This window comes from Galeopterus variegatus, unplaced genomic scaffold, assembly GCF_000696425.1.
Source record: "Galeopterus variegatus unplaced genomic scaffold, G_variegatus-3.0.2 Scaffold425, whole genome shotgun sequence".
NCBI classification, from domain to species: domain Eukaryota; kingdom Metazoa; phylum Chordata; class Mammalia; order Dermoptera; family Cynocephalidae; genus Galeopterus; species Galeopterus variegatus.
The window spans coordinates 405433-549611 of record NW_007726536.1 but is presented as its reverse complement, the minus strand read 5'-3'; the positions used below and the strand labels follow the sequence as shown (position 1 = coordinate 549611).

Below are 144179 nucleotides of genomic sequence, written 5' to 3'. Positions count from 1 at the left end.
TGAGCACGGACTTATAGTTACCATTTTAGCAGACATAGGCAATTTTACCATGTCCATAGAGCACAATCATTAAAATGTTGGGTTTTTTATTGTTTTGTTTGTTTGTTCTTTCTGTTTTGCTCCCTTAGGTATTACTACATTAAAGAGAAGACATATCTTTAATACATCTTCTCTTTGGTAATCTTATACATGGAATAATCCCCCCATCCTTAGAACTTCCATGTTAAGAGTGGCCACCTCTGCCACTCTGACTACCATCCGATCTTGAGCAGCTTCCTCTCAGTGTCCCTAGATTCAGTGCTTTTGTCCTGGCTTTCAGAAGCACTGCAGCCCATGTATCAATGTGGCTAATTCCATCAGAGTCAGCTTCCTAAGGAATAATACAATGGAATGGGGTTGAGGGGGACTTAGGTGGGTAGAACAGGAACAAGCAGGTAAGTGGAAGGTAATAGGAATTTGCACATTTCTTTTTTCTGGGGAGGGAAAACTATAGAATGAGAGAAAGTTGACATAAAAACAATTTGAGAAAAATAATTGTAGAGATAAGGAATCTAATAGCAGCAATATAGACAGACATTTTATTCATTCCAACTTGCAAAAAAAGAATAGGTTACAACATGATCAACATTTATTTTTAGTATCTTAAATATTAGCTTATTTCTCTCATTGTCTATTTGGCTGTGATGATTTTGAGCTATCGGAGAGACAGTTAAAATTAATGTTTAAGCTATATTGCAGTTTGATTCAGCCACCACATAAAGATATAATCCTCATCTCATATTTTAACTCCCTTCATTTAAAGCACTATATATATTTAAGTGAATTTTTAAAGACCGGTTTCTAAAGGAACTGCCTTTGGAGATCAGTCGATGACAAATATAATTTGACTCAGTAGATTCCCACTGCTCCAGCTGCTGCTACACTATCTGCAGGTGTTTTAAAAAGTCAGAAAATGACTTGAATTGAGCTACTATAATCATGTATTGGAAAATCAGGAAGATTTTTAAAGTTCAAGTTTCATATTTTTCATATAATAAAGATTTATTCATGTAGTATGGAAAGATACTTCCTCAAATTAATTTGGTCTCAGTGATGTGTGTCTTTACCCTTAGAGGAAAGAGGATATATAGGGAAAATATCCACGGGCCAATAAAAAATCCTCCAGGCTGCTTTCCTATCACAAGCTCAAAATCAGTACTGCTGAGAGAGCTTGGTGGTATAACAGCTCCCAATACTAGTGACCAACCACAATCCCACGATTCTTTTTATCTTTGCTTTTGATGTGGCATAACAGATCTATTTTCTTGGACAAAGGGGAGTATGAGAAATAACATAATACAGTAAAACATGAATTTGATACCTAGTTACAAAACCTATCCCCTATACCATCTCTTAAGTTACTTAAATTCTCTAAACTTCAATCCCTTAGTCTATGAAATTGAGTGGTGATGCCTATTTAATAGGGTTGTCGTAGGATTGGGTGAAACAACTTAGCAAATAAGTACTCCATAAATATTAGTTCTTTTCCTGAATCCTCTAAGAAAATAACTTTTATTCAAGCCAGAAAGAAAGGACAGGCAACCATCTAAAGGAGGGATGGCTGACTTGACATGGAGAGGCCCAGACAGTAAGGTATTTTAGGCTTCAGGGGCCATAAAGGTGTCTGTTACAACTACTCACCTGCAGTTGTCATGTGAAAGTGACCATAGATAATATGTAACCAAATGAATGTCACTGGATTTGGCCTGTGGGCAGTAGTTTGCTGATTCTAGTTCTAGAGAATTAACGACAAATGAATGAAAAGATTGTTCAGCATCAGAAAAAGATTCAGTGAAAGCAAGAATGGCAAATATTTGTAAGGAGTAGAATGAATCAGCATTGCTTCACATCTCTCCTCAACTTCCCTGATTTTTTTGATCCATACTCATTTTTTCCTTCCCTGATTTCTCATCATATCCATGTTCTGTGTTGTCGCACTAAGGGGCTATTAGTCAGCATTACAAAAAAAAAAAAAAAAAAAGAAAACCACAATGCTCCAGGGTATGAGCAGAGACTCCCAGATAAAAAGACTTTGCTTATGAGGCTGTTAGCTTCCCACTGGGACGTTTTTATCCCAAGCTCTTTCCTTGTCATATTTAAGATGCTTTTGTGGTTAGCTGCGATAAAAGAATGGGAAACTCTTTGGACCCAACTATATCCTGTCTTTTGTTATTCTGTAGTTGCTTCACTTATAAATCTCTTAGCTTCCCATGAATATGGAAACCAGGAACCATGTCATGTAATTGTTTTCAATTATTTTCCATTTTTTCAATTGTTTTCAATTTTTTACCAAGAAATTGTATAGAACAACATAGAGGTGGAATGAAATTGGAGGATATAATTAATTAATAAACAAAACTTAGAAATACTCAAGAAAATTTTGAGCACATTTAAACAAGTTTTGCTTTACCAAAACTTCCCAGTAAGAAAGTTTGTGGGATGAGAAGATACTGAACTTTTGTGTGACCTCAGAAACACATGTTTTACATTGTTATTTCCAAACTCGTAGGACTGCAAAGAGCATCCAAATTCATTCTTATTTTATGACCAATAAGACATATTATGATTCAGCTGGCTACAACAGAGAGCTCTGGGATAGAGGGTGTTGTTTTATTTTATTTTATTTATTTTATTTAATTTCTGTGTGAAATATATTGTCTATCAGAGGAATCAAATGCAATGACATGGACTTGGTAGCAACGGGGCCTAAACCATTGGTCTTTCAGAAGGAGGGTCACTTACATATCAGAAGGTGCCAAGATGACCCATTAAGGCACAGGGAAAAAAATTACAATTTCTACTTATATTTATTTTTAATGGAAACAGTTAAGAAGGAAGTTAAGCTTTACTAATATTTAATATACACTTCAACTGTTATTGTCACTTGCTATGGTTGTCTGGTAACCAGATATCAGGCCCACAGGCAAGAGATCCTGGGAAAGAGTGGGGAGGAATTCTGCAACAGGGCCCTCATTCACTTGTTAGTTCTCAGCATGTTACAGTTTGTAAGATCAGTGATTGTATTTTCAGATTAAATTACTTAGTTTAGCTAAACCTCATTTTACAAAATGAACAAGTGGTTTAGAAAGATTCCATCGAATAAGTTATAAATTGAGAGCATTGCTACTAATGCAAGCACAGGCAAACTACAAAGAGAATGGCAGCGCTGACACTTCTACTCCTAGAACAAGTTGTTCATCAATTGTAATACAAGATTAAAGACAAGGACAGCCTCATCTAATCTGACAAGAAGTCAGCCAGCAAAATTCAAATTATCAGGGAGAGTATTAATGAGTTTATAACCACAATTGTTAACAAAGAAACTTCTTCTACATATATATCATGCTTTAGGAAAGAACATAAAGTCATAGCTACTAATAATATACATTTTAAAATGTGACTTACTCTTTTCCTTGACCTTTTAAAATGTCAGTATTTTATTACATTTGTATAATAAATCAGTGCAGAATTATGCATATATAATTTATAAATAAGTTTCCCAAGATACATATGTAAGCATGTGTGTTCAAATAGGTTTTACTAGTAGGAGAGAGTGCACAATCAAAAAAGTTTATAAAACAAATCTTGAAATAACCAGCTCAAATAAATGAAATAGCATAAAACAGATTAATTTTATTCCATGCGTATAGTGCACAGTGGAAGTGTGATTAATTTCTGCACCTTAGAGATGGTATGCTGATTAGATGACCACAAAGCAGGGAGACTTGTATATGATACGCAAATGTACCATGATGCTGGAAACTTGCAAACTATTTGGCTTCTGATAAACAACAAAATAGCCCACTATCAGCAAAGATTTGGAAAATACTTTTTTTAAAAAAAAGCAATACCAATTACAATAGCTTCATGAAAAACAAAATATATTCAATCAAGGCTTGTATAAAAGATACCTGCACTCCCACGTTTATCACTGCTCTCTTTACAATAGCTGAAATACAGAGCCAACATAAACATTCATTGATGGTCGAATGCATGAGGAAAATGTGATATATATACACAATGGTATACTACTCAGCCATAAAAAAGAATGAAATTCTGCCATTCACAGCAACATGGATGAACTTAGAGAAAATTATGTTGAGTAAAATAAGCCAGGCACAGAGAGAGAAATACTGTATGTCCTCACTTATAAGTTGGGAGGAAAGGAAGGAAGGAAGGCTGGATCTGAATAATGCATCGAACTTTCAGAAGGAGAGACCAGAACTGGGGTTACTAGAGGTGGGAAAGAAAGAGGTGGAAGAAGGTTAAGGAGAAATTGGTTAATGGACCCAAAGAATGATTACGTTTTGCAATGATGAATATGCTAATTGTACTGATTTGATCATCATATATTATGCACAAATACTGATAGCCAACTCTGTACCCCACAAATGTACATAATCGATTATGTTTCAGTAAAAAAAAAAAAAACTACAAACATTTCTGAAAGAAATGAAAGAGGAGAGAGTTGCTATGTTCACAAATTACAAAACTCAATATTGTTAAAGTCAATTCTCCCCAAATTGATCTATAATTAAATGCAATCCCAATCAAAATCCCAAGTCTTTTTGGGGGGATAGAAATTGACAGGCAGATTCTAAAATTTATATAAAATTGTAAAGAACATAAAGTGGCCGAAATGATTTTTTAAAAACAGAACAAAGTTGAAGGACTTACACTATCTCATGTCAAGACTCCCTATAAAGCTACAGTGAATAAGACAGTGTGATATTGCCATGAGAATAGACAAACAGTTCAATGGAACAAAATAGGTCAGAAATAAACCCACTTAGATACGATCCATTAATTTTCAACAAAAATGTGAAGAAATTCAATGGAGAAAATTTATTTCGACAAATGGTGCTGAAACTGGATATCCATATGGCAAAAAGTAAACTGGATACCTATTTGGGGGAAAAATGATACAGACCCTTACAAAATGTCATACAAAATTTAACTTGAAATGAATCATAGATCTAAATGAGAAAGTAAAGCTATGAAATTTCTTAAAGAAAAGATAGGAGAAAATCTCTGCAACCTGTGCTAGGCAATTATTTCTCAGATGGGATACAAAAAAAACCCACGAATCAAAAAAAATCATAAATTGGGCTTCATCTAAATTAAATATTTTTCTAATAAGAGAAATACCATTTTGAAAATGAAAATGCAGATACAGACTTGGTGGGGGAGGAGGCAGAGTATATGTGCAGTACATGCATGTGACAAATGATTTATATCCAAATTTTATAAAGAACTCTACACTCAGTAACAAGGAAGCAAAAACAGCTAATTAAAAGTTCATAACAGGGCTGGCCCGTGGCTCACTCAGGAGAGTGCGGTGCTGATAACACCAAGACCACGGGTTTGGATCCTATATAGGGATGGCCGGTTCGCTCACTGGCTGAGCGTGGTGCTGACAACACCAAGTCAAGGGTTAAGATCCCCTTACCGGTCATCTTTTAAAAAGAAAAAAAAAAAAAAAGTTCATAACAAATTTAAACATATATTTCACAAAACATATACAAAAGGCCAACTAGCACAGGAAATATGCTTCACATCACTTGTCATCAGAGAAATGCAAATTAAAGCCTAATGAGAGCCTATACACTTATTAGAATGACTAAAATTGAAATGAAAGGCCTTACCAAGTGCTGACAAGGATGTGGAACAACTGTGTGAACACTCACACATGGCTGGTGGGAACACAGAAAGGTAAAGCCACTTTGGAAAGTAGTTTCTCTTTTATAAACCTAAACATACTTTTACCATATGACTCAGCAATTCTATTCTTATTTACCTAAGAGAAATAAAAACATATGCTCACAAAAAGACTTATATACAAATTGTCATGGCAGCCTTGGAAATTGGAAATAATTGAAATGTTTATCAGTAGGTGAATAGATAAATTATGGAATATACCTAAAATGAAATATTATTCATCAGTACAAAGGAACAAATGACTGATACTTAGAAGTCAAACACCAAGGAATACTATTGTAGGTTTCCATTTATATGAAATTTTAAAACAGGCAAAACTAATCTCTCCTAACAGAAAACGAATCAGTGATTTCCTGGGGTGCTTGGATTAAGTGGGAGAGTATTAACTACAAAAAATTAAAAAGAACTTTATGGGATATGAAAAATGCTTTATATCCTGATTAAGCTTGTGATTATCAAAACTCACCAAACTGTGCACTTAACATGGATGCATTTTATTGCATATTAATTATACCTCAATAAGGTCAATTTAAAAAAAAACCAAAACTTCATATTAGTTATCCATAGAAATTACAGACGTATATTTACTTGCTATTTTTCTCATTTATTATCTGCTTCTCTTGGTAGACTCCAAGTTCCATAAGGAGATGGACCACATGCCTTTTATCAACTGTGTATCAAAGGCATACTGTACTTTGCCTGGCTCAAAGAAGGCACTCAATAACACTTCTTGCATCAATAAATGCATGCATGAATAAATGAGTCATCATTTGTATTCCATTGCCTCCCTCACAACCACAGTTTCCTTAATTAAAAGCACAGTCAAGTCTGCTAATTTCCCTTATTTCTTGAATTCAATCCATTATAAAATAAATAAAATCTAGATGTCATCTGAGAATTACTGGACTCTGGGAGCTAGACAGATTTGCCTTAAAAACAATTCACAGGCAAAATAACACATAGTCAAACCCATTCTAAGGTCTGTTATAGATTTAGATACCTATCTCAAATAGGTAGGTAGGTAGGTAGGTAGGTAGGTAGGTAGGTAGGTAGGTAGGTAGGTAGGTAGGTAGGTAGGTAGGTAGGTAGGTAGGTAGGTAGGTAGGTAGGTAGGTAGGTAGGTAGGTAGGTAGGTAGGTAGGTAGGTAGGTAGGTAGGTAGGTAGGTAGGTAGGTAGGTAGGTAGGTAGGTAGGTAGGTAGGTAGGTAGGTAGGTAGGTAGGTAGGTAGGTAGGTAGGTAGGTAGGTAGGTAGGTAGGTAGGTAGGTAGGTAGGTAGGTAGGTAGGTAGGTAGGTAGGTAGGTAGGTAGGTAGGTAGGTAGGTAGGTAGGTAGGTAGGTAGGTAGGTAGGTAGGTAGGTAGGTAGGTAGGTAGGTATCTGCTTTCACAGAGCTTTCTAACCCCCAAATTGTCTAATTCCCTCTTCACCTTTGAGTAAGGACAAGCTGAATTCCAGCCCCCAAAACCTAAGCTGGTCTAAATTGAATACGTGATAAGACTGATCCACACACGACAACCTATGTGAGTGATATTTTCTGGTTGAAATCAAGCATAGGAGGCTATGATCCATGTCAGGAGTAAAATGTGGTTGGTTGCACAACTGGAATAGCAAAACAACCCATAAGCTAACCTACATTGGAAGCAGGATTCAAGAGCCAGAAATGTTTAGTACCTCATTTTGCCCTTAATATCACTGGAGAAACGGTGAGGGTGGGGTTGGGGGGGAAGGTGGAATCCATCTAATATGGTGTGCGATTGATACAATGTCATATGAATCCTGAAGGTCAGGGCTTCCTCGGCTGATCCCTGGGTTACACTAAGTACTGGAATAGTAAAGAAGGAACCTGCTGCTATGGACAAAACTAACAGAAGGGTAAGAAATGAAAATGGACTCAGAGCAATGTGGATAGGTAGAAACAGGGAGGCCAGAAATCCTGCCTAAATCTTTACATTTAGGTTCAGGAAGGGTGACTTATTTTTTAAACCCCAAAGAATGGCAAGAGTAGAGTGTTAATATTTCTGCTGAGCCCGAGTTAGCTCAGGAAGTGGCGTTAAGGAAAGAATCAATGAATCCAGCTGTGCAGGGCTGGGAACTAGAGGATGGGGTACAGGAACACACAACAGTAACAGCACTCTCAGGAAGACAAGGGGACGCGAGTGGCAAAGAAATGGGGGGTGGTGACAACGCTAACTCGAACCTTGACATTTCAACAGGAAGCTTGACAATAATGTGCTTTTCTTCCCTCTTCTAAATCCGTTCGTGTCACATGTTTCAAATATGTTTGAAAATGCATCAAGAATAGACAGTTTCAGGTGTGATTATCACATGATAAGGGAGTCAGCCGTTATTGTCTTAAGGCGGGCAGTGGCTTTCTCAGCTGTTTTACTGTGGTGGTTCTTTTAAAAATGATTAGCTTTCCATGACAGGAAATGTGGCCTCAGTTGCCCTAATTCAAGCTCTTATTAGATTGTGTTGCTTTCAGAGAACGGATGAACTCTTTGGACGATTCAAATCTCCTCCTTTAAGTTGAGCAGGCCTCATTCCACTAAGTGTGTAAACCAAAACTTCCACCAAAGCACCAGGCGTCTGGTTTAAGAGTTGCAAAAGTTAAACAATTTCAGTGGATTTATCAATGACAAAGCATGACTAGGTTAGCATTTTAAAAACATGAAACTCCAATAGAAGATTTGGAAAAATGTTAGTCGCGTGAGAGCCAAGAAGAATGGATATTGGAGGACAGAAACAAGGTTTTTGGAGTGAAGCAGAAATTAATTATGAAATGAGTATAATTTTAGGAAAGAAAAGGAGGTCACATTTGACTTCAAAAGCTGTAATAAAGACAAAATGCAAACTAACAAATAAATTGAATATATATATATATGGAACTTTCAAGCACATGTATCTGATGGGTGATATTTTTCTTCCACATAAATATAACTGTGTATATAAATGTTTGGTCAGAAGTAAACAGATATGATGTTGATGGGGGGGAGAAAAAGGACGAAAGAGGAATTGGTAAAGGGACACGAAAATCAACTATATTATATATTGACAAACTAAAATTTAAAAAAAAAAATGTTTGGTCAGCAATCGTTTTATTGCTTGACCATATCCTCTACATTATACAACAATGTCACCAGCCATTTATTTGTAAGAGTTAGTTTGTTTTGGTTTGGTTTACTTGGTTTGGCTGGGGTTGATTGGGATTGCATTTGGACAGTTGAGGTCTGGAAGCATGTACTTTTTGTCAACATGAGTTAACCCATCTCTCAAAAGATGCTGAATTTCACAAGACTAGAGGCAACATCTAAAATTTCCACCATAGATGCCGCCAGCATTATCGATATTACTTTGCATGACTGTAGACCTAGACATATTTTAATTATCCTGAGTGTAGCTGGGTGCATATGGCCTTTTTATGTTACCACTTAAAAGTTAATGGGTTAAGATAACCCAATTGCTTTTCATAGACAATAAGATACAGAAGTCATTTGACCTGCCCTCTGCTTCGAGTTGAAAGTGTAATAACAATTTGTTGGACTTAAGTTACTGGGCGATTTCACCCTCAGCCCTGCTAGAAATAAAAAGTACCTGGACTTTGGAGACCTCGGTTCAAGTCCTAATTCTATCACCTGCTATGTGCCCCTGGGCAAGATATGTGATTTCTCCAGAGTTCAGGTTTCTCCTCTGTAAAATGGGGATGATAGGGTTTCGTAGGGGTTAAATAAGCTAACATAGATAAAGCACCTAACACAGATTTTGGAAAATAGTGGGGTCACAAAAATTGAGAACTCTCTTCCCATGCTTAAGGTCAATCCTATGTGATTTCATTCCAGCCATCTGGGACTTTCATCTCTGTTTCTGCCAGTTTCCATTTCTTATCTATGAGAGGGAGTAGAGACAGATTTTAATGACCAGATTTGCCTCTTGCTGGAATAGAATTTTGGTATGAAGTGGCATAGATTTTGGTATGCACATCCCCTTTGACACTCAGTGGTTCCATGCATGTGGGATCTTCTTGGTTCCTTGGGGCTTCCTAATACAAAGATTGCCTATGTCATGCCTCATTTTGATTTTTGGCTTTATGCTGTTGGCTCTTCTCAGATGCTCAAACCCTGTGAGATTCCACCATCTCCCCTCCCCATAAGCTTGCTCTTCCCTTTGATCTCAGCTGTCCTCCCATTGCAGAACTCCACGTGCTCTTCTGCAGTCCTGCCTGGGCTTATATAGGTTATAGCACACAGGGAACACTTATCAGATGGTAGCCTCCTGATAGCAAGTTTTCCTTTTTTATATATATATATTACATCAGAATATAAGAATGATATTACTCAGATAGATATTGGAGGCTTAATTATTCCTCAAAGTAATTTATTTGGAAGTAACACAAGCCCATAGTAAAATTTTAGAAAACAAAAGTGAAAATAAATTACACCAATAGTTCCTCTCATATTAATATGCAACCATGAACATTTTGTTCCATTTTACGTTTTGTTCTTTAATACATAATATTTTTAACACCATTACAGTAACACTGAACATGGTATTTTATATTCTTCTTTTCACTCAAAATTATATTATACCAGTTTTTGTGGTGATTAATAATCATACTTTAATGGCCAAATTGCTATTCTAACAAGCAAATGTAATACTATTTATCTAATGTTTCCTTTTTGGATGGAGATTTAGGTTGTGTCCAAGTTTCAAATATTATATATAAATAAAACTGTGATGAACATTTAATGCATAAAATTCATTATCCTCATATTTGATGATTTATTTTTTAGGATTCCCAGAAGTGAATTACTGGGTTAGAGTGGGCACATTTTTATGGTCATGGTTATTTGCCAAACTGCTTTCCAAAAGAAATGTAAAAATTTGTGCCAGGATACTAATTCTGCCTATATCTCATCTTTAAGATGGGTCTAGCTCTACATGGAAGTTGGAATTAAAGGACTTTAAAAGTGGCTTTTGCTACCCCCAATATCTTTCACTTGGAAGGAAATTTGATGTTTATGCCCAGGTTTGTCATGTCTGTTCTGAGTTATTGCAATAGATACATTTAGTCATCTTGAAATACTTTCTAGAATAAGGTGGGGTATAAATAAATACATAATACTTTTGCCAACCAATCACAAAGCAGATTTCTGAAACCACTTTAAGTTTATTTTGCTAACATGGTCTTCGGGGTCTATGCTCAGATGATGCTCGGTTGGCATTATACATCAGTAAAACCATTTTGAAAAAAAAAATTGGCTATCAAGAAAACAATGCTAATATATATTTGAGCCCAATAATTTTGCTCCTAAAATTGAATTCTAGAGAAAAAATGCTTATTAGAGCTACATGCTCAAAAGCAACTGAAAGATTCAAAAGTAGAGAAATAAGTATGTAATTCATGGAGCACTGGCTGAACAGAAGTAGAGGTGAACATTTATATTTTCCTGTGTAGCATCTACAGCCTCTTTTCCTGGTAATGCTCAATTTAGCCTTTACTATATTCTCAGTATATCAATCAAGTCTTTCTAGATGCTGTAAAGATATCCAATGCTACATGGAGTAAAGATGTTAAAATGGTAGGTATCATTCTCAAAATAGCCAAGGACAATTGTTATAAATATAAAGCTAGAAAGAAATATTTCTGGCAAATGCATTTTGACTGGGGAAAAAAGTAAAAATTAAAAATTAAAAATGTGGACAGAAGTAGCCTTTCATCTTAGTGTCCTGATTCAATGGCAGTTCAGACCAATATCAAAGAGCATTTGAGCTAAATAAAAACTGATTTAGAACATAAGCTTAAGAAATTAGTTTAGTAGAGATGAATACCCTGTGCACTTTCGAAAAATGTAGACTTATTTTCTGAAATATTATCTAACTAACTTCAATATTCATTAAACACTAATAACATAATATTTTCAAAACAAGTTAAAGTGGCATATATACCTCATTCATTGAAACAGTAATTATCCCAATGGAAAGACAGAGAGTAATTGCCAAGATTATAAAAAAAATTGAAAAATATAATATATTCTCAAATATCTACCTTAAATATAGTATGTTTTCAATTACTGATATTTGAGAAAAATATTTTTTTAACTCTGATTTTCTTAAGGGCTTTATTCAGCAACATCTCTTCATTTGCGCATTCGATCAGCATATATTTAGCACCTACTATGTGTGTGTATTGCTCTAGGCTGCCTTATCTATGTATATTACCCAATGTGTATTCTTCAGGAAGAAAATGGAATATAATATCAGTACAATACAAAATATAATTGGGAAGGCAAGCCTGCAACAAGAAAATCGTATAGACCACAACAAAATCTAAAGTTTAGAATTTAGATATTCATGTAAATTCTACATATTAGCGTAAATATATATGAATTCCATATATTACAAGTGTCTGTACCAGTTTTTGAAATTTAATTTTTGTAAGAGGTCCTTAAAGACAAAGGGAGAAATATAGCATAAAAAAAAACTAAAAATTAAACGAACGCTATAGCCTAGGACTTCATGAATTGGGGAAAAACTATTCCAAAGCAATGAAACACAATTATGACATGAGAACAAAAATTAGATATTATTTGATATTGTGTACCACAGAGATAATTACTGGCCTAAAAGTTACCATTTCTTTGGTAAATATTTGCAGAAAAGTCAATGGTGTGACTGTCTTGACTTCATCTAAGCATTCGTTTCTAATATAGAAGATGTTTGTGAAAATCATTGTCTTTGACTGTATTAGGTCCTAAATAACTGTTTACCTCAAAGCTCCAAAGACTTTTAATGAAATATTACTCTTTTGAAAAAAAAAGTTTTGTTTGGTGTTCCTACAGGAATCATGAACAATTTGTTAGAAAATAATAAAACTCTTAGACCTGTAATACAGTGTTATAAAGAAGTACATACAGCCTTTGCCAGCCCTCCAGAAGCCCATAGCCCCACTTGCTAACGTTGTCTCCTCAGTTTATCCTTCAAAGCTGTTCCTATCTCAGCAATGTTTCTGCCAGCAGCTGTGGGCTTTGCTGTTAGTGCTTGTAGCCTCTCTCATCTTCACTATGGACAGTAAATCTTTGACAAAGTGCCCAAAATTTGGGTAAAAAGCTCTGAATATACTCCTTTTCCTAAAGGGTCAACCCATTTTTGGAAGCATATGAGCTGATTATTTCATATGCAAGCATGTGGCAATTAATCAGTGGTAGAGATGGACTAGAATGCAAGGAAACAGACAGTAGTCTGTGGTTTAGCCCCATTCACTCCAGCAGAAAGGAAAGGAGAGACACGAAACTACTTTAAGTGATTAGGGGAAAGAAAAATCCATACTTTACATATGGGAATTTCTCATGTGTTTTCTTAATGAACACAGAGAGAAGTTGAAAGAGACTTTTAAGCTGTTAAAACTACTAACATATTCTCTTTGGGGATGTGAGAGTATGAATTCCCTAATTTCATCAAACCATTAATGACTTCGGTTCCTTCCTTTTTCAGCAGAGGAAGTGGAGGGATTCTTCACTGCGCTGAAAAACAGAGGGCAGGAGAAATGATTTGTAATCATGCTATGGAAAGGAAAAAAATGCTTCTCCTCTTAAAAAGGATTCTCATTGTTGAAATTCTAAAAGCTCTTTAAAGGCTAGATAATTTATCGTAATGGAACATACTTATGAGTTAGCATTTCATAATAACTGAGAGGTTATCTATTCTCCCAGGAGGTTTATTTCTTTAAAGGATGCCCTAGCCTCCAATGAAGACTGTATGCTTTATTTCAATCTTAAACATAAGACAGAACTAAAGAAATGCCAAGAGGCACTCCCCTCCCATGCCCTTCTTTTTCCGTAATTTCTTGAAGAGAGTCATTTTCTCACCCAAATAACTGAAGTCAAGAGAAGTAAGAGGCCATATGTCAAGTAAATTGACCAGAAGCAGGAGATAATTCTTGACAGTAGAATAAGGTAAACTGTTCAATGCCCAAGTATTTTGAAGTTCAGTAAAAGATGGAGGAAGGGACAAGCAGGGGAGGAAGTACAAGTTTCCTGAAACTAGAAAGAACAGGGAACTCCACCCTTGGACTCAGAATAGAGGACAGCAAGCACTTTGCAGAACTGCAAATGAGTGAGCAAAAGAAAGTTGCAGTTTTTTGCTAGCAGAGTCAGGTGGAGAATCATTTAAACAGCTAAATTAAGTGATACAAGTACTGAAAAAAAATTAAGATTTGGGTCTCATTTATTTGAATGAATTAAGTCAAGTGATATATGTGTTTGATTCTGACCACTTTTTGGAATATGTACTTATACATATTACATAATGTATAGTTAAAGCATTGGAAAGAAGACAGGCCCTAACTTTGTAATGAGCTGGACTATGTTTAATACGTATAGTCCATAAGGAAACCTCTTTTAAATAGCAATATACTTAGCTTGCTAGAAGCCTACTTAAAAGGAAAGCTCAAATTATTTGGCTTAGAGGCTTAAATTCATTGAAGCATAATTAATTATCTATAGTAAAATATATACAGTGAATTTTTCTGTACATTAATAAAAGGCAGCATGAATAGGAATTTGCATTTCTTATACTACAATGAAAAACACATAGCCATGACCTTTATTTGTTGTGACTGATATTAAATAAATATCCAATTTAGTATTTAATAAAATCCAAATACTTTAGCCTTTATAATTATTCAAAAATAAAATTAATGGGTCAAGGAAAAAGTCTTAATAAAATTTTTAAAAATTTAAGCTAAATGTAAGGTATTTAATAAAATCCAAATACTATACCTTATAATTATTCGAAAATAAGAGGCCAAGGAAAAGGTCTTAATAAAACTTAAAAAATTTTAAGCTAAGTGTAAATAAAAATACAACTTATCAAAATTTGTTGGATCCAGCAAAACTATTGTATAGAGACATTTACAATACTGAAATAATGTATTTAAAAAAAAGAAATATATAAAATCAATAATCCAAGCTTCCACCCTAGAAAAGTAGAGAAAGAAGAGTAATGTAATACTATGACAAGTAGAAGAAGAGAAACAATAAAAGTTTGAACAGAAATCAATGAAGTTGAAGATAGGAAATTAACAGAGAAAATCAACAAAAACATAAGCTAGTTCTCTGAAAAAAAGTTAATAAAATTGATAAACCTCTAGCTAGGCCAACTGAGAAAACAGGAGAAAGGACAGAAATTACTAATATAAGAAATGAAAGAAGAATCATGACTACTGATTCCATGGACTTAAAAATGATAATAAAAGAATATTATAAACAAGTCTAAGTTTATTCAATAACTTAGTTGAAATGTAGCAATTCCTTGAAAGACATAAACTACCAAAGTGGAGTCTGGAGACATAGATAATCCAAGTAGATCTATATCTACTAAAGGTGTTAAATCAATAATCAATAACATTGCAAAAGAGAAAGCAAAGTTGGTTTCCCTAGTGAATTCTACCAAACATTTAAGAAGGAAATTATACCAATCCTCTAAAATCTCTTCCAAAAAAAGAGAAGCAAGTGGAACACATCCTAACTCATTTCATGAGACCAGCATTACCCTAACATCTAAACCAGATAAAGGCATTAAGAGGAAGGAAAACAGCACAGCAATATCTCTCATGGACCTGGATGTAAATATCTTCAACAAACTATTAGGAAATTAAAAACAACAAAATATAAAAAGAATTATACACCATGACCAAGTGGGATTTATCTCAGATATGCAAGACTGGTTGACATTTGAAAATCAATTAATGTAATCCAACATATTAACAATCTAAAGAAGAAAAATCATACCATAGCACTAATAGAGGCAGAAAAAGCATTCTACAAAATCCAACATCCATTCATGATAAAAACTGTCAGTAAATTAAGAATAGAGGGGAACTGCTTCAACTTGGTAAAGAATGCCTGAAAATGCTTACAGCTAACACCATACATACCCAATGGTGAGAAACTCCAAGCTTTTCCACTAAGATCAAAAATAAGGCAAGAATGAACATCATACTAGAAGTTCTAAGTAAGGCAATAAGACAAGAAAAAGAATTAAAATATACACAGATTTGGAAGGAAGAAATAAAATTGCTTTTGCTTGTAGGTAACATGATTGTCTATGTAGGAAATCCAAAAAAATTCAACAAAAATACTTCTGAAATTATATTCAATGTAATCCTAATAAACCCCCCAGCAAACTGTTTTATGGGTATCAAAAAACTGATTCTAAAGTTTGTATGGAGAGGCAGAAGACCCAGAATAGCTAACATAATATTGAAGGAAAAGAACAAAGTTGGAGGACTAACACTACCCCACTTCAAGACTTACTATGTAATTAGAGTAATCAAGACGATGTGGTATTGCTGAAAGAATAAACAAATAGACCAATGGAACAGAATGGAGAGCTCAGAAATAGACCCACATAAATATTCAACTGATCTTTGACAAAGGAGCAAAGGCAATACAATGGAGAAAGATAGTCTTTCAACAAATGGTGCTGGAACAACTGAACATCCAAATGCCAAACAATGAATCTAGACACACCTATTAGGATGGCCAAAATCCAGAACACCACTACCACCAAATGGTCATGAGATTGTGGAGCAACAGGAACTTCCATTCATTGCTGGTGGGAGTGTAAAGTGATACAGACACTTTCGAAAAGAGTTTGTCAGTTTTTTACAAAACTAAACATACTCTTAGCATATAATCCAACAATTACGTTCTGTGGCATTTACCCAAAGGGGTTGAAAAATTATGTCCACAAAAAAACCTGCACATGGATGTATACAGCAGCTTTATTCATAATTGCCAAAACTTAGAAGCAACCAAGAGGTCTTTCAGTGAATGAATAAAGAAACTGTCTTACATCCAGACAATGGAATATTACCCAGCACTAAAAATAAATGAGCTATCAAGCCATGAAAAGACAGAAAGGAAACCTAAATGGATATCATTCAGTGAAAGAAGCCAATCTGAAAATATTACATACTGGGTAATTTCAGCTATATGACAACCTAGAAAAGGCGAAATTATGGAGACAGTAAAAAGACCAGTGATAACCAGGGGTTAGGAAAGAGAGAGGGATGAATAAGCAGAGCACAGAGAATTTTTTAGGGCTGTTAAAATACTCTGTATGGTACTATAATAGTAGATACACGTTATTATACATTTGCCCAAATCCATATAACATACAACACCAAAAGCAAACTACTATAAACTATGGGCTTTAGATGATAATGATGTATCAGTGTAAATTCATCAATTGTAACAAATATATCACTCTGGTGGGAGATGCTAATTGTGGGGGAGGCTGGACATTTGTGGGGGAAGGAGGCATATGGGAAATCTCTGCCTTCTGCTCAATTTTTCTGTGAACCTAAAACTGCTCTAAAAAATAAAATTTATTAAAAATAATAAATAAAAATAATAATACCAAGAAGCACAGCTAAAAACACCATCAAAGGAGCTAGAAGAAAATCCTAGAAAATAGTTGATTGCCAGACTAGGTAAAAATCCAAGACTCAATTAGACGCTGTTTGAGAAATACGCATATTAAATATAAAGGCAGAAACAAGTTGACATTAAAAGGATAAAAACAAACATACCATTGGCAGGGAGTGGGGGATGAATAGGTGAAGTATAGTGGAATTTTAGGGCTATTCTGTATGATATGATAATGGTAGATACATAATATTATGCATCCATCAAAACCCATAGAACTGTACAACACAAAGATTGAACCTTAATGTAAGCTATAGAACTTAGTTAATAATAATATGTTAATATTGATATTGGTTCATTAATTGTAATAATGTATCACACTAATTCAGACTGTTAATAATAGGGGAAACTGTGTGACTATACGTGGAGGAAGGTAATATATAGAAACTCTCTGTACCGCCTGTTCAACTTCTCTGTAAAACTAAAACTGTTCTAGAAAGTAAAGTCTATAAAAAAGGAAAAATGAAATTAAAACTATTTACTCTGACTTTAGACAAGCAAAGAAATGAGTGTTTGCCCTAACAGAATTTTTAGTTTTATTACCTATATTTACCATTTGAAATATTGTCTTCAAAATTCTCAAATCCCAAATTTTTCACTAACAGAAATATTATTTTATTTTCATTTTTATCCCAAATTAGGGTTAATATATTCCCTCTGTCCCTTTGTTGTGTTGTGCGTCACTCTTTATATGATTTAATCATTATTATGTACATTTCAGTTCTTGCCTACTCAACCATAAAAACTCTGAAATGAAAAATTCTTCTTTCTCATAAAACCCAGTGCATAGTTAATTCTCAATAAATATTTATACAATAAATGAACTCAAGCAACATTAATATAGAATTTTAAAGCTGGAAAAGGTGATGTTGATATCTGATGAACCTTCCTAGTTCATCCACAAACTAGGCTGCCTATCTTGAATGTTTATTTTCAGATTTCAGATTTAATAATTTTTTTCTGTTTTCAAAGTTTACTTTTATGGCTTTTCCCCCTCTCCTTTGGTTAAATTCTTCAACCAAACAGAGAAGCATATATCGGATATGATAGATAAATCTCATTAATCATCTTTTTAAATGAATCAATTTCTTTAAAAGAAATATATAGGGTGACAGCAAAATCTAACAATATAGATGAACCTACATACTAAATGGTTTGTTGCTATTATGTTACAAAATATAATTAGTCCAATGTGTTGCTCCTCATTGGCAATGAATAGGGTATATGAAGGGAGCATTCCTGTCAGTTTCTGCACATGCATCGGTGATGCGTTGCCATAGATGGTTTGTGTATTAGTTTGCTCAGGCTGCTGTAACAAGGTACCACAAACTCAGCGGCTTAAACAATAGATTTTTTTTTTCCACATACGATAATTTCCTGGTAATAACAGAAATTTTTTGTCTCACAGTTCTGGAGGCTAGAAGTTTAAAATCATGGGGCATGTCAATAGGGTTTGTTCCTTCTGAAGGATATGAGGAAGAGTCTGTTCCATGCCTCTCCTAGCTTCTAGTCATTGCTAGTAATCTGGTGTTTCTTTGCTTCTAGATATATCACCTGATTTCTACCTTTATATCTACATAGCATTCTCCCTGTGTCTGTATCTGTGTCCAAATTTCCCCTGCATGACCTCATATTAACTTAACTAATTACATCTGCAATGATCCTATTTCCAAATAAGGTAACATTCTGAGGTACTGGGGTTTAGGGCTTCAACATATAAATTTGGGAGGAACTAAATTCAATCCATAATACTTTGTGTCTCTAATTGTCATTGAATAAATGTGCATCTAAAGCATATTTCAGAAGAAGCAATCAAGAGAGTCTATCAATTAAAAAAAAAATCTGTATCTTAGTCTTAAAGACCATGACTAATTTGGCAGCACTGAGCATAAGCTTTGGATTTTAATAATATTTCAAGCACTTATAGGCAGTTTAAACTTTGGCAAACTATCTAAATGTTCTCCATCTCAGTTTCCTCATCTACAAATTGGGACTAATAATTATACCTGCATATAGGATTATTACAAATATTAAGTAAAATAATTCATGTACAGCATTTATGACAGTGCCTGTCATCGTTTGTCATCTTGCTCCAGAAAAAATTCTGATAGAATACAAAATCCTACAATCTATCTGTCTTGTTCACAGCTATACCCAAAATCCCAATACCAGTCACAGTACCTAGAACATAATGGAGCTCCATAAAATCTTTTGGGGATGAAAACTTTGGTTTTCCACTTGACCATACCTCATACTAAATTATTTATACTTACACATACAAAAATACACACACAAAAACCTGCTAAACCTATGAGTCCTCTGCACACAAAGTCTCAGTTCCAGAATCTCAGTTTTTAAGCCTGGAAGAGGTAAGCATCTGCTTAGGAGCATCTAACACCATATAAGTAGGAAAGGCTACCAAACCAATGTGACACGATAATTGGTTGAAGTAAACCGTACTTACTTTTTCCATAGGCTAAACAAGAAAAGTGAGAGTCATTCTTTCTTCTGTTTTTTTAGAAGGCAAGCAGGTTTTCTGCTGTAGAGACTTTTGTTCTCAAATATAACTAAAAAGGGGCTGGATTATTCTAGGAAGAGAAAGTCTCACAGGGATAAAAGAGAGAGTAGTGGTGTGACTTCAGAGGGAGGGAAGATTTCTGGAAGACTGGAAGATACCCTGAAAAGAAGCAGAAACTCTAAGGTAGGTGGGCCTGAAATGTGTGGGGATTAAACCCTAAAAACCAAAGCCTTAGAAGCTTTAGGAAGGCCCAAGACGCCGAGTTGAAAATGTTTCTTATCAACTGCAAAGCCTCCAGCCTTCCAAAGTGCCCCACCAGCCTAGACAATAGGCATCTTTTCAGGGGATATAATCCTTCTTAACTCTAAGGGAAAGGACAATGTTTAATCTAATTTAGAAAAAATAAATAAAATCAGTTTGTTTTGGAACAAACCTATATCTGGAATAACATGTAACATAAATCCAAACCTCTCCTGTTTCACTAACTTGTTTTCCCTGGAGCTAGATCTACAGGTCAACTTGCAGTCTCTCTGGATTTCAAGTAGTCTCTTTTCTGGAAAAAGGGTAAAAAAAACAAAGAGTTGGGGGGCTGCGAAACTCAATGGGCAGAGTGATCATCATCTTATTGATCAAACTGCAGAATAGTAGAAAGATAGCACTCCCTTGACACTTAGAAAGGAGGTTTAGTGATAATTAAATGTATTTGATACATGATAACAAAATATTTGTTGAAATAGTTGGTAAAGCCATGTTCTTTGCTTGGTATATAGGGTTGATATAATCTCTAGATGGTATACTAGATAAATTTATGATACTAAATGGGAATGTTTGAAAATAAATAGACCTTTTTCCTACCAAAGGCAACCATGACTTGGCAGGAAACCTCCCTTTCTGTCAATCTCAAATCTCAGAACAGAGTAGACAACTGGACAGACTGGAAATGGCCCACTTTCTTCATATTTTTCTGTAAATTTCTACGAGAAGATGAGATACGTGCCTTCTTGTGGTGGGAAGGAAAGAGAAAAAAGTGTCAATGCTTTTTGAAATCTTTATCTGTTCAGTTAATTGAACCTGGCATTAAGACATTTGTAGAATATTCAGACATTCTATGGGGAAAAATTGTTTTTGTATTTGTAACAGAAAAAAATGCTAAGTGAATAATGACTTATAAGAACACAGTGGTCTAAAATATACTCATTTCAAAAGTTTAATGAAACATGAATCCACTCAGCCAGCAAATCATTATCAACTGCCAATTGCACGCCAGGTGTGCTGTCACCTTCCTCTTCCTATAATCAAGAAAAATAAGATTACGATATCTCACCTTGGATGTGCTCCTCTCATCATATTCTCAGTACATATTTACTTTTAGAATCCATCCCTCCTCTGGCTGATGTTAGTGTCTACTATTTCTTCAATTCTCCTTAGCTGAATTTTGTCTTAACTATGTAGGTAAACCAACAGAAATAAGCTTTTTCAAATATAATGTGTTTCTGAAGTAGCTAGAGAGATCAGGATTAAATGATACTGACTATATATAATGTGATAAGAGTAGTAATTATGGTCAAATTACCTTTTTCTGGACTTGGTCATGTTGAAAACTTATTGGGCACTTTAATTTTATATCCTAAAATAATCTCAAACAGGAATTTAAGTATATTTAGAACGTTGAATCAATTATGTCCTATTCTTTGAAAACTGTCTGGAAACTTTCAGCCGATTTTCTCCTTTAGGCTTCCAATTTTTTCCCACCAACTCTACTGTCTAGTTGGCTATCTTGAATCTTTACTGCTCCTCAAATTCAGAAGAAGGTAGAAGTGAAAATAATGCTTACTGAATGCCTCTAATAGTCCAAGAAAGTGCTGGTCACTTTACACACATTTTGCCATTTAAATTCTCTTAACAACTCTACAAAGTAAATATAATTTTCCCTATTTTAAAAGAAAAGGAGGGGATCCAATCAAGATGGCGGAATAGACAGTCGCAGCGTCACTCTCTCCCACAAATCGACCAAATTTACAACTATAAAAATGTAACATCAGCCAAGCTGGGGCCGCTGGAGCTCAAGGGAAGAGGAGAATTTACAACTATACAAATTTACAACTATAAAAATGTAACATCAGCCAAGCTGGGGCCGCTGGAGCTCAAGGGAAGAGGAGGAGAGACCTACGGAGTTCATCAAGGGGGAGAAACTACAATGAGAGAAAGAAAAAGCTACTCTGAGCACTTTGGGCTGCGGCTGCTTTAAGGCTCGAGCTGATGAGCACACGGAGCGGCAGCTCTGCCCTTCGGATGGAGTTACTTGTAGGCAGCAGGAGAGAAGAGGGCCTTGGCAGCCCCCAGGACAGCAAGAGCAAGGAGCCAGAACAACTGAGAAAAGGGAGCCACTCAGAGGCCATGAGTCATCACAAGGGACCAGCGCAGGGCCCATCCCCTGGGAAGTGCTTGCAGCATGGGCAGTGGGGGAGACGTGCCCACCTGGGGAACACTGGGACACAGCAAGGACAGCTGATCTGCCCCCCAATCAGCACAGGATCACTCAGAGGAGACTGGTCAGGAATACAGAATTGCATGGGGTGCAGTTTGATGAAAAGACTCAGGCCCAGACCAGAGATTCTACAGAACACAGATCCACCGGGTCTCTGGAGAGCCGGAAGTACCTATAAGGTGAACCATTAAACCCTGAGCTGCACAAAAAGCCTTCCCTAGGGAAACAGCAGCAAAGTAGCAATTTATTTTTTTTATTTTTTAGTTTTTTAAATTTTATTTGGTCGATATACAATGTGGTTGATTATTGTGGCCCATTACCGAAACTTCCCTCCCTCCTCCCTCTCCCCCCTCCCACCCAACAATGTCCCTTCTGTTCCCTTGTCATGTCAACTGCAAGGAATTCTAATTGCTGTGTCTTCTTCCCCCCTCCCCGGTTTTTTTTTTTTGTGTGTGTGTGTGTGAATTTATTTATTTATTTTTAGCTCCCACCAATAAGTGAGAACATGTGGTATTTCTCTTTCTGTGCCTGACTTGTTTCACTTAATATAATTCTCTCAAGGTCCATCCATGTCATTGCAAATAGCAGTATTTCATTCTCTTTTATAGCTGAGTCGACTTGATTTCCATTCCTTTGGGTATATTCCCAGCAGTGGGATAGCTGGGTCGTATGGTAGATCTATCTTCAGCTGTTTGAGGAACCTCCAAACCATTTTCCATAGGGGTTGCACCATTTTGCATTCCCACCAACAATGTATGAGAGTTCCTTTTTCTCCTCAACCATGCCAGCATTTATCGTTCAGCGTCTTTTGGATTTTAGCCATCCTCACTGGGGTGAGGTGGTATCTCAGTGTAGTTTTGATTTGCATTTCCCGGATGCTGAGTGATGTTGAGCATTTTTTCATATGACCGTTGGCCATTTGTATATCTTCCTTAGAGAAATGCCTGCTTAGCTCTTTTGCCCATTTTTTAATTGGGTTGCTTGTTTTTTTCTTGTAAAGTTGTTTGAGTTCCTTGTATATTCTGGATATTAATCCTTTGTCAGATGTATATTTTGCAAATATTTTCTCCCACTCTGTTGGTTGTCTTTTAACTCTGTTAATTGTTTCTTTTGTTGTACAGAAGCTCTTTAGTTTAATATAATCCCATTTGTTTATTTTTCCTTTGGTTGCCCGTGCTTTTGGGGTCATGTTCATGAAGTCTGTGTCCAGTCCTACTTCCTGAAGTGTTTCTCCTATGTTTTCTTTTCTGGTTCCCACTGGAAGTTCCCCCATGTTAGAAGCAAAAGACAAAAAATTAGTTGTGGCCCAGGCACACCACCAGCACCTTGGGGCCTGCCCAGGAACCCAAGGCAAGGAGAAAGGGAATGGACCTCTCTCCCACGACCAGGCACAACATGCCAGCACCTTGGAGCCCACCCAGGGACCTGGGGCAAGGAGAAGGGGAATGGTCCTCTCTCCCCCAACCAGGCAAGCCATGCCAGTACCTTGGGGCCCACCCAGGGACCCAGGGCATGGAGAAAGGGATTGGACCTCTCTCCCACAGCCAGGCACGCTGAGTCAGCACTTTGGGGCCCACCCAGGGACCTGGGGTATGGAGTCGGGGTCTGCACCTCTCTCCCACAACCAGGCACAACATGCCAGCACCTTGGAGCTCACCCAGGGACCTGTGGCAAGAAGAAGGGGAATGGTCCTCTCTCCCACAACCAGGCACACCATGCCAGCACCTTGGGGCCTGCCTGAGGACCCGAGGCAAGGAGAAGGGGAATGGACCTCTCTCCCACAACCAGGCACACTGAGCCAATGCTTCAGGGCCTACCTGGGGACCTGAGGCATTGAGAAGGGACTGGACCTCTCTCCCACAAACAGGCACACCAAGCCAGCACCTTGGGCGTCTGCTCTATGATAATACTGGGGGACCTGATCACATCTCTCAGCATTGGACAGATCATCTAGGCAACAAATTAACAGAGTAACCATGATTCTTTCAGAAGGAGAGAAGAAATTTAGGGCAATTAGAGGGGGGAGGGGGAGGTTGGACAAGGGGCATAAAGAATAATTATGACTTGTAACAATATATATGCTAGTAATATTGATTTAATCAACATATCTCAATGTTCAACCCCCAAAATATGTATAGTCGATTTTGATTCAATAAATAAAATAAATTTTTAAAAAAGGAGGCTCTGAGAGGTTAAAGAGCTTGCCAGATTTTCACATCACTAGTAAAGTAATAGAACAGAGAACCAAGATTGAAACCCATTTCCATGTCCTAATAAAATGCATTTTTCCCCCAAGTATTTTTGCTTCTTCCAAAATTCTTCCTCCTATTTTTTCTACATTAGTGAATAATGCCACTATTCATTCTGTTTCCCAAACTAAGAACTTAGTAATTTTCCACTCCTACTTTTCCATACGTCTACCCCTTCTGTTCTACCCCACTGGTCACCAGATCTTGTCAAGTCCACCATTTGCAAACAGTTCTCGCATCCCACCTGTCTTATCTGTCCCCATTGTGAGTACCACAGTTGGGGCTTCATATTTCCTGTCAACTACTAACTGGGATTCTTGTCATTACTCTTTTCTGGAATGGGTCCATTTTCCCTTCTTGTTACCAAGGTGATCTTTCTAGCACATGCCTCTAGCCATTTCCTCTTCAGCCTAAGTGGTATACCAGCTCCTTACTAATGTGGCCCCAGCCTCATTCCCAACCTTATCTCCTGCCCTGTCCACTCCTCACCATTCCTCACACTCAACTATGTTCATGAAGTTGCCATTAGCTGAAATACTCTTTTTCCCCTTATTCTTTTAGAATCTTTCACAAACATCCTCTTCCTACTCAGCCATCCCATCTTTCCCTAGTCAGAATTTAGTGCTTCATAGTTTGTGAGCCTCTGATACTTTACACATATTTCTTTTATAACACCTAACCAGTGGTGCCATAATTCCTCGTCCATAAGCTTATTTTTGGTATTACAGGTACAAAGCACATTGGGTGGTATATTGCTGGTACTCAAATTTATTACATGTTTTAAACAGAAATTTTATTTTCCATTAAAACATCAAAAATATCTGTGTAACAAATTGGCAAAGAATCTATTAAAGAGAACACAATATTGGAAAGAGTGTCTGAAACAACAAAGATCTATGGTCTCTGAAATGTTATTTAAATAAGAGGAGTTAAATAATTGTGCATGTATATTTTCAGATATATTTCCTAAAATAACTGTCCTAAAATAACTCTAACCTATGAAAGCACAAAGAATATAGAATTTTGATATTTTGGGGGGATAGGGTACTAAATATTTCAGGAAGGTCTGTCCAGTAATTATAATAACTTTAAAAATTTAAAACAAATTTCTCCCAGATGATGTATAGAATGTGTTAATAAATCTAACTTATAAACTCTTGTAATAAATCACATCTTAGTGGCAGTAGCAATTTTGTTTTATAGAAAGCATTAAATCCTTTTCTAAGAGGGTAAATATATATTATGTACACTATATTAAACACTCCATAAATGTTAAACAAATAAGGGAATTAGAGTCCCTCTTTAAAAAATGGATTTAATTCAAAAGAAAAAAATAATCCTTAAAATGCTAAAATTGTTGTTTAAAATTAAATAAGGCATTGAAAGCATACAGCTGCTTCTCTATCTTAAAAAATAAAATAAAAAACTGGACAGAATTTCCTTGTCTTAAATAAGCATGTTAAAGACATTGCTTAATAGGAAAGCTTAAGCACTCTTATTCAAACAGTAATTGTTTTCCAAACATGAATTTAAGAAAGGACACCACTCTAGACTTTTTTCAGTCTTACAGGATTTTGGTCATCGGATCTTCCTTTTTTCACTTCTTACTAGTCCCCATACTCAAATTATATTCATGTCTTGACCCAGGAGAAACATCCTCTCCTCTGAGTAGCATTCCCTGGCCCTCTCTTACCTGCAGACTTAATTACCCCCTAGGCTACAGTTCCATTGCACTTTATAGACACCATTATTATAGTTGTTGTTGCTTTTTATTATCACTATTTATTTGTGTATCCTCTTTCTCCTGCTAGACTGACAGCTCTATGCAGACATGAACCAGTCCTACTTTTAGGCAACAGGAACATAACTAAGAATAAACCTTGAAAGTCATCATTGTGGAATAGCAGCAAATTGGCAGAACACAAATAGATTCCAGTAATATTCCTTTACTGGGGAGGAAAATTGTGATAGTAAACTTACCCTGTCATTGTTACTTGCAACCATAAAAAATCCAGGCATTAAAATAATAAAGGTGCTCAGTATAAGTATTTGTTGGAAATCAATGAAAACCTTAACACCGGGCTTTAGTGCCCCCAGATATAGGTGGGTGGTGGGAGGAAGATATGTTGGAGTAAATGGAAAAAATATCATTTACTAATCTGGCTAGTTAAGAGAGACAAGGCATCGTACAATTTGAATAAACAGTGAATTTGTGTATTCCCTACCCTGAATGCTTACAGCCTAGACTATTGCCTTGAAAAAATGTACAGTTGTGCTTAACCTTGAGTGTTTTTCTCAATCTGAGATTGCTGAGAAGGCTTGGTACATCCTTTAGAAGAAGAAGTTCGTGTAACCTCCTGAGCTAAGGGGAAGGAGGGTTGGTTAAGAAAGTGCTCAGATACTGCTGGACTCCTTTGGACTCAACATAGCAAACAACGCTTTTGGCTGATTTAATGTCCTTCCCAAGGCAGAATAAGAATCAGAAAGACTTAAAGAATCAGAAAACCTGTCAAATCCCTACAACAAAGCTTCTTTTGGGAGTCTTGGAGCCCTTTGAAAATCTGATAAAAAATATATATATAATCTGTTTACCCCGAAAAATGATATATATGTATTTATTGTTTTTTTTTAATGTCATGGGATTATAGGATTTTCCAGGAGCCAATCCATCTGTGCAGGTGAGGGTAAAGACCCCTGAGGAAGTCAGAAGCAGCTCCAGCAGAAGCTGCCAGACTGGTGGGCTTTGAAAATAACAAGAGCAAAAACAACTTTCAGGGTCTGGGTATAATCTTCCAGAGGCTGAGTGAGTTTTCCAGCAGCAGCATCGTATCAGCAGTTGGGAGCTGAGCAAGTGGCTGCCAGATGCTAAAAGCATTTTGGTACTCCAAGCCAGAGGCAAATAGAGCTACATAAAGTGAGCCGGCAGTAGGGGATTCAGAGCAGCGCTGCCTGCTGCAATGGGCTGTTGAAAATGGGTTGCCTTGGGACAGAGTTTCGAGGCACATGAATGGGAACGGCTCTTCTTGCTTTCCCTCTTGGAGATCTCCCCTTGAAGACACTTTGCAGGGAGGGAATACAAATCTTTGAAATGGGTGTTTTTACAGTCCAGCATAGCTCTTGTTACCAATCTCATGAAAATGCTAAATAGGTATTAGTCAGGGTTCTTCAAAGAATAAAACAGAACCAGAGGGGAAAAAAAAAATATATATATATATATATACACACACACACATACACACACACGATATATATATATATATATATATGTATATGAAACATATATATATATATATGTATATATATGAAAGAGAGAGAGAGAGATTTATTACAAGGAAGTGTTTCATGCGATTATGGAAGTTGAGAAGTCCCAGTATCTGCAGTCAAAAGTTAGGCCCAGGAGGGGCAGTGGTATAGTTCTAATCCAAGTCCAAGTCTGAAGGCAGGAGAAGACGGATGTCCCAGCTCAAAGACAATCAGGCAGAGAGAATGAATTCTCTCTTACTCAGCCCTTTTGTTCTATTCAATGGATTGGATGATGCCCACCCACACTGGGAAGGATAATCTGCTTTACTCAGGCTACAGACTCAAATGTTAATGTCATCCAGAAACACTTTCTTAAGCACACCCAGAATAACGTTTAACCAAGTATCTAAGCACCCTGTGACCAGGTCAAGTTGACACATAAAATTAGCTATCACAGTGACCTCAAGTAGAAGGGTTACCAAGGAAGTTTTCAGGGAGAGCCAACCACAGCCCAAAGCAGAACACAAAAAAAACTTCGGACACTATTACTGACTGTTATAAATATGGTTAACAAAAGCAGTCAAGACGACTTATTAGAATTGTTATTCCTCTCTACCATGAGTGAACTAAAGCAACGGAAAAGTATGAGCTGTTTCTTAGATCTTATTCTAAAAATAAGTAAAAATGTTTTCTTTTTATATTCCCTCAGGTATGTGTTGAATGTTTATCAAGAATACATTGCAGGGCCGGCCCGGTGGCGCACTGGATAAGTGCGCCGCTTGGGAAGCGCGGCGGCGCTCCCGCCCGAGGGTTCGGATCCCACATACAGACCGGTTCCCGCTCACTGGCTGAGCGAGGCGCGGGAGCAACACCGAGGGTTGTGATCCCGTTGCCGGTCCCTGGTCCGGTACGGGGGCAACACTGAGGGTTGCGATCCGTTGCCGGACACGGAAAAAGACAAAAGACAAAAAAAAAAAAAAAAAGAATACATTGCAATGTCTGTCTTGCTGATCATGCTATTTGCAAGGGATTTATTTTTTTCTTTATTTGTTATAAATTTTCTTCTGTGGCCATTATGACTGTTTAGGGAATTGGAATATATTTATCTTGGCACAAGTGGTCTAAGTTTTGCAAAAATGTGTATATAATACTCTAACCCACCATATATAAGATGAGAAAACCAGAATCTTTTGAAGGAACAACTCTTTTTTTAACTATTGTCTGATTTTAAAATGAGATTTAGGATGATTCTGGAAAAATATCTAGTGTTTGGCCATTTAAGATTGTACCTATCAGTGATTTTGTAATATCTAATAGTTTTCTCATTTATCTGTGAGTTCCAGGCACCAGAATTTGGTCAACTGGCAGTTATCCGTGCTAATTAGGAGGAGAAATTTTAACAGCAGAAATAGTTTCAAACCATAGACACCCTAAACCATGCTGTATTTGATTTTAAACGTTCTACATGTTCTAGTTTTGTTTTTCATGTCAAACTTTCCCATATTCTGCCGATGCTCACCACAACTTTCTTCATGTTTACATATCAACTGCATAATGGGAAGAAATTCAGACCCTAAGGCCCTACCTCTTATTAGGACATTAAATTTAAAAGGAGTTTTAGATAATCCATTAAGTAAATACCTCTCACTCAGCTAATTAAAAGTTGAATATACACATTAAATCCAGCTTAAGAAAAATGTTGACGGTGACTTTAGTGAACTAAGGCCCTTGGGAATAAAGGAGAGCGCCAACTTTCTCATGCCCTTTGCTGTAGGTTTCCTTGCTAGCGACTCCCCGGCATAACTCTAATCCACATTGGTCCATGGCCACATGAGGCTTCAATGGCAGAAGAGAAGGGAACAGGATTTGTTTTTTAAATAATGACAAGGAAAATCCTCTGAATCCCTTCTCCATTAGGTCCTGAAGCCTGGATTGGAGGTGGAGGGGTGGATTTTCATATCTAATAATGAAATTTATTTTATAAACTTATTTAATATATGTCATGGATATTTAACAATTCATTGGGATCACCTCTACTTCGCAGGCTGGTTAAATTACAGAAAAGTTCGGGTGAAGGGAAAGCATGAGTTATCCTATGAGTTAGGGGAGACCCTGAAATGGTTGCTAGCACATGCTTCTTAAGCATGCTCCTGCTTTCTTTCCCAGCCTCGCCATTTTTCTGTTACCGCTGCCTAACCAGTTCTTTCTCCTCCTTTTCCTTCTCAGCCCGACTCCCTTTCGTTTTTCAGCTATGATGTTTTCTTCCCCAGGTAACAACCATACTGTCCCTCTTTGTCATGACATTGTTTGAGGAAATCCTTTATCCCCAAGTTTTCTTTCTTTCTCTTTAGTGTCCCTTTCTAATATCCACATACTCTAAGGTTTGTGCTCCTTCAAGCTTCCTGCCAGTGGGAGCTTGTTCTTTAATTCTATGTCAATCGTAGCCCTTCACACGGACTTCTCCAGAGTCACTTTTCAATGAGGTTCTCATAGAAGTAGAGTAGAATAATGGTTACCAGAGACCGGGAAGGGGAGGAGTGTGGGAGGGAAAAGAAGAGGTGAATTAACAGATACAAAGGTACAGGTAAATAGAAAGAATATGTTCTGGTGCTCTGGGCTGACTAAAGCTAATATTATTAGCTTTATAGAAATATACGATATAGAAATATATCATATATTTCTAAATAGCTAGAAAAGAGGATCTTGACCATAATCACCACAAAGAAAACATAAATGTTTAGGTGATGGATATGCTATCTACCTTAAGTGAATCCTTGTACAATATATGCATGTGTTGAAACAACACACTGTACCGCACAAATACATACAATTAAAAATAAATTAAAAAAAAAATTTTTTTTAAAGAATCACTTTCCCGATGATAGTCTCTTAACTACCGATGAGGTAAAATGAAGAAAGAGAAGCCAGGAAAGTAAGGGAGCACAAAAGCAAAAAGACAAATTAATAGCACGTTTATGCAACACTGGCTGTGCATTTCAGGGCAGGGGAGCTGGTAATAGGTCACGACATCCAGAAATCACTTTAACAGTGGAACATCTGTCATGTCTGAGGGCCAGGCCCTGTCTGTGCCTGGCGCCAGGCCTGTGGCACCAATTTATATCTCCCTTTAAGGCCCCAGGCTCCTTATATAATCACTGATGTAGGGTGTGCAGTGTCAACCACAATTAATACCCAAGTTCACCTTCTGATCCCAGGAACTGGACTACTGACTAATAGCAGAGTTTCTTCCAAAATATAAAAATAACTATGCTTAAGGAATATTATCTATAAAATCCTAACTATTAGGGCTAGAAAGCAGCCAATATGAATTGAATGATCTTTTTTTTTTTTTTTTTCCTGATGACAACAGTTTGGAACAAACAACAATTTAAATCTTCCCAAAAGTGCCTCTATCTTTAAACTAAAAAGCTCAAGGAGATGAAAAAAAAATCAGAGCTATAGAAAGACAGATGTGAATTTTTAACCCATGAATCACTGTTACTGAGTGTGTTTTTGTATTTCTTAATTTGAAGAGAATTTTGGAAAATAAAGCAGCAACCAAGAGAAAACTGGGACTGCAAAGCAGGCATTGCATCAATGGCGGAATTTCAAGGTAGTGGTGGAAAACAACACTGTGACTGATGACAAAGTCAGATTGTTTTTCCATCAAAATTCTCTTTTATAATATCTACCAATCAAGTAAACACCATTCATTTTCTTGAAAGTTAGATGCCTCTAAGAATCCAGTGTGTCCAACATTACTATCAAATAGTAGTCCTCTATATCTGGATAAAATTTAACCCCCCTAATATCATATAGAGTATAACATAGGAAATAATTTTTAACAGGATGTCTTTGAACTTAAAGAAATTTTAAAAACATTAACTTACAGAATGTATAAGTATCATACTCATTTATGTTTACAAAATAGGTCAGTATAAAGGTAAGGCATTTCAAAGATACAATATGATATGATTAATCTGAGGGTCCACCAGGGTTCGGGAACTTGAAGTCACCATTTCCTTTAATATCCAAATAACACCCATTCAGTCCTTCACCTCACATGATTGCAGACATCCATGTCCCTTTTCACATTCCACTTCCCTAATTTTACTGAGAATCCTGAAGAATACTTGCACATTCCACTTGCCAATCTTGGGGTGCAGGGGGCAATGGTCATACTCATTTCTTCCTCTTCTATAAGCCACTTTCTTTATTGCTGGCCAACAAATAGAATTCAAAGACTGATGGCACACTTTGAAAGAATGCTGCTTCCTTCCTGTTAGCCTCAGAAGGAACAGCTATACTCATAGCATGAGTTTAGTACAATTGTGGTCAGAGAACCGTTTCATAATTTCCCTTAGCAAAGTTAATTCCAAGCTTCAATGATTAATAAAGCTTAAATGAAATTTTAAGTATAAATAAAGGAATCACAACAAAGAAAAAAATTAAGGTCAGATATTATTAGTTCTTCTAAAGGTCATGTTTCACACGTTTTTATGAGAAGTTCACTACTTGTTATCTCCCTCCCTTTTTGCTAGACCCTAGGGCTGAGTCCCAGACCCTTTACTCTGTCTCTTACCATCCTTCAATGGCCCTTACCTCCTGCCTCTATTATTCACCACCCAGATGAAGCAAAGGGTCAGTTAGCCAAATGATCTCCCAGAACTGCCAGCTCAGTCAATGAGCACCATTTCACTGTTTAGCAGAGCAATTTGTCTTCTTTGCGCAAACCTTTTCCAGCACACATGTTCCAGACTACCTTTTCATAAGCAGTAGTCCTGTTAAGGTGCTTTTCTCAAACAATAAAAGAGTCTCCACTTCAGCCAGAACTGAATTCTGCTTTCCCCAACCTCTGACCACAATCAAATTCACAAATAATTGCACTTTTTAAAATGTTGTCCTACTGAACATATATTAAATCACCACAATCTATGGAAAAGTGCAAAAAGGGGCTCAGTGTGTTAGATATGTTAATTTTCAAAGGAGATAGAGACAGAGACAGAGACAGAGAGAGAGACAGAGACAGAGAGAGAGACAGAGAGAGAGAGAGAGAGAGAAGGCAATAGTTCTAGGAATAAAAAAAAGGAAACATAGCGAAAAAGGGACAAAATGTCTTGCAAAATACAACTGGGACTTTCATATCCTACATACCATTAGGAAATTTTAGAGCATGGGGGCGTCATTTTCACTGTGGTTATGATATGCCAGGCTGTGGTGAATTCAGTAGAGTATGAAACATAACAGTGAAACCACATTTTTATGTTCTTAATTGTAATTTTAAACAAATGTAAGAAATTCTCATGGATTTCTACTTATACATTTGTAAAATTATTCACCTTCTTTTTTTTTTTTTTTTTGTAATGATAAGTTTACATGTTTGTTCCTCTCACTAGACTGGACTTTCTGGGAATATAATCATATGCACTACAAAAAGAAAAAGAAAAAAGAAATTCTCATGAATTTCCCTACAGTGAAATACCAAAAGAACAACAAATCCTCCTCTTTCCTTTCTTCTTTTCTAGGTTAGAAGCAGAGCAAAGGCTAGAAGAAGAGAGAATCTCTATCCTAGTCTCCCACTGCTTGCTCCAGCTTTCTCCTGTCAGGGTGGAACTCCAAGGCCATTTTGTCAGACTAACCCTTGATCACTGTGTTGGCAGCAGACAGGGACCTGGTCCAAAAGGCTGGAACGGAAGCAAAGCAAATGTGCACGTGTGAGTGGTCATTATCAAGTCCTTAAACACAGAAAGAAGGTGACAGCAAAGTGCCACAGCCATGCTAAAGGCAACTTTGTATTTCAATGACCTTGATGTGAAGGAATAGAAAACTGTTTTATGTTTACAGGTCTCCCTCTCCTCTCCACACCTCCTCCACCAACCCCATCTCTTGCCCCAGCCATTTTACAGACACTTCACATCTAAATATTTACAAATTAAGAAGAGATAGGAGAAATTTTCATGATTGCTGTGCTCTTGCAGCACTGGCAAGGATTCCTCCCACGGCTCACACCCGTCACCCTGAGCAGCAGGAATTCCCATCAATGATAAACACCTGAGGCTTTGATAAGCTCAGAGGAAGAAAGTTTGAAACTGAGGTTTACTTTTAATAAACATGACTTCACTAAAGGCTTCCTTTTATTTGGTGGGATCAGGAACAAAAATAAACATGGTAATGAGAAGGTTGATCTGGAGGAACGTTTCTTCTCCACGGTGCTGTGTCACATTTACAATCATACAAGTCATAGAATCCTAGAACTGAAAGGGAAGAACTCAGAGAGAATAAGCAAGTTGTCCAAGACCACACAAACAGTGTCAGGACTAAAACTCAGGCCTGGAGATTTTCAAGTGAGTACTCTTTTATATGTAGCACTTATCCCCAAATGTTTACATAAAAATCACCAATGGCACTCTTTAAAATCTAAGCTCTAGTTTCATCCTCAGAGCATCCTGTTTGGTAAGACAAGGGTGGGACCTAGGAATCTGTATTGCTACTGAGTTTCCCCCTGATTCAAATGCAATTGGACCGTTCCATTGGGAAAGTGCACTACTTTTTGGCTGCTGAAAAAGTCACCAAATTTTGCTCACAGTATTTATATATATATATTTTAGTCTATCCATGGCTAGCTGCTCATATTTTTCCCTTCACCAACAGGTTCAAGATTAAGACGAACCTGTCAGCAAGTAGAGATCACATTTAGACCTCCATTCATTATGAACTCTACATAGAATTTTGGGTAAAGGGTAGGTGTGGAAAGGACAGTCTCTCACATAAGGAGATGCTACCACTTTAAAGAATGGTACAAGTAATGCCTGAATATGTGCCTATTGAAAAATTTAAATAGTGCAAGAGAAGAAAAATTAAAAAGTAAAGGTCTACTTTTATTCATTCCCTAATTTCACTCCTCTCCTCAGAGTTACTCATTGCTAACTGTTGGGTATATACCTTTCAGATTTTTTGTACAATTACATACACAGGTGTGTGTCCATGTACATGTGTACTTTTTGCCCTTTTGCTTTTGAAAAGTTCTGCTTATAAAAGAATTGAGGCATTTTTTTTTTCATCACATAGGTGACAGAGGATGCTGTCATCAGCACGGAAGCAATCAAACTTAAATCAAGGACACCTCAGGATGTGTGACTGCTACTGGTAATTAAGTATCTGCTCTTGACCTTTTTAGAAATGAAGACTTCCTGGACCTCACTCACCTCCCCAAATACATTTTGGTCAGTAAGTGATGTTTATAAGTCATATAAAAAAATCTGTGAGGATGCTAAAGGAAGAGGAAAGGGCTGGCAGTCACATCGTGTAAACTCGTGAAAATTATTAAAGTCCTCACTCGAACACAAGGTGCTAAGTTAATTCACCTCATTGTAAGCTCCACGTGACTGAGAATCTGTTTCTGTGAGAAGGGTTGGATGGGGTGGGGCCAAGGGTACAAAGGGGGATGCTGCTGTGCATTCTTATACAATGTGCAGTTTTTACTCTGCTTTTTCACCTTCCCATCCCCACAATCCACCTTCAATGCCCCTCTTGCTAAGGCCACCAAGACTACGAAATGTTGAGCTTCATCCTCTTGACTTCAGTAGCATTTGTCGGTTGACCATTTCTTTCTTTTGCAAAGATTCCTCTTCCCTTCCCTCTCCTCTGTTTTTGGTGAAACCGAGCATTCATTCTCCATCTTTACCAGTTTCTCTTAAGTATTCACAGACCTCAGGGTTCCATCCTAGGAGTGCGTTTATGCTTGCTCTGTATTCTTTACCTAATGGAGCTCATAAAAGGTCATAGCCTCAGTACTATGTTTGTGTCGCCAAAATTCATATGTTGAAACCTAATTACCAAGATGATGGTTTTAAGAGGTGGGGCCTTTAGGAGGTAATTAGGTTATGAGGGTGGAACCCTTATGGATGGGATTGGTGCCCTCATAAAAGAGGCCCCAGAGAGCTGCCATGCCCTTTCTTCCATGTGAGGACACAGCAAGAAGGTGCCATCTATGAAACAGGAAACTGGCCTTCGCCAGACACTAAATCTGCCAGCACCTTTGCCTTGGACTTTCCACCCTCTAGAATTGGAAGAAATAAATTTCTGTTGTTTATAAGCCACGCACTTTATGGTATTTTTTTATAGCAGCCTGAATGAACTAAGACATTCAACAATGACACTCAACTCTGCAAGTACAGCCCCATTTCACATTGAGCTCAAGACCCACCCTCTGCATGGCCTCCAGCAACTCAAACATGACCTGTCTGACAGCACACAATGTCTCCCTCTTCACCTTTCTGCCAAGCCTGCTCCCTCGGCCCAATGTATTACCCATCTCAGTGCAGGATAAAATCATATATTAGTTTTGTGAATTAAGAACTTCATCATCATTCCTCACTTCTCCCTTTACCTTATTCTTCACATCAGTCAATCATCAAATCCTATGGAGCCCACCTCCATAATATTTATTTTCTCCATTACCTCTCTGCTCCCATTGCTATAATCCTAATTTTCATCATCTCCACTTGGACCAAAATACTGGCTCCCTAGCAGTCATCCCTATGTGAAATCTCCTTCTTCCTCCAAGCCCACACATTTTGCGCCAAAAATATTTATGTGTCTAAAACGTGTAACATATTATGTCACCCCTCACTTAATAACCTTAAGTAATTTTTCATAACCTAAAGGATAAAAATTTAAAATCATTAAGATACTTTCTAATCCTGTCCCAACTTACATTTCCAGCCTTATCTCTTGTCACAAATAAACAATTGCCGTAGGATACCAGAATCTTCCTCATCTAGCTTTGACTGCTCAGTTTCCTCAGCCCAGAGTGCTCTCCTCTGCCAGCAACTCCTTCAGAGTGTAAAGTAAATGCTTTCTCCCCCATAAATCTATGCCTGGCAACACCTCTTCACAAACTCCTCAAAAGCAGTCACACCTTTCTTGGTGTTCCTATGATGCATTTACTTCTATCAGGACACTGATTCTAACATTCATTCATATATTCCTTCAGCCAGCATGTAAGCAAGCACCCACAACAATGTATCATAATGACACACATCATTTCTAAACCCTACTCATCCTAGTAAACCTACTAAACTGGGAACTCTGCACCAAACTCCAATGTATAGTATATGGTGCCTTGTATACAAAAGGTTCTCAAAAAACATTTGTTGTTAAATTAAAGAAACCTATAATTCCAATAAATAATAGCCCTCTGTAGAAATTACCCATCATGTCATTTCTTGCTAAACTAGACACTACAAAGTCACAACTCTGAACTCTAGCCTCCAAAATTTGTTCATTCATTCTTTTATTGGTTCATGTTTTCCATAATTATTAAGTACCTGCTGTGTGCCAGGTACAACTCTAGGTGTTAAGGACAGTGAGCAAGATAGACAAAAACCCTGACCTCCTACTGTTTACACTTGGTGATAAAATCAGACAATAGACAAATTTATCAGTAGAATATATCATACTTCAGTCAGGGGTAAGTGCTAGGGAGGAAAATAAAGCAGAAAGGAGATAGTGTTGGGGGCTTGGTATTCTGAACAGAGAAGTCAGGAAATAGTTTAGGATGTTATAATTCTAGTTTGTAGTCCAGGGACAGCTTCCTACAAAATCCAGGGGAAAAAGAATACTGAATCCACATTCCCAGTCCCTTAGAAAAAATGAGGAGTATAAATGGTATAGGTTTGGAACCCAAAGTGGCCAGCATCTCACCACCACATGCTGTGGATTCATTAGGAATATGAATTGACAGAAATTTTGTTAACCTGGGGATACAGTCATAGGTTTATATGTCCCTGAGAGAACCTCAGGACTTTATAAGAAAGAAACCTTGAAGCTCTAGGGCATTGTGGTGAACTTTGGAGAAGAGGCTCAAGTAAGTTACCAGGTGCAGGCTTGGGCCTGATCTCTCCAGTCGGGTTGAGGAAGGCTTAAATAGTAGCCCGGGGTTGAGTTCCATCAGTAGGCTTGGGCAAGTTCTCTTAAGTTAATATTCTTAATTTTTATTTATTTATCTCTTTTTCATCTGTATAGGAGATGTAAAACCCAATTACAAACTAGTTCTAATTCCATGACTTTCAATGTTTTACATATTAATTTTTTACATGTCATTTTTAAAAATGTGTCAACAATTTTTATGGTGTAAGGCTGGTATGCATCTTTTGAAAACACTATTTCCACAATTATGTGCATAATGATATTTAGTTACTACAAACAGAAATCACTTGGAAGGAAAGGAGATACTCTTACAAATAAATTTTTGTTTTATTCTTAAAGAAATTTGGATCCTTTGAATACCATGTTTAATTTAATCATTTTATTTAATCAGTTTATTGTCATTCTGGAGGGCTTTCCGAGGCCTCTCTCAACTAATAACCAACTGGCAAAAATTATTAATGGAAGTACCATTACTAAAGCTGTATCTAAAGGCTAGACTTGTAAAAGAATTGGCATCCTAAGGACAGTTATTTTGAAAGGATTTAATAAATGATTAAAAACTACAGTTATCATGCCATTTTGAAATTCTTTTTACTATTATTTAAGACATAAATTTCTTCTTGAAATAAAATGATATAAATTGAGTTATGTGATAAATTCACAGAATTAAACACAGAAACCTCTCACTCCAGACTATGAGCTAAAGAATATTCTTGTAATAGCAGATTTGTAAATGACATCACTTGGAATGACAGATCACTTTGAGCAAGGCAGAGCATTCATAAGAGAGAGAAAGAGAAAGACTGGAAGTTTTTTGTACAAATCACCTCATTGTTGCAGGTGGTTAGAAGCAGGGAGCTCACTACTGTATTTTAAGAGGTGCTTTCCTTTAGCCACTACCTTTACCTAATTCCATACCTGTCAAGCTGCAGGTTTGAGAATGAAGTGTCTGCTCTGATGCTCTGATTCACCTCCACCTGCCTCTAATCAATCTCCACAGAGACTAGTTCTAGCCTTTAACAGGAAGAACAAAGAAAGGCCATGGCTTAGATGACTCTTAATAATATAGCTAGCTTTTTCTTACTGAGGAGTCTGGTGCATATCACCCAGATGCTTTGCCTGGATTCAGACAACTTCTCATCCAGTATCTTTGCCTAAGTCACTGATCCCTGATCTCTGATCCTTGCCTGAATTATAATTCTCTCTGTCTGTACTGGTGGTGAGCTGGAGCTGCTTCACATCGGCTTGCAAGAATGGATTGCTAAAATTTCAAAACTTTTGCAAGACCGTTGATGTCACTTTGATAGCTTGAAATTTGTCGTCAGGAGTACTTACACCAGAAAAATTGGCACATGCTACAAGTCAGGGCTCTTCAACCACCCTATTCCATTTCTAATAAATAACTACTCTTCCTTGGCATCTCTAATAAAGATAACATGCTATCTGCTTAATAAAGCTTCTTTTGGCAACATAGGTGATCATTTCAAAGAGATAAAACCATTTGGGGCAGAAAAAAATATATATGACTTGCTGATTTTTTTTTTTTTAATTCCTCAACATTAATAGCAATAGCAAGGGATCCAGCTTGAGCCCAATCCCTGGCTGAGGTTTAGTTCTGTGTGCACATGTTTGATGAACCAGTGGGATGACCTGTTTTTTTAAGAGAAAGACTAAGGAGGTTCTTGAAAGACAACTGGCTCTAAGGGAAGAGAGAACTAGGCACCGTGGACTTTCCTAATACCAAACCTTCCTTACCCTTGAGGAAGGGCAATCCTGAGATTAATTCAACCTAGAGGTCATGTATAGTTGCCTTACTTTATAGTAACTAGATAAGAATGCTTTAGCCCACCCGTTTCATAGATTAAGTCTTATTTCCTTCTCAAGATTTCTGAAAAAATATATGGTGTTTATGTTTGCATGGTTTCATCTCAAATTTTGTACTACTGCTTTCTTCAAAATTAGTTCAGTTTGGGGGTCATTTTGCATTATGCATGTAGTTGTTCTTATTCCACATCATGTCAACACAATTACCAAATTCAGTCTGTTTCCGTAATCCCTCATTTCCGATGGAGAATGGAGACCAACAACCACAACAAAAGCCAAGACAATTTTGTATGTAGACTTCACTGGGGAGACCCAAGGATTTGTAACATAGAAACATTCTATGGTCTGAATGTTTGTGTCCCTTCAAAATGCATATGTTGAAAACCTAATCCCCAATGTGATAGTATTAGGAGGTAGGACTTTTGTTGGGTGGTTAGGTCATCAATGGGGTTAGTGCCCTTGTAAAAGAGGCCCAGAGAACTGCCTTGCTCCTTGCACTATGTGAGCACAAAATGAGACAGCACCATCTAGCACCATCTATGAGAAAGCAGGTCTTCACCAGACACCAAATTTGCCAGCGCCTTGATCTTAGACTTCCCAGCCTCCCAAACTGTGAGAAATAAATTTCCATTGTTTATAGGCTACCCAGTCTATAGTATTTTGTTATAGAAGCCCAAATGGATTAAGACAAAATTCAAAACAAATCAAAATTCGTAAAAAATCCTTTTAGGTATTACCAAAGCACGGCTTCCCTTTTATCTCTCTCTCTCTCTCACTCTCTGGTACCACTTCTAGAAAGATATAATGAAGAAGAGGAAGGAGTTACCTACTTTGCAACAGAACACCATTAAACTTTGGCAGTGAGAGCACTGCAGGGTGCCCTGTGCAGTAGGAGGCAGCTGAGCTTGGTGGGAGATTGAGGTGTCCACAGAGGGATCAAGGTACCAAGTAGATGTGGGTGGGGTCAGCAGAAGAACTAGCCCAGTTTCCTGACTAATGCTAAAGTAGCATAATCTGACAAAAGCAGCAGGAATGCCCAGCAGAGGTAACAAGACCCAGCAGACAACATAGCACCTTGTAGACAAAGCCTAGAACTAAAGAGGGAAGAAATGGTAAATGCCCACATGAACCAATGAATAAAACTGGCACATAAACACATGGGAGATTTTTCCTGAGTTTCCAGAAAATTCTTAGAAGGGCACTGGGCAGGGTTATTGTGTTGTTTATCATCAGAAAGGTGAGGGGGAAAAATGTAAGGTACTGGTAAAAAATAAACTAGATAAAATTTGACCGTTATTTTCAACTTTTCAGAGTTGAGTACTGAATGTGATTTAAATAAATTGCTAAAATTAACAGTTTATTCATTTAATCGTTCATCTAAATTTATTAATTTTTAAAATCCTATTACCAGTTGGGGCTCAGCATTTGTGAGTATGGTATTGGGCTTTGCTTTTGTAGAGTCTGTCTGCTGCATGAATTTTGAAGTAATGCCAGGAGCAAAAAGTAACATGTTCTTATAAAATTTTGCAGACATGATGCGTTAACAGAGAAAAAAATTATGAATAATAATGAGAGCATTCACAAATATCATTAAGACAAAAATTTCAAAAATTACCTGGTAGGCAAGAGCAATAAAGTTGTAGAATAAAAACTTTAGTTATGATAGTAAGGATGAGAGGAGGAAAGAGGCAGTATCTAAGATTTGGAAGATCTTTCTGGCCTTGGGTGAAATGTATGCACTGTTTAAAATTAATGCCATGGCTTTATTTTTATATTGGTCATAATTTTCAGTGACAGTGGAGTTATCTTCCACAAAACCCCATATGAAACCCAGTAGATCCCTTTATGATCATATGTGTTGTGGTGGTTAATTTTGCAGTAGTTCCTCCCTTATTTGTGATTTTGCTTTTCATTGTTTCAGTTAACCATGGTCAGCTTCAGTCCAAAAATACTAAATGGATAATTCGAGAAATAACTCATAAGTTTTAAACTGAGTGCAGTTATGGGTAGTGTACTGAAATCTTGAGCCGTCCTGCTCTGTTCTGCCTTGGATGTGAATCATCCCTTTGTCCAGCTGATCCAACCTGTCTGTGTTCCCCACCCATTAGTCACTTAGTAGCCTTCTCAGTTATCAGATTGACTGTCACATGGTATTCCAGTATTTGTGCTCAAGTCACCCTTATTTTACTTAACAACGGCCCCAAAGTGCAAGAGTAGTGATGCTGTCAATTTGGTTATGCCAAAGAGAAACCATAAAGTACTTTCTTTAAGTAAAAAGGTGAAAGTTCTCAACTTAATAAGGAAAAAAAAAATCGCATGCTGAGGTTGCTAAGATCTATGGTAAGAATGAATCTTCTTTCCGTGACATTGTGAAGAAGGAAAAAGAAGTCTGTGTTGGCTTTGCTGTCATACCTCAAACTGCAAAAGTTATGGCCACAGTATACGATAAGTGCTCAGTTAAGATGGAAAAGGCATTAAATTTGTAGGTGAAAGACATAAACAGAAACGTGTTCCAATTGACAGCAGTTGGGTTTGGTAACATCTGAGGTTTCAGGTATCCACTGGGGGTTTTGAAACATATCCCCCGTATCCACGGGGGACTACTGCATTTGGTGATAGGGACCTTAAAGAGGTGATTACATTAAAACGAGGCTATTAGGGTGGGCCTTAATCCAATCTGACTGGAGTCCTCATAAGAAGTGGACATTTGGATACACAGAGAGGTACCAGGGGTGCCCATCCACAGTGTGAAGAAGCAGCAGGAGAATGGCCATCTGAAAGTCCAGGAGAGACAGCTCAGAAAAACCTACCCTGTTGGTGCTTTCATCTTGGACTTCCATCCTTCAGAACCGTGAGAAAATACATTTCTGTTGTTTAGTCACCCAGTCTGTGCTATTTTGTTATGGCAGCCTTAGCAAGTTAATACAGTCACCCAATCTATTATTTACGTGTATGAATGGAATTATGTATCGGTAATATTTTTCTAAAAATTCTATCAAAAGTTTTCTATCCCAATACTTTAAATAAAGTGGAGGGAAGTCTATTTTTTTAGTCTTATGTTTTCCTGAATTTCTCTGCTGAGTGCATGCCCCTCGTCTAGTCGTGACTAGGGTCTCTTGCCCTTGTGTCTTTGGGATCTTTTTATAAACAGTTCTGAGTATATTCAAAGCACTTCTTATACCTCAATTTCCTAGGAAAAATACAAGAATAATTTAAGATTAGAAGTTTTATTATGAAGTCAACCTAAAGTTTAAGTATCATTTTGGTTACAATTAATCTTTAAAAAACAGAAAAGAACAGGCTGCAGTATCAGGGTCAGAGCATTTGAATTTTTTTATTTGTGATTGTTGTTTTCTCCAGCCAGCTTATTCATAAATATTAATTATGTGATAGTTGAATCGTCGTTGTGCAGAAAGGAAGGTCTTTGCACCCTCTGCAATTATGTTTGTATTGCCTTTTCTACACAACGATTATTCAACTATCACATAATTAATATTTATGAATAAGCTGGCTGGAAAAAACAACAATCACAATAAACACCTTTATTTTGATTAAAGAAGAAAAAGTATACTGATGTTTTTAAGTGCAAGTATTCGTGTTTGTGTATTTGTGTATATATGTAGATTTGTGACTGTATATTTGTGTTGGTATATCACCTAAGAGAATAGATTAAACCATTTATGGTTTGTGTGTCCCTGGATAAATTCCTTAATCTAAGCCACTGTTCCCTCATCTATAAACTAGGCTAATAAAATACTACCTCCAAAGGTAGTATTTGGAAGAAGAGACTAAATAAGAAAACATGTGCAAAACTCTTAGCAGAGTGACTGAAACATAGTAAGAGCTCCATAAAAGTTAGCAAATATAAGCTTTTATTACCAAAAAGCTCATACGTTGGATTCCTCAAAGGCAGAGACTGTAGTTATCTTTGGGAAAGTATCATGCCTGACAGTGTAGGCTCCCAGTGAGTACTGTGGGTTGAATTGAATTGGACTAAAATAGATAAATAGTTATAGAAATAGAAAGTAAAAGAAATAGAAAGCATTACATTTACACAATGCTTTCTATTTCTATTACTTTCTAAAAGTATTTTAATATTGCAAAGAAAAAATTTATCAAATGTTAAGGTATTAAACTGGGTAAAATAAACTATATTAAGGAATCAAAGTCAGTCCAGGCTTGATTTTTAAAAGCCCAGTGCTTTTAAAGGATGTATAGTCAGTAACCGTTTACTCTGTTATAAATCAGTATGTTTCAAAGAAAATTTAATAATTTTGTTGATATTCCAATTTGTTTTGTTGATCAAAATATTTTTTTTCTTAGCTATTTGAAGTTGATTGATTTGATTTGTGATATCAAAAAAAATTCAGTCTTTTTTTTCTGAGAAATCGCAAAACATTTTGCTGATTTTTCAACTTTCAAGCATCTGAAATCAGTTCAAAGCTCAAAACTGATAGTGGCACGAGTCCACTCAATTTAGCACAAGTATGTTCTCTCTGTTCCTCTCTAAATGTTACAGTGAATTTATCTTTTTTTGCATTTAAAAAACTGAAACAGTAAGCCCAGGACATCAACACATCATGAACTCATAAAAGGAAAGCCCATTTTGATTGCTTATTTCTTGTTCTTACAGTTTATCCTAACAAAGCATTTTTAGAAAGGCACATCCAGACACAATTCAGGAATCCAGATTCCAGCCCTGATGCTCTTGCTTAAAATCACATCATCTCTGGTAAATATCACTAAATTTCTCTGGATCTCTTTTTCTGAAAATATGGATTGTGGCATAGGCGTGTCCTTCCCGTGAGAGTATGATTATGCTTTGAAAATTGGAGAACACATTCAAATGTAAGACAGCACTGCCTTATGTTATTTCCTGTGTCATATGGTTTTCTCTGTAAAAGTAAGTACTGAGTAAGCAAATGTCACCAATAAATCTTGCATGAATTTAATAAGGTAGTTTCAGTATTTATGGATGCCTATTATGTACCATTTATTACCTGGCCACTAAGAACTAGGGACCTTAAATTCATCGCTACTTAATCTTTAAAATGCCTCTACTAGGTAGTCATTATCCTCATTTGACAGAACAAAAACCACTAAGAGCATCAATCCTGTAAGTTTTGTCCCCATTTGCTGCAAAAAGTTCTAGACTGAAGCCAGGAAGCATTATTATTCCCATTTTATGGTTGGAGCTTTTGAGACTGAGAAGTTGAGTTACCCAAAGCCAAACAGAAGGTTAGTGACAGATATATAGGCCCCAATACTGCTGCAAGGCAAATGCGGGAGTTCCATTTAACCTATGGGGAAACTGAGGCTCAGAGAAGTTAAAGAAGCTGCTTGAAATTTCCCAGGCAGAAAGTAGTGAAGCTGGGATTTAAATCCAGTTCTGTTGACTGAAAGCTGATGTTCTTTCTACTACAACACTATGTAAAATCATCTACATTAGATAAGTGAATTGTATCTCCTCCATTCATTTAATAAACTTTTGTAAAATAAATCATTTTGTGTTTTACAACTTCCTTGTTCACTTTCACCTCCCTCCTTGGTTAGGAAGCTCTTTCTATATTCTTCCATCTAATTTATCTGGTCTCCCAAAGTCAAACCTGTTCTATTTTCTTTTGAGAGAGGAAGGTTTATGTAGCATTACACTTTCTTTTTCCTTTTTTTTTTTTTCTTTTCCCCAGCTCTGCTTGCATTTCTAAGAGTTCAAGGATTATCTTCCTTAATGATGCCAGATCTTTGATGCATTAGATTTTGGAGGACAGCTTCAGCGTAAGGATAAATTGACAAAAACTTTTTACTGAAGCTCAAATAGAAAAACTTTGTACCACTGAAAATAATCAAGATTTTAGCCAACCCTCTTTGTTCGTAATGCCCTATGGTGTAGGCTATTCTTTAGTGAACCTTCTCCCTAGGAATCCTTCCTTCCTCAAATACCATCTTTAGGTTCACTGTCAGTGCTTTAATACCTTTACTACCTTATTTCTGCTCAATGCGAACTTTTTAGTTTCTCTTTTTCTAGTTAGCACCATTGAAAACCAGATGAAAGGCAGCTTCTCACTTTGCACTGATAGTTGATCGAGATAAACGGACAAACACAAAGGTTACAGAGATGATATTGTACAAGCTATACTAAGGTCGGGTAACCAGAAACCCGATAAAGGGGATTAAGGGAAAAAATCAGCACAGATAATCTTCAGCTTCCAATGTTTGAACCGAAAAGGCTCAGTGCTAGTCTAACCTAACTATTTCCTTTGCTCTACATAAAAGAACCTTGTTCCGCTTTTGGAGCCCTTCATTGTTATGAAATCAGTCTTTTGAATCAAAGTCCTTAAGGACATTTTCCATGCTGAGAGTACTGCTTTGTAAAGTGTTTAATTATCCTGTAGTCCTGGTATCTGCCCAGAATGCCCTAAGACTTGACAAGTTACTTTTCTACCTTTCAACCACATAAAAAACTCTGCAATGTAAATCCTATATTATCAGAAATATTTAACCCACTTCTTAGCTCATAAATATTTCTATTTAATAACAAAGAATTATTAAGGGATACAGTAAAACATCATGGTCAGAAGGATGGGCTTTTAGAATCAATCAAAGCAGGTTGAATCCAAAATTGGCCACTTTCTGGCTCTGTGATCTTTAAGTCACTTAACTACCCTGTGGATTAGTTTCACCATCTGTAAAACAGGGTAATTCTACCGAACTCATAGGTGGATTTCATCATCTTACTTCTCTTTCTCTAAATAATGACAATGAAAAGCAACACACTATGCACAGATGGCTTACCAAAAACAAAAAACAAAACAAACAGTAGTGTTAGGAATGTTGTGAGGACTATTGCATAGAATATGGTAAAGATTAAATAATGTATATAAAATACTTAGCACTTGGTAAGTGCTCCACAAACAATTATGAACTGACCTCAAGCCCATTTCATATGCACAACTCTTAGATTCTTTATGGTAGATTATGTGGTCACTGGATCATATTGAAAGCAAATCATAGATTAAATTCTGCCACACATACAAGTATAGACATTATTAACCAATACATTGACAAGCAGACACAAATCTGGTCATACAAAATATTCTTTAAGGCTTGATTAAGTTCCAGCTCTTGATACAGTTAAATGCTCCCATTAACATCTGGCATAAAATATTCACTTTAGGGCTGCCCCATGGCTCACATGGGAGAGTGTGGTGCTGATAACACCAAGGCCACGGGTTTGGATCCCTATATAGGGATGGACAGTTAGCTCACTTGGGAGAGTGTGGTGCTGATAACACCAAGGCCACGGGTTTGGATCCCTATATAGGGATGGACAGTTAGCTCACTTGGGAGAGTGTGGTGCTGATAACACCAAGGCCACGGGTTTGGATCCCTATATAGGGATGGACAGTTAGCTCACTTGGGAGAGCGTGGTGCTGACAGCACCAAGTCAAGGGTCAAGATCCCCTTACCGGTCATCTTTTATATATATTCATTTATATATATTCATTTTAGACAAACATCACTAGTGATCTTCCCATGCCAGTAGCTGGAACCATCCTGTTTAGGGATTAATTCCCTAGCATCATTTTTACTGCTACAAACTTCAGGGCTCTTTGAATTCTTATACCCTGCTCTAAAGTAATTTTAGCCAATCCACATATCCTGAAGAGCTTTAATTTTACCAATGAGAGTCTCTTCTTACATTAATAATGCTGGTCAATTTATTTTCTATTTTCACCTCTAAAAAGACTATTTTCCATGAAGTATGCTGTTTATGAATAATATATAACATTATTATTTATAACATATTTCAACATCCATGGATAAACTGGATATGGATAGTATAGACTGCAATAAAAGAAGCACTTGCATTAGTATCCTCTATAGCATGGACCTTCTCTAACTTAGAAAGCTTGCTGGCCACCTCTGGACTGAAATTCTTTAACAGAATGCTTACAGCATCTGGGACGTAGCCTCACTCAATCAGCACACACACAATACCACATTGCATATTTTAAGGGAAATGAAAGCTACCATAGCAATAATCAATCCAATTTAAGCATGCATTCTTTATAAATAAAAAAGAAAAAATATATTTAAAAAATCAGTGGGTATGGCAATCATCACTATTTTCATCTACTGTCTCACCTTGGGTGCAGTTCTCAGAATAAGAAAGTTGGTACCTGGGATTTGCCATGGGAGCCTCTATTGCATGGAGTGACAGCCTTGGACGGAACCAGAATAAAGAAAAGGAAGGTGGTGAAGGTGGGGGTGTGTATGTGGCCAAGGATGACAATGCCTGGGGCTTACTAGCCATTCTAAGTTCGGATCTCTAAATTCCAAAAGCCAACTCCCTCAAGGCCTCTGGAGAATATGTTGAAAACTGGTCAGGATCCCCATAACCTCTAAAGATGGGGTCACTGCAAACAGTCAGTTTCTGGCTGAAGGAAAATACAGACAATGAAGTACATTGTTAACAAATGTCTTTATCCAAACTTGATAAGTGGTCTGATGACGCTGAAGGGAGACATGAAAAATCTGCTACTTGTCTAAGCAACTTGCACATCCAGTAAAAAAAGAAAGAAAGAAAGAAAAGAAAGAAAGAAAGAAAAGAAAGAAAGAAAAGAAAGAAAGAAAGAAAGAAAGAAAGAAAGAAAGAAAGAAAGAAAGAAAGAAAGAGTATCTACAATGCCTATTTCAGAATGTGGAACCCACAATAGTAAAAGTTATCTATTCCCTAGTTGCTTTAACATCAAATCCATTCCTCATCCCCCCCCACCCCCCAAAAAAGGAAAAAAGAAGAAAGAAAGTCTCAGAAAGGTGATAGCTCCTCAATCATACCCTGCTTTTGTTTTTTATAGGGGGAGATAACCCGGGAAGTTGCATTACATCTTGTAATTGAAATTTTCAAAATAGTCCATTTGTCTATGTCCCTACACTCTATATTAACTTTGTCATCGCAAGAGCCGTATAGAACAAACTTGTCAATTAGGAAATAAGCCATGCTGTAGAAACTTCTCATATAAATGCTTCATCAGAGGACACTTGTTTCAATAGTAGAATATAAAAAAGAATATTGCCACAGTTGGAGCCATGCATCTCTTTTAAAACCAAATAACTGAAAACGTAACAACACTGCCAAAGCACCAACCTAAATTAATTTATCTAATACACATAAATGTTATGAGACATATATGAAACCCATAACCAAAAACATGCAAAAGTTATAATTACTTAACGTATTCTTAAATGGTTCTACAGAAGAGGGACCCAAGGCAAAGTATATATAAGTTGTAGCGTTACATAATATCTGAACATTTAAAACACACAGGTATGTATTCCAAAGTCTCCTATATTCCAGGAATATAGAATGTAGAAAAGTATATTCCCAGAACATATATATCATTTAGAAAATTAATTCCACGTTTTCTTCTTTTCTAGAAATTTTTCTCTGAGTACTCTTAAAGGCATTGTCTCATTAATAATAAATCACTCTTTACTATAAACAAAACTAGAATATTTACTCTTTGATCTTGATTCCTTGAAAGTATCACTTCTGGACCAGCCAGGAAGTGTTTCACAGGTCAACTATGAAGATGTGGGTTCTACACCGTCATTCTACCATAATTAGCCCATCTGGGGACTCAGTTTCTTTATCTGCAGATTAATTGTGAAAACTACTTTTTTTTTTTTCTTTTTTGTCTTTTTTTCGTGACCGGCAACGGGATCACAACCCTCGGTGTCGTGCCCGTACCGTGACTGGCAACGGGATCGCAACCCTCGGTGTCGCGCCCACACTGTGCCCAGCCAGTGAGCGGACCGGTCTCTATATGGGATACGAACCCTCGGTGGGAGCGTCGCTGCACTCCCAAGCGCCGCACTCAACCGAGTGCGCCACCGGCTGGCCCGAAAACTACTTTTTACCAAAATAGTCTTCCAGTTTTAAATCCTGTGTTCATGAAGTAATTCATAGATTCTGAAAATTCTAAAGAATAAAAAAAGACAAAAAGACAAACAAAAACATTTATATAAGTTAAATAAATAATGACACTTTTTCATCCAAAAATAAGTTTTGAATAAAAAATATTTATGTAAATTAAACTTTTAATAGTAAAAATAATACAAAAACATTGTTAACTTAAATCCTTTATGCATAGTCTCTGTCTAGAATGTTCCCATCAAATTTCCACAAATCATTTCATCCTTTTGCTCAGTATATTTTGAGCAACACCGTTCCCCCCTTCACTTAGGGGAGGCTCATGTCATTACAAATTACTTTTCCCATTAACAGCAAACCTAATGAAGATTGTTAAGGAATGAGCAACCATTCTGCTTGGGAGAGGAAGCGATATTTGAACCAGGCTTTGAATGATGAAAAGGAGATTTCAGACAGAAAATAGAGGAAAAGCTACTCCATGCTAAAGGAACAACACGTGCACAGGAACAATGGTGTCAACAAGAAAATGTTGAGAAGTCCAATATGGCTCGTTGGAAGAAGGTGCAGAGTGCAATAAATGAGCCGAGGTAGCTATAAATATTGTGGCCAAACTGTGAGGAGCCTTGGGTTTTATTCTCTAGGTACCAAGAGTAAAAATATATTTATAGGCAGTGAAGTAGCATGACCAGATTTCTACATGTGCAACTGGAACTTGGGCAGCCCTGCTGAAACGGACTAGGTAAGAAAAGATCAAAGCCAGGAAATTGGCGAATAATTCAGGTGAGATCCACGAGACTCTAACATGAGGCAGTGATAACAGGAACAAATGATGCATTTTAGAGGAAATTATTAAACCTAATGCTTAAATAATATGTTTTAGAGGAAATCAGTTATGAACTAAATATTAATTATTAGCAGTATGTTTAATGTTTTATTAATATGTTTTAGAGAAAATATTATTAATTTCAGAGGAAATTATTAATGTCATCTGGAGGCATTAAAAAATATTTGTCAAGCAAGTGGATTAATTAATAAATAATAGGAGTTATTTCCGCAAAGTTGAATCAGTAGTTTTGAAATATACCAGGATATTCAATCTTTAAGATAAATTGGATTTATTTTTCCTCAAGTCCTCGCTAGAATTTTGTTTGTTTGTTTGTTTGTTTTTTGTGGGTTTTCTTGGCAGCTGGCCATTATGAGGATCCAAACCCTGACCTTGGTGTCATCAGCACCACACCCTAACCTAATGAGCTGACTGGCCAGCCCTCTACTAGAATATTTAAATAAGTTTATTCCTTCAGAATTTCTTGATAATCTCACTTTTTCACTGAGTCTTGATGACCAATACCTTCTTGATTATTTGGTAGACACAAAGCAAAATGATTTATCCATATGGTAATTATCTCCACGGAACATTAATTCTTTGTTTGGTTTCTTGTCAACCAAATTCCGTTTGATATGTGATCAATATGTAAGCATAACACTAAATAGAACATTCTGAATTAATATCATGAACACTTCTAGAATTTCACAAAAGAATTTAAAAAATAAGAATATCTCTGATTTGGTATTATATAGGCTCAATATTTTTAGGAATATAATTATTTACTGTTCATTTTTAAATCGATCCTACAATCAATTTTTAGGCACAGTATGAAGGGGAAAAAGGCAACCTACCAACAAATTAAGCATTTGCTATCCTTGGCAATATTGCTAATCTTTATTCCATAATGAAGAAAAAACATGAACTAGACAAATAAGTTTGATGGTGTTCCCCAGATACTCGAAAATTTGTATTATTTAAAGAATACTCTGTGAACTGATGTCTTTCATCATTTTCAGTGCTGGTAAAACTACATACCTTCAAATAGGTGAAGGAAACTTCACAGTCTTGTAGGTTGACAACTACAAGACTCCCCTGGATTCTAGCAGAAAAGTTCCCAAATGGATTCTGATTGGTCCACCTCACTTGATGTACCCATCCCTCAACTAATCAGGGGATTGGGCAGATCTGGGTCCTAAGTGCACTCCTATAGTGGAGGTGGGAGAAGGTGGCAGAACAGAGCTTTGTGAATAGTCTCTCCTGAAAGACAGAATAGAGTGTGAATTCTCAAAGTGATAGTGGGCTGCTCATAATTGAATAAGAGCCATAAGAGAAAGTGCTGACCAGATTAAAACAAAAATTTTTTTTTTTTCCTTTTTGTCTTTTTTTCGTGACTGGCAACGGATCGCAACCCTCAGTGTCGCGCCGGTACCGGACCGGGACCGGCAACGAGATCGCAACCCTCGGCGTCGCGCCCGCACCTCGCTCAGCCAGTGAGCGGCCGGTCTGTATGTGGGATCCGAACCCTCAGCAGGAGTGTCGCCGCGCTCCCAAGCAGCGCACTGTAGCAGTGCGCCACCGGGCCGACCCCAAAATAAAATTTTTAAAAAAAAATTCCTAACCATAGTCCATATGTCTGGGTTAGATCATGCTTTTTCCACTTACCAGTTGAGGGATCTTGAGCAAAGCACTTAGTTGATTCTCAGTTCCCTTATTTGTCAAATAGAAAAATCATCTCCCTTACATGATTATTGTGAGAAGTTGGTGATATAGTTAAGTTAAGGGCTTAGCCCAATTTTTGCCCCATATCAGGCATCAGTAACCTAATTAGACCAATATTTAAGAGATTCACTGTGTTCTGTTCACTGTACTAGACACTGAAGATAAAATAATAAGCAAGGACAGTCATGGGGACTTTAACCAAATAATCACACATAAAAAAAATGTAAAACTGCAGCTGTTTTCCTAAAAAAGGAAATTCATGCTTGAGTTTATAATAACAGAAGAATTGACCAATCAAAGAGATGAGGGAAAGCCTCCCTGAGGAAGGGATTATAAGGAATATTGAGCTGAGATCTAAATATGAGTAGATATTTACTAGGCAAAGATGAGAGGATCGGCAAAGTGGTTCAGCACAAGGAAGGGTATAGGCAGTGTTCTGAGATGGGAGGGAATTATGAGGACCACAAAGAAGGTCCTTGCCTCTGGAGCACAGGTGCACAGTATGACTTGACTTTGGAGAGGCGAGGACGGGCCAGATCCCGGAGGCCTTGAAGGCTTTGCTAATGTACTTACTTCCTTTCCCCAGGAGCAATGGCAAGCCACCAAAGAGTTTTCAGCAGAGGATGGTACATGATCAAAGAGTGATTCTTTTCCTCCCCTTTTCCCCCTCCTCCAGACACCCAAAGACCGGAATGAACAGCATTCCTCTGGTCTGGCTTGGCCACACAATATCAGTTTTGATTTAGAGTGCCATTGTTTTGAAGGAGGATACTAAAAACAATATGCATATTTAAAAGAGGATAGCCACAAAGTGGGGGACAAGAGGTGTTTCACAGGCACAAGACTTACAAGACTTATTTCTTAAACCTGCCTCTTATAAACAAGAAAAATGATAAAGCTAAAAAAAAAAGTCTTTCCAACAATTACATTAATCAAAAACAGCATGAAGAACCAACTAGCACTGAAAGCATGCATGTAAAGACTAAAAAATCATGGGAAGATTTTCTACCCACTGTGGTAAATGTTAAACTCCCTAAACTGTATCACGGGAGTTTATTTCCATGAGAAAATATTCCCATGCCTCCTGTCCACCTGGGACTTAGCCCTGCCTCTTGTTCACTTTATAATAGTTCCCTGGTTTTCTTCTGCTAAGGGACTGAATGCTTGCTTGTATCGCCTCTCAAAAACCAGACTTAAGAAGAGATCCCAGTCTTTCTGACCCATTTCTGACAACCTGATGAGCTTACCTACAATCTGTGGTTTGCATAGTTCTTACTAATCCTTTTGATATCTGCTTTTATATTCCTTTGATTTAATTTCAAGTAACACAATTACACAGCAAAACTGTTATGCAAAAATATGAGGAAAACAAAAAGATACAGGGTTATGGGTGAGAAAGTCAGTGATGATATTAATGTAGCATGAGCCACAGAGTCATGGAGGTGGCAGGAGACAGAGAACTGAAAGGGAAAAGAAGGAAAGGAGGGAGGAAGGGAGAGAAGAGAGTGAAGGTGCATGGTAGGAATGAATATAGCATGCATTGTCAAGTTGAACGAGAACAAATTGGACTGAATTTCTGATAGGTCCACTGGCTGGTTTGTTTAAACCTGATCCAACTTATTAGGCCAGTCCTTCCTATCAGTCTCATAAAATTAGTAGTGATAGATCTTGATGATTTTTGTCATATCCATCTTCCTTTAGTAGTATTTATTATTTACTTAATGTTATACATTAAAAAGAGTGTAAATTGACACTAAATTTATTTTTCTAGAGGGGAAACGAGGATGTATTCATCAAAGGATATGAATTTTCAGTGAGACAGGATGATCTACTGTATAGCATGCTGACTACAGTTAATAATAGTGTATTGTCTACTTGAAAATTGCTTAGAGAGTAGAACTAAATGTTCTCACTCTCCAAAAATGATAAGTATAAGGTGATGGATATGTTAATTAGCCTGATTTAATAATTTCACAATGTATACATATATGAAAACATTACATCATGCATGGTAAATATATACAATTTTTATTTGTCAAATATACCTTAATAAAGCTCGGGGGGAAAATAAAATGCTTGATTTCAAAAGAAACTCTTAAAAAGAAAAACATTTGCTATGCCTCAGATACCCCAATTAAGCAAGTCTTTTTGATATTTGATATTTTGTTTATTTATACTAATTCTGAATAAAAGCTTAGAATCATGTTTGATGTGCTATCTATCTATATACATTTTAATATATACTCACTGATAAAATAAACAAAAATGTTCCACTGTGTGTCACCTAAAATCATCTTGAGAACCTTTGTGGTTATGGAGGCAACCCTCCTAAACCCTGGATTTGAGGCAGGATCTTAGGGCCTGCAGTAGAAACTGAAATAGAACCACCCTTCCTCAAAATCATCTTTCTTCCCATTAGACTATAATGGTAACTTTCAGGAACATAGCTCCTTTGTACATAACATACATGCAGCTGTTTGGAAGATTCTGGCAAAGCGAAATTATGCCTAACAGCTGGCTGGGTTAAGATTGGGATTACCGGGGAGGAGCCATTACTTAAATGATTTTCTACTACTGTCATATTTGCTGCTGTTTTCAATCTTCTTTCCACTTTTGTTTAAAATGATCGCAGCACCTTTTTGATTGAAAGTAAAAGCAATTATTTAACACTTTCAACTTTCCTCATGTTCCTTTTCTCAAATATTTATTTTTGTAACTATGGAGGAGGAGGTAGTCTTCTAGCTCGGAGCTCCAAAGCCACTTGGAGTGAAGCACTTGATGAGAGACACACGGTGACATACTGCGTCAATATTTCCACTCCTGTTCTCCCCAGATTTGTTTGCTGTTGAGTGTTAGCAGACAGAATCATAGCCCCCCAAAGATATCCACGTCCTAATCCCTGGAATCTGAATATTTTATATTATGTGGCAATTACACAAAGGGGAACTAAGGCTGTAGATGAAATTAAGTTTGCTAAACAATTGACCTTAAAATAGAGAGATTATCCTGGATTATCTGGGTGGGCTCACCTGTAATCACAAAGGTCCTTAGAAGTGGAAGAGGGAGGCAGAAGGGAAGGAGGTGAGAGGGGTTTTATGTGAGAAGGACTCAACTCACCATTACTGGCTTTAAAGGTGAAGGGAGCTATCAGCCAAGGAATGTGAATAGCCTCTGAAAGTGGGAAAGGCAAGGAAATAGATTCTTACCTAGAGATTCCAGAAAGGAATGCAGCCCTACCAACTACTTGATTTTAACCCAGTGAGAGCCATTCTGGACTTTTGACCTCCAACTCTAGGATAAATATGTGTTGTTGTAAGCCATTAAGTTTGTATTATTTTGTTACAGCAGCAATAGAAAACTAATACAATGAACTTCAAAATTTATCTAGTTTCTTCTCTTACGGTTAAAGGTTTGGCATATTCATTTTTAACAAAGTCACCTGAATATTAAGGTAAATTTGGAATCCTAATCTCTTACTAAAGTAATTAATCCTCCCCCACAAGAAACAAAAAAAAGGACAAACAAAAAAAAAAAAAAAAGGAAAAAAGATAACTAATTCCTAAACTTATACATTATTTTTGCTCCCAAAGATTACCAATGTTAATGTCTAGTTAACACCTTCTTTTAAAAAAATACTAAATGCTTTTTAATGTTCTCTGGTTATTAGAGCAAATATAGAAGCATTTTGGAGAATCAATAAAATATTCGTTTTAAGTATTTTTTAAAGGGCAAAAAGCCAGGGATCTAGATTTAAATGAGAGCTCTGCCCTTTACTAGCTGTAGTTCTTTCGGAAAACTAACCTTTCTAAGCCTGTGTTTCATCATTCATAAAATGGGAATAAAAATAATAGGATCTATACAATAGGTTTGTAAAAAATAGATTTAATGAGATAATCTATGCCAAGTTCTTAGTACACCTGGTACATAATAAGTGCATCATGTAATAGCTACTATTATTGTTGCATTATCTTTCCGATTTCAAAACCTTCTCTAACAAAAAAGCACAGCTTTCAAAACCCTTGCTGTGTTCGCGACCTGCACGTTTAATAATCCATGGCTTCGCTTTCAATCTTAAATAAGAGACAGCAGTAAAACATTCTGAAAATAGCATCTCCCTTAACAATACTTAACCTTGAGTCAACAATTCTTTTAATATTCATTCACCAAAGAAATTGTTTAAAAAAAAAAATAGAGGGGTAAGACAATGGCTTAACTATAGATCCTAATTAAACTTTTTTTTTATTTCCCCAAGGCGGGGCGGGGTGAATTCTTTGCTTGGAACCAAGCTTACTCCTCTCCCGCACTGATTCTGCATAAAGGAGGGAACTCCGGGGCCCTCTCCAGCGCGCGAAGTATTTCGCCTGTCCCCAGCGGTGCCAGGTGAGCCCCGGCGGGGAGGTCGAATTGGGGATCGCCGCGCCCGGCGCGCTCCGCGAGCAGCGGCTGCAGGTTGCTGAGCTTCGCTCCGGGAGCCCGGCGTCCTCGTGGCCTCCGGCGGTGCGCCAGGCGACGAGGGGACGCGCTTGGCCTCGTTCAACCAACTTCTGGGGCATTCACCGTGCTCTGGCAGCCTCAGCGGGTCTCCCCGCCGCTCTCCTGCCTGCATCTCGCCTCCCCGGGGCTCCGGAAGGGAAGGAGGCGTGTCCGGAGCAGGCGGGAGCGAGCTATATAAAAGGGCTGGCGGCGCGGCGGCCCGGGCTTCACTCGCCACCTCGCGCCTGGACCAGGAGCGCCGCGGGAAGCACGAGCCGTGGAGAGGGCGCTGCGCTCGGGCTGCCCAATGCGTGGACTATCTGCCGCCGCTGCTCGTGCAATATGCTGGAGCTCCAGAACAGCTAAACGGAGTCGACACACCGCTGCCTGGGCTGGATCGCAGTGCTGCCTTTCCTTATGAAGAAGACACAAGTGAGTAGGGCGCGCCGGGGAGCTCGCAGGCTGTCCAAGAAAATCGCGTCCGGAGCCCGGGGGAGGCCGGGGCGTGCTGGGCTGTGCCCGCCCGGTGAGCCAAGGGGATGTGGGGCAGGCGGGCGTGGGGTGCGAGCCCCAGCCTCCCGGCCCGGTGAGCCAGAAAAGGAGTGGGAGTGATGAGAGGGAGCGGGTGTCAAGTTTGGAGCCGCAGCAGTTCAGTTTAGAGCTGTCAGTTGGAAACCTCAGTTCCCATCTGCTGGAAGGATCCGCTCTCCGGCACAAGGGTTTAAGTTATCACGGGAAGGCAAGTCTTTGCACGGGAGACATTTTCCCGTAGATTCTGAGAGATTATGAAACAGCTCCCCACGCGCCACCCGCGCTCGCTCTCGCACGCAGATTTATTTGTGCAGCTCCCAGGTGGGCGCGGGGCGGACGCGGGTGCAGCCCTGGGAGCGAAGCCAACCGGAGCCCCTAAGCGGCAGGCAGCGCTCGGCGGGGCGTGGAACCTGCCCGGCCCGCCCGGGAAACTTGGCTCCCCGCGGCGTTTGCCTACTTTGTGGGTGGAGATGGGCTGTCCAGAGAGCTCTAGATGGGGGTAATACCTCCACAGTGCATGCACCTTCTACAACTACAAAAGAGAAAGAGTTTTTTAAAATAAATAAATAAATAAATCGGCATCTCTAATGATAGTTATTGAGATAATTCCCAGTGCTGCTAAACTGTGCATTGTATATAAAGCACTGTGGGTAAAGCACGGCCCAAGATTACAATTAAAATTTTTTTCCCTTGAAACGAATATCTGGCTAGTCGATTAGAAAGGGCCGCCACCGTATTCCCGTCCACAGTTCTTTTCACTACTGGCGGTACTTATGGCTTCTCACTTTTCCCCTTGGGAATTGTTCTGTGTTATCTGCCGCGGGTTGGGTAAGGCTGCCCTTTTACCCCCCAGAGGTTCTACTGGAGATTGCAATTCCTGAAATGTGTCGGGGACGGGGCGGGGGGCGCGGCAAGGAAAATTGGGGATTTGTATAAATTGTCAGTTTAGATTGAAGGCATCGACATGCTGAAAATGCTTTATTAAATGACCTGCTTAGCATCATATTTTAAATACATGTTTAGGCCTGGAAATGTATGCGTTAGGAAGGAAATAGGAAGAATCGAGCCCTTTGCACCGGTGTGGAAAAGGGCAGGAGGAAGGGACATTGCCTGGCTAAAAGAAGGTTTGTGTAGTCTCTAAAACACTGTCAGAGTCTTTAAGACGAAGAGAAGCAGAGTGCCTATCTCCTCTCTTGCAAGCAGGTTAGTTTTTAGGCACAGCACTGTACACCACACCTGGGATGACCACAGTGTACTGTTGAAATGTAGATGATAAAGTTTCTTGCGTCAAAGAAAAGTTTTATTGTAATCACTTGATTTGTACAATCTTTCTGCTTTGTGGAATAATAAACAAGGGTGGAGAACCTATTCTTTTTTATAGTAGCATCTGCTCACATGAATGGTAGTGGTGAGGTCTGGGTGGAGAAGCCGCTACTTGCAGTTCAGGAAAAGAGCCTAAACCTTCCTATTTAAACAAGAACACAGGATCAGGTTAATGTCCAACACTCCAAAGCGAGGCAGTGTACTATCGAGTCAGCCCGAGAGTCAGTGGGATTGATGATCCTTGCACCCTTGCTTTGCAAAACAAATGTGAGCTCTGTAATCTCCTTTCTCGCTTTGATTAAATGGCTGTGTAAATCCGATTATATGGAATAATTCCATTGAAAACTAGAAAGAGGTCAATCTAGCTTGAAAACTGACGCTGTGCCTTAGTGACTCAGTGCTGCCGATCAGAGACATTTGAGACAGCTAAGTATTTTAGAAATGTGACCTGTTCAGACCAAGTTAAAGTGCAGGCCCTTTGGGGGAACTTGCAGGCAAGGGAGGACAGTGCTCATGTTGAATGAAGGCATTCATTGCCTAGGAGCTAATGACCTTCAAGGTTTCCTTTAAGGATACTTCTAGCAATTCCACATTCCTATCACTGAAAAAGGGGACACTGGAAGTAGCACAAAATCAATAAAATAATCAGTTAAAATGGAGGAGGGGATTAGATCCTCTTTCATATTGTCAAATTTTCTAATCAAAAAGTTACAAAGATATTTTCTGTGCAACTCTGCATGGATGGGGAGTATCATAAAGAAATCGACACAAAGAAGTGGTATTTGTTGTTCTGAATCTAATTTTATCCTTGCTAGGGAGGAATATCTATTAATATTCAATAGTTTAAATTGTCATTTATAAACATGGCATCAGTACCAGAGTTCTGTTATAAGGCAGCTGTTTCTGTACTCTCCTGTTACCCAATATATAAAATGAGAATGTATTAATAATATTTTTAAAAGGACTTTAATTTGAATTACACAGCTCTCCAAGAATCATGTGGACACCAGGCATTCTGGCCTTTCAATCAAGCTAAATAAGTGTGAACATTCCATCAACAACCACTTTGGGTTTGATGAATGATTCATTTATTTAGCATGTGTGATGGACTTCAGTATTAGGAAAATAATTACACAGGCAATCATCATGAGGAGCAATTGTGACAATAAATTTAATCACAAATCTACAGAAATGAATTTATTTTGCATTTTTCAGATTTCTGTTTGATTTTATTTTATCCATATTGTGTGGTTTTACAATTTCTAAGGGGAATTAAGCACTGGCTTAGAAAGAACGTCTCTTTCAGTGTATAACCATTTTTAAACATAATACTCTGAGATAGTGTTGTATATTAAATAACAATTGGGGTGCTATATTTTGCAACACCATTTAAGACCTGCTTAAAAGTACCATCAACTTACTGTGCCTGCTGCCTCATTTATCAATGTTGTGCTTACATTTTAGTTTTGGGATGGTTTGTGAGAGTTGTCCTGACTGTTAGTTTCAGAAATACTGATGTAGGAAAGAGTCATCTTGCAAACAATGTAGAAAAGGCCATTTCGGGCACACTGTGTCTCTCAAAGAAGAACCAAGTAGAATTTGCTATTCCAAAGAAAATATCCCTTTTTTCTTTGTATGAAGTTTGTCATGTGGATCACGATGCAAGTTTACTTTATAGAGAAAATTAACATGTTCATGAAAAGAGCACTTTTTACTCTTGTATTTCAGATCACTTAATTTGGAGTATGTGCTTTGAATAGTTCTAATTTATGTAGCTTTTAATTGCTATATTCTGCCAAGACTTTAAAACCCAAGTGCTAAGTCAATTACATTTAACATAAAACAAGGACAATAACCATATGGAAATCTGAACGTCTGGGCCAAACCAATTAAAATTGCTACATTTTATTTATGTCTAACTGTTGATGTGAAGATAGCAAATTGTGAGTCACATTTGTTCTTTAATGACAGGTGATTGAAATCTTTCCATCACCATAAATAACATTTAATAAAAAATCCCGCCCAAATAGCAAGTCTTTGAGTATTGCAGGTTTCTTTCATGGGTTGGTGAATCCCACTGCATATGAGCTTCTCTTTCCATGTCTAAAATATGGTTGGTGGAGGGATTCTAGGCTCCAGCCTCTGAAGACTTAGATTCACATTTCTATTCCACCACTTATGAAACAAATGACCTTATGCAAGTGGTTAAACTTCTTGGGATTCCCATTTTGTAATCTGTATAATGATTATAAAATAGTTATAAAGATTTTTCTCACATGGTGGTTGTAAAGACTAAGCAAGATTTTATAGGTCTTTATCCTAGCACAGTGGTTTACTGTAGTTATAGTCAGAATTTATTGTTCCTGAGAAGATTTACCTGCCAGCTGACTTTTACAAGCTAGAGAAAAACTGGCAATCACAGGTAAATGATGCTTAATGAGCAAAGCACAGAGATTAAGTTTTCCTAAATCCGGATCCCTCAGTTCAGTGCCTCTGATTATAGGTTGATCTCTGTTTACAGACCGTAATTAACACGTCAGATTGGGAATGTGTGACAACAAAGGTGGTATGTGGGCATGAGTGATGTTAAGTCTTGAAGGTTTTTCTTTAAAAGTAAAAATGAATGAGAGATTTGGAATAGTAAATAGAAATAGAAAATGGAAATAGTATCACTATCTCTGACTCAGTTCCATATTTCCACACTTTTGCTTTCTGGGTTCTCCTTGTATGATTCTAAGGGTTTATTTTATTTTAGACTGCAGAGACTTGATCAGCTTCCTATCCCTGGTGTTCTTGCACTTGCACTACTGAGTGAGGCCATGCATTCATTTCTGCAGGGTGTCTTTGTTGTCTTTACCAGGCAACATGCAGTGACTTTTTTTTTTCCATTATGCAAGTTTGGTACTCTTCTTTTCTTTTCTCTATCACCTTAATGTTCCCTTTTGTAAATTAGGGTAAGACATTTGGATATAAATCTCTGAGGAGTGGTCTTTTATCGTTCTTTTCTCCTACATGAATCATGAGCAGCTGCTGGAGACTCTGTTCTTGATCTTAGTCACCTGTGTAGTCAGAACAATTTATAAAACAAATCGAGGGAACACCAAGATGCTTTTATAATATATTCAGCTTTCAGGGTTGTTTTGTATAGACTTTGTTTCATAGAAACCATTGACTGTAGCCTTGCTGATTTATAGATGCAGCAAGATGTTTTTGTCTTTTCACTTAATTATGGGCATACTAAAAACTGTTTACAGGGTCTGGGAGTTTGAGAGAATTGTCATTATCCCATCTCTGCCTATTTCTTTCTGCACAGAAAAAAAAAAGGGGTGGGGATAATTTTCTTATAATTAGGCCTTATGGTTCTTTTTTAAAAGTGGCAATGTATGTCATCTGAAGGAAGATTGTTCTTTATGTAGCTCTCTTTATCCTTTGGTTACATTTTACTATTTTTCTAGGCTGCCACATTAGCGTGGGTATTAGGAGACTGAATTCTTTTTATTGACCTGGATACCAAATTGTATGACTTTGGGAAGTTATTAGAACCTCTCCGAATCTCAGTTTGCTTAATTGTAAAAGGAGAATGTAGGACTAGGTGATTTCTAAGTGCCTTCCAGTTCTAAAATTCTCCATTTCTAAGGTAAAGTAAAAAAGAAATTTGAACCAGATGGCATGTAAGCCTTCTTTAGTTCTGAAATTTATGTAGCCATTGCTTCAGTGTGAGTACAAATTATAACTATTGCTTTATGATTATGAACCAGCCAATGAGGAGAAATGAAGATTTAAATTTAGACTGTTCTACTTTTAGCCATTTCACCTACTACTTGTTATTTCTCTATAATAAGAATGGTATGTACACTTAGCTATTTTAGCAAAATCCATGGTTGAAGAGGATCTTTACTTTCTCTCATCTAAGCTTTTAAATTCTGGAAGTCAGGAAGAATCCTAAGGCAAAGTCAGACAGCCAGAGGAGATAAGCTTACAAAAGGTAATGCTTTCCTGTATTTGCCTGTTCTTTTCTGCTCCTGCATTCTTCAAAGTCTGTGTGCATGGAGTTGAAATGGAGAGAGCAAACCAAGGAGGAATCTGATGATGTAGAAAGAGCATTAGTGTGGAGAATCAGAAGAACGGTGCTGGGCTTGGCGCTGCCTGCAGGTATGTGACCTTGGGCAAGTCACTGAGCTTTAGTATCTCCGAATCATGCCCTAAAGTTAACCCCGAGAAGATAGTAAAAATGAGAGGCTGCAGCTGGAGGGGGACACAGGTGGAAAGCGGAGGGAACCTCAGGGACAGACGGTTCCTCTGGGTGATACTTTGGCAAGTCTCTCCTTCCCCTGGCTTTTGCCAGTGTCCAGTACCATCCCTGGAATACCTTTTGGCCACTGCCTTTCCTTAGCTGAGGGTGGAGGCAAGCCCGATAGCCAGCAGCAGCTTTTCCTTAGAAGTCAGCCATGGCAGTCTTTGATGACATGAGAATATTCAAAGTTTAGCTGGAGCCTCCTCCAGCCAAGAGACCACAGATTCCTCAGAAAATAGGGCCATGACAAGAATTGTGCTCTCCTCCTGTAAGCGCAGGCAGAGTCCAAAGACCTACCCACTAAAACAAAGTTCATAATTGAGGCAATACTCTAGACAATTAAAAATTAGCAGTAACTGTTATTGGGTTATCTGGATGCAGGAATTCAGCACTTGACTGTAGTTGTTGTCTTGGGGTTCTTGGGCACTGCTGATTAGAACATGGTTGTATGGAGAGGGAGCACTTAGACTGCCTTTTCTGTATACCGGGTACACAGACAGCAGCTCAAAAATCTGCTGGCTGCCTTGCAAAGAATACCTCTGCTCTCTAGGGTGACCATGCAAAAGGGTGTGAAAAGGCAACTGTAAACCCATCAGCAGCACTTGCTTGAAAAAGCAAGCCTCATTCACCTTTGTGGAAAGTCTATCCCCACTGCATAATAGTGTCCCTGTGCAAACCTGGGACAAAAGAGCACAGCCTGGAATGGGGGCCTTGTGTTTGTCTTCTATACACATACCGTATTGCCTTTTCAGGAGCAGAAGTTCATATTCTGAACAAAAGCCCTGTGAGTGCTTAGAACTTTTGCCTCTTTTTCACCTTGACATAAAATCCCTGGAGCAAAGACCTTTCCATTTCAGTGTCTTTACTAAACTTTGGGGCTGAATGGCATCTCATTATTGGCTTGTTTCATCTAAATGTGAGTGTTTGCGTGGTAAACCGTGTTGCCACTAACAATCACAACTGAATAGTGCTTGTGTATTGTAAAGGCACCTCTTGGGAACCTACTGTGCTGTTTTCCACAGTTTACTTGGGGTCCCTTTCTCAATGTCCTCCCACACAATTGCCTTGTGAAAACACACAGATTCCTTGGCTTCCAAGAAGAGTATTAACAGAGAAATGTGCTTTGTTATAAGGGCCTTGCAACCCTCCTGGGATGTGTTGTCATATGGATGTCCTGACTGTTAAAAATTATATTCACTGCAGAACTTTAGATGGGCGGAGGGAGAAAGGGTAGAGATGTTTTCATATAAAAAATATTTTCTAATGTGATTTAGAAAACTCAAGGATTGCAAAACAAACCTCAGCAGTCATACACCATTATTTATGGTTCTGTATAAACCTACAATGTAATACTTCTGAAACAGTAAATACATTAGGGATTTCCATGTGCGATGACCAACCAAAACCATCATGATCGCTTTAGTTTGGATCTCTGGCAATTTCAGAAAACTGCTGTACTTGGTGAGCCTTGCGCAGAGATCTTTGATGTGTTCTGTTAGGCAGAGGACTGATCCTAACACATATGTCATTCTGTTGTTTGTTAGAAAGATAAATTATCACAGTCCTGGGGAATGGCTGGTACTTTCTATTTCCAGGTGGTCCAAAATGGAGAATGAAATGCAAGGATAATAAAGGGGTTAGGAAACATCCATGAAAAATGAAAAGGAGGTTATTAGCATGATGTTTTCCATATTTGGATGAAATTAATTCTGTGTAGAAAAGCACAGAACTACAACGTAGGTTTATATAATTCTTCTGTTGTTTTTGTAACAAATTATAAGGGTTTTTCATTTTTTTTTTTTTATTATTCTCAATCCCTGCCTAGGAAAGTGCCTGTTTGTTTATAATGTACTGAAGCCATAGTGCTCTGTGCCCTAACAATACTTAAAAAGTAGTGGACTTTTTTTTTTTCCATTTGAAACTTGGGTCTTTTTTTCTTTTTTGGCTTGATTTATTTCATGAATATGTTCATTTCACTGTAGATTTTAATTTTAATTTAAAATTACAAATAGCTTCTCATAATAGCAAGTTCTTATACAATACTCAAAATATGAGGATCTGTTCTAAGCCCTTTGCATTTCTTTATTTACTTTTTTATTTTTAAAGAATTAGATAGACTTTTAAATCCAAAACTGATTTGACCATTTATTGTTTATACTTTTCTATAATTGTTACACATAAATGATTCAGCCTGAAGGAATGTGAAATTTACTGTACACTGTGTCAAGTGTTTGACATTTAAATGTGTAGCCATTTTAAATAGCTTCCACTATTGTTATGTAAAATCAAAGTATTCTGATGATAATAGATCATGCCAAAATGGCACTTAATAGAAAACAGTTCCAAGATTAATTAATTTATAGAACTTTTAGTCTGGGAGGTAGGTACTATGTTGTTAAGTCCCATTTCACAGATGAGGAAACTAAGATAAGATCTTTCCCCTGCTGATCCCAGGCATTTATTGCCAATTACCACACAGAGATTCAGCTGGCACACACACAGTGCATTAGTGTGGCTTATTCAGTACCTCAAAGATACACATTCTGTTTACCAGAACACTGAATCAAAAACAAATGCAATTCAGATATTAAAAACAGCTTCCAGTAATAGAATTTGGACAACAAAAATTTCATGATTGCAGTTGCATAGCAGAGTGGCTCATACTAGACACTCAGTAAATGCATATGGAATCCTCTGAAGTGAATGAATGCCTAATTCAGGTTGTTAGGTACTGATACTTTTTTTTTTTTAACAAGCTTTTCTTTCTTTTTTTTTGACGGCAAAATTTTAACAATTGTTCTAGGTTGATTGTGCCCACAAATGTGCTCTGTTGATGATTGGAAAGGCTATACTTGCTCACCATTTCCAGTATTAATTTTCAGTGAATACGCCACATCATTTACTAATTGAAACTGGAGACCATGTGAGGGAATAGGAAACGTTGGACCAAGTTGTAGATAAAATGCAGTATTGGTTCTGCCACTTCATAGCTGTATGACCTTCAATAAGCTTTTTTCTCTGAACTTCACTTTCTCAGTCATTAAAATGGACACGGAAGTAACTACCTAGTAGTAGTATTGATGTGATGATTACATGAGATAGACTGTCTAATGTCACAGCAGCTGGCACTTAATAAATAATTTCCTTCTCTGTTAGAGTAGCAAATTACAGAAGATTACGGCAAATCCATATGCTATAAGTAAATTCGTATGCTTGGCTTTGGCTTTAGAGTTTACATGAATAAATAAGTTAAAATAATCCTTAGCAACTAATAGCTTAACTTCCTTATTTGTACATTATCTACCTTCTTTAACACTCATAAACACTTAGCAAATTAACAAATTTCCCCCAATTTTATCTCCTTTACCTCTTTTCCCTTTCTATGAAAGGAAACAGTTATACAAAATAGGCCAAAAGACAAGTGCTTAAGAAGTGAAAGAGCATCTTATTGAATATGGAAATAATAAGACTAGTTAATAAGTTAACATCTGTCTGTTACTCACTATGGATGAGGCACTGTGCTGCAAACTGCTCAGGTATATCTGTACCCGTGTTTAGACACACATGCATATACATACAAACTGTTAAGGCTTGAGTTTCTTTTTTTTCCCTCTGAATTTGTGTGGGGAGATGATGATGGGTTTTAATCTTTTACCAGGAGGACTGAGAGCAGGCAAAGCTAGTCTTCTGGTTGAATGACAGGTAGCTTGTGACCCCATCTCCTCAGTACTGCCCCAAAGTGTAAACGGTTGTGGATGAATGACGCTCCCACCTATCAGGGGGCCCAGGCTTCATCACCGGCCTCTCCCACCCCAGTCTCCATAGCTGTCAAATGGAAGCCCCAAGCCTGACTCATCTGACAGTTGTAAGGGAAGCCCATTGCAAACTGTAAAAATGTCATTTTACTTTGTGGAATTAAGAATTACTGTACTGCCAAAACCTTGGTGTCTTTCAGATAAAGTAGTACTCTGTTGGCAGAGGTTAGATTTTAGAATCTTTTAAAATTGTGTTTCAAAATAACTTCTTGGAAAAAGAAAGATGTTGCAGAGATTGCCTTGATCAATTTGCTTTGACCCTCTTTACATGCTGTTTTGTTTTAAAACTGCCCAATTTTAAATGGCTGTGATCATATTAGAAAACTATATAATAATGCTCTTATGCTTATGTCTGGGTTTTAAAGCTAACAGTCATTTATGTTGTGCTCTTTGCTTAGTAATTCCTTGGCAATCCAACTGCATTAACAGTAAAAATTATTTTCTGCTTTCATGTTACGGTTTTTTTAAACAAATGACTTTTCAGCGCATCCTTATCAGCAGCATCACCTTGTAACTTACTCATCAGCAGTTTGGTGCAAATGAAACTGTTAGCTAGAAAGTCTCAGCATCATCTGAATGCAGGTGAGGGAGACTACAGAACAGGCATGGTACACCAAACAGACTCTGAGGTCAGATGGTCTGCTTTGGTTGGCTGAGCACACAAACCTCTGAGCCTCAGTTTCCCCATCTGCCAAACAGGCTGAGCAATAGTACATTACTCATTGGTGATTAAATGAAATAATTCACAAAAAGCACTTCATCCAGTGCCTGACACAAGGGAAATACCAAATAAACATTTACTATTGTTGTTAACATTAAACAAATTGTAATGTAATGCTTATCAATAGTTATCACTTTCTTTTTTTTTTTTTTTTAAAGATGACCGGTAAGGGGATCTTAACCCTTGACTTGGTGTTGTCAGCACCACGCTTAGCCAGTGAGCTAACCCGGCCATCCCTATATGGGATCCGAACCCGGGGCCTTGGTGTTATCAGCACCACACTCTCCCAAGTGAGCCACGGGCTGGCCCTAGTTATCACTTTCTTAAAGAAAGTGATCTTAATTAAAAGTCTCTATTGTGAGAGTGAAAAGGAAAGTTGAAGCAATTTATCCAAATAACTCAGGCCTCAAATTCACTTTAGTCCTGAGTAATCTAATTGTTTTTATTCCTTACTTTAACAAAAACTGAAAAAAGATAAATGTGTAAAGTTATCATCTCAAGAGAGTTTACCTAGAGCAATGTTACTTTTATCATGTTCCCAAGGTCACAGAGCTAATGCGTGGGAGGGCTGGCATATGAACCAGGTGGTCAGGATCCCGAACCCGTATTCCTAAGCTCTATGCTATACCTGGAATTGGGGGGACAGAACATGAGTCCTTCCCATTTTGAACGAATGAGTGATTCCCTACGTTTCTTCATTTGGAAGAAGTCATTTTCAGCATCCATAGAAATATTGCTACTTGTCAAGGGAGAATGGAAAGAGTACGCATTTTTTGTCAAAAGCACCCGGTTTTACCTCCGGCTCTTGACTCTAGCTTGCCGTGGGGTCTTAGGTAATTTGTTTAACTTGGCTCAACCTTTTTTTAACCTTCTGTGAAATGGAAGAATAATACATTGCAGCCTCCCTCTCTCTCTCCCTTGCTCTTTTTCTGTCCTTCTTTCCTTGTTTCTTCCCTTCCTTCCTTTTTAAACCTAGAAACAATATATTGTCTATCTGGTTTGTGAATGTCATTTACATAATTGTGCTATTATAAAAATATTTTTCAAAATTAACACATGCTTTTCTGCTATACTATTTAGTACTTTGTGCAAAGTGTTTGACTCATTGGTTTTATATAGACTGGAAGGAGCATGGACTTTGGTCTTCAAATGAGGCTTCAATCCTAGCTCTATTATTCCCCAGGACCATGGCATATTGCTTATTTTCTTTCTCAAGGCCTCAATATCCTCACCTGTATAATGGGATAGTAAGAGTTTTAGTACATAGTTGGAAGAATGCAAGGATTAAATGAGATAATGTATGGAAGTTGTCTGACCGGGAAGTGATGCTCACTCATTGGTATCTCTAATCTTTAGGGAATAGACTATGCCAGCAAACACATCAGTATGCATGCAGCTGTCTATTTTGTGTCCATTTATTCCATTTATCTGGTGGTCATAATACTTTAAAACCTGTTGTCATTGAGAAGCAAAGCAAGATTATAAGTGACTATGGGAAATGGGATTGTATAACCATGAACTGAGATTAATAAAGGGTCTGGACAGGGGTTAGTATCCCCCCTTGTAACTAAGGATGCTGTATTAGTCCATTTTCTATTGCTTATAACAGAATACCTGAAACTGGGTCATTTATAAAAAACCAAAATTTATTTCTCACAGTTTTGGAGGCTGGGAAGTCCAACGTCCAGGGGACACATCTGGTGAGGGCCTTGTTCTCAGTAAGGAGTTTCTACGGAGTCCCTTGGTGACCCAGGGTATCACATGGTGAGGAGAGGGGAAGAACATTTTTGTGCTCTCTTCATAAAGCCACCAGTCTACACCCATGATAACCCATTGTGCCAGAAATGGATTAATCCATTCATAAGAGCACAGTTCTCACGATCACCTCTTAAAGACCCCATCTTTCAATTACCATATTGGAAATTTAGTTCCAGCATTAGCTTGAGGGGACATTCACACCCCAGCAGATGCTGACACACATCTTGGATACCTCACAAGCTATTGTCAGAGTCAAGAGGGGTAGTAATTAATAGAGCAGTGCTCTACAGACTATAGTGTTCTAGTCAGAGGCCTAAGGTTCTATTATTATTCTAAGCCTTGAGGGATGAAAAATTTAAACTTTCCAAATACATGAAATCTTTATGTTAATTAATGTCTTCCAAAATGAGTCTCAAACTAATTTTTGTGTAGTACAATCATTAATAGATTTGGAGACTCATAGATATGGAGTTACCTCTTCAAATTGCATGTCTTTGAGTCTCTTAATTCTTCTAACATTCTGATTTTCTGATTTGTAAAATAAGGTTTATAGTAGGGTCTAACTCCTAAGTGGGTTATGAGGATTAAATGAGCTAATACATGAGAAGGGCTAGTACCATGACAAATACCAGAAAACCTAGGTAAATGTTAGGAAAATATCAAGTAAAATGCATTATTACATTCAAAGGTTTTTTGGTAGTTGTTGTTTTTGTTTATGTTTTTTGCCCCACATGTATTGAATTTAATAGGTGTGTAGAATCAACTATTTGGAAGAGTTTCTATCAGTATTTCAGTTTTTATTTTCTTATTGGTGATTCTGTTTTAGGCTTTGATTGTCCAGGTTAATCCTTGAGTAAGTTTTGTATCAATCAAGACAGATGGTACTTTTATCAGTCCATTACTTCAGGTAAACAAGCATTCCATTCTTTGACAGAACATTAAACTTTTATGTTCCTTTGCATAGAGTGCTGACTTATTCAAAGCATTTATGAATGAGAGAAAACAGCTTATGTTTTCTAACATTTTATAACCTAAAGATTGTTTGTAAAAGTTTCTTGATTGAATCTTTGACTTTGGATACCTCACTGATTAATTTATCAAACCAGAAATGTGTGAAGTAACTTTGGGTTCAGTTCAGAGTAGGACCTAACACAAAAATATGAACCAAGACTAAACAGATGTGAAGTCTCTTTCAGATATTGAAAAAAAAAAAAAAAAGTGCAAGTCAGTTCTTTTAAGGCCCAAAGGAGAATGGGGCAGATATATTGACATGTATTTTTTGTAAATTGCTTACGAAGAGAGTTAGATTTAAGAAGGGTTTAGTTTTGCACCTTTCCCTGAAAATATGTGTCCTAACATTTGAAGGCTAATGCGGGAAAGTTAGAACAAGAACTTACTGACAGCACAGGAGATCCATGTCCTAAAATCAGATAGTGATATTGGTATGTGGCTTAGTCCCTCTGAGGGTGTCCGTTTCACTGTCTAGGAAAACTAATGATGGATTTTGTAATTATAAAGATTTTTTCTTTCTTTCTTTTTTTTTAAAGATGACTGGTAAGGGGATCTTAACCCTTGACTTGGTGTTGTCAGTGCCATGCTCACCCAATGAGCTAACCGGCCATCCCTACATGGGATCCGAACTCATGGCCTTGGTGTTATCAGCATCACGCTCTCCCGAGTGAGCCACAGGCCTGCCCATTAAAGATTTTTTTCTAATGCATGCAATGTAGACTGATTAACAGAAGTCTGACTATATCACTACTTTGGCTAAAATCCTCCATTGACTTTGCATTACCTGAAGGAAAAAGTCCAGACCCTCAGCACACTATACAAGGTCCTCTGTGGTTTGGCTGTTGCTTATCTTCACCAATCCCTGAATGGTAAATTTCATTTCAGTGTCACCTAACTAGGTACAGTGGCATATCCACCATGCTGCATTTGGTCTCGAAGGCCCTGACAGCCCCTTCATATGCGTAGTTCAGATGATTCCTCCTCTAGGAAGCCCTCCCTGACATCAGTTTGCCCTTCTTCCCCATCCCTATTCTCTAGTGTTTTTACTGATCTTACCCTGAGATCCTATAGCTTTAAAAAAATTATATCACTTATCACATTATATTAAAATTATTTTTTTACTCACCTGGCTTAGTCTCACATTGGTGACCCAACCTAGTGGCATGGAGTCAAAAATCTTGGAAAGGAGTTTCTGAGCTAAACTGTGAGTTTAATAAATCGTGTCAGATGTATCTTTGAGGAAAACATCCACCAGCATTCTAAGCATGGATCTGGGTATGTAATAATTTTATGCCTGCTGACCTCAGTTGACACATGGGTTGGCACTAAGAAGAGTGACTTGGAAGGAGGGTGGCTTGTGCAGATAACACCATCCCCACACTTATACACAAATTGTTCAAATGCAATTCACTTTGGAGAGAGGAATGACAAATGGGCCACTCAGGGTGGTAGAAATAGGAGAGTGGGGACAGTGAATTAAAAAAGAAGAGGGTGAGGCAGTTGCTTGCTATTCTTTAAGGAAATAATACAATAGGCTGAATTGCAAATGCCCGTTGGAGCTTGCTAATTCAAGATACGTAAAGGGGTTAAGAGCCAGAAAGGATTTTAGGACACAGTACTGTTGATGATGATGAAGAAAATATTGATTTCCAATGGTAATGCTGTGTGCCAGGTCCTGAGCTGTGTGTGTTACACACTTTATCTCCCCTAATTCTCCCCTTCTATGAGGCTGGGAGTATGATGATTTTGTTTTACTCAAGAAGAATGTGGGCTCAAGAGAGGCTGAGCAAGTTGCTCAGCATCTTACCACTGTCAGTCAACAAGCCTGACCTGTTTGTTCCTAATTCCTTGAGAGGTACTAGTACTGTTTTTCTTAATATGTAAATTACTAAGACTGTCATAAATATAGCAAATGGATTCTTCCTCCCCAGCTCACCCACATTCAAGGTGCTATCTTTAGTATTTTCTTTTCACAGTTTGTGCTGGTTAGTAGGTAGCCAGTGCAATAGACAAGCACAGGATGTGGTGTGGCTTTAGATACTGAAGCGTATCATCTCTGTCTAGAAAGTGTTGAAAGACATAAATATGACAATACGAGAAGTTTTAGGTGGTCCCATTTGAATGATATTTATGGCTTTAAGAGAGATATTGTTCAGGAGTTTAGCAAAAAAAACATGTTAGTACTTAAGATCAGAGATTATTTAAGTGTGGAGGAAGAAAGTTGGAGGATTAATAAGAAGTGATGTTTTCAAATTTTATATATGATTAGAAGCCACCATCTTAGTGACCTAAGGCAATAGTACTACTATACAATACAATGCTGTACAGTAACACTACAGAGATTTTGTGTACTTTAAAAAATTCATTTTGGGAATACTCTTTTAATACCAAATTTTTGAAGTTGTAAAGTCTTAAAACTTATGCAATCTTCTAGCATGAACTAGTTTACCTTTTTTTTTTTTATTTTAAAATCAGGTAAGTTTCTTGATTTCAGGCGTACAACTGAAAAGTTAACATTTCTCGAACCAAAAAAACTTTTCAAGTTTTATATCTTTATATCAAAAAGAACAAAGTCTTTATCCTGCCTCAATTTATAAACTCAAGCTCCGAAAGGACAAAAAATTAGAAGAGGAGATAACATACAAAAATTGAGCAATGAATTAAATGTGCAGAAATGGTTTGTGCATATTTGGCACTTAATCCATACAGCAGCTGAATCACATCTTTTGAATTTCATTTAGCTGGATATACTACTGTTCTTGAGGCCCTCTCTTCATTTCCTGAGGAAGTTGATCCTCCTTCTCTCCCATATGGTGAGAGAATCTCTTTGCTATCCAAACAGTCTCTCTGTTTACATTTATTCCTCCAACTTCTTTTGATTCCTCAGCAAAGCAGCTGCTTTGAAAAGAAACCCAAACGATTATCTTGAGACGGTTACGCACTCTCCCTCTTTGCTACCCTGAGAAGAAAGTTCCTTTCTTTTTTTTCACCAGCATTATTTAGGGACTTAAGGCCTTGAAGTACATTTTTCATATTCTTCTTTCGTTTTTAAATTTGGAAGCTTAATTGATTATCTTCCCATGTCTTTTAAGAGGGTGAATTTCATAACACAAAATAATTTACATTTACTTAGAAGATTTTGAACTCAGAACCTTTAAATTAATAATAATAGTAATAAGTGTAGTGCCACTCCTATCCTGATATATTGTAAAAATTCACCTCCTTTTTGCTTCTGTTGTACATCTTCCTTTCTCTAATGAATTTAGAGTTTCCTCCTATGTAGAGGTATTATAGAGAATGCTAAGCATAACTCCGTAGATCTCATGATGAAAAATTGAAATAAAAGTGCTTGCCAATTAGTCATGCTCATTAGCATGAAAATGCAATAATGCAGCCTATTTGTTGGGGGGGTATCATTGAGTTGGCTCATAAGTCTGGCATGCAACTTTCTGCTTCTTGCAAACAAGTCACATAAGAGGAGAGCACTATGCCACTGTGACACTGAGGAGGAGGTAGCTGGCTTTGTTTTTTAGTCAAAGTTGGAATGGGTCTGGCTAGCATAAAAAGAATTCAGTTCTGCGAGCATTTTTATTTTTTTATTTTTTTGCGTGCTTTAGTTGGGATGACAGATAGATAAGAATGTGATAAGATTAGCATTTAAAAGCTTAACTTATGTCATCACTTCTGGATGTGTCTGCCCCGAAGTGAAATCTTATTCCCTGCCTTCATTTCCAGTGTAGAATCACCATGAATAGTTTTTTATGAATGACTACCTTAGAAATTTTGATGGAATGCAGCTCATTGGGGAGATAGGGAAAAATTTATAATTGCATACTATACTAAATTATAAATAAAATAGTATGGATTGTAGATTTGCATTGAACTTACTGCAGGACAGTGTCCACATTCTAGGTCTGTGGGAGGTTTTTTGTTTAGTTACAATTATTATTATTTTTTAAGTATGCCTCTATTGGGTGGGCCAGTAAAGGAAAGTAACTCAAACTTATCTGGTTTGTTCTGAGAGGGAGCTCTGGGGATATTACAGCCAGGTCAGCACTTTCATTTATTACACTTTGGCCACATCTACCAGGAGGGGCATTTTCCAGTGGCTGCTTGTTTATTAAAAATGTTTATTTGGCATTTACTACAATCAAGGCATTGTGCTGGAGGCCAGAGATACAGTAATAAGCAGAACAGTTACATTGTCCCTGTTCTTCATGGAGCTTACAATCCACTCCAGTTTTCATATCCTAATTTTCCATTTACATGGACCTAGAGAAGCATTAAAGGTACAAAGAAAATGGTTAAAAGTTCAAACTGAGAAGCATTTAGCTAATAGTCATCATTAGGATTTAGCAATTATTGGACCCAAGAGAAGCATGGCAATGGTTTATACCCAAATGATAAGCAAAATGCTTCTGTTTATCTTTCATTCATTCATTTAAAAAATATTTATGAGGGGCTTCTTCATACCTGGCACTGCTCAAACTACTTTGGACAAAACAGTCCGGGACAAAACAGAAAGTCCCTGCCTTATGGTACTCATACTCAAGTGCAGAAGACAAAAAGCAAAACTGGGGTGGTGTTGCAATTCCATTTTGTAAATATGGACACATCTGCTGAAGATTGAATTGTACATTATCCAGACTTCATCTCTGCTTCATTTTATATATCTAGGTTTATTTTCTATTCAAACAAATTTAGATAGTGCCACCACCATGATCTGTGCTGTGTAAAAGAGAATTTGATTGAAGGAGCATTTTTACAGGTAATTTAGTAGAAGTTAGTAGTGCATGCAATCCACAAACATGGAGGAACATGTACTATGAATAAGGACCAGACAGAGGTAATAATGGTTGATTATATAATTCTCATTCTCATACCACTTATATTCTTGTTGGGAGGAACAGATAAGAGTAAACTAATTGGGGTATCAAGATAAGTTCTGAGAATGAAAGTGCTTCATTGGGAAAAAGACTGTGATATGATATATGAGATGATATGAGGGGCTCCTGAAGATGGGTTACTTGGGAAGATTTCTCTACAAAGGTGATATTTGATCTGAGTTGTGAATGAGATGAGAAGGACTTGCCATTTGCAGAGCCCAAGAAGGAGAAAGCTCCAGCAGCAAATGCACAGGGCTTGAGGCAGGAACACATCTTGGGTGTTTCAGGAACATAAAGGAGGCCAATGTGGCTGGGGCTCTGTGGGGAGAGAGGGATTGGAAAGAAATGACCGTGGAGGTGGGCGAGTCTTTGTTACATAGGGCCCTGTAGGCCTTGGCCAGGTGTTCAAGTCTTATTGTAAATGTGATGAAAATGCAATTAGGTGATTTTAAGCAGGCGGTGATGTTTTATAATCCCAGAACACACTAATTGAGCAGCAAGCGTGAAAGCTAAGATGGCACTATTTGGAGGATCCTTGTAATCTTCCAGGAAGAGTGACAGAACTTGGCAGAAGCTACAGTGTACTTGTTGAGATCGAGAGAAGTCAAAGTTTTGAGATTTATTTTGCTGGTTGAAATGAAAATATGATAGTACTTGATGGACCAGATATGGAAATAGGGGAATGGGAATAATCAAGGACGGTGCCCAGATCTTTGGTTTGAACTACCATCCTTCAAGTTTGGAAATGACAGTACTGGGGATGCTTGTTCTAGGCGTGGTTGAAAAGGCAGCAATGATAATAGCCATAGCAACACTGTGCTATTTGTCAGATGTCTTACATGCCTAACTCTATTTAATGCTCAAGGAGCCTGTGTAATAGGTTCTATTATTATGTCCGTGTTACAAATGGGGAAACTGAGGCCTAGAATGATTAAATAACTTTACTAAGGCCACAAGGCTGGTAAGTGGCAGAGCAGAGATTAAAATTTGGGCAGTCTGATTGTCAAGTTGATGCCTCCCCGTCCCCATAGTCTATACCACTTCTCTGTGCATGAGTAAATCCACTCTGTTTTCTAAAGCTGTCTTGGATTTGTTACTGAAGCTAAAGTTGACTTTTGAAACTCTGCAGCTTAGGTTAACATTCACCCATTGCCCAAACAATTCAGCCTCACTTTTACACCAGCTAGAAATGAACATGCCTGCTTTGGGAGAGCTGATTCAAATCCAAGCCAAGGGGGCAATTTCACAACCTCTTTTTATCACCTTACCATGTTGATCTTTAATCTGGGGGGGAGGGGCAGAGCAAAAAGGGCAATTATTATGTGTCAATTAAAAATAAAATAAAATTTTGAAAAATGGATTGTGTCATTCACCATTAGTATAGCTTTTAGAATTGAACATTTAAGGGATTAGTACTGAGAAATAAAATAATAACTATAGCATTAACTATGAACTAACTGGAGCTACCTAACTAAACTAGCTATAGTTAACTAATTATTAACTATAATTAATAAAAGAATATCTATAGTATTAACAGTTATGTAATGATCTCCTGTATCTGCCAATCCTCTTGTGGGTGCTTTACATAACATTCTTTAATCTTTTCAAAAATCTGAAGACATGTTATTACGATGAGAAAGCTGAGGCTCAGACAGGTTACATAATGTGTTTAGGGTTATGGCATGTAAGTGACAGAACAAAGATATGAATGCATGTCTTACTTTGATGATGTTCTCCTATTTTGAACATCATTGTCTTCATATGCAATGAACCTGCTATTGAAATGTATTGTTCCCAGAGGAACATGTCCCGGGCATGCCAATCAACCTGCAATTGATGTGTATCACTACCAGAGGAACATGTCCTAGGCATGTGAATGAACCTGCATCCGAAGTGTATTGTTTCCAAAGGAATACATCTCAGGCTTGTCAAAGATAAATTCTTTGCTGTGCTTCAGGTGTTAGAATTGGATTAAAACTCTCATGGATTGCTAATCAAACATTGTTTTTTTAAAAAAATTTTTAATGATCCTTATTTTACAATTTGAATCATGTAACATTAATGGAAAATTCCTAAAGAAAGTTTAGACCAATTTTTAGGAGAAAAATGTTCAATAATTTGTTTCTTTTCTCTCAGATTTGCTTAGGGTTTAGTTGCATACGATATAATCCACTCTAGCTAGTTTAAAACAGAAAGGAGTATATTGTACTGCATTTGATGGTTTATGAAAACCATTGGAAGGGCTGAAGGAGCAGACCATAGGTTGAGCTTCAGAACACTCCCAGCACTCAGAACCCAGTTAAGTCCACTGCGGCCTATAAAGTTGTGACAGCCAGTGCAGGCAACTGTTACTGCGGCTGACCGCAGAGTCTTACTGTCCCCCCAGTACAACCCAAGCCAACAAAATGCATGCCCAGTATCCAGCCTCTCTTCTCAAATATGAGTATTTCCTTCCCATATCAAATCTCGTGGAGTTGTGCCTAATTGGCAGATCCTAAGTCACATCCGCAGCCCTAGTTAACTGAAAGGGAGTCTGAGACATGCAGTTTTTAGCTTTCCAGCCACCATAGTACAGAAGGACATGCTAGGAAAGTGTTAGAATGGGAATTGAAAGAGCCAGTCCACAGTATCCTCCACACTCACTACACTTAACTTTTCTTTATCAAGTTACTCTAAATCTGAAGGAATTAACATATAGCCCTTGAACCAAGTGCAACCTTGTATACCTTTTTAGACATTTTTATTTGTTTTCCTTAAGGATATAGCTCCCATGAGCTACCTAAAATAGTATGTCTCAGACATTAGAGTACATAAGCATCACATGTAGGGCTTTTTAAAAATGCACATTCCTGAGATGCACCCTCATAAATTTGGATTCCATATGACACTCATATGGAAGTAAGCACCCCAGGTTACACTTTCATCTAAACATAACATAGCCGACTCTCCTTGTTTCACTTGGGGAAACTTCAGAGAAAGGGGGAAACATTTCCATAGCTTATTCAATTCAACAAAATGCAGTTGGTATGTCTAGCACACATCGCATAATCGGGAAAGCTAATTCCATGACCTTTGCAAATTAGGCTTGCCATCTGATGTAATGGAGAAAACGATCAAGATGGTGAATGTTCTTTGAGCTCGTGCCTTTAACCCCAAAGGAGCTGATGAAATTTGGAAGCAGTTAATACAGAGTACAAAGATTTAGTTTATTTTAATGTGGTAAAAAATCCAGGTGGGAAAAAAAAAAAAAAAAAAAAAACTTTGTCGATTTCCTGAGCTGCTTCCTCAAATTAAGTTTTTTTAAACATTAAAGGCCCTATGAGACCAAACTTGTCAGACTCAGTAGCTGATCCGACAATACATCTGAGCGCATTTAATTACATCCATAAGAGGAAAACACCAGAAGTTCTAGGAAGTTTAGATTTTTAGTCTTAGATTTGGCACATGGGATCAGATGGCAACTGAAACCTATGCACATTTTCTACCGCTGAATTGTTTGGAGTTCAAAAGATTTTAGAGATCTTGAAGAATTGCAAAGCTTTTGATTTACATGAGATTATACTTCAGAAGCGAGTCACATATTTGAAAGAGTATAAATTATGATTTAGGTTTTTGTAGTTGTTTTTGGAGAGCTATAACCATCAGATTCTTACATATCACAGTGGTTCAATTTTAAGAGCAACTCATTAGCAGAAGAGTGAACAATGCAACCCAAAGAGAAACTGTGTCCATGCAGTGCTGAAGATGGGGATGTGGTTTTCAGAACTGTCTTGTTTTTTTGTTTCTTTTTTTTACTATATTTTTTGTACTTTTGCAATGTTGGGGGACTGTTTCTCTTATTTTTTTGGAAATATGCACTTATAGCAAAAAAGAATTGGTAACAGATATGCAAAACTGGGTTCAAAATTTAGCTAGTATCCATCAGTTTTCTAGACGATTTCAGTTTGATAAATATCATCCTCATAAAATTGATTAGAATTAGCCATTAACTAGTATCTCCCTAAAATTAAGTGAATTATACTGTATGGGGGATTTTTCCCCCTTTACTTTGGTATATATAAGTGCTAAAGAGCTATACTTAAGAATAGTTAAAGACCTATCTTTTTTACCATCGTCATGAGTGAAATAATCCATACTGCTGGCACAAATTTTTATTCTATCACATGTTGCTATGAAAATGATAACAGCAACACTTGAACACTCAGGTGCTAGATTGTAGCTTGAGGTATAGTCCTTTCCAGGGATTTTTACACAGGATCGATGCCTCTGTGTTCACCTAGCTGTCATTCATCACAGGCGAGTTGTTTCCTATGCCTAGGCCACTTAAGAAAGAGAAAGGTTTAGTTTGTCATTTTAGCTCCGCTCTTTCAAAGCTGCTTCTTTCCTTCTACTGAGACCAAAGTGAACTTTCTATCCCTTCCGGATGTTACTCACTCTTTTCTTCCTTTATTGGCAAGCTGTAATAGTATCACCTTGAAATTCCCTCAAGTTCATTCACTCCTGCAGTCCATCCACTGTGGTCTGATTTAAGTTCTGTCACTCCATGGAAACTGTCCCCATCAAGTCAGCTCCATTAGGTTCCCTTCAGCAATTGTCGTGTTAACATCCTTTAGTGCTTGTTTTATTCATTGCACCCTCCCTTTAGTATTTTCTTTTCCATTGGCTGCCATACCCCACAATGAACTGATTTGCCCCTCATGTATTTGGCTTCTCATTCCCTACCCCCTTTTATCCCACCACCTTAATGTCAGTCACCAAGACCTTCCATTGAACTTATCCATTGCTCTCCATTCCCACTACCCAAGTTGAGGCCCTCACTTTGTCCACTCTGGATGACTTAAGTGACCTCCTGACTGTCCTCTGCCCCCAGGCTCTTCACCTTCCATCACCTAGTCCATCCTTCACTCAGATGCCTGATAAACCTTTCAGAAATAAATCAGATCTTGACACTCCCCTGCTTAAAATCCTTCAGGGGCTCCCCAGTGTCTTTAAGATAAAATCCAAATCAGTTAGCAAAATTGGGAGGACCTCTGCCTACCTCTCTAGCCACATCTAGTATTGCTTATTCCTTGAAACTCATTTCCAATGGTGTCCTAAACATGAAATTCTATGAAAGTGCCTTGTCCCCTCACTTCGTGGGCACCTGCTACTTCTTTTGTCAGGGTTCTCCCCAGCTCCCTTTGACCTGGCTACCTCCCTTAGAAGAATATTCTCTTTCCAGAAGTATCTCTGAGCCCCTCCTCCTCCTCCACTCCCAGTTTGGCTATAATTGCTCGACCTTTCCTCTCTCAGAGAGTCCACCCTGCTGGCTTCTCCAGTAGCTTGAGCTTCCTGAGACCAGTGACCATATCCCTCTGTCTTTATCTTATGTACATACCATGTTCTACTACATTATTATTGAATGAGTAAGTGGCTCTCGGGATAATGTTATTAGAAATCCAAAACTACCAAATTTTGTTTTTATCAGAAGGAACAACTTATCACTTTAGTTTTTGTGTTTCTCCTCTCCCTCTAGCTATGTAAACTTTTTAAAGCTACTGCTAAGTATAACTTGATTTACCTGCACTACTTGCTTACTTCAACCTATAATCACTTGACATTGTAGTGTCAATTAGAAACTGTTTCAGTTAAATGGACCTTAAGCCTTCCACAACATAGCCATTTTAAATAAAATTTAATAGTTCATTAAATATAAATGAAATGAGTTTTATTATCTGACTGGCCCAGTATATTTCTTTTAAGCATAGTGTAGGTCTTGGTTTACACCCAACCTAGCAATTTACTAGCAGGGTGGCTGTAAAGAAGTCATTCTCTGAATCCTGTTTTACTTACCAGCTGAATGGGGTAATAATATCTACCTGGTTTATGAAAGAATTATATGAAATAATATCTGCAAATTCTTCATCCTATGTGTGGCCCTTAGAAGTCAATATATGTTGAGTTATTTTTCCTTTAAGTAGCCTTTACCTATACAATGAGAACTGACTATCATAGGGTGATTTTTCCCTCATTTCTTCCCCATAGATTGAATATTCTGAAATCTTTAAATTCCCCTCTCACATTAAAGCCAATGTATGCCTTTTCATATGGAGCAAGTTTTTTCTAGGATGTTCTGTTTTTTTTTGTTTTTTTTTCCTTTTTGTCTTTTTTTGTGTCCGGCAACAGATCGCAACCCTCAGTGTTGCGCCCGTACCGGACCGGGACCGGCAACAGGATCGCAACCCTCGGCGTCGCGCCCGCACCTCGCTCAGCCAGTGAGCGGGAACCGGTCTGTATGTGGGATCCGAACCCTCGGTAGGAGCGCCGCCGCGCTCCCAAGCGGCGCACTGTAGCAGTGCGCCACTGGGCCAGCCCTAGGATGTTCAGTTTTTTGCTAGAAGTGTGTACTCACCTCATATTTTAATGATCACCCATATTTTTATCAGCACCGCACTCTCCTGAGTGAGCCACGGGCCGGCCCATGATCACCCATATTTTTAAATATTTTTATTTTACTTCTTTACAAAAGGATCTAGATGGAAAGAAGTAAAAGAGTATCTTCACAAGATTTCAATGCACCAATTTGGACTTGAAGCTGGTTTGAGTTTACTTAGCTATCCTTTTAATATCTGCTTTACTGATAGAAGTAAAATTTTAAAAACTAATGAATCTACTAAATGTTTCCTTTGTCCCTTTGACATGACTGGACAGTCATTAGAGAAGAATTTGAGTCTGTGTAGGAAGATCTGGCATTTCTTTATAATGTTTAGTGATAAATTTTTAAGTAATAAAAAAATCTGAAGGAAGTCAGAATTAAATGGTTATTCACCAAATGGGAATACTGATGCTGGCTACTTCAAGATCATTTTTGAAAGATATGGTTTATATGACCTCAGAAGACCTGAACTGAGGACTAATTACTATACCTGTATCTTGGTAACTTGCTTTCCTGGCTCTGGATAGCTGAGCCAGTTGGCTCTCTTCCAAAGCGCATTGGGCTACAAGGCAAACTGCCGGCTTCTATAGCTGACATGCAAGATTAAAGAGAAGGTGAATGTTGTTTTTGGCAGCAGCTGCTGTTTTGTTCTGGGCAGTATTAGAATAATATCATTTTGTAGGTCTGTGCATAAAGAAAACAAGTGACACTCTGCTACCTTTTTGACTTTGTGAAGTCTGTAATGTGGACCCTGGTAATGCATATTTTAAAATTGCTTCTCTTGTACATAGAGAGAAAAGAATTTCTTTTTTCTTTCTTTCTTTTTTTTTTAAGTTTAGAAGATTGGAATCGTCTGGTTTCTTGAACAGCTTATGTTCCCCTGATGTTCTTGGGCTGCATGCATGTTAGCTTCTATTGAAGGAAAGAGTCTGCAGTGTGACTTCTGTGTTATAACACATGTTCAGATCAAGTAAATAGTTTGCTTTAGGGGGCTTTGCAGCTCCTTTTCCTGACGTGTTGCTTTTTACTGTAAGGAAAGTTCTGTGTTCAGGAGGGATTGGTGATTGGGTGAATATCCCACTTGGAGTCTGCTGAGGTTGGTTCTCAACACAAATGAGAAGTGGATAAGACCTTTGCCTTTGGAGTCTTCACCCTCGTCATTTTGTAAGGGTTTTCCCCCCTTCTTTGAAGTACTTTTCTAGAACTATCTGTGACTGTTAAAACCCGCTCCCAGAAAAAGACATGCTATATCTGTCATTTACAATTGAGTATGAAATATAGTCACTGTTACTTCCCTGTACCAGGATTGTTTCAACTCCAGGACTGTTTTGCCTGCATGCCTCAGTCCTAACAGTGCATACAGACTTCTCATTAGTTTTCTTTCTTTCTTTTTTTTCATATCATGTAAATAACTTGAAGGCAACTTTTAGCAATAAAAAGGTTACTACAATTTTGTGTGTTGTGAGGAGTTTGTGGGGGACACTTTTGATGCATGCCTTTAAATAGAAAAATCAAGAACTGCCGATAATAAGACTAGTTTAATGTGTCTGTGCAACGAAAGGTTATCCTGAAATAAGAGGTTATCAAACAATGAGCGTGACCTAGAGAGAAAAGTTGTACGATGCTAAAACAAAGTAGCCAAAGAAAAATGTCATATGCAGACGCAGAGAATGTTGCAGAAAAAACAGTGAAATGATTACCCAAACTGAAAAGATACATTTTAGAGCAGAAGTCACAAACACAGGGACATTTTGCTTAGCATTCTATCTCCATTAGGGTGTGTGCAGGCGTGTGTGCACACGCCCCCACATTTAGGCACCCAGATACTCTAGTTGGAGTTTCCAGAAGTTGTAGGAAGAGGAAGAGAGAAAAAACAGAGATAAATATTTTGTTGATTTATTGGAACACCTCACTTGATTGGAAGTCAATTGTCTATTTATTGACGCTACTCTAAACACAATTGAGAACTAAAATTAAATTGAAAAAGGCAAAATCAGTGTCAAAATGTTCATATGCTGGCTGGCCGGTTAGCTCACTTGCTCATTTGGGAGAGTGTGGTGCTGGTAACGCCAAGGTCATGGGTTCAGATCCCTGTACTGGCCAGCCAGGAAAAAAAAAAAAATGCACGTATGAAAGATAATACTCTCTGTTCATGGAAGATTCACTCTATAAAGTCCTTTTTCATACTGTTTTATTCAAACATTTCTGAAGCACTTGTCTCCTTGGTTTCCTAGCCAATGCAAAGCCCATTAAAAAAACCACACAATGAATAATTGCATAGCACCTGTAGTTTGGATACTTTTTCATTTGATTCTCACCACCAGTTCCTGAGGTGGGTAAAGCAAAAATTATTTCTGCTCTTATTTTATAGGCTAATGGACAGATACTCAGGGGTACTAACTGACTTGTTTGAGATCACACAGTAAGGGGCTTGGAGGTTGTCAGGATCCGTGTTCTGCTCATGGTTTCCAAATGCATGTTTTATTTTGTTTTTTTCCTTGCCCTTGGAAACCTTTGTTCAGACAAAATCTTACTCAGAGGCCCGAACAAATAAAAGTGAGAAAAACTGAGCTGCTTTGCTTAAAATAGGGGTTGGGGGCCTAGAATTCTGGCAGAGCTCATTTTCCTCGCCCAGAATGGCTTGAACATCACTGTACTACACAATTCATTCATTCATTCATTCATTCAGAAAGTGTGTTTATTAGACTGTTTTACTTTTCTACTGCTGCTGTAAAAAATTACCACAAATTTAGTGACTGAAAGCAATACAAATTTATTATATTATAGTTTTGGAGATCAGAAGTACAAAATGGGGTGTACCAGCTTAAAAGGTATTGGTGGGACTGTGTTCCTTTCCTTTTCTAGCTTCTAGAAGCCTCCTGCATTCCTTGACTCCTGATGCCTTCCCTCCATTTTCCATGCACTGATGAGTCAAGACTTTCTCATGCCACATCTCTTTGACCTTTCTTCCATCATTGCATCTCTCTCTGACCAGAGCCGGGAAAGAGTCTCCATTTTTTTTTCCCTCTTTATTTATTTATTTAATATTATTTTGTCGATATACAATGTGGTTGATTATTGTGGCCCATTACCAAAACCTCCCTCCCTCCTCCCTCTCCCCCCTCCCACCCAGCAATGTCCTTTCTGTTTGCTTGTCATGTCAACTGCAAGGAAGTGTAATTGTTGTGTCTTCTCCCCCCCGGTATTTGTGTGTGTGTGTGTGTGTGTGTGTGAATTTATTTATTTATTTTTATCTCCCACCAATAAGTGAAAACATGTGGTATTTCTCTTTCTGTGCCTGACTTGTTTCACTTAATATAATTCTCTCAAGGTCCATCCATGTTGTTGCAAATGGCAGTATTAGATCGAGCTTAGAGAACTGAGGATAGTCTCCCCATCTCTAGGTCCTTAACTTAATCCTGTCTGCAAAGTCCATTTTGCCATATAAGGCAATATGTTTACAAGTTCCAAGAATTAGGACACTGGGCATCTTTGGGGGCCATTCTTCTACTTACCATAAGGGCCCATCATGGGCCACATGTTGTGCTCTCCATCGACTACAGGAAGCTGGAAATAAGCATGTTAGCAGTAAAAATGTGTTGTGAGGAATGACCCAACTGTCTGGGAGAAACAGGAAAACTAAGAAACAAACAAACAAAAACTAAAATAAAATTTTAAACACAGTCATTCAAACAAGTACAGTGATTTGGAACTACTTGGAGGAGAGCAGGCACAACCACATAACCGAGATGATTTGCAAGTTTTCCTTTTATTTGATGAACCTGAATCATCAAAGGAAAGCAAAGTTTAATATTTCTACCCACAGTTTAAAGGAGTTGTGTGTGCTATATATTAGAAAGATTTCTGTATAGAGTAATTAATACTGAAAATTTTCTTTTCCACATAAAGATGTAAGCTCTGCATTTCAGCCCTCTTCTGAGAATACTGATGAAGCAGGTTTTACTCCTTCTATGCAGAATTCTCAGCATTTCTACCTTGACTGCTCCTCTGTCCTTATATTTAGCTATGCCAGAGTTAGTTCTTGAATTTTAAAAAAGGGAAATATTCCTTAATGGTAGCAATATATATGCAAAGTTAAGTTACAATATGAGTTTACTGATAATAGCTTTAAAATAAAGTACTTCAGGGGCCGGCCCGGTGGCGCACTGGATAGTGCGCCGCTTGGGAAGCGCGGCAGCGCTCCCGTCCGAGGGTTCGGATCCCACGTACAGACCGGCTCCCGCTCACTGGCTGAGCGAGGCGCGGGAGCAACGCCGAGGCTTGCGATCCCGTCGCCGGTCCCTGGTCCGGTACGGGGGCAACACTGAGGGTTGCGATCCGTTGCCGGACACGGAAAAAAGACAAAAAGACAAAAAAAATAAAAAAATAAAAAAATAAAAATAAAGTACTTCAGGAAATGCAGGTTTTTCAGGGATATTTGAATGTCATTAGTTAACATAGAAAGAAATTTTAGCCAGGACCAAATAGATTCCTGTAAAATGAGCAAAATCATATCTTTACAGATATTTGTGTTTTAATATATTTTAAGCAACTGTCAAAGGACATATATTGAAGTTATGATAATTTGAATAATGTAGAATATTCAGCTGTGGCATGGAATATGGAAGAAATTTGTCTCCGTATACTTGATATTTGCGAAATTATCAGTTTTAGAGATATTAACATCCTCATAAAAGGTCTAACCAATTTCTGTGAGTGCTGGGACAATACGGGGTGCCTACAAGGACAGTAGTTAGAATTGGGTAGACCTGGATTTACATTCTGATTTCACCATTCAGAAGTCACCAAATCTCTATGTACCTCGATTTCTTTATCTTTAAAATTAGAATATGTGAAAGTTAAATTTTGTTTGCTATTAGATATGCAAGAAGATTAATACATAGTTTAAATGTTTCAATATATTTTAGCTTTATTCACTAGCATCTGCACTCATGTTCCAATATCCTGCCATATAGCCTTGATTAACTATACTCCTATTTAAAACCAGACCCTCTACTTGAGAACTCGATCTCACTCCTCCTTGTCTACTTAAGGACATCGCTCAAACAGTTCCCTCTCTTCTGACCTACATTACCAGTTGCTTCCTTTTACTGAATCATCCCCATGGGCATACAGACATCCTGGTATTTCTACCGTCTTATAAATTAAACTCTCTTCATCCCCAATTCTCTGCCAGCTACCTCCCCATTTTCTTTTTATTTATTTATGTGTTTGTTTATTTGTTCTCCTTTCAAGGGAACTTTGAAAAGAGCTGTCTGTGCTCACTGGTTAATCTCCTCTTGTGCTTTTTAAAACCCACTCCAGACTGGCATTTTCCCATCCTGTGTGAAAAAAAATGTTCTTGTTAATGTCACCAGTGACCTCTATGTTGCTGTATCCAGTCCTTATCTTACTTGACCTATTACCAGCATTTGACATACTTTGACTCCTGCTCCTTAACTTTTTTTTTTTTAACTTGCCTTTCTCCTATGATCATTTGGCTTCTCCCTCTCAAGCTCCTTTAAGGGTTCTAACTCTTCTGCCAGACATCTTGAGGTTAGAGCCGCATCGGATGCTCAGTCCTTCATTCTTTTTTCTACATATGTCCACTCCCTTGGTGATCTCACCCACTCTTTTGCTTAAAATTTCATTTATGTATTGAGGGCTCTCATACATCCAGTGCAAACCTCCCTCCTAAATCCAGATTTAAATATCCTGACTTGGTGTATGTAATCACTGGAATATCTGAAAGACGTTTCAAACTTAACATACTGGAAACTGTACTCCTGATCTGCCCCCAAACTTTCTGGACCCCCAGCCTTCCCCATATCCATTGGTGGCAACAGCATCCTTCCAGTTGTTCAGGCCAAAGTCCTGGGAGTTGTCTTTGACTCTTTCTCTTAAATTACACTCTGTCAGGAAATCCTCTTGGGTCAGCCTTCAGAAGATGTCCAGAATCTAACCACTTCCAGTCAATTCATTGCTGCAACCCTTGCTTGTTTGGATTATAGCAATAACCCCTAATTGGTCTCTCTGTTTTTTTTTTTTTTTTTCTACCTGTTGTTACCCTTAAGTCTGTTCTGAATACAGCAATCAGAGTGAATTTTTTAAACTAGTTTAATTTTTAATTTTGAAGTATGTTCATATCCCTCCTCTGGTCAAAATTCTGCAATGACTTCTATTTAATTCACACTAAAAGTCGAAGTCTAGGCAGTGGGCTACAGTACCCTCTGTGATCTGGCCTCTGCGTTCTCTCTCTGACATCATGAGATTCTACTGCTCCTTAGTTTACTCTTGCTGTTCCTTAAATAAAGAAGATTCCTTAAATAGACCTTAGGGCCTTGGCACCAGCTTTTCTCTCTGTCTACAGTACTGTTCCCACGAATATCTGCATGTATCACTTCCTTAGTTTCATCCAATCTTTGGTAAAATATTGCCTTCTCAATGAAGCACCCAGTAATCATCCTATTAAAAGTTTCAAGATGTCTTCACTCATTCTGCAGTCTCCAGGGGGAAAGAGGTAATGGCTAGTTCTGTGGTTTTTTCTTTAGACTCAGAGATGTCCAGGGATTTTATGTTTTCTATAATCCTCCTTGCAACAGGAACTCGAGAAGTGTCTGCATACCTATACTTCATCCAGAGAATCCAGCTGAAGTTACTAGGTAGCAGAATAAGCACCAATATGTACTTTATTGTTGTGACTGGTACAGATGGAGGGAGCTGCTCTGGAAAATGAACAGAAGCTCATCACATGCTCTGAAAGGGCTACTTAACTAGCAAGGTATAAGCTGAAGGAGTGGTCCTGCTTACCCAACATCATCTGTCATTGCCACCCATGTCCCAAGTGTGCAGTGGTTTGTGGACACTAGAGACAGTCTGGGAGTCAGGTGACGTCTGTGATGCTGGTTGCTATACCTGCTCTTTTATTGCCTATCCTGAATCTTTTCTTAAAGCACAGTAGTACCCTTGGAGCTGGGTAAAGCCTGTGGTATCTCGTGAGTGTGACTGTCAATCTGACCCTAAGATTACTGCTACTAATAGATCAGAGTAGGCACTATAAGCCCAACCTTCCTTACCTTGCTCTAATTTTTCTTTTTCCATAGCCCTTAACATCTTCTGACTATATAACCTAGTTACTTATGTTTGTCAATTATGGTTCGTCTTCCCTCACTAAAAGGTAAGCTTCATGAGAGCAGGGATTTTGTCTTTTTGTTCATTTATGTAGCCCTAGCATCTAGAACAATGCTTGGCACACACTAGGTGCTCAATAAATATTTGTCAAATGAATGAATGGACAAATGTTTCTTTTAGTATTTATTCAATGCCAGTCATGAGGCATGGTAAAGACAAGTAACAATTTTTGCCTTTATATTTCCTAGAGCCTAGAATATGAAGATGGTTATTAGTGAGATACTCCAATTATAGAGATCCTTAGGGAGGCTTCCCAAATCATATCAGGAAAGAGGGCCTTGGAGAAATACATTTCAAGGAGAGTTACTTCTTTGCAATGACAATGTCAAAGAAAGCTGTATTTTAGTAAATTATATTTACATATGTGAAGGAAGACAGTGTTATTAGGGGAGATGTTATATGTTAGGATTGACCAAAAAGATGAATCCCCCAAATAAATCATTTACACAATTTAGTCTTCACTGTGGTCCAAAGGAGACAATACTGTAAAGTGTGACCCCACAGTGCTCAAAGTAACCTTAAATAAAATTAAGCATGATTACTGCTAAAATAGACCACAATGGTAAAGGAGTAAAAGGTTTTAATTTTGTTTTCAAGCCACTAAATCCATGTAAGTAGCATTGTACTCTTAAAAATCTTAGCAAATGATAATTATCATTTGGTTCATGCAATATCTAATTAGTGTGCTGATATTAATTGGAAATAATACTCCATTTCCTTTTGGCACATGACTAGTTGCATAAATAGAAAAGATTTCTAGTAACGTGCATCTGGGCTTTTGCGTAATTACTTAAAGATTCCTTTGGATGTTAGTTCATAAAAGAAATCTCAAATGTTTTTAAATATCTTCATATCTCCATGCCTTTACTCAGGCTATTTTTCCTGGAATACTCATCTTTGTTGACCCTTGAAAACTCCTCCATGTCCTACAAAATCCAGCCAGAGTCATATTTTCTCCCTGGCTTTTCTTGGCACTGTTTTCCTGCCACCGGTTCTCCCCCTTAAGAGTAATTGATTAATTGTTTCCTCCTCTGTATTCCCAAAGCATTTATTACAAGGTGTGGGTGTTATTTATTTACATACCTCTGAGTTTCAAGGGCATCTGCATTGTCTTTGTTTCTGTAGCAACTGGTACAGTCTCTGTCTCATAATACATGTTCAACAAACGGTTATGAATTAGAGCACTAAAATATGTTTTTACTTTGACCACTGATTCATCCAGCAAATGTTTATTCAGGGCTTTTTATATGCAAGGTCCTGTGGTTCTGTATAATAAAGATACTAAAAAATAAATCAGATGCCCAAGTACTTAAAACTCTAAAGTATAGTGTACTAAGGAAAAATAAGTCACGATAAAGTAAATAAGTCACTATAATACATGATAGAAAGTGTTATTTTCAAAAAGACGTGTGTGTCTGGGGGGTGTATATGCGTGTGTATAAGAGCGATTACTTCCTGCTAGGGTTCAAGAGTGTCTTCCTATTGGCCAACGAAATATTTTCCTTATTAAGTGACTAAAAATCTATCATTCAAAAGAATAAAGCAATAATTCTTTTGATGTCTCACAAATTAGGTTAAATTCTGTCTTAGATCTAAAATGCACCTTTCTTCCTCACTTTAACTTGGTGTACGATTGTATTAAAGCACCATTCAGGAGTTATGCTGCTACTTGTCAAACAATTTATGTTTAAAGTAGCAAAAGAAAGTTTCTTTTGGTGCCTTAAGGTATGAATATTATGCATTCCCTAGTTTTTAGAAGACACACTAAATAAGTCTGTCACATGTTGCTACAAGTCATCCCTAATTGCCATTCGGAAATTGGCTGCAGAAAGCTTTTGACAAAAGTCAACAATAATGTCACTGAAAGAATAATTCAAACCAGATTTTAACTGAGAATCTTTTAAACATTTGATGATCATAGTTCGAATGCCTAGCATTTAGTTGTATTTAAGCCAACAGCTTTTTTACAAAAAAGATAGCAGATTGGCCTTTCCCACATCAAGGCATAATATGTTAATAGTTTACATGACTCGAGATTGAATGGATGGTCACCAAGCAATTTTTCTGTTTTCATTTAGACTTGGATTATCACTTGCTTTTATCTTCAACTGCTCCTATTTAATCCTCTCGTCAAAACTAAAGGGATCTGCGGGAATCGTGTGACTAATAATGTAAAAGACGTCACAAAATTGGTAAGTAAGGAATGCTTTTCCACGGTTGTGACTCTTTTGCTTGTGCTTGTTGATCAAAGACTCAGGTTTTTCTGGCCCCAAATTAGTATTTTTCTAAGACAAGGAAAGGAATCGTTGAGTTATTGTAAAGAGTTTATAGAGAGCAGGTAGGGAAATATTTAAGGTCATGGAGAATTTGGTGGGAAAGTCAGCCCATCACACACCACTGCAGTGAGTTTCTTTGCTGGTCTTTCTGCCTCATTCACAGGTGGTGAAGGACCCAGGAGAGTTTGCTGTGTGCTGATATGCCGGCAACAGCTTGTACCCCATCATCTCTTTGGTGGGTTCCTCAGTGTGTCTTAGTTCCCCTCCACCACTTTCCTACTCTACCATGCCCAACAAAAGGAGTTCGGAGATACCATTCTCCCATTTGCATCAGCATGAAGTCAGATGTGGGTGAGTGCACATAGTTGAAAGAGTGATTTATTCCCCAAATGTTGAGTGGACTCATCTGCCACGTTTGTCATGTTGGAACTCTTCCCTCAGAAGAAGCCCATTTGCACTGGTGTCCCTTGGTCACTGCCAGTTTCATGCCGTGCTTCTCCCGATGCTTCCCTTAAGACTCAAACCACAGAAAGGGTGTAACACATCTGGAACGCATCCTTCCCAACTCTGGCGATCTAGGAGAGAGTTTACATGCCCATTTATACCATGTCTGATTTCAGGATAAACAAAGTTTGAGAAGCATTTTTGTAATTTCCTGGTTCAAAATAGTCAGTCAGGTGGCACTCAGTTACTTGAATATTTACTAGAGAACAGAGGTGATGTGAGAATGGAGGAGAAACGAGGCTTGTAGTACAGAGAAGTGAAAGAAAAGTATACTTGTTGAGATGATAGGATATGGGAGTAGAGGGGGCTTCCCTGCTCTTGATAAACATTTTTCGGTTTGTATATTTTATTTTGGGTTCATAACAGAACTTCAAAACAAAAGTTTAATGCTGTGGTTAAAGTCTCTTAATCCAAATAAGTAGGAGCAGGCTTTCCCTGACCTACTGAACACAGCTGCAGCATGACCTAGCATTTTCAAAAGTAACTTTATGACATTTTTGCTATATAGCCTCAATGCAGAATTAGAAACACACACACACACACACACACACACACACACACCACAATTTATGCAGATTCCTTAGAAGAACACCTAGAGAGTCCAGGTTTAGAAGAGTGCTCTGAAACAGCAGCTGAAGATGTATCTACATATTTTACTTGAGGGATTGGTAAGCAAAACAATGCAACTTTTTCCTACTGTACACCCAGCTGGGTGTTGTGTATAGGGATGAGAGTGAAGGTGAAGTATTTTTTAAAAACATAGATCATGGGGCTGGCCGGTTAACTCGGTTAGAGTGTGGTGTTGATAACACCAAGGTCAAGGGTTTAGATCCCTGTACTGGCCCACTGCCAAAATAATAATAATAAGTACATAGATCATGGTCCTTTTTCTCAAATTGTTTGTTAGTTTGTGACCCAAGAAATAATACTAAAAAGATACTGTGTGTTTATATTCTAAATTTTGTGTATTTCAATAGAAGGCGTTCATTAAATGTTTGTTGAGTGGATGAAGAAATGATTTGCTCCACTTTGGTGAGCAGCTCATCACCTGTGGTGCTTATTAAAGTTACAGGTGCTTGGGCCCCACTCCAAGAAACTAGTTTGATAAGATTGAGAAAGGGCTCCAGGCATCTACATTTTTAACAAATTCCTGAAAGGAGGTTTAAGAACTATTGCTCTAGACGGCCTATTCTGTCAAAGTTTAGAGACTATATGTCCTGGTGCTAATTTAATCTCAATTTTTATTATTATGACTAGTTATACCTATGTTGTATAGATTTATATAGATGTCAGGTTAATACAAATCTCCAGATTATGCTTCAAGGTCCCTGGGAAATTAGAGCTCACACTGAGCTGCTGGTATAACTATGGAAGCTGAGAGTGAGCTGGGGCCAGATCTGCACTGGCCCTAGGGAGCAAATTTCAATTATGCGGGCAAGGAAGCAGATTTGGAAGATGACCACAGACTGGGCATGTCCGAGATTAACATGGTATTTAAGAAAAATTACTGGTAGGCCTTATTATTTGCTAAGTATTTAAGGAATACTACTTAATAAGCATCACTTCCTGTGAAATGTCAAACTAATATTTTCAAGTGGTATAAGTAGGTATTATAAGCACCTTCCAAGATTTTCTATTCTTGTTTTTAACCATCTGCTTATTATTAGCCTGTTATCTAAAAGCTAATACAATGAAAAATGGCCAGAAGCATTAATAAGATGAGAAAGAAGTGTCTGGAAAGGAATATTTATTAATATTGACACTAAAATAGCAAACGTCAAATCATTAAACTGAAATGCTCCTTACAGCTATTAACTCAAAGAGAAAAAAAAAATCAATCTTAAGAGTCGCTGTAGTGAAATTAGTTTGTTTTCTTTGGATTATATTCTTTAATAAGTCACTTGAAAACAAATGAAGGGCTGGCCCCGTGACTCATTCCGGAGAGTGTGGTGCTGATAACGCCAAGGCCACGGGTTCGGATCCTATATAGGGATGGCCGGTTAGCTCACTGTCTGAGTGTGGTGCTGAGAACACCAAATCAAGGGTTAAGATCCCCTTACTGGTCATCTTTTTTTAAAAAAAAAAAAAAAGAAAAGAAAACAAATCAAGTTTATAAAAAGTAGGGCTCAGAAGATCACCTCTAATTGAACAAATAAAGACCTATACAATTCACAGCCTGTATTTCATAGAGTAGGAAATAGAAAAGTATAAAACAATCCCTGAGCTCATAGCAGTTATAATCTAATTTGGGAGATAAGCCATCTCCATTAAAATGTGAATTCATATCACTAACACCACAATAACAAAACAGAAATGGATATCATATAGAAGATCCCATGGTATAACATAGGATCCAACCTGTGCTGATATATTGGTTAAAAGAATGGATTTTGGAATCTTTCAAACCTGAGTTTAAATCATAGATCTTTGACCTTAGATAAATAACTTCCTTTCTAAAACTCAGTTCCTACTTCTCAATTTTGTGGTATAGATCAAACAAGAGAAAGTATATATAAATTTTTCACCAGTTATTGTCACAGAACCTCTTTATGCCTCAGTTTCCTTACCAGTATAATTAGAGAGATTAATAGTTCTTAACCTTAAAGAGTGATTGTGAGGATTAAATGAGTTAATAAAACAGTGCTTGAACAAGGTAAATGCCTGAGATCTGACCTATTTATAGTGGTAGTTGTAGTAGTAGTGGTGTTTGTAGGATCATAAGATGCTGGAGCTGGAAAGAAGTTTAGAGACAATCTAAGCAAACTATTTTATAAATAAGGAAACTGAGACCCAAGAGTGGTGAAACCCAGCTCCTGGTCCCATTTATCAGTGTGTGTCTTCTGGAACAGTGGTTTTCAAACGTGCTCCTAGAGCCCACCAACATATTCAGCTTTTATTTGTATATCTGGATTTCCAAACAAAACTTGGCTTGAAAAAAGAATCAAGCTTATGAAAAAATGTTTGAAAGCTGTCACTTTAAACCAAAGACTGCAGAATATTATTTGAGAACCATACCATCACAATCTCTCAGGGTACTTATTTAAGGTACAGCTGTAAGGGCACCACTGCAGAACTACCAAATCTCAGCTTGTGGAGGTGGGGTGTAGGAGCCTAATGTTTCGGACTAGCATCGCATGTGATAGTTATTTGCATAGAAGTACCAGGACTGCATAGGCCATAATGCTTATAGTGTTTTTTTTCATATTTGAAAAGAAGCTAAGCATTCCTATCCTAACTCACTCATTTCACTAATTCACACAGCAACACAAGTGACTGTTGAGTCTTGTGGATACAGATAATCACAGCCTTTTTCCAAAAAATGCTGGAGCAAAGCGTCTTGGTAGAAGCCAAGAACACCGGGTCATTTAGATACCAGCACTACTATTACCTGGCTGTATGACCTTGGACAAGCCTCTGAACCTTTCTGGGATTCAGTTTTCTGTTTTTTAAAATGAAGAACATGAACATGATCGATAGTTCTGAATCTGGGCCTCATAAGCTTCAAATGCCTGCACATGGAACTCTGAATAGCCCTTCATGTGCTTTATGTCCATTTCTGAGAGAGTGCCCCCTCTCATCACTTCTCAGAGAAGTCTCTGACCCCAAAGAAGACAAGAACTGCTAAATTAGAGACCTTGGAGGCCCTTTTGGCTTTAAATTATTTTATTCCATAGTGATATTTTTTCAGGTTGCACCTCCTGGAATAATGCCTGGACTAAAGGAGTTATACAGAATGAGAGGAATTTGCTTTGCAGACATAACCTTGGTGTATTTTATATGAGAGAAAGAATGAGCTGATGGTATCCTTTTGCCTTGTGCTCACAGTGATTTCTTCAGCTGAAATCATTCCTGTGCAGTCTCTACCAGTGTCCACCTTTGCATTAGATGGCAATGTGCTCTGTGCCCACAAACCTTAAGTTTGTTTGCTCAGGGTGATTCTCATGTCACAGAAGCACATGATTTATGGCTTTACTGACTTTTTTTTTTTTTTTTTAAATTTCTTCTTGGACACTTTCTACTGCCCCTACAGTCCCCATGGTTTTCATTTGAAATCCTTCTGGCATGTTTACTCAGCATAATCATTCATCTATTTACAGAACATTTTGCTTTGTTTCTAAAAAATGTTGCAAGACTTGTTTTAAATGGCAAACTAAGATGTATGTAAAGAAAGGGTCAAGTATCTGGGAAGAAGATGAATCAAACTTTTAAAACTTTTACTCCTGGGAAGTGAGGTTGCAGCTTTTAATAGTTCTAAGTGTCATATAAAGAGGAAATCCAACTATTGAAATAGTTCAAATTAGTTTGCCCTGTTTGCTCTCCCTACTCTTCCTTTTATTTGTGATGATGTTTTTCCTTCATTTGGAGGAATTTAATTAAATGTGACTTTGCTGCTTTTAAAAAATATTTATATCTTCAAATATCTATTGAGCAATGAATCATCTTCCTCAAAGTGTTTTCTAAGGTAGGTTGCTGTCCCATTCCCATCTTGTAAAGGTGAAATTACTCTGTCTTTTCAAGGTCAGTCCACAAATCAGGATAGGATTAGAACAAAGGAATCTATAGTTTTCCTGGTCTTGTAGGCACTTATTTTAAATTGATTATGTTAATACATAACTCTTGGAGATAAACATAATGGGAGATTATAAAAATGTCCTCAGATAATTAAATGTTTATACTTTGAATGGGCAGCTTTGACTAATTACGATTTTTCTTCTTCAAATATTATGTTCTTCAAATAGCATGACCACTGCATTGAAGTGAAGGATTGGAGTTTCTGAATCTCCCCATTTCCAGATGAATTCTCATCTTTTCTTCAAATGACCTATGTATATCTTCTCTTTAAAAGTAGAGGTCTCACATAGTTCTATTTGACCTTTGAAGAACGATAGTTTGATAGATGAATTTTAAAGTTATTTTTATTAGTTTGCAATATTTCACATTTTATTTTTTGCTCCTATGATGAGTAGAAATGTCCTTCTCTATTTAAAGCTAAATTTAGGACTTTCAGTATTTAAAGAAAAGGTAGAAGTATATTAGAAATAATATTTATAAAACCTGTCTAAATGACTTGCTATATTACCAAGCACGTCAATTTATCATGAGAAAGAAATTGTTCTTTCTTTATGGAATAAGCCACTCAGATAATGTCTTCTCTTTAGCTTTTAAAAGCAGTAGTTATGGTATGAGTATCCAAGCACCACGCAAAGCACGTTGTATGGATGGTTTCCTTTAGTTTTCACAGCCCTATGAGGTAATTATTTTTACCCCCAGTTTATTGGTTAGGAAGGTGAGATCTAGTGATGTTTTATTAAACATCATCACCTGGAAAATAGCTGAGTATAGGTTTGAACCCATAACTACTTGTCTTTGCAGCACAAGATCTCAGTTCATAATTTATAATGCCTTCTCAGTAGTGTAAGATGTCAGTTTCGACTGCGATTTACAAATTATCATTGTGACCTATTAAACTTTATTTCCGGAGTAGTAGTTTCTTTATCTCATTGTGATCAAGAAGTTATCATATTGTAGAAGCTCAAAATTAGTGCTACTTAATTGGAATCATCATCATAAGTATGTTTATGAAAAAGACAAAAAAGTTTTTAATGTCTCCTTTTTGAAAGGATACAAGAGTTATCCACCTTTATTTAGGTGTTCTTTACTGAGAAAAGATGACCTAGAAAAGCCTGGAGTTGCATCTTAATTTTTTTTAATCACTAATTTAGTTATATTAAAAAAATTAAAACAAACAAACAAAAAACAGATACCCTTGAAAACTAAAGGTAATTGACCTGGTTATTTAGATTTTTAATCAATATTAATGGGAAATAATTTATCAGGAGAAATGAAAAAGCAAAAAGCTTTTTCCTGTGTTATTTCTGAAGGCTGAACAACCAGCATTACAGTCAGCTATTGCACATGAGTGAACTATGATATTTAGAGAGAAGTGTAGAGCTTTTTCTCCTCTGTAGTTGTGATTCTTAAACTTCTTTGGATCTGATGAGACTGAAAACCAGGGACTCTTTCCCCAGAAGGAGCATACATATGCACAACATTGACCAAGGGAATTGTGAGCCACTACTGCATTTTGATTCCTCTCTTGGAATTGGAAGAGACAACTGAGACTAGTAAGGGTCTTGCCAAGGATATCCAAGTGGCCACTGATTTTGTGAGATTTAGGGACCTCAGTGACATCTGAATTATGAGATCCAAAGGTTTTAAACCAGAGATCTAGAGAGGAAGTTAAGTGTTCTGACTTTGACTTCTTTTTCTCCTGACTCCAAATACCTTCAGGGTCTGATATGCAGCCAGTGCCGGTTTGGCTTGCAAAGAGTTTTTCTTGGCCCTGTTTCCAGCAGTTCTAAATGCTTTTCTTCTATGCATTTTTTTTTTTTCTCCAGTGTCACTGAGTATGGTCAATCTTCAGGGCATCCAAAAAAGATAGCAAATGGGGCCCATCTAGTAAAGTTTATCCTATCATCAACTAACTTGTCTTTGCTGTTTTATACGTTTTATAATCTGGCATAATACTACATCCTCACACTCCAAACCAAAGCTCATTGGAATGATTTGGCCTTTGGTAAAATTTTCCATCAATTAGGTTCTATTTTGTTTTCCCTGACTTTATTTTAGTAGGATAGATTTGTTTTCAAAATAAAACAAGTTACCTACTCATTAACCTTATTAACTCAAAGCAAGTTACTTACTCATTAAATTAGTTATTTGCTCATTTAACCTTACCAACAGGATACCTCCTTGGAATCTAGACCAGATTCTTGCTTTTCTAGCTTCTAGTCTCTGTTTAAATATTTAACACATATTTAGTACTTTCCTAGTGGTCTTCTAGCTTTTTGCCTCTCTCTTCTCTCCATGCTCCAATCCATCCTTCCACACTAATCTTCCTAAATTTACTTGCATGTTCCCTCCCTGTTTAAACATGTTCAAGGTTGCACTATGGCTTATATGAGAAAGTCAGACCACACTGAGTTTTTACTTATTATCTAGTTCACCCTTTTTATTTTACACACAGGAGTAGAAGTTGCACAGAGAGGATGCGACGTGCCTCAGTAGGAGTAATTTGCTGTAGGGTGCTGGTGAGAGAACTGTTTCTGCTGAACCTCACTGCCTCCTATTTAACTTCCTTAGCCCAGCATTAAACAGGTTCCAATGTGGCTTTCCTGGCATATTTCTTACCTCTTTTTGGGTCTCCCTGACACACCATGAGCTTTCCCATTCCTTTGTCTTTCCTTCTTCTATCTAGAATACCTGATTCCCTTGTGTTTAATATTAATAGAAACTCATACTGATTTATATACCATACCTAAGCACTTAGTATTTTATATGAGTTATTTCTTATAAATCCATTTGCTAGATTCTATTATGATTGCCACTAGACACATGTGTAAATTAAGGCTAAAGTAGATGAAGTAACTTGCCCAAGATCTTCGAGTTAGCAGGAGATAAGGGCAGGAACCAATCTGAGCAGTCTGTCTCCAGAACCTGTGCTGTTGGCCCCTACATTAAATGTACTGCCTCTAAGAAACATCTCCCAAGTTCCAGGCCAAAGGCTTCCTCTACTCTATAAGATTTTCCATATGATCAATATAGATCAGAGAAGTTAAATTTATTGCAAGGTTATCTGTGCTTTCTGAATGCTATTCAACATATACAAATGCTTAGAAAGTAATATAATTTATGAAGCAACCACAGCTATCTACATACAATTTGACTTTTTAAGTTATCTTCCAAATGTAACTGGAAAGGAACCAACAAAAGCCAAGAAAGTAATCAAGGGGAGACTGCTGTCTAGATCGGTGTGCTGAGCATGACCACACAGAGCCAAGGTTTGCATCTTCCCTCCACCAATTACTCTTGATGCCTATGACCTTGGATGCCAGTCAACCTCTCTGAGCCTCCATGTCCTCATCTGTAAAATAGGCTTAATAAGATATATCTCATGGGGTTGTGGTAGAGATTGTATATTGTTGTAAATTATAAAGCACTTTTCAAAAATATTTTTTTTAGTCCCACCAGAAATTAAATATTCAGTATATCAGCTTAATGCAGAAACACACCCCTCAGAGCAGAACAGTGTGGAGATTTCAGTGTCTTGGTCAGAGAACTTCTTGTAAGATTTCTTTGACTTCTTTGAACCAATTTTTATGTATAAGTTACTCATAAAATGGAATTGGCCAGCATATCCCTTATGTTTTTCTCTGTTCTTTAGATATATACTCAGTTTCTAAGTTTTCTAAATACTAACTCATTTGGTTCTATACTTGTATTTTGCACATAATGTAAATTATGTTTAAGAAGAAGCTAGATTGTTAAGTAGCTTTTGTTCAGAGTACCTGCCACCTCTTGCTGCATTTTTCAATCTGGAATGGCTTGAATTTACATGGTTGGTTCATAACAAAATAGAAAGCTGTGCTCAGTCTCATATTCCAGCTTTCACACCTGCAAAAGTGTCTGTTGTGTCTTTACCATCAGGGTTTAGATAAAATGACTAGGTCATTTTGTTCTTCAAAAATGGGGATAAAGGTTCAGAAGACAAAAGAAATTACGGGAATATGGTGGGAGGCTTGACTGAGAGGAAGAAAGTGTAAAGAAAAGAGAATTAACTCCAAAAGTAAGTGAAAAATGTCACCTTCTGTGGCAGCCCAAATGTGTTTTCAATAAGCAGCAAGAATTCTACTGTTTTATTGGGGATGGAATGAGGAGAGATGATAATGGAGACTCCCAAGTGCTAAATACTGAGGACGAATGCCCAGAGGACAGATGAAAATGTGGAGTGGAGCTAAGAAGGGAAAGGCTTTGCTGTCAGAAGGACCTGGATTATAGTCCAGACTTAACACATGGTGGCTGTGTGACCTCAGTCAAGTTACTCAACCTTTTCAAGCCTCAATTTCTTTATCTGTCAAGTAAAGAATGTATGTCACAGAGATCTGAGGATTGGATATGGTAATGCAATTTAAGCCCTTAATGAGCACAGTGCCTGGCACATAGTAAAAATTTGATAAGTGTCAGACACCGTTACCACTGTATGATCAAGTGAGCTAAAGAAGAAACAGCCAGACCCGCTGCTGCAGCTCGAGGCTGACACATGTAAGGTGGTCACACTGGAAGGAGGATGGTGGTGAGCAGCTTGGGGTCAATTACCATCTTGGCTCATCTCTGGCTACTTTGGCCTTTGCCTGGGATTCTTTTCTCAGCAAATTGTTCTCAGATTCTAGAAGCTATTGGCAAGACCATGTGATGTTTTGGGAAACTTGTAGAAGATGACCTGGGCCAGCAAACATGCACATGATCTCAGCTTTCTACAAGGGAAATAAAGTTTTTAGGGACAGGATGAAGGGGAAAATAAGTCTACAAAGCAAAATAGACCTATTGAAGAGGCCATGGTGAAAAACCACTTTTTTGTGTTGTGTACTGATTCAATATGCAATGGGCTGAGACATTTGTTGTCTATTCAGCTGGAAATTTTAACAGTGATACAGAGCTGGTGCTGTGTGTAGGAAGGGAGTTAAAAGAGCCTAAAAGTGTATAACATACCAGGGTTATATGTCTCCAAGGTCATTTGCCAATGTTTATAGTGTGTTTGGCACATTCACTTGCCTCAACTGTGAATGACCATTTGACATAGGTAACTTGATCTCCATTTTCCAAATAAGGGGAACCAACATACAAAGAGTTTGATTTGCTCTAAGTTCCTTGGTCCTGAATCTGTTGCTTAGTCACTTATGCCACAATGATTGATGTAAATATTTTAGACATTTTTTTAAAGCTTTAAAAGAAGCCAGGCAAACATTTGAGGCATCTTGAATGTTCAGCTGAAGGTAAACAGATTAAGTTATATCCCAAATCTGAATCTTTCTAAATTATTTATGTTTTAAAGCATTTGCATTATTTTTTTGAAGTTGCACTGACATTTTTGTAGGATCAACACAGAACAGTAGTTCTCAAACTTGAGTATGCATTAAAATCAACTAGAGGATTTGTTAAGTAAGATTCAGTAGGTCTAGTATGGCCTGAGAATTTGCTTTTCTCCCAGGTTTCTTGTCGATACTGAGACATCACTTTGAGGTCCACACTTCGAGAACATGTGACAAGAAAATCATACTTTATTTCTAATTTTATAGCAGAACATGTAGGAAAATAGTCTTCATGGGAAATTCTAAGAACACAGATGGAAGTGGAAATTCATATCAAGTCTCCAAAACTGAATAAATTATGCTTAGCCAATCATAACTGAATTTGGAACCTAAAAGATTTATATTATCTCTTTCTTTTTCTTTCTTTTTTTTTTTTTTGGAGGGTGCCTTTGATTACAAAGGGAAATCAAGGATGAAAAGTCAGTATATATGTAAATATTGAAATCCACTGGTAACTTAAAAAGCATGACAGCTTTGTATGTATTTCTCTCCAAACAACTAAAAATAATATGATTAATTGATGTGTATGAATTTTTTTCTTTTTGGTCTCTGTAGGTGGCAAATCTTCCAAAAGACTATATGATAACCCTCAAATATGTCCCCGGGATGGATGTTTTGGTATGTAAACTGTTTATTTCTTAGTTTCATTTTAGTAGCTGACAGAAGAGATGGGATCACTCATACTGAGATAAGAAATTATCTGCCATGTAGGAGTTTGCTAATTGTCAAAATTTGAAGACGGGATCTTTGGAATTTGACTTGCATAGTTCACTTTTTTTCCTTGAGCAACTGCTAAACCTTATCAGTTAGCATTTCAGCTCATGTGTCTTAGATCTTTTCTCGCAAAGTAAATAAGATCATCTTCTTTAGAGCTAGCCACATATTTCTTTTCTTTTTTTTTTTTTGAGCATCCCCCAAAAAGGCTTAAATGTAAATTTATGTAAATTCTTTTCATACCTGAAAAGGTCTTATATAAGTCTTTCTCTTTCCTATTTAATTTTAGAATACAAAATTTTTACCTCTGAATTTATTAGCAGCGCAATAGATTTTTAGACACTTATAATAAAAGTTTATGTGACTATAATTATAAATACTACACTATTACTGAAACCAAGAAATTTCAATTATTTTTCTCCTTACATAGTATCGGATACATTAAGAAATATTTCATGCATAGAGAATAATGTAATACCTATATACCCATCACAGAGCTTCTCATGCATTACCATTGTGCAATATTTGCTTTGAATATATTTTTTAATAATGAAATATTATGAATATAACTAAAGCCCTGTTTATGTTACTTGCCTATCTCCATTAGTCCCCACTTTGTCTCCTAGTGGTAACAATTGTTCTGAGCTGGGATTTTTCATTCCAGTGCATGTTTTCAGGGCTCGAGATGAGGACAGCATCCCCTGGAATTGTGTAGAGCAGAATGGTACACAGTACCACTGCATGCTCTTATACCTTTAATGCAAAGCATGCATTCATACCTAAGATATCAAGCTTTTTGCATATTTAAAATTGTTATGTTAATGTCTTTATATACCACTTTGCAACCTGCTTATATTTTTCAACCTGCTGTTGACAGGTTGTTCCATATTGATTCATTTTAACTACTGTATTGTGTTCTTGAGTAAGTTTAACACCATTTGAGTTTCTCTCTTTTCTGCAACTCTCATCTTTCAATAATTTACCAAACACTGAGTACACACCTACTCTGTGCAAGTTATTTTAGGTTTTGAGTAATATGTGTGGATCAGTCAATCAAAAGTATTACCAATCTAAGCACTTTTGCTTAAATGTGCTTGTGCTTAAAATGCATTTCAAGAGAATGTCAAAGGCTGTATTTCTTTTCTTTAATAAGCATTTTAGCATGTACTACCCAAAGTTCCTTAGAACTCCTTACAACATGTATCTTCATGTTGAAGTAGTTATCCCTGAGCCTAAATTCGAGCCTGTCCTGTTGAGTTTGTGGGATTTCTCTGGAAATAGAAATGTAAAGTCATAGCAGCCTGAATGTTAATTAATCCAATCATTTGGTGCCTCAGTCAGGAAGTACTTGGTTAAGAAAAACTAACCAAAACCGCGGATTAGGAACCAGCACTTTGCCAGACATTTTAAGAAACAAATGCACTTCAATTGGGCAATGGCCTTCTATTCAAGAACTTTAATAGTAACGGGAGGTGGGGGGGCCAGAATTATATGGCCTTTTTATAACACTTTTCCATTTGCAAAATGATTTCACATCTATTTCCTTGGATGATTACAAAAACCCTGTGACAAAGTGAAATAGCTATTGATATTCTTATTTTACAAATGGTACACTGAGGTTTACAGCCCAGAGGCATTTTGCCCAAGGTTATACAACTAGAAAGCTACATAGTCTTAAAAAGACACCTCCAGGCCATCTGACTCTTAACCCTAATTTATAGAATGTGGGCTTCTAAATACAGTAATTACTATGCTGAGGGAAAGTGTCGGAAGGGAAGCCTCTAGGTAATAGAGACCCACCCTGGCCCTGACTGCCACAGCATTGAGGACAGGGATTGCCAAACTTATTCAAAGAAATCCTGCTGCTCTTTGAAAACCAAGTGTTAAACTGCAAATAACTAAATAGATTATTTTGGGCTGGGATAATCATAGATTGTGCTAAATCAACGATTTCAGTATTGGCTGGTGATAGCAAAAGCCAAACTTGTGAAAAGAAAACCGATTCATTGCCACGAATTTTTTGCTTGTTTCTGTAATTGAGAAAAGTCTGCTATTATGTGATCTTGGCACACTGTCCTGGCACAGCTGGAGAAACACTGCTGTTAGCCACCACAGTTGGCAAGAAAAACAAGCCTGTGCATGGAGCTTTGGACAGAAAGAGGGGTCTTACCCTTTGTTTCACCTTCATTTTAAAATGTTCCTCTCTGCCAAGACCAGAGGAGTTTCCCAGCGGAGAGGCTGCTGATTATTTGTCAGTGGTCAGAGCTGGTGGCAGCTGCCCTGTCTTTTGTTTTTAAACAATAGAGGGTGGAGTGGGAGTGGGTGCCAGAAAAATTCCCTGGGGCCAAAGCAATAAAATTCTGCCTGAGGCACTGGGCAGCAGAAAGCTCTAGAATAGAATATACTTTTTTTTTTTTTTTTTTTTTTTTTTAAAAAAAAAAAAAAATATTTTTTTTTTTTTTTAAAAAAAAAAAAAAATATTTTTTTTTTTTTTTAAAAAAAAAAAAAAATATTTTTTTTTTTTTTTTTTTTTTGCTTTAAAAATCAGCTAAATACTCCTGAAAAGGGGAATCCACTTTTCAAAGGGCCTTCTTAGAAAATTACCTAGCAGGTTCTCTCTCAGAAATAGCAGGTTGTGGTCAACCAGTTAGTATTTAAATCTAACAATAATCAACAATTCTATTTTAAACTCTTCAAGACTATAATATTTCCAGACTGTTAGGATTTTCTTTAACTCCCTAACTTTAAAAATACCTAAACATTTCTGGTCTTTCTCATTTACTAGTAATGTTATTGTAGAAAGAACAAAAACCAAGTTGCTGAATTTGTGCCACACATCTGCATTTGTTCTAACTTCTGTGACTTTACATAAACTAGGAGTTGCTTGTGATATTTGAGTGAAGAATTCTTCACTGGTTTTTAATTAAAGTAAATTATATGTTCATCAGGTTTATTTTAACCTTTTATTTGGAAAGAATTTCAAATTTGCAGAAAAGTTGCAAGAATATTCAAAAAAACACTCATATACCCTTTAAACCAGATTCACCTATTTTTAACATTCTGCCTCATTTGCTCTATCAGTGTTTTCTTTCTGGGTGTGCATGTGTGTTTTTTTACTTTTCTGAACCCCTTGAATAAGTGGTATACATCATGGCCACTTACATCTAACACTTCAGTGTGTATTTCCTGAGTAAAGAATATTATCTTACACAGTACGTTTGCATAAATAAATTTAACAACAATTAGAATACCTTAATATATTGACTGTATTTCAATTTTATCTGTTTTTTTTTTTTTCCATTTCTTTTCTTCTAATACAAGATCCAATCTAGGATTTACATTTTGATATCGTATGAGTAATAGCTCCCCAAAGTAGTCTTGTCCTGTGGATATACAAGGGGTTTTCAGAAAATTCATGGAAAGATTTGTAATATCCATAAACTTTTTGAAGTGCTCTCATGTTACCTTACAAGGCAAAGGGGGCTTTGCAGATGTAATTAAGTTGAGGATTTTGAGATGGAAAGATTATTCTGGGTTATCCCATGGTCTCAATCTAATCTACATGAGCCCTTTTAAAGGGAGGCAGGAATATCAGAGCCAAAGAGGAAGATTTGAAAATGTTACACTGCTGGCTTTAAAGACGGAGGAAGGGGCCGTGGGCCAAGGAACACAGGCAGCCTCCAGAAGGTGGGAAAAGCAAAGGAAAGGATTCACCTTTATTGTCTCCAGATGAAACATAGCCTCAATGGACACTTTGATTTTAGCCTAGTAAGACCTATTTTGGACTTCTGATTTCAAGAACTGTGAAATAATAAATTTGTATTGTTTTAAGCCACCAAATTTGTGTAATTTGTTATAGCAGCAATAGGAAACCGATACTTATGTCTCCTGTAAAGAGTTCTTCAGCCTTCCTTTGTCTTCATAACATTGAAGTTTTTGAATGAGACAGCCCTCTCTTTTAAGTAAAGTGTTTCTCTTTGAAACATTTGATTGATGTTTCCTAGTGATTCTATTGAGTTTATGCATTGCAAGCCATGATGCTACATAAATGATGGTGCATGCTCAGGTTGTCATGTCCAGAGGCACACAAGTTTCATCTTCCCTCATGGAGCTATTGGTTTTGATCACCTAAGTTAATTAAGATCTTCAACTATTTCTGTGTTCAACTCATTAGCAACTGTTGGAGAGACACTTTAAGACCATGTAAATATCCTGCTCCTCATCAAAGTTCTCCCATTGATTTAGCATCTACTGATGATTCTTACCTGAATCAATCTTTCCTGTCATGTCTTTGTTTTTAATAAAGATATCTTTTTTTTTTTTCCTTTTTGTCTTTTTTCGTGACCGGCAACGGATCGCAACCCTCAGTGTCGCGCCCGTACCGGACCGGGACCGGCAACGGGATCGCAACCCTCAGTGTTGCGCCCGCACCTTGCTCAGCCAGCGAGCGGCTGGTCTGTATGTGGGATCCGAACCCTCGGCGGGAGCGCCACCACACTCCCAAGCGGCACACTGTAGCAGTGCGCCACCGGGCCGGCCCCAATAAAGATATCTTTTAAAGGCACTGCTAAATGAGGAAGTGATTGGCAACATGTAATGTTACTGTAACACTAAGCCTCCCAGTATCTTCCCTCTGCAGTACTCTTCCTCAGGTATGCACATTCCACTTCTCAGCTGTTTCCACCTTCTTTTGCCTGGCTCTGCTGCCGCTGGGCTATTCCCATCCCCTTTGACATGCCAGGGTTTGTCATTTGAGGTTTCAACTCTTCTTGAGTAGACAGTGATTTAAAAAAAACCAAACAAACAAATACATCTGATCATTTTACCCCTCCTTCTTCATATACATTGAGTGGCTTCTCATTGCTCTTAGGAAATAGGAAACGAGCTCCTTCAGTAGGCTTCCAGCATTCATGATCTGGCACTTTGCAAGTCCCTTTACAGTCCCTCACCTCACATGTTCCCTGCTGCCACCATTCCTTTCTGCATGGCTTTCTCTGTACCTGGATTCTGATTGGTCCTTTTGTCTAGGTAACTCTTGACTCTCAGGTGTCAGGTTTACTTCTGTAAGGAAACCTTCCCTCATCTCCTTGATGAATCTAAATCCTCCTATGAGAAACTCTTTTCATATCATTCCTCAGAGTAGAAGTTCTCTATTTGTTGGTGGGATTATTCCATTGATAAGCTTCCACTGACCAGGAAACTTCATGAGGGCTGGAATTGTATTCTTTTTGCTCTTATTTATATCCTTAGTGCCTGCTGGATGGTAAGCACTTAATAAATATTTGCTGAAAATGAAGACAGGAGGGTAGGAGGAAAGTTCCCCCATGTGTAATCCTTATAAATTCCTTGAGGCACAAATTTGAACTAAATATAGTCCACAAGGTTATGATGATGAGGTGAGTGCCTGTAACTCATCACACAGTATCTGCACCTCAATGTTATTGTTAGCTACTTTCACGTATGTGTGCATTTTATGAAAGATCTTAGGTGTAAGGACTGTATTGTGCAATTCTGGAGAGTGGTGATTTCCTCGAGTCTTCTGTTCTACTGCTTTAATTGAGTCATTTCTGTATTCAAGAACTTTCTCATTGTTCCCACTTACTGAAGACTGAAAGCCAAATTCCTGAACCACATGTTTATGATTCTCTGTAATCTTGCCCCACCCTAACCATCTCATCTTAATACCCATTATTCCCCAACATGAACTTGCTACTCTAGCCAGATGCATCACTGTCTCCTAAAATCACCGTGTTTATTCTCAACTCCAAGGCTTATCTGCTTCTATCTCCCATGTAATAAGAAAGTATTTCTTTAAAAGGAATAAACATAAAACGTTAGTTGAATGAATAAAATCTGACATAAATACCATTTTTGAGTAACTCTTCTGTATATACTGACTACAGTAAAGGGGCTCATCTTAAAAATTAGTGATTATATTAAGATACCATCCAGAACATCTAGTCCATTATTGTCTGGTATAAAATGGAGGGCCATAGGAAGTGATCGCATTGTGTATTGTTGAATGTACTGATTGTCCTGATTTTAGCATCACATATTGCATACAGTTATTGATATTCAACGTGGTGCCCCACAGGTATGTACAATCAATTATGTGTCAATTAAAAAAAAAAAGGGCAAAAAAATTTTAAAAAGCAATACAGTGGAACTGTCCAGTAGCCACATTAAAAAAAGTAAAAAGGAACAGTTTAAATTAAGAATAATACATTTTATTTAGCCCAGTATAGCCAAAATATTATCATTTCACCTTAAAATTAATATAAAAATTGTTAATGGAATATTTTCCATTTTTTAATATTATATAAAATCCACTGTGTGTTTTACACCTGCAACACATTCTTGTTCAGACACTAAGTTTTCATCAGAAATATTTACTCTATATTTAAATTTTCTCAAAATTTATCGCTGAAAATGTAGATTCACATACCCATGTGTTTCTAAACATCCTTAAAAGTTTTCCAGTCATCAAGTCAAGAATTGATTTTTAAGTTTAAAGAAATTATAGTTAAGTAAAATTGAAATTTTAGTTCCTCTGTCACACGAGGCACATTTTGAGTGATAAGTAGCCACAGCTGGATAATGTGACTCCCGTATTGGCCAGCACAAATTAGACCAGCCTCTTTACCTTACGGAGAGAGTGGAACCCTGAGTAGATTAAGTGACATGCATACAATCACATAGTGGGTTAACAGAACTGGGACTGAGAAGTGGGCCCCTCGTTCGTTGTTGTGGTCCTCACGATCCCCTTGCTGTTCCTTCACTGGGCTATTTTGGGTCAGGCTCAGGGTCCATTTATAGACCTGCCATGGGAAATAACATATATTTGTAGTGCTTGGGTTGATGACAATCTTAATCAGATTGAAATTTCTAAATGACTTTAATTCAAAGGAGGAAATGCAAAGTTAGATGACGAAAGGGAACATGGAAGACCCAAATTAATTGTTTAGGGAGAGGACTAAAATAAATCATTACAAAACCCAGCTCATCCAAAAAGGAGTTAAGAGTTTGGAAACTCTACTCTAGCAATGTGAGCACACAGTAGTTTGCAAAGTGCTTTTACAGGAATGTTTTAAATTTGCCTGCTAGTGAAATGTTTCAGAATGGCTAAGGAGCATCAATTTTCTAGCCATAAGTTTAAAAACAAGGAGGAGAATAAAGAAAGTCCAGTAATGGCACTGGGCATTTGGTATTTGGTTGCCATGATTATTCAAAGAAACATGCTTTCATTAGTATGATTCTGGATTAAGTGAAATGAGACAGAAAACACCATTTCCATTACTAAGAGATTTCTTAATTGAGCCTAAGAACTGGTGTGTCTGGTCCAAATGTGTGACCATAGTGTGGGTCATAGTAAATCCAGCAGAAATGTGAGACCAAATGTGAGTTAGAGTGAATCCAACAGAAATAATATGTCGGTTATATGTGCTTTGACTATTCTTACTGATAGAAGAACTAGATCAATGATTGAGATACCTGATTTCTAATGTTTTTGTTTCTATTTGTTGTGTAACCTTGGACAAACCACTTCCCTGCTCCAGGACTTGCTTTTCTTATTTATGAATTTGGTGGGACTGGACCAGATGGTTTTCAGTATTCCTCCTACATCTAAAATACTGTGATTCTAATGGCATGGTTCTAGATTATTTTCATCACTCAGTCAGGAGGTAGATGCTAAACGCACAAGAAGAAAGAAAGGAACGCTTTGTGGGGTATTGGTATTCACACCTCTAATTCTGCCAAGACTGAGGTTTGACACACATTATGGAAAATAAAACAAAACCATCAAACTGGGTAGTAGTGCTGGTAATTAGATTAGTTGGATTAGAATACTAATCTAGTTGGGTGAATACTCTTTGTGAATATTCCTCAGATGCCTCTTAGTTTATGAGCCAGGGCTTTTCTCCCTCAGAATCTATAATTGGTATTTACCCCCACTCCTTTGACGAGGACTTTCTCACTAGGTAGATACCAAGTTTAGTCCCAATAACAAAGCACATAGGTATCTCTCTATGAGTAGCTACCAAATGGAAAGTAGTGTAAAGTGTGTCAGTGAGAAATGTTACGGAATGTTTTGTCCACTTTCAGCTTCTAATTCCATCAGTCTTATGGTGACTACTCTTAGAGAGACCCTCTGCATCTACTACTGATGCAGAATACTATGTCAAATTCTTTCAACTAATAATCCAGTATAGTTTCTTGAATGAAGAAGGGGGTGGAAATGAGAAAGCAGGCCAGACTTAGCAAGTCCCCAGGATGTTTTTAAAGCACATGGTTTATTTCAGCCAGCATCTCAGGTTTACCAGTTCTGGTACTACAGAGGCACTATATCACACATCATGTGGAATTCATATATCATCTTTTTAAAATTCATGTTTAGTCATAGAACACAGAATGTGCATGGATATTTTTATTATGGTCTTTGGAAGCATATTCCTAGTTACGTTTATAATACTTTTAAGTATATTTGTTTTTCACTATATCTTTTCTTTAATCCTGTAGTGAAATCACGGATTTGGTGCTCATGGTACTTTAACATCCCTAAGGGCTGACCAATTAGCTCAGTTGGTTAGAGTATAGTTTTATAACACCAAGGTCAAGGATTCAGATCCTTGTACTAGCCAGCTCTCAAGAAAAAAAAAATTCCTAAGAAAGTTTACAGTGTTTAACCAAATTGTCAGTGGGAGTGGCATGCTGGCAGGTCAAGGATATTGGGTCATTATCATTAAATCAATTAGCATTCTAGAGTAATGCATGTTATAAATATGTAAGAATGGAAGTCCATGTTCCAATAGTCCTAGCTAGAGCTGCTATAATTGACCCAGGGTATGTAATGACAGAATCTACCGAGAAAGAAGGTAAGTAATTGAGAGTTTGGAGTCAAGGAAAAATCCAGACAAGTTTTTCCCATTCAAAGCAGGGTCCGTATTTCTTTTTTTGGACACTATGCATATGAGTGAATAAAACATCAAATTACATGAACTTCAGGAATTTGAAAGCTACTCTTTACATCACCTCGACCATCCTGCATAACCGTGAACTTTTCTAATTCTTCATGTTCTTCTAGTGTGAGAGAACATTATGCCTTACATTCTTCTAATTAATGTTGTGAGTTAATATCTATATAACACTAAATTAGGATCTGAAAGATAAGAAACAGTAATAGCACCATTTATTAAGGTAAAGGAAAAGTTACATTTGTGAATTTGACAACCTGTAATCATCCATTTTATAATCATAATCTTGGAAGACTTGAAAAATAGAATTATCTCCTGTCATCTCACAAAAGAAGTGCTTAGTCCATTGCGTTTTGTTCTCTTTGCAAATCATTGACTATATTTAATTAAAAAAAATACAAAACTGCTTGGTGTTCTAGTCAAAATTGGTTTCATCTCTTACACAGGCAGGTAGGTCGAAACTGGCTGATGTTTAATTTTATTTGTTTCTCTTGGTTTTATCTTTAATTAATTTAAGAATCTTAAAAATATATAGCTGGTTAAACAAATTACAGAAAAGATAGAACTATGAATTGATGATACAGTCTTTTCCAAGAGAACATGTCACAAGCAAGAACAAATAGTCAAGGAAATATGATTCCAAAGGTTTTAGAAATATATGGTTTTTCAGCTGTGCAGTCAAGAAGTTATTATCAACTATCAACAAATTGTCCATGACTTTAAAAGAGCAGACATTGTGGAACTTCTGTGATTTAACTATAAGAAATCATAGGATTGGAGTTGAAAATTTTACTGGAAAAAGTTGATTGTTCAGATTGTTGATTTAGGTATATGAAAATGGATAGAGGAGGGGTAATAGCTAAATAGGAACTAAGATACAAAATGTAAAAGTAGAGTTTAGTTGAAAATAGAGATAAACAGTGTCAACAAGCACCCAGAATCCCCCAGTTTAAAATAAAAAACAAAGAAACAAAAAAAAAGAAAGAAAGAAAAGGAAAGGAAAAAAGATACCAATTCATTTAAGGCAATGGCCACAGAAACAATCCTTAAGGAGTGCCTTAATTCAAAACAAGGGAATTTGATTTGGGTTCTTACTCGTCAGAAGATCCGAGAAGAACAGGCAAGCATATTCATAAAGTGGAGCAAAGAAAGAGTTTTAAGAGATCAGTACCTGGAATCTATTTGTCACAGAAAAATTTGCACAATTACAACCGAATGACCTAATTGGTGAAGGCTATTGTACCACGTAAATACTATTCAAACAGTATTTGCAGTATGTGCTGTGTTCCTTATCCTAGGAAATTTGTCCCTGGCTGATAGGGCCGACTATCTAAAAGGAATTATCACTGCCTGAAAGGAGAGAAACTTGCAGAGCAATTCATCACCCAAGGAAAGACTAACAGCTTTGAAAGAGACCTGTTAATGATGCAAATATGAACTTGCATGTGCTTGAGATGAGCTTTTATTTAAGAAAGCAAAGAATCCATTCTGAACATACTTTGAAAACACATAGTCTTTGAGAACATGATTATGATGAGTTGAAAAGGCCAATGGAAATTGGTAAAGGGCTACAAAATATGATTATATTGTGTAATGTTAAATATACTAATTATCCTGATTTGAGCATCATATATAGCACATAGTTACTGATATTCAATGCTGTATCCCATAGATATGTGCAATCAATTGTTTCAATTGAAAAAACAAAACAAAAAAGAAGAAAGAAATGACCTCTTGAATTAATTCCATTTTGAAGTTTGTTTATCCTACTTACGTGAAGCCAGAGCCAACAAAACTAAAAGTTTTGAATGACATTTAATACTTCCAGGAGTTTGGGCTTACTTATCTGTACATAAACCAGCTTCCTTTCGGTCTATATTAAAACTGTTGTGTTAAATTTTTTGTTTAAATATAAAATGGCCCCCTTGTATAATTTAGAATAAATAAATTACTTGACTTTGTCCACAAAGATATTCTGCTGGTAAGTAGAGAAATAAAGTTCGGTGGTTTGATTCATTTTGCATGGCATCAGTTACTCTGAGTATAATATTTTTATTACTATAGAAGTTGTATTAAATTATTTAGGATTTTAATAAGCCAAGTCAATTATACTATCCCTGATAGTCATCTTATTTTTCTCACTGTAGCATTTTAGCAGATTTAAAAATAAATCAGAGCCTCCACTTAAAAAATCTTTATAAGAGAAATGATAATGTTAAAATTATAAGAAGTATGAAAACTTACAACCAATTATTACATTTTTAGTAATGTAATATTAATATTTAAAATCTTAAAATGTGTCTAATATACTGAGAAGTTCTTCATAATAATCTAAACCTGTGTTCATCCACAGCCAGGTAGAGCAGGGGTTAGCAAATTGTACACTGTGGGCCAAACCCTTCCCTCTGCCTTTTTTTGTATGACCAGCCAGCTAAAATTGGTTTTTACAGATGAACATTTGCAATCTATTTGATGATAGAGAATGCTGACTTTAAACCCCAACTAAGTGAAATGTTAACCCAAAATAAATAATTTTATTCTTTTCATTAGTAGATCTATATTATGGAACACTATATTCAATTATTATACAAAATAAATTATATTTTATTATTACATTTTGACTTTTGTAATAAATATTTGGAAATGTTCTTTGTCTTGTTGTGAATGAACCTACATAAATCTCTAGTTATATTTCTTGGCACTACAATAATTACTCTTTGGCCCTTTACAGAAAGTGTGTGCTTACCCCTGAAATATTTTTTCTAATGTTTCAATTTTTTATATACTCGTGAATTTATTCAGCAAATTGTTTCTGAGCAAATCCCGCATGCTGGGCACTGTTCTAAGTGTTGGGGACACCACAGGGAAGAAGACTTAAAAAAATGTTGCCTTCATGCAACTTATATTCAAATTAACTATGTTACCTCCTCATAACTACCCTTTATGGAAGGTTTCATTATTCCCATTCTATAGACAGACAAAGTGGGGTTCAGGGCATTTATGTAGCTTGCCTGGGGTCCCTCAGCTAGAATTGAACCCAGTTTTCCCTGCCTCTTTTAACCATTGGTTAGCTTGAGCTTCTAACCAATGGGCAGGACTGGCTTGATGGGCTGGGCTCCATGCTGGGTTTAATTCTCTGCTATCATGATCTGGAAATTCTTAATAGTTTTTCTTTTTAGCAAGTTTTTGAACAATAGTTTTTGAACAATGAATGCATTTTCATTTTGTACTGGGTGCCACAAATAATGTAACTGGTGCTGCCATGAGGCAAAAGTGCTGCTTCTTTGTCAGACCACATTTCTGCCAGAGCTGTTTTTTTGAACATCCACATGAGTTTATCTATTTAGAAGCCTTGAAATCTATCAAGCACTTTAGAAACATAAGGTATTGTTAATCAATTATTCTATATTACACTCCACCAAAAGACTGGAAGTTTCTTGAGGGCCAGGACTCCTTCCCACAGTAGTTTCTTGTAATACCCTCTGCATCACAAGCTCTTTTGAGAACAGAGTGAGTAAACAATAAATATTCCTTACTAGAATTAAATTCTATTAATAACTGAACTCAATGGTAAGAGTTGGCTCTGTCCTGGCTTGATTTTCTTCCATGGAAAAGCAAAGTCTTGACCATGAATGCTTTCCTCTGATGTTTACATATTTGTAAGTTTTGAAACAGCATATTTGATCTGAGTTAAACAAAACACAAGAACTGACCTGTCTGCTACAAGGAAATCCTTTGTCCAGCAGTTCATGACTGAAACACTGACAGCTTTGAAGAGTACTCTGAGTTTACTGCACTTATTAAAATAGATGCTTTGTCTCCTTCCTTTCAATTTCTTGCAGCCTAGTCATTGTTGGATAAGCGAGATGGTAGTACAGTTGTCATACAGCTTGACTGATCTGCTGGACAAGTTTTCAAATATTTCTGAAGGCTTGAGTAATTATTCTATCATAAACAAACTTATGAATATAGTGGATGACCTTGTGGAGTGTGTGAAAGAAAACTCATCTAAGGTAACTTTCTGTTTATTGGGACTGTTTTTCATTACTCTTCTCTAAGCCCTATGCTAATTGGTAGTATTGGAGGGAATGGGAGCAACCTTATTTGTGTGATTTTTGAATTTATCAACTTTGAATTTAAAAATATTTTTAAGATGAGCACAGATAGCAAGTGTTTGTAGTTATACTGCAATGTATATTCAATGTATATTCAGACTTAAATATTGTCATCTAATATGAAAATAAACCTTCTCTACACTACAGTGTAAAAACAGCCCTGCCTTGATCTTTATTTTTATTTCGTAAATGAATGAAGTCCTCACAACCTTGCTATTAAGTTACAAATGTTCATTTTGGTGGAAAATTGTCTCTGATGAACACTTATACTTGCCCTTTTATCCGTAATGTAATCACTACATAGGTCACAACAAAGAAGTGTATTTTGGCTCCTCAAAGTCATTTGATAATTGGTCATCACAAACTTCAGGATATGGGCATGATAGTATTTTGGCTTCTAAGCATATGGATAGGCAAGTACCCCTAAAATAAAGAACAAGATGTTGGAGTTCAAATTCTGGCACTATCACTAACTGGCTTTGTGAACGTCATGTCTCTGTGCATCTCTTTATGCCTAAAGTGGGGAGACTGGCAGAATCCATCTCACAGGGTTGACATTAGATGACTTGTGATGAGTGCTTTAACACTGTGCCTGACAAAATAAATTTGGACATTACTGTTGTTTATATCAAAGTGTCTATAATGGAATAGGGCACTGAGACTTGCTTTGGTATGGAGCTCAAATGGCCAAAGTTTAGCTTACCACACTTTTAGAAGTTTAAACCCAAAGTTTTAAACATGATTCTGTACCTTAGTACCTAAATGCTCTCTCTATTCAAATTCCAGCTACTCTTTTAAGACCCAAAATCAGTCCCAAGTCTGCTTTCCAATCTTAGAATTCTTACCATACTAATACTCACTACATCTTATTACTGTTTTTTTACTTTCTCATTTCTGAAGTCAGAATGTATCTTATAATTAATGATGTTTTAGCATTAACATCACTTTTTTATATCATATTATTATTGCAGCTAGTCTGCTGATGGCATTCATAAAGTAGAAGTCACAAAAAGGAGGGTGTATTACACAAAGTGTCACGAAGGAAATGACATATGCATTGGAGCTTTAAAGATGAGTAAAGTGTTCAGTAAATGGTGATGTTGGGAAGAACATTGCAAATATATATGAGTTCCCTTCACCCCACGTCCTTGCCAATATCATCAGACTTTTAAATTTTTGGATTTTGGAGCATGCATTATGGAGGGGTCTCTTTAAAATCAACATTAATGTTTTTAATGACCATCTCTAAAGAAAAATGTCCCCAATTTATTATCATTGTTACGACATTATGCTCACTGCACTCCATTCCACTCCAGAGTCATGAGTTGAGCCTCAGACTGATGCAATGGAATCACTATCCTATATTACCAGGTTGAATTATGTACATTGAAACATCTGTCTAAAAGTGTTAGTTTTCATAGTTAAATACTTGAATCTTTGAAGGACATATTTATAGTCCATTATCTTGACCTCAGTTAAGTCTACAGACTACTTGAAAAATACAATCCTTTTTTTTTTTTTTTTCTTCTAGAATGTAAAAAAATCACCTAGGAGCCCAGAACCCAGACTCTTTACTCCTGAAGAATTCTTTAGAATTTTTAATAGATCCATCGATGCCTTCAAGGACTTTATGGTGGCATCTGAAACTAGTGATTGCGTGGTTTCTTCAACATTTAGTCCTGAAGAAGGTAAGACATATAAGCATTTCTAATTTAAGTGTAAATTACAAGTTTGAATCTTATATATGTAGGTAAGACCCTACCTCTGAATCAGATATATGTGTAGCTCTAGAAAGATACATGTGTGTATGTCTCATGAAAAAGCAAATATCAATGGCACAATTGTTGGCTTCCAAGCCAAAACAATACTCATCATTTTCAAATTAAATAATTGTGTATGAATAAAGAATATGTGAGATGGCCAATCATTTTTTCTTATGTGATGTTTGCTAGTAATGTACAATTATATTATTCTTAATAATATAATTGAAAGACATCTCCAGTCTTCTTAACGTACCCCTCTCAAATCTTTTTCTTAAGGGTCTGAGTCATGAATTCTGATCCTCACTAGTTACTCTGTTTTGAGGCTCTTTTTTTCTCCCACTGGCTCCCTACAGCACAAAACCTTAATTATTGCTTTCTTTTTAATGACAAATTACCAACAATATGTCGTTACTCACATTTATTAGCACATGTATGCAGTAAATCTCTGTTCTACAAGGTGACTGTGGTGAATTTCTTAATAAAATAGAACAGCAGAACCCAGTATAAAATAAATAGGATCTGAATAATCTAGATTTGGGAGGCAGACCTGGCAAGTACTCTGGTATTGCACTTCACCTTTTGGGGACTCTGTAATTCATACAAATCACCATATAACACTGACACATTATTGCTTTCTATTTAGATTCCAGAGTAAGTGTCACAAAACCATTTATGTTACCCCCTGTTGCAGCCAGCTCCCTTAGGAATGACAGCAGTAGCAGTAATAGTAAGTACACATATCTGATTTAATGCATGCATGGCTCCAATTAGCATCTCTAGGAGTATTGCATGGGCTTTAAAGGAAATTTCTACAATTATTACTATTAATACTGTTCTGTTACTGTTATTCCTCTAATAGTCTTCCTGAGAATAAATATTAGGTTTGTAGAATTGGGTTTCCCTAAAGCTTGATATAATGTTTAGAGAATTGGACCAATAAAGTTTTTGCTAAGATTATTTTAAATAAGGCATGAAATTAATTTTAGAAATATAATTTAGACTTTTTCATTGTAGACTTAAAATATATCTTGTGTGGAATGTGTCTGATAGAAATGGAATTATAAAATTGAAAGCACAAATGCTGGTTGTGTAGAATTCCAAGGATATTTACAGTTTTGTGTATATCAGTATTTACAATGGTGTATTTGGAAATTCAATGATTTTGTTATTGTACTATAAAATTATATGTTGGAGGAGAACATGCTGCTTTTCCTGAAATTTCTGTCCTATTTGGCCAAGAACCTAGTTCCCTGGAAGACTATGTCCTCTTTTCAAATCCAGGCAAAGGTCTTTATAAAGGTTATTGGATTTACTAAAAACCTTCTTGCCTCGTGGAAGCTGCTAGAAGAAAAAAAATTAAATAAAAAAAAAAAATCATCCCTTAAGACTTGTAAATGGGCCACTGTTATTTGTTCAGGAGCATAGAAAACCTATCTATAAAAGGAGTAATTTATTACAAATTCACAATAGCTTGTCTACAATTCAGAAATTAAACAAAAAAACCTATAGAATGCAATCTGTTTTGGAATTTTTGCCACAAAAACCTGATCTGAATTGAGATGAGGCTATTTATAGTCTTTATTTATCCTTCTGAAAGTGAATATACATTTCACAACAGAAATATTAACATGTTAGATTACATGATGCTAGCGAGAGGTCACCGCGGTGGTATGTAATACACAATATTTGCTGGACAGAATCTTCTAAAATCTAAAATTCTGATTTATATAACAATTAGATCTGAAAAAGTTTCAAAAAGGGACTGGGATGAGATATGTGTGAGTCAGTTAAGGTCTTTCCTACTAACTAAGGCCTTTATATTAATCTTTTCAAAGAATCAACTTTTGGCTTTTTAAATTCTCTGATTACATTTTATTGATTTCTAATTTTCATTATTTCCTTCCTTTTATAGTCATCCCTCAGTATCAGTGGGGGATTGGTTACAATTCCCCAGCCCCCAGAGACCAAAATCCAAAGATACTCAAATCCCTTATATAGAATGGCATAGTATTTGCATATAACCCAATGACATCCTCCTATATATTTTCAATCATCTATAGATTACTTATAGTACCTGAAACTATAAGTATAATATAAATGCTATTATACTATAAGTATAATATAAATGCTATGTAAATAGTTGTTATACTGTATTTTTTTATTTATATTATTTGTTATTGTTGTATTGTTATTTTTTATTGTTTTTTTCCCCCTGAGTATTTTCAATATGTGGTTGGTTGAATCCGTACGTGTGGAACCCATGAATACAGAGGGCCAACTGTACTTACTTTTGGGTTTAATTTACTCAACTTGTTCTATCTTACTGAAGTGGAAAAATTAGATTAATGATTTTAAACCAGTTTTTTTTCTAATTATAAGCACTAGAAGGTATAACTTTCCTTTTAAGCACTGCTTTAGCTGCATCCCACACATTTATTTTTAATAATTTATTTTATTTATTGAATCAAAATCGATTATACATATTTTTGGGGGGTTGAACATTGAGGTATGTTGATTAAATCAGTATTACTAGCATATATATTGCTACAAATTGTAATTATTCTTTATGCCCCTTGTCCAACCTCTTCCCTTCCCCCATTCCCTTCCCCTCCACCCTCTAATTGCCCTAGATTTCTTCTCTCCTTCTGAAAGAATAATGGTTACTCTGTTAATTTGTTATCTAGATGATCTGTCCAATGCTGAGAGATGTGATCCTGTCCCCCAATATTATCATAGAGCAGATGTTTCTTCTGTCACTCTGAAATGGGTTTTATGGAAAGAGACATCCTCTTCTTTTCTTTGTCTCTGCTGGTGACTCTTCTTATGTGAATGCACTCCAGTGGTTGGCGGACCATCTGCCTAGTGGCTGTGGCTTCTAGCCGCTTTTGCAGCAGCCTTGGTTATTGTGGTGACTGTGGTGGGCCACCCATGTGGGGGTGCTGTTTTTGGCATGCTCCTTGGCACTGGTGGTATGCCTGGTTGTGGGGCATGTTTGGTCCCCTTCTCCTTCCCTTGGGTCCCCTGGCAGGCCCCAAGGTGCTGGCATGTTGTGCCTGGTTGTGGGAGAGAGGTCCAGTCCCCTTATTCATATCCCTGGTCCCCGGGTGGGCTCTGAGGTGCTGGCATGTTGTGCCTGGCTGTGGGAGGGTGGTCCGGTCCCCGACTCCACACCCTGGGTCCCTGGGTGGGCCCCAAAGCACTGGCTCAGTGTGCCTGGTTGTGGGAAGGTGGTCTGGTCCCCTTCTCCATGCCCTGGGTCCCTGGGCAGGGCCCAAGGTGCTGGCATGGTGTGCCTGGTTGTGGGAGAGAGGTCCAGTCCCCTTTTCCATGCCTCAGGTCCCCGGGTGGGCCCTGAAGCGCTGACTCAGTGTGCCTGGTTGTGGGAGAGAGGGCCAGTCCCCTTCTCCATGCCTCAGATCCCCTAGTGGGTCCTGAAGTGCTGGTTCAGTGTGCCTGGCAGTGGGAGGGTGGTCTGGTCCCCTTCTCCATGCCCTGGGACAGTGGGTGCGCACCAAGGTGCTGGCTTGGTGTGCCTGGTTGTGGGAGAGAGGTCCAGTCCCCTTCTCCATGCCTCAGGACTCCAGGCAGGCTCTGAGGCACTGTTGCAGTGTGCCTGGTTGACATCCCACACATTTTTATATGTTCTGTTTTCATCATTTTTTTCTTAAATTTTTTTTATTCTTGTGGTTTTTTTCTTTGTTTCATGGGTAATATAGAAGTGTGTTGTTTGATGTCTAGAAATATGGTGATTATCTTGATGTCGTTACTGGTTTCTAAATTAATTCTGTTATTGTCAGAGAACAAACTCTGAAATCTTCTTAAACTTATTGAGACTTATTTTATATGTGTACTGAACTATTGGGTGTAGCATTCTCAGTCTTGGCCAAAGCTGTTGATAGTATTATTCATATCTTCCATGTCTTATTAAATTTTTTGTCTACCTTTTTATGAATTACTGAGAAAGGGGAATTAAAAAAACATTCCTTTTGATTTTGGATTCATCTGATTCTCCTTTTGGTTCTGACTTTTTTGCTTAATATATTTTGTAGCTCTGTTATTACATGCTTATACACTTATTATTATTATGTCTTCCTTGATTAATTGACCTTTTAATCTTACTGAAATATCTCTCATTACCTCTGGTAGTGTTCTTTGTCTTGAAGTGTATTTTGTCTGATGTGATTACAGCCAATCTTTCTAATGCTCAGTTTGCATGGTATACCTTTTGCTTTCTTTTATTTTCAAACTTCTGTCTTTATTTATTTATTTTTTTTTTCCTTTTTGTCTTTTTTCGTGACCGGCAACGGATCGCAACCCTCAGTGTCGCGCCCGTACCGGACCGGGACCGGCAACGGGATCGCAACCCTCGGTGTTGCTCCCGCACCTCGCTCAGCCAGTGAGCGGCCAGTCTGTATGTGGGATCCAAACCCTCAGCGGGAGCGCCACTGCGCTTCCCAAGCAGCGCACTGTAGCAGTGCGCCACCGGGCCGGCCCGTCTGTCTTTATTTTTAAAGTACATCTCTGGTCGACCGCATATATCTGGGCCTTGCTATTTTATCTATTATATCTCTGATTTGTTATTACAGTGTTTTATCCATTTATATTTAATGAATTATTGGTATGGTTGGATTTGGGTCTACCATTTTGTTACTTGCTTTCTGTTTGTCTCATTTGTTTACTGATTCTCTGTTCATTTTTTCCAGCCATGTTTTGGGTTAGTTAATGTTGGGTTTTCTGTGTTTTTTGCTTTTTTGTTTTATTAGTGTTCCAGTGTTCCATTTTTTTGTTTTATTAGTGTTCCAGTGTTCCATTTTAATTACTATCAGCTTGTCAGCAGCACCTCTTTGCATTATTTTGTGGTTGTTTTAGGAATTGAAGTATACATCTTAACTTGTAATATTCTACTTAGAGTTAATATTGTAGCAGTTCAGAAAAAATATATAAGGACCTTGAAACAAGGTAGTTTCACTTAGCCATACCCATCTTTTGTGTTATTGTTGATAAATATATCTACATAGGTTATAAACCCCACAATACAGGCATAAAATTATTGCTTTGAATTGTCGTGTATCTTTTAAAGAGAGTAAGAGGGGAAAAAGTATGTTGTCTTTTATATTACCCACATATTTATTATTTCCTGTAGCCTTCATTCCCTCTTGTAAATACAAGTTTCCATCTGGTGTTAATTCCTTTCAGGCGAAAAACTTCCTTTTGCATTTCTTGTACAGATCTGCTAGCAACAAATTCTCTGTTTTCTTTTCATTGGAAAATGTCTTTAACTTTGTCTTCCACATGGCAGGAACTTTTTACCATATATCAAATTCTGAGTTGCCAGAATTATTTTTTATTTCAGCCCTTTAAAGATGTAACTCCATTGTCTTTCTGCAGCTACTGTTTCTGAACAAAAGGCAGCTGTCATTTGTATTATGTTCCTTCATTTCCTTTGCCTTCTTTAAAAATTTTCTCCTCTTTAACAGTTTAACTAAGATGTGACTATGAATGGTTTTCCTTGCATTTATCTTTCTTGAGGTTTGTCAAGCTTCTTGGATCTGTAAGTTTGTTTTCTCCCAAATTTGGGGAAAATTTGGCCATAATTTGGTTCAAATATTTCTTCTCCAATCTCTCTTTTCTCTCCTTCTCAGATACTATCACATATATTTTAGGCAGTTTGTATTGAGTCATAGGTCACAGATGTTTTGTTCATTTTTTTCCAACCTCTTTTCTCTTTGTTCTTCTTAATGGGTAATTTCTACTTAGCTGTTTTCAAATTCACTGACCTTTTCTTCTGCCATCTTTCATCTGCTGAATTTTTCATGCAGTGGTTTTTGTTTGTTTGTTTGTTTCTAATTTGTATTTTGTGTTCTAGTATTTCCATTTGATTATTTTTATATTTTATATTTCTCTGTTAAGGTATTTCATCTTCATATTCATTATGACAATATATTTTCTTTTTTGTTCCTTAAATGTAATTATAATAGCTGCTCTAAAGTTCTTGTCTCTTAATTTCAACATGTAGGTCATCTCAGGATTGGTTTCTGTTGACATTTTTCTCCCCTGATTATGTGTCACATTTCCTGTTAAATGGTTAGTAATTTTTGAATATCTGTGCTGCATATTATGGATACTATGTTGTTGAGTATCTTCCAGAATTTGTAGGGTTCCTTTGGGGGCTGTTGAGTTTTGTTCTGGTAGAAGGCTCAATTACTGGCAGATGAGCTTTATCTTTATTCTTTTTTTCAATGTGTTTTTTATTTTATTTATTTATTTATTTTTGATTGAAACATAACTGATTGTACATATCTGTGGGGTACAGCATTCAATATCAGTACCTGTGTGCAATATGTGTTGCTCAGATCAGGATAATTACTATCTTTATCTTTATTTTTAAACTTTCTTAGGGACAGGGGAGAGAGTAGCCTTATTCCTAAGGCATGGATTTTATGAGATATCTCTGAGGGCTGAGAAAGTATCTCCAATCTTGCTTATCAGAATTCCTTTGTCCCCCAATGGTGTATGACTGCTGGGATCTCTGTTAGGATGATAGCTTTTCAGGAGTTGTTTTTTGCCACGTTTTGTGATGTCTCTCCCTGTGCATGTATAGCTTATTATTCGACTCATCTTAAGGAGACTTGTCTGGAGATTTCCGGTGCTCCTTTTCTGCATAGTTCTTTCTTGCAAGTAATCCAGCTCTGTGAACTCCATCCACATCAACAACCCTGAACTTAAATCTCTGACTCTATCTCAGTGAGACCATTGAGCCTTGCGTGGACTCTGTCTTCTACACCTCAGCCTGAAAGTGCCTCCCAGACAGGAGAGCTAAAAGCCAGAAAGCCAGGGCAATCATGAGCTTCACTTTGTGTGTTTTCCTTCTCTCAGGAATTACACTTTTGTGTGGCTTATTGGCTAATTTCTGAAAAGAGTTGCCTCATATTATTTGTCCAGAGTTATGATTATTTAAGTTGGAAAGGCTAGTCTGCTACCATTGTGGTTAGAAGCAAAAGTCTTTCCTACTGTCTTTAAAAGACAAACCAACTATAAAAAACCTCTTCAATCCTTTGCCTCTGAGTCTGAGGGTACTTTTTAAATAGCGAGATGAATGGACAGCCTTCCTGTTTGTTTATTTTGCTTGTTTTTTCCTCCTTTTAAAAATATATTGATCTTGCATTGTCAGCAACTTTTGGCTGGGTGATGTCACTCATGAATATGCCACTTAGATACCTATGCACAAGACAAGCTTTCATGGTGCTCACATTCTAGGAGAAACAAATGTAAATGAATCACCCATAGTACAGTATGTAATGTGTATAGTAAAAGAGTTATGTGAATGTTTCTAGTTGTGGCATGAAGGAGGTAAAACTGTTTTTTGGGTCAGGGAAATTTAAGAAAGCATGTTCGTTTTCAGGGATAAGACACAAAAACTGCCATGCCAATCAGAGAACCAGGACATCTGAGGGCTTATTCTAGAGATGTGAGTGTGCAAGGAAAAGTCATGGGATAATATACAACCTACTTGTTATCCAGTGGGAATCATGTTTACAAAGTAATGGTAATATCTTTTATGCCAAGGTTAAAAAGATACTTAAAAAATGTTTAAGCTTGAGTTCCTTGCAGGCATTACTTAAATGATATAGAAAGAAAGCCTTACTTTGATATATTACTTTATACATCTTCTAGAACCTGGACTCACATCCCAGATCTAACCCTTGGCTAGCTGTGTGACTTTGGGTGAGTTACTTAAACTCTCTTGACTCCTCAGTCAAGTGGAGGGTGCTACCTCCTTCACAGGGTTTCTGTGAATTTGAAATGAGTTAGTACAAAGGTACTTCAAAAAGTTTGTAGAAAAGTAGAATTAACAGACAATGTGAATACTTCCATGAACTTTTTAAAATATCCTTGTACACATGTGTGTGAAGCTGTGCCTGATGTCTAGTAAGAGTTCATTAATTATGAGATGCCATAAGACTGTGGATCAGTAATTGTGGCGAGTGAGTCTGTAGTGAGCTCTGGATCTGAATTAAGGAGGAGTAACTATCTGCATGTTTCCTAAGCACCCAGAGATCCAGGTTCACAGGTGTGCTGCTCATGAGTAGGCTCACTCTAAAAGGAAGATCAGCAAAACTCTAGCACAGTTTTTTGTGTTCTGTGTTTCTACAAATAATGATAATTATTAGTCAAACCAAATAAGTCAGTTCCCAATAATTTTGCACAGAGGACAGTCTTAGTAATAATGTGATAAAGTTCATAGTAATAGCCTGAGAATTTGGGATAACTCAAATCCTATCTAGAGAGCTGAAGATCTGGCTCTTAAACCCTATGCATTAACAAATGAAATAACGAAAGCAAGGTAATTTTGACCTCTGCAGGAGGTGAAGCTCAGTGTCTGTGGGCCCTTTTCCCTCCCAGTCATTACTGTTCCTTTCCCTCCCTCTCTCCTGCAGGGGGATTGCTGCTGCATCTTAGTCAGGTTCCAGGACTTTGTATTGGCCCAGAGTCCTAGGGATGTAACTGTCAAAGTGGATAAAAACTCACAGCATTCTCAGAGTGAGTGTGAGCTTTCCTTAGTGAGGTCTCCCATGTAGCTTTCTTTAAAGCCCCTCCCTTAGGCACTATCCACCTGCCTGAGAAAGGTTTTGGATAGTGAATTCCAGAACATCTCACCCTCTAGTAAGCTCCTTCTGCTTTTTGCTAGTGAGTCTGGGCTTTCCTCTGGTCCAAGTGATGAAATCCAAGATTCAAATTTGGCTTTTGGATAGAGTAAGAAGAACAGGGTGTTTGGCTGCCTTGATTACAAGGCATCTGGCTAACCACACATAAATAATAGAGTTCTTCATAGCACCATCCAAGCTCAGTAGAGTTTTCCATTGGGTTTGGGGGACAAAATATCAATAGATTCCTTTGTTCTCTCAGTATGCTTTGGTTAGGACCTCTTAAGGAGATCACATAGTCAAATCTATCATAATTACATGCCAGAAATCCTAATAGACAGTGGGGGCCACAGCAGGTTGGCCATCAAGAAGAATACAAACATGAATTGCCAAATTATTTATCTACAGATAGTGATATTAAAATTCCATCACATATTGCACACAGGTATTGATATTCAACTCTACACCACAGATATATACAATCAACTGTTACAATAAAAAATTTTAATTTTTTTTAAAATTACTAAATTAAAAAATAAATAAACGGATTTCCAGAAAAGAAAATTCCTAAAATGATAGGAATTGCTTATGGCTCCAAATCCATTTACTCATCGAAAACACTTTTATAAGTCCCAGACTAGCCCACATAATCTTATATAATTCTTAAAATAGCTATATTATTATAATAATAGTGCTATTTCAATTATACCAAATCCCATCATATAATTCAGGTTTATTTTGGTGAGAAAATTCATGTAGAGCTCTAACCTGAAATGCCTGAAACATATCTGCCATGGGGCTGTAGGGTGTGGAGTGGGTCAGAGGCAATTCATAGTTATGTGAATGGATGACCCTACTTCCTGCAACTCCCTACCCTGTACTTTACACTAGATACCCATCCCTCACTATCCCTCCCTGCTTTTCCCTGACACACACCCATGCACGTGAGCATACATGCAAACTCTATCATTAGAGTCTCTCCGGAAACATAGGAATAATAGAATTAGGGAATTTTCTGCTCCTAGTTCACATTCGGTGGGGGAATGGGCAATTCCTATTCTTACTACAGTAGGTAAACTCTGTTTCTTACCTCTAAGGTTGTACCTATGAGTTTATTTTTCCCTTGCAAATTTTGACACATACATACATATAAACCAGTTCTTTTATATTCTGTACTTTATAGATGTACTTCAGGTACTTTATTGCTTGAATAGGTAATTGTAGGCTGACCCTGTAACCCAAACACCATTGCAAAATCAGCAAAAGCAGTCACTTTCCCCTCATATTAGTTTACATTTTGATCATATAATTGTTGGATATTAATAATTTCTAAATACATTACACCTTTAAAAGAAAGATAAAAATTTAACTCTTGCAAACTAGCACATATGTGCCCATGTTCTCAAACAACTAAGTTCTTTGTAAGGAGATATATAGAAAAGTCTGTCAAAATAAGTTTCATGTTGGGAGGAAGAGAACACACCTTGTGGGAGATATGTTCTGTTTAATTTGTGAATCATTCTGCTTCTCTTGGAAGAATGAGACAGGGTAAAGGAAGATATCCCAAGCTAATCCCGCATATCTTCTCTCTCACTAAGTTACTCATTTAGACATATTTAGTATGGGGCAACACTGGTGGCTTCAACTATTCTTCATTGTTAAACAGTCTCAAGCTCTTTAACATAAAAAAAATCTGAAAAATCAAACCTTTAGTCCCTGGCACGGTGCTTGGCACTACCTGGCATCCAATAAGTATGTATTGAAGATGTGAATGAAGAAATAGCCATGATTCTAAGCATGAAGTACCTAAAAATACTGTAACCAGAGTGCACATATAATGACAATATTTATAGCAGGCCAAACATAGCCAAAAGCATACAGTTTGATCCAGGTTGTAAAAATATCATGTTTAAAATTTCTGGGCAAGTTATCAAGAGTGAGAAAGTGAAAAGACATTAGAAGATAAAGGCATAGGAGATAAATTTGCTTGATAGTATAAATCATTTTCCCCCCAGAATATATCAAGTGTGTATTCCATGTGTGTCAACACTAACCAAGTCAAATCTATTTCTGTCTGTGGGGTTTCTTTCTCTTTTAAATGTTTTCATCGTTTGGAGTATACATGAATTTATATTGCCTTGTAAAAACAATACTCAGCAGAAAAATCAGCCTTTTGAATACTTTAAACAGATCTATAGGTCAAGAGTATGTTATGGAAACAGTTGGGAACAACCACAGCATAAGAGCAAAGCCTCTAGGATGGATCTACAGTATTGACCACTGCATTGTTTAAATTACAGGGAAGGCCGAAAATTCCACTGGAGACTCCAGCCTACACTGGGCAGCCATGGCATTGCCAGCATTCTTTTCTCTTGTAATTGGCTTTGCTTTAGGAGCCTTATACTGGAAGGCAAGTGTTACTATTCTTTTATTCATTTATTTTTCCTCTTGGTTAATCAAATTTATATACTTATTTGTTCATACTATATTTGCATAAATCACTAAAAACAAAGTTTCTTTTTCTGAGAAAGGATCTTATCAATAAAACAGAGTCCTACCTTAACATATAGTCACAACAAAATTTAAATTTTAGAAAGGTTCCCTCCATTCTTCATTATGCTTTGGAGACAACCCCTCTCTATTTGATAATCCACACTTAAGAAATGGGAACTGGTTTTAATAGCCTGACTAAATATGAAAAGGAAGAAAATCTGCTAATAATCATAAATTATATAATGGGCTTAAAATCCAAATAGAAATGCCATTTGTACTATCAGCTATTTCAAATTTCTACTCCTATGTTCTCTTCTTATTGAAGCTCATCTAAAATTGCAAAATGTGCTAAATCATCATGACTCAGCTTTTTGAAATGTCTTTTGAGTTTGATTACTACTTAAATCTGTTAGTTTATTACTCTTTGACCCCCAACATCTTGAAAATGTTGAGTTGATAATACTGTGCATTTTTCATAATTTTTCATTGCAAAAATATTTTGCATGCTGAAAAAGCCTGTTATTGGTGTTACTGACATAAAAGTGGAGACCGCTTACCTCTTAAATAACATACTATTCATTGATGTGTTCACAACATATGTCATTGTTCTTTTCCCAGAAGAGACAACCAAATCTTACAAGGGCAGTGGAAAACATACAGATGAATGAAGAGGATAATGAGATAAGGTATTTTGTTTTGCTGAACGTGTATGTAAGCAAGCTTGACATCGCCATTTCATATACCCTGCACATGCTCATAGTCTCTTTAAGAAGTTATCCAGCCTCCCCAGCAGTATGTCCCAGTTCTTTATCCATGTTTCTGACTTCTCATTCTGTCTTCAATCCTCTATCTCCATTTACCTGTAGAATACCTTCACATAATTGTTTACATGACCCTTGTTAGGGTATCAGAAGTGGTCACCTCTGCTTTCTTTACTTCTGTAAGCAGCAGACTCTTGCTCAGATTCCTGGTCATGGATCTGTGGAGTCACATGTGCTTATTCTCCTTTTTTTTCCCACATTATTTCCAAAACACACTGATTCTTTTCTTAGAGTCTCTATTTATTTGAGAAAGAAATAATAGTCATTGTCTTCACCCACATCTTTATTATCTCTCAAGTTGCTGCCACAGATCTTTAGCCCTGCTAAACTCAACCTTTGTTACATTTTTCCTTAAACCCTGGTTCATAATGTCACTTCCTATTCAAGATATGTTTCTCTTGCATTCTTAATATAGTTTTTACTTTACTTTGGCTTTCAGAGACCTTAACTTTTCTCAACACATTCATTATTTCCCAAAGCCAAATATTAAAATGGCTTTAAGATGCCTTTCATTTACTGCAGTTCACCCTCATTACTCTTTTGCCTTACTCCACATTGCCCCAGCATTAATATTTTCACTTACATTCAGCTATAATTTCCATTTGGCATGTTACTTTCTATTATATCATGCCTAAGTGTGTACATATATAGATATTAAGTGGATATAAGCATTTTTAGTGTGTGTATATGCATATGTAGAGGTAGAGGTTTTTAAACTACTTTGGAAGACTTTGAGACAAATCTTCCCTTCTTTGTAGTAATATTTATGAAGGTAATCTTCCCATTCAATTTTGCAATTTTTTGCTGTGGTATTTACAGAAAAACTGCCTTTTCCAATGCCCAGATCATGGTGTACTTCAGAATCTCTGTCCAAAAGCAAATAAGCAATTTTCCTGTTGTTTTTCAGTATGTTGCAAGAAAAAGAGAGAGAGTTTCAAGAAGTGTAATTTTGGCTTGTATCAACACTGTTACTTTCATACATTGGTAAGTTTTTAGAATTCAAGCTGAAATATTTAGCAAGAACTATCAGCAAGAGCTAACAGCATCTTACATGCCAAAATTTAGAAACAAACTTATATTAAACTTTTATTTTCTTTTATTAAGTCTGCTACCAAGCAGATGTCAGCATGTTAACTGAAGTTGTTAATAATTGAATTGTGCATATCTAATTCACTGTGTGTTCTCAAGTTTTGGAAGGTAAGCAGTGTTAGTTCTGATTAGTGGATTCATATTGTATGGGAGATATACAAAAAATTAATAGTTGAGTGTTTATTTGGACTATTTTTGAGGCCAGAAAATAAATTAGAAAAGGGGAATAGAGCAAATTAGAATTAAAATAAAATATTATTAGTAGAAGAAAAATAAAAACAATTTAATATAGGTGTGACCGCCATATCATGATAGTATCCCATTTGTTAGATACTGAAACAAGAGAAAACTAAAAATGTTCCCCTGCCATTTTAAGGAAAAGGAGAAAAGGTCAAAATATCTTACAATCAGGAGAGTAAAATTGTCAAGGTAAAGTGCCATCTGCCACATGATGGTAATGATTATGCCTCGTCACTGTCTAGAGCCCAGGATGCACTGAATGTAAACCAGTGACAGATACCGGTTGTGACTTTGTGTGGGTCTGTGGAGGGATGGGGGGAGGAGAGTAACAGGTGCCAGAAGGAATTGATGTTTATTATCTCCTGTCCTGTATGCTTTTTTCTGCTCCCAAGCTGCAGACACTGTTGGGGGAACACCCAGATGGCATTAACCAGATCCAGTATTGATTCACGTTCCTCCTCATTGTCACTTCTGCTAACTGGCTGTTAATTTTGTTGTTCTTCATGGAATCCTGAGTGCATTTACCACAGTGGTGTACAAGTGTTCTCTCTTCTTCCTGAATTCTCAATTCTTCCCTGCACTTTCTCAATGTCAGACGGTCATTTTCTCTCCTAGTTATTATGGATATGGTCTGTGATGAGTTCTTCCTTTTCCTTACAGGTCACAATCGTGTCTTATTTCTGTCTCAGATTCAGAAACTTATTTCTAGACTGAATCTTCCCAGGGGAGCTGGGTTATAGAATCTCTTGCCTCCTCTGGGAGCTCACTTTTATACTTATAGAACATCATTTTTCAACAACCCAACCTACCACGAAATAATAATTACACCATGCATTTCTTGAACACTTTTCTCCTGTTATTCCACAGACTTCTTCATTTTTTCCTTCAATCATACCCTTGATCACCATGTCCAATGCATGAATAGCACCCTCTTTTTTCTATTCCCCATCCTAGCTTCTCTCTAGACCCATTTTTCCTGTCAGATAATGTGAATGCATAGACCCTTCACTCAACCCTTTTTATTTTCTGGAGCAATATTCCCAAGCTAAAATCACTGTTTTTCCTAGAAACCCATTTCTCTGCCTTTCAACCCCAACATATGTTTTACTGTTTCTTTCCTAATAGACATTTCATTTCCCTAAAGCCAGACATCCATAAACCACACATTAAATGGTTAATTGAGTCTTAAAAGCTCAAGTAATGTCGTCTGCTGTTTGGGTTTGTGTTGCATGGCTGGGATCCTGCCTTGGCACAGAGGTCTTTAATCATGTGGTTTTAACTGTGGCATTTGTCTTGTGACATTTGGAGAGTGGATTATGATGGGGATAAGGCCACTTGTTTAGGAGGATGAAAGATGGCATTTTCAAGCAACCATAGTCAAACAACTTAGGCATATGTTGACTGGTCAGATAACATTCAAGGACAGGAGCTGGATCTATCTGGTTCTTGCTGTATCCCCAGCACCTAACTTGTTGCCTATGCATTGTAGGCTCTTGATAAATGTTTGTTGAATGAAAGACTGAGCAAATGAATGAACCTTAAATGAAGGTTTAACTGAATGGCAAGGAAGGAAGACAGTTCTTCTGAAGTAGGGCTTATTTTGATTATGTGTATGTGTGTATGTGTGTGTGTGTGTTTAATTTGCTGGTTTTGATCAATGTGACGGCAAGGTGTACACAACAAGGGGGAATATATGCATGTGGGGAATCTACTATTAACTTACTTTTCTTAATGTATAAAATAATACTCATGCATAAAATGAATCACATTAGACACTAAGGTTAAAGAAACCCAGATTTATTCCGAAATAAACTCATCACACTTATTGACTAGTCAATGTAAAATAAATGGCAGAATGCATGAAGAAGTGTTTAATTCCTTTGGAAGAATGCTTTACTCATCAAATCTGCAAATCTCTGTCAAGGCTCAGCTCAGATACCTCTGCCTCCAATAAGCTGACTTCCCCAATGAAACTAATTCTATTTGTGGCCCCCTAATTACATTTCATGTGACCCTTGGTAGGACGTCACAGTTACTTACATAGACATTTTGTGTCTTTTTCAAAACCATGTACTCTTAGAGGGCAGGATTTCTTTCTGAATTTAATTTTGAAACCCTACCGAACTATATGGCTTAAACTTTGCACATATAAGTGATGGAGAAATATTTGTTGAATAAATGAATGGAGAGACGAGTGAACATCTCAGAGAACTGCAATAATGTGAGAATAAAACTTAAGGAGATAAAAACAGGAATAAGCCTGTGTATATGTATGAGTAAATAGGAATTCAAATGCCAAAGGAAAAGTAGGGAAAGGGGGGGTAAGGGTGGGAAGGCCAGCTTATCACCATGAATCTGCAAACCCTAAAGTCAAAATGCGCATATATCATTTGTAAACATTTATTGACTACCCATTGTATTGAGTAAAACCTTAAGCTTGGCCCTGTACCAACGAGGTTTAAAATCTTTCAAGGATGCGCGGGCTGGCTCAGTTGGTTAGTAAGCAGCCTTGTAACACCAAGGTCAAGGGTTCAGATCCCCATGCTGGCCAGCTGCCAAAAAACAAATAAATGAACTGATTAACACTAAGATAAGGGTTCAGATCCCTGTACCAGCCAGGCACACAAAAATAAATAAATAAATAAAATCCTCAAAGGAACTTTAAGTCTACTTTGGGGAGAGGCATGTGACAGAGCAAAAGTTTAGTGAGAACAGACTATGGTGTGGTAGAAGAGGAAATCTTTCAAAAAATAAGAATAATAGTAGTAAAAAGTGCCAGGATAGAAAAATGAAATGTGGAGTTGTAATTATATACCTTAAAAGTTAGATATAATTTGGATTACAATCATTTTCTTGGTTGACAAGAAGGGAAATACAGGGAATGACTCAGGTTTATGGCAAGGATTTCTCCCTGACATGGAAATGTCACCAACTAAAACAAATTAAATCCAGGCAAATTTTGGAACACTAGCATAGAAATCATATGAAATAGTTCTCTGAAGGAAATAACCTATAATTGGGAAACAAAGAGAACAAGGGTTTAATATTTTAAATACAAGGAAAGAACATGGAAGGAATGTAAGCAATGAACCAAAAGCAAAAGGAGTTGCATCTAAGAAAAAATATACTGAAGTTATGTTTATTTGACATCAAACATGAAAACGTTTATATGAAAAATTAAAAATCCTCTAAGTCACTTTGCTGATGCCAAGTATCTATATGTGGTTTCCTACAAGAACTCTTCATGTTTGGGGTGTATGTAGCTCAGTTTAAGAGAAAAAATTACTTTTTTATGCTACTGAGCCATAAACAAGAATGAAATTCTGCCATATGTGGCAACATGGATGAGTCTGGAGAAAACTAGGTTAAGTGAAATAAGCCAGACAAAGAAAAATACCGCATGTTCTCACTCATAACTGGCTGCTAGGAAAGAAAGAAAGAAAGAAAAGACCACAACAATACTTTGAACATTCAGAAGGAGAGAACAAACCTAAGGATACTAGAGATGGGGGAAGGGAGGGAGAGGGTTTGGGAAGTGATAGGTCAGGTAAAGGGCATAAAGAAATATCACGATTTGTGAGAATGAATATGCTAATAATAAATAATAAAAATTTTTAAAAAATAATAAGGTAGAAATAAATTACCTCAAAAGCATCTCTTATGTTAGTATATTATGGGAAAATTTTGCTCCTTATTCTTCTCACAAATATGATTCCAACAAACTCTACGAGGTACATTGGTAGATGCAAAGCTTAACCTGCTATGTCCTCAACTTGCTTATAGCCCACAAAAGGAAATAAGGCATATGCTTAATAACCAATTTCAAGAAGTAAACTAGAAGTCTGTGAAGTTTAAAAAGCAACACAAGAAGCTTACAAAGAAAATGAAATAAGAGGTCAAAGTCAGGGCCGCTACATTTAGTTGTCCAAGATACAAACTCAACACATCTCTGATGTTGATGTGGATGGTATCTCTTAGAATTGTGCCATGCACACCGGTATTCAATTGCCTTCTTTGAAGAGAAAGGAAAATCACTAGTAAAATGGGAAAGGCTTCATTTTGTAGGTGATGGAGCTGGCATTTGTACTGAACTAGATCTGTGCTGTGAATAGCATAAACTAAGTAAGGAAGGCCCCCAAGTATAGACTATGTTTCAAGGGTCAGTTTGCACAGTTGGACTCCAGTGGAAGTCACATATAAAGGGTTCAAATGTTGAGAAGAAAGGGTGGGCATCAGTTTGACAAAGGGTTTGAATTCCAGAAGAAGAGGGTTTACACTCCATCAGGTAATACAAGGAGCTGTTTGGGAGGTGAAAAAAAGATGTGGGTTATACAATCAAAGCAGAGGTTTAGAAAAAGTAATAAGGTGTTGGTGTAGCCAGATGGATGGGAGTGATGAACTGGAGGAAGAGAGTCCATCTAGGAGGTCAGTCTTCCAATCAGATCTGAGAGAATAACCACCTGAACGAGGGTCGAGGAAAGGAAATAGGACAGCATTGACCATTTTGGAGATATTGCAGTTAAAGAATCAACAACTTCTAGTGACTGATGGCAGGTGAGGGTCGGCATCACAGCAGTATTCAAGGGAGAGATTTGGAGCCTATGGGAATTGCCAGATGGCAGAACCATTAAATAAAAATGTGAAGTCAGGAAATGGAGCTGTTGGTAAGTACTGGTGGAACTGACCAATAGCCAAATATGTTAGACTGGAACTTCAGAGAACAGTCAGGGCTGCAAATAATAGATTTGGGATCTGATAGTCATCTACAGAGAATTTTAAGTGAGAACTTGAGAGAAGGACTGCTTAGTCATAGAGAAGGTTGATAGTAAATAGCATGGGTTTGTAGACACTCAGTAGTTTAGTGACTTACTTCAGTGTGGTAAATGTAGAAAGTGATTATCATTATAATTAGGCTTGTGGAGAGATTCATAAGAGAAACATAAACTGAAAGTCTCATGTAGATCTGAGGTAAAATGGAAGAAAATAGATCTTAAGATTGGAGGAAGGATGACCCCAGGTCAAGCTTGGACACTTAGGGCACAGTGTTTGGGAATGGTTGGTTATTGTATTAGTCTGTTTGTATTGCTTATAACAGAATACACAGAACTGGGTGATTTATAAAGAAAAATGAAATTTGTTGCTTATAGTTTCTGAGGCTGGGAAGTCCAGAGTCCAGCTGGTTGTGGTGACAGTGACCCAGGGGTCTCACATTACAAGATGGTGGAAGCAGAGAGAGCAGAGAGACAGAAAGACAGACTCTCCTCTTCTTTTAAAGTACTTAGAACCATGCCCCTGACCACCATTTTTAATCCATTCACTACTGCATGGTCCTACAATCCAATCATCTCTTCAAGGCTCCACCTTTCAATTACTATAATAGGATTTCCCACCTTCTAAACAGTCACAGTGGGGGCTAAGTTTCTAATATGTAATACTTAGGGGACACAATTCAAGCTTCAGGGAGTTTTGGAGGGACATAATTCAATCCACTACAGTTACCAAATGACAAAATCTGTGACTCTTTACCAGACATTCCCTAGAAATTTTTTGAGCTTTGGGAATTGTGTCTCTGAGCTTTCTTTCTATTGACACATCATAAAGCAGAGGATTAAAAGGGATTTAGACTTGGGATCAAGTCTTGGCTCTGTGACATAACTAGTTGTAGAATCCTGGATGAGTCAGTTCATGTCTTTTAACCCCTGGTTTTTCAAATATAATGAGGGGATAATAATACCCACCCTGCTTATTTCATGAGGTTGTTGCAAGAATCTAGGGTATCATTATAAAAATTGTAGTCTGTTCTATGGGAAAACAGCTGTCAGCCTTCAAGTTTATTTTCTTTGCTAAGTGACCCAGGGACAAAATCAGAGAGATTTCCAATCCTGCTTCTCTACATTTAATTAAGTTTAGAATTTAAAATTATTCATACATATATTTTTAAATCCCTTTGATTTTTGTGATTCCTTTTTGCTTTCTTCGCCATGTTTTAATTTTAAAATATCTTCTTTTTTTTTTTTTTTTTGGATTTCTGAAGCTTTCTCCTAATGTCTTTTATTTTTTTCTTTATGGATTTAATTCTGCTTTCCTAAATACAGATTCTCTAGTTTTTAGAGTTCTCTGGTGAATTGTCATGTAATGCAGTTTTTAATATATTACATTTAGAGAGGCTGGGAAAAATGCTGCAACTCTTATTACTCCTACTTTGGAATTTTATATATAATCTGTGTAATGATCTCATTGTTTTAAAACCAGTGATCTGTGATTCTGGGATTGATAAACAAAGACAAAAGTAGGGAAAAAGAGTGAGTGAGGAAGAAGAGACAAGAGTGAAGATATTGTTTATAGTAAAAAGGAAAGTAGATAAGGAAGTATAAATACTTGACTGAAAAGCTGAGAAATCTGAACGCGCAGTGGTTTCACACCAGCACTGAAGAACTAAAACAAAGTATGGCTTTCGTGCTTCAACAAGTACAATAAGCTGTGCTGAGGCCAAATGAACCTTCCCAGAGGCTTTGTCAGGATGTGGTGCCAGGATTTCAGTCTTTCTTTTTCTGGCTGGAAATATTGAATGAGATTTTGCTGCAACTGTTTTCTCAATTGGGAGATATGATTGCTGAAGCCTAGCTAGACAGCCAAGATACTGGAGCTACTCAGTTGGCCATGAAGCTGTTATTTGATGGTGGCCTCTGACCAGCTTCTCCACCTGTCCCAAGTATCCTTTTTATGCTACTCCGTCCATCTCCACTTCTTCACTCTGTAGACACTGCCTTGTCCTTCAATCCTTCTCCCCTCACCCCCTGTCTCCTACCTTTTGCAGCCTTGCTAGAGAACTTTGAGGCTAAATAGGCTGATAACCCTCTTATCACAAACTGAGATAATTGTTAGAATGTCTGGGGATATGAAAGCCACAGGGTATTCATTCGTGTGTTCTTATATTCAAGACATACTTACTGAGTGTCCATTATATGCCACGCACTGTTATGAGAGTGAAGGTACCACAGTAAAAAAGGTAGACAAAGCTCCGCACCCTCAGGGAGCTTACATTCTAACGATAGGAAACAGACAATGAACAGTAAGATCATTTCAGACAATGTCAAGTGTTACCAGAGAGATCATGGAGAGTGACTGATCCTTCACTTAAGAAAACATTTATCAGGTTCTTAAAGGTTATGTAAGTGAAGTATACATAGTAAGTGTATTACTCATCTGTGGTTTTATATGAATTCAGCTACTGAGAATGAAAAGAAGGCAGAAAGCAGACACACCATAATCTCTCTTTTTTCCTTCCTCTCTAGGCTGGTAACAGTTCATGTTTGCTTCATAAATGAAGCAGCTTTAAACAAATTCATATTCTGTCTGGAGTGACAGACCGCATCTTTATCTGTTCTTGCTACCAATGACTTTATATGGATGATTCAGAAATTGGAACAGAGTGTTTTACTGTGAAACTGGCACTGAATTAATCATCTATAAAGAAGAACTTGCATGGAGCAGGACTCTATTTTAAGGACCTGGGGGATTTGTGGTCTCATTTGGAATTTGCAACTGATGTTGGCAGAGAAAGCACACGTCTCAGACTGCACACACCATTTGCATGGCTCCATAAATGTCTAAATGCTAAAAAGAAAACATAGCTTTATCCTTCAGTTACAACCTGCAGCCTGTAGTTATCTTGGTCTCTGCAAGTAGATTTCAGCCTGGTTAGGGGGAGTAATAATTTTTCTCAAAGGGATTTAGAAAAAATTTTAAAGAACAAAAACTCAGTAGCATCGGCCACTGTACAGTATAGAAAGCAATGGGAATTAAGTGATTAGAGTTGGCAACATGTCAGCTTTGTAATTGCTGATTTACAATATGGGTCTGATCTTGATCTTTTCCTGTCGTAAACGGGGCTCACTCATATCCCACTAGACAAATGGACATGGTTGTCTGGTTCTCTCCATGCAGGGGAGACTGAAGTATGCCTCGGCAGAGGGGAAACTCTCTGAAAAGAGTCATCGCAGGAAGAAGCTATGAACACTGAACAGCAGAACAGTCTGCCGAGGACATTTGGCACCCCTGGTGAAGTCTGCCTTTTCCCTTGACCACTATAGAGTGTATAAATCATGTTTGAAAAATATGTTATGACATTTTATATTCTAAAACTATTACAGAGTTATGTAAATGGACTTAGGAGAAAATGCTGAATGTATGAAGGTCCCATTTTTAATTTCTACCATGGGAGAGAATATAAATAAATTATGATATTTAGTATCTAAGTTAGAAAACAACACCCACCTGCTAATATGTGTGTTGAAAACTAGGTTACTTGGCTTTTACAAGAATGCAAGGAATCAGGAAACTTTATTTATAGTATAATCACGATTATCTGTTTAAAGGATCCATTTATTTAAAATCAGGCACTCTATATTCATTAAGGTTTATAAATTAAAAATAAAAAGAGAGCTTTATGTAGTTATGCATGTCAGTTTGCTACTTAAAATGCGTGACAGCATTTGTCATATTAAAAGTGAATTTGGCAGGAATTCCCAAAATGGACATTGTGCTTTTAAACTAGAACGTGTAAGACACGATGTGAATTCCCCTTGCCAATTTTTTTTAATAGTTGAAAGAACATCTGACTATAGTCAAAGAATGATTTCTTATGGTTTATTTCGTGAAGGTTCTTTTAACATATCATGAAAGGAGTCCAAAGCATTCCGTTCTAACTTAATCCTTGTCATAACATTATTGCCACGTTCTATAAACCTAAGGTGACCATTTTCAATGTACAGATATAAAAGAGCATGACAAACTGCTAGCTTCCCTTAATTGCAAAAGTCCAAGAATTTCTAGTTCAGTTGGATTTTAGCTTATGTTCAAAGCTAATCCAAATATAGCTCCAGTAAGTGGCATTTGCTCTTTTTGTACCAATGAGCCCAGGTAACATCTATTTTCCCTTTCTTCTCTAAAGTGCTGTGGTTCCTCAAACACTAGTCATTTCTCTAAGATACAACCCAGGTGCTTTGAGAAGCTGCATTAACTTGTTTAGGCCCTCAGATATCCCATAGTACAATCAATTAGTAATAAAACAAGAGATCAGTTTAACTGCTGAGAGGACCTGTCTCCATGTGTGCATTGATTGTTTTGAGGGAAATAGACATAGATTAATATGAGTTGTGTGTGTAGGTCGTGTGTAGATGAGAAGATTGATACTTTTCAATCTAATGGTTTGATTTATTTAACCAATGGTTTCAGTTTGCTTGGCCATATGAAAATGCTGTTTGATGAGCTTGAGAGTACAAAAAATATACTTTTGTTCTCAAAGCTAGTAGCTGGGTTTTAACACTCAAGGACATGGTCTTAATCAATAGAGTTAAATTAACAAATTCAGCAAGTTATGAAATCTGACATGGTAGGGTAGGGGAGATGCATCCTGCCTATTAAACTTGTTGGTTTATTGAGAGTTACATGAATTGCCAATTTTTAAAACACTGAAGTTCAGTAAAATGCATGAACAATAGAAAAGTGCTGAACATTATTTTGGATGCTAGCTACTTGGACATTAACTGTGTCATATCTGCTTTGAGATAAAAAAAATATATATATATATATATAAATATCTTTGCTTATTTTATCCCACATGTGTTCTGAAAATCCTTCTTCATAAATCATGAAAAACTCACAACTGAGATGGTAAACCATGAAATCACCTTTTAAATTAGTGCCGTGTATCTGATAGTTTTTTCTTATGTTTCAAATTTGCCTTTTAAAATTATTTCAGAAGTCTGCAGATTCTAAATTATACTGAAAGGGTCACACCTCTTTGGTAGAAACCAAGTCTATAAAGAAACTGGAACTGTGGTAGATGGTGATTTCCCAGTGTTATTGAAGTGTTCCTAGATATTGTGTTATAATCTAATGTGCTTACCACACTGCCACCTTTTAAAGAGTCAGAGACAAACTGATTTTTTTTTTCAATACAATAATAGGACAAGTAACCTATGCTCTTAAAAAAATGATTACATATGTGAAAAATGAAAATGTATCAAAAAGTGTGTGTCCATAATGAAGTATTTACTTTTAGTAAGAATTAAACACATTTCATTGTACCTTAAAGTACTTTGGCACATTTTGTTACTCTAATTCAATTGAAGTTATAAATGAACAAAAAAATCCATTCAGAAATTAGGGATATTTCTTAATGTTTTTCTGCAGCTAGGTTTTGGTTTCAAAACTGAATTCCAGTAGGGGTCTTTTAGGCATTCCATATCCGTTCTTCTTTTAGAAATATATTCTTCAAAAAGTCAGTTTGGCATAGTGAATTGGATCTTGGGAAGGATTGTCAGGAGCCTCCACTGTGCCCTTAACTGATGAAATAAATCACCTCCCTTTTTTGGATCTCAATTTTTTATTTATCTGTATGGTAAACATGGAGGTCACTCCCTAGGGGTGAGCCCTATTGCTGTATGACTGAAAAAGAAGATATAATAGAGATGAAACTATCCCATACAAAATGTCTAAGTCTGGTCTCTGTGAATAAGCATCTAGACCATAAAAAGTCATTGCTATTCTTGTTTCTAATGTAAATAAGGTCCACTGGTAAAAGTGAAATTCAGTCTCAAGTAGGGTGAATTGGATAACATTTATACAAGAGATGGCTTTTTCCTTTGCTTAGATAAACATTTTAGATCACCTCCAAAGAATGAAAACCAGTAGTACATTTTAGTCCATAAGAGATACTATGCAATGTGCATAATATTTGGAAATGCACCAAATTAAGCATTTATATGTTCTCATTTTATTGAAAGAGCAGAAAATGTAAAATGTTCATAAAGTTTTCGAATGCCAAAAGATATTTTAGAACCAATTCATAAAAGGGTAATCCATAAATTACATTTTAAAATTGGAAAGCAGGATAAGAATTTTAAAGTAAGCCAGCTTATCTTTGAAACGATACTATTTTGAAATGGGCTTTAAAATGTAATCATTCAGATTGAAATTCTAACTAGTTCATTTGTGGTGTTTGATCACGCAATTCATGGTGTTGCTGCTTTCCATTAACTAGTCTTGAGATGCCTTTGTAAAGATAAAATAATGGTACTTCCATTTCATAACAAGGTTTTGTTTTAGGTATAATCGATATTAAAATGGATATTTATGATCCTAAAATGTTTGCTAAGCATTGTAAATTTATTTATAACTGCCATCTTCAACTATATCCTTATGATGTTTTTAAAAGTAAAATTAAAATAATTGTTTGAACTAAAAACCATTGTGTTTTCATATACTTGGTTTCTGAGCTACAAGACTCACTAAATGTAATTTTCCAATCAAAATATCCTGTTCTATATTCTAAGGATTAATGTGTGATTATAGTGTCCGCCTGCCACTATTTGTTAAAGCAATGGACTTGAAAAGTATTCAGACGTTTAGATGGATGCACAGATAATTGCTAGTTCAGTCATAGATTGGAGTTTGCATATTATAATGTAAATGTATGTCAACACTATTCTAAATAGTTTTATTATGACTGAAGTTTAATTAAGTAAAAACAAGTTTGTAAAATGTGATGTGTATGTGTATATACTGTATGTGTACTTTTTAAAATAGGTATATGTCATGACCCTTTTTTATACAGGTTTGAATTTGAAATTACATTATATATACATATACTTTATTGTTCTAAATAAAGAATTTTATGCACCCTCCTAAATTTTCCCTGTCATTTGATATCTTACAGTTATCACACATGTTCACAGCATAGTTGAGTATTTATTAAGCTAAAATCAAATTTTTCTATGGAAACTTTCATCATTAATGTAGATTTTGTCAAAAGGTAGACACAAGGGGATAAGAAATCATTTAAATTCAATAAATACTTATTGGTCGCTAAAATGGATAAAGTTAATCAAGGAAGATAAAGTTGAATGAACATTAAATGCTCTTAAGAGGTTTATAACTTACTTGGGGAAAAGATATGAAAGGCACTATATATATGAAGTCACACTGAAGTGACTATCCATGGACAAAACTGAGGTCCATATAATGTTCTGAGGGAAGGAGAAATGGATGCAAAGTAGAAGAGAATCATGGAAGAGTTGGTGTTTTCAGGCTAAGACTTAGGAGGATGAGACAAATTTCGATAGAACATGAGAATTATGCCCAGCAGGATTCTCCAGAGCAAGAGGTTGTAAAATTCCCCAGCTTATTCCATCAAATCCTTAGCATATACTGTATAAAGAAATATACAGAGAGTTGAGACCAGACCCTGGGATGCCTCACAGGAAGTGCAGACACATTCGTAGAGTCCACAAGAAGCCATTGCGTGTTTCTGAGCATAGATCAAACCTGATTGTGGCTTCTGTGGTTGCGGCAGTGAATAATCATCCTGCTTAACCCCTGGCTGGTATTTGACTCTTTCTTGAGTCCGCACCCCCCAGCTTTATGACACCACACTTACCCACCATTTCCTTTCAGCATGGTCTGCTGATTCTCCCTCCTCTGACCACCCTTTATATTGCAGACATAAGCCTAGGTGACTGTACCAGCCTATGCTAGCCTCCTAACTGATCACACACCCCCACTTTAGCCCTTTTTAAATCGGTTTATCACATTATACTGAATAATATGGAGAAATCTGATGATATGAGATGGATTATGAGATGGATCAAGTACATATAAATATATATCTATTTGGGTTTTCTTTTTTGGGGGGGATTCTAACTGTTGTCTTCTCCTTTAAGCCACATACATGATATCTGGGCCCAGAAATACTTATACCACTGCATTCCTCAAATTTAGTGCAAATAATAATTTGTGGAGTTGAACTGAAACAAAACTTGATCTAAATAGCTATTACTTATTATATACTATCTTATAAGTTAAAAGTTATTTTTTAAACCTTTTTATTATGGTCAATTTGAAATATATACAGAAGTAGACAGGATAGTGTAATGAACTTCCATGTAACTACAACTCTGCTTCAAGCTTACTCAACTCCAGAATAACTTTTTCTCTAAAGACTCTATACCCTTATATGATCTCCCTTTCATATTATTTTCATGCAAATGCCTAAAAATATTGATATGGAAATATTTGTATGTGTATCTCTAAATGATAATTTTTTTTAAAACAGGATCATGATACCCTTGTAACACCTAAAAAAAATGAACAGTAATTTCTTAATATCAAAGAGCTAATAAGTATTCATGTTTTAATTGTCTCAGATTGTACAGTATGCTGTTGCACTAAAGCAGGTTATAAAATACGAGTAAAAGTCTCCCTTCAGCATTAAAGTTAGTTCCCCTGGAAGAGAAACCCTGCCAACTATTTCTGGTTAACTTTTAAAATTTTTTCTTTGCATGTACAAACTATATATACATATATTTGCAATTCTAATCTCTAACCTTAGCATTCCAGTTAATAGAAGAATGTGGAATACTCTGCATCAGCCCAGATAAACCTTTACCCACTGTACCATAATAACCAGGAAATTATAGATGGACATTAAGGTTGTAATAGAATGTGTGCCCGTTGGAGTTCCAACATACTCTCAGAACTTTTTCTTCATCACCTCATTCAGAATTAAAATGAGGCTCTCTTCTGAAGTCATATCAGCCTCTTTAGCCATCTCAATTGGTGGCTGCATCCCCCGACAGCCATTACTGAGTCTGGAGGAGGGTTCTCTGCTCCTCACTGCTGCTTCTGGGTCAGTCTTTTCTCCTCCCTAGACTCTTCCAGAATTGCTTCTCATGTTATCAGATCATACACCCACTGCCACTCATTGTTTCTTTCATGTACTAATTCTCTGGTTCTTCCAACTGGATTCTTGATGGTATTAGCACCTGGATCACTGTCACCTGATTCATTTGTACTCCTGTCTTAATTCTTGAGGAGTTTGATATACACATTGATGATCCTTTCAACATTCTGTCTTTTCAGGTTTTCAAACTTCTTCCTTCTAGTGAACTTGTCTTCGACACTACTCTAGCCATTCAGTCTCATGGTCTCATCCTGCAGACCTTGACATTTGCCATTAACTGCAACCCATTCATATCTCAGTTGCATTCATATCTCATTCCTTCTCTGACTACCACTTTGTCTTTCCAGTTTACTTTATCATGAACCTCAACCCCAATAATTCTTTGCTCTGCTGCGCCTGTCAATCTATTGATTCTACCATTTTCACTGTCAACTTTTGATGCCTTCTCTTCACTCCTTAGGCAGTTATTAAAATCCATACTC

The 144179-nt window shown here is 37.1% G+C and overlaps 1 protein-coding gene across 5 annotated transcripts; it reads left to right on the top strand.

The window, feature by feature from the left end:
- Nucleotides 1-56669: 56669 nt before the first annotated feature.
- KITLG (KIT ligand) lies at nucleotides 56670-141648 on the top strand. Of its 5 annotated transcripts, none has more exons than XM_008568611.1 (10): nucleotides 56670-56879; nucleotides 90471-90584; nucleotides 101657-101719; nucleotides 114630-114800; nucleotides 116434-116590; nucleotides 117309-117392; nucleotides 127611-127720; nucleotides 128422-128489; nucleotides 129532-129608; nucleotides 137901-141648. In XM_008568611.1, exons 1-9 carry the CDS (start codon nucleotides 56865-56867, stop codon nucleotides 129569-129571), a joined length of 822 nt encoding a protein of 273 aa, XP_008566833.1. In that variant the 5' UTR covers nucleotides 56670-56864; the 3' UTR covers nucleotides 129572-129608; nucleotides 137901-141648. The 5 variants fall into 5 exon arrangements, with proteins under 5 accessions (XP_008566833.1, XP_008566832.1, XP_008566835.1 ...); XM_008568610.1 differs by having other exon boundaries at nucleotides 137249-141648; XM_008568613.1 differs by lacking the exon at nucleotides 117309-117392 and having other exon boundaries at nucleotides 137249-141648.
- The last annotated feature ends 2531 nt before the right edge of the window (nucleotides 141649-144179 follow it).

Coding starts and splice junctions, on each gene's coding strand:
- KITLG (XM_008568609.1), top strand. Junction 90,585..101,656: donor TAAAAGACGTCACAAAATTG/GTAAGTAAGGAA, acceptor TGGTCTCTGTAG/GTGGCAAATCTTCCAAAAGA. Junction 117,393..127,610: donor TGACAGCAGTAGCAGTAATA/GTAAGTACACAT, acceptor TTTAAATTACAG/GGAAGGCCGAAAATTCCACT.